Source organism: Tenrec ecaudatus, chromosome 10 (genome assembly GCF_050624435.1).
Source record: "Tenrec ecaudatus isolate mTenEca1 chromosome 10, mTenEca1.hap1, whole genome shotgun sequence".
Classification (NCBI taxonomy): Eukaryota; Metazoa; Chordata; class Mammalia; order Afrosoricida; family Tenrecidae; genus Tenrec; species Tenrec ecaudatus.
In genome coordinates this window covers 135,470,295-135,591,322 of record NC_134539.1, presented here as the reverse complement: position 1 = coordinate 135,591,322, position 121,028 = coordinate 135,470,295, and the positions used below count along the sequence as shown (strand labels likewise).

The following is a 121,028-nucleotide window of genomic DNA, read 5'->3' as shown; positions in this document are numbered from 1 at the left end:
GTTTTCGGGTTTGCACCATTTGCAGGGGGCGGGGAGGGAATCCCAACGAGCCGCCTGCACCTTGTAAATTGGGGGAAAGGCCTAAACACCCAACGTTTAGAGTGTTTCGGAGTTCGGGTCACTTCTCTGCCAGTACCGCCTCAGTGTGACCTTGAACAAGTCACCTCCGTTTTCAGCGTTCAGCTTCCTCAACCTCAAATGAGAGGGCTGCGTAGGTGCCCATATTTTCAGGGGTGGTCAACACCTTCTTCATCGCCTCCCCGCCCCACCCCCTAGGGTCTAACGTTACCAATCAGCCGCCTCTCGGTGAAATGTCAGCTTTCTCCAATATGCGCTCTTTCTGGCTCACTCTCCTCAGCTCTCCCCAAAAACCTGCCTCCCTCTCATTTAGGAGGGCATCCCTTGGCAGACCCCGTCCTCTTCCAGCGTAACAGGGGTGGTATTTTCCTCCAGGTTTGCCCCCCAGTATATCCACATGGCGGTTCTGAGGGGGTGGCGGGCCGGCTGTATAAAAACGGACCCCCTTCTGCTAAAGGAGACGTCTCCATGGTGCCAACCCCAGCCCCATGCACGTGCAGTACACACACACACACACACACACACACACACACACACACACACCTGCATTCACCTCACTGACATAAAACCACTCCAGTGACGCCAAAGCCCCTTTCATCTCAGGATCTCCCAGAGGCAGGCAGAACTTTAATTACCCAGCACCCCCCTGGCTCCGCCGGTTCCCCGCTGTCATTAGGCCAGTTTTACCAGCGGGGGCCACAACCTTCCCAGGCTCCCAGGGCGGGGCCCTGTCTCCATAGTCTGCTTTTGTGGAGGTGTGTGTGCATGTGTGTGGTGCGCGCACAGGCGCTTCGGTGCCTGTGTGCGTGAGAATCCGTACTGGGTAGAATCACTTACTGAGTGTGGGATTCTGACCAGTTGGTGTTGGTAGGTTCTGTTGCCCAAGGAGTTGGGCTGCCTCAAAGCTTCTTCACTCCAGTCACCTGCGACCTGCGCTCTGCTGAAGCCACTGTAAACTGGACTTAGCAGTTCATGGGAGCCAGGAGAGGGCCCTATGGCGGAAGACCACAAGAGGGTCAGCTGGGATGGCACCCCTGTGGTGCCGCGCTGGATGGAGGGGGTCAGGGCTGTGCAGGGGTGTATGTGCAGAGTCAGCATTCCCGGTGAACCTGTGGGTTCAGTCTGGGCTCACGGTGCACACGCAACAGCTGCAGCGTGGGGCCGGAGGCGCCGAGTCAGCATGCAGTGGGGATGCAGTGTGCAGTGGAGGCACGCTGAGGGTGGCGAGCTGCCAGTCGCTGCCACCTGGGTGATCAGGTTTGGATGGAACCCTGGGGAACAGCAGTGCAGAGCAGCATGCATTCGGAGTGTGAGCCCCACCCTGTGTGGAAATCACCCTTTATGACCGACCGGGGCTGCCTGAGGACTTGGGAGAGACTCCAGCCAGCAGTGATGGCCTGCGATGGAGAGGTCCCAGGAGTGATCTGGATTTGGGGCAAAGGAGATGGGATCCATGAAGGTGCAGTGGTTTGATCTCCACTCCATCCTGATTTTCCCCACCAGGTCCCTAAAGATACGCAGGGGTCGGGGGGCATGGGGGGATGTGGATTAGTAAGCAAGTGCCTTGACTAACCTCCTTCCCCCCCTCCCCGTCTTGGGGTAGAGGGGGCATGTTCAACTCAAAGACAAGAGTACCTCCTGTCCATCTTCTTCCCTCCCTCCCTGTCCTGAGTTCCCAACACAGGCTGGTGACAGACCTTGGCAAGGGCAACCGTGAAGGTCACACTAGTTCCCCAGCAGACATCTTGCCCAGACCTAGCCTTTCAGCCCCTCCTCCTGAGTTGATCCATCCTCTCCCCATGCCATTCACTCACCCTACCCACCCTTGTCTTCTCTCTTCTCCTGAGGCCTCTAGCTCCTCTTGGATTCAGCGCATTCCCAGCTCCCTGGTTGGTTCTTCCTTCCTTGATGATGAGTCCCCCACCTGTGCTGTTGGCAACTGTCCCCTCCCATCCCCCCCTCTGCTGCATAGCAAGCCCTGAGTCTGTGGGGAGAGGGAGAGGGCGGGTCACATTGAGGACGGATGGAACCCTCCAAGGGAGTTGCCTGGCAGCCCCCTGCCTCTTAGATTTTGGTTTCCAAGGAGGCAGCGGGAACAGTCTGTTCTCCAGGCTCCCATCAGAGCAGCCATGCCCAGCCCCTCCCCACTCTTTTCTTCCTCCCCTCCCTCCTTTTTCTCCAAGACTGTTGCTAGGAAGCACCCCCCAAGATTGCTTAAGGGTCCCCCCCCACTTAGGGACCAGGGCTCTCGATTATCTTTCTGGACAGCTTCCCCCCCCTCCCCCCCCCAAGAAAGCCTAGCAGCCACGACCCCACACAGCATCCTCCATCCCAGCCAAGAAGTCTGGCGATTTGGTGCAGAGGGAGGAGGGCAGGCCTTGTGCCAGCCTGGAGCCTGCTCTGTGGTCCAGCCCTGTGGTCCTTCTCCCTCATCTCCTGTCAGTTGCTCGGCCCTGCAGGAGGTCTGCCAGTAGACACAGCCCCACTTTCTGGGGTGCACTGCAAAAACAACAGGAGCCCCACCAGCTAAGGGAACCTAACACCCTTGGGTGGGTGTCTCTTCCCCCCAGAGATCTTCCGGAGTATGAAGAGAGAGCAAAGGTGGAGGAATGCAAAGCCAGCCAGGAAGAAGGAGAAGCCACTGTGGGAAATTAACAGACAGTTACTCTGAACAAGGTCAAGCAGTCACTTAATTCCCAGACACCCCTCAATCTCTTTTGTCCCATCAGATGGCTGGTTATAGGTCCCAAATAAGCCGCCAGGGAAAGGACTGGCAGAGCCTCGCTTTCACAGGTGAGGTCAGAAGGGGGGAAAAGCTGACAGCTTCCCCAGGCTGTCTTTCAGGGTTTCTCTTACCTTTATGCATTCATCTGACACTTATTCTTCTAGGACGATTTAATGTGTCAGGTGTTGGAGGCTGGCTCAACTCCTGGTTTCACTTTTCCTCAGTTCCCCCACCCCCACCCCTACCTGTGGCCAGGCAGGCGGCGGCGAGAGGAGGGGAGCAGGAGATGGAAAACAGGGTTCCTTTCCCTGCCCACTGTCTGGGCCTCTGGGGCTCTAGGTCACAGTAGCTGTCTTCCAGTCTGCAGGGCACTGGGTACAGAGAGGGAAGGCTTCCTGCAGAGTGACAGAGAGGAAACTAGAACTGGTTCAAATTCTTCCTCTCTGCTCAGCCAGTCTCTTTCTGGACCTCTTGTGGTGTAATGAGCAGACATACTGGGGTCAGTGGGAGGCCCTCACGCTGTGCCTGAGGTGGGGCTACCTTGTAACCTCTCCCCATCAGCCTCTCCTGTCTCCCTCACTGCCATGGGGTCAATGCTGACTAGCCTAGAGCGACCCCCTGTGACTGGAATTGTTTACAGGAATAGAAAGACCAGGAGTTTGCCTCCCTAGGAGCTGCTGGTGGTTTTGAACCATCGACCATGAGATCAAAGCCCACATCGTAACCACTACACCACGAGGACTCCCTCCCCTGAGGATAGGGAGAAAGCAGGGCTTGTGGTTTGGGAAGCGGTGGAGGTGGGACACCGGTTCAGACCAGCTTCCTTCCACATGTATTGGATGAAGGCTCTGTTTTCCACTCTACCTGCTGCCAATGAACTCTGAGTGGTGGAGGGGCCCAGATCTCCCCACTGGAGTGGGGGAATGACTCAGTTTCCCTATGGAGATAAAAGAAGCTGAAACTGTGTCTTATATGTTTGCCAAGTATTTTCAGTCTTTCTGGCCTGTGGGGTGGGGACTTTTGCCATTTTCCCTTATACTCCTTTGTAGATAAGAAGTGCCCCCTTCCCCTGGGGTGCTCAAACCCCCTTTCCTCACAGCTCCTTCACCCACCCCCACTCTCAGCACCCAGCCTAGCCCAGTTCCTTTTTGACCACGACTCCAGATGTTACAATATCCTGGCCTGGCTGGCTTCCCCCTGCCCTTCTCCTGCCAAAGCCCATTCTCCAGCCATTCTGCCAACGGAATGGGAAGACTGGGATCTGAGGCTAGTTCAGCTATGGGAGCGCAGCCATTTCTCTGCTCCAGCAGGAGATATGGGGTGGAACCCAAGTAGAATATGGGGTGACGAGCATTTCCTTGCGCACTCCAAGGGGATGTTAGCATTTCACCTCTCATCCTCTGGAGCAGTAGCTCTCAACTTTCCTAATGCCGTGACCCGTTCATACAGCTCCTCACATGGTGGTGACCCCGCAACCAGAACACTGTTATTGTTGCTACTTCATCACTATCATTTGCTACTGTTATGAGTCAGGTGGCGGCCCCTGTGAAAGGGTCATTTGACCCCCAAAGGAGTTGAGACCCACAGGTTTAGAACCACTCTTCTGGAGGATTGTCAAAGGGCCGAGTAGTTCTCATCATGGACAAGTCTGAGCGCCCACCCTAAGGCCTGGTGACCAGATTTTCACATTGGTAAAGTGGGACCTGAGCGGGACACCGTTGATAAAACTCATATCCTCGTCTGTCGTTAAGTCAAAATGTCCGTAAGTTGGAGCAACGGGGTACAGTTCTTATCTAATGTCAGTTAGTCATGTGTGTGTTTATCCCAAACCAAACTCACGCCCATTTAGTCGCTCCCCACTTAGATTGGTTTCTGAGGCGGAAAGCTTTCTCTCTTTCCCTCGGGGTGACTGCTGGCCTTGAACCGCTGGCCTTGTGGTTAGTACCACAGGATGCCATCAGGCCCCAGTGTTTGTCTTACTGTATGTTGTACCTTCATATGCATAAAAACATTAAAGAAACATTTCCAAATACTCTAAAAAATTTAAAATGTAAAGTCAAAAAAAAAACCTCATATCCTGGCGAAATAGCCACATGGCAGCCAAAAACCGTCTACCCTAGCTTGTGCATTCTTTCCAAAAATCGGGACTTTTTAAAAACACCGCGGGATATGGGAAAAATTGTGAAAACTCGGGACTGTCCCGCCAAAAGCGAGATATCTGGTCACCTTACCCTAAGGAGGTCTTGGGGAGATGGTGTAGCGAAAGACTGCCTTTGATATTTACAAACTAGAGAGTCAAGGAGCTGGATGGACATCGTGGCTGCAGCAATGGACTCAAACATAGGAACAATTGTAAGGTTGGCGCAGGATTGGGTAGTGTTTTGTTCTGTTTTGCACGAGATGCTGGGTTAGGCAGGCTTCTCTAGAGAAACAAAACCAGGACGCATACGATTATATATATACATATGAGTTTATGCAGCAAGAAGGAGTATAACAGTTAATTAGTTCACACAGCAGTACAGAGGACTCAGCTCAACTGGCTTCCATGGAACAGTTAATCTACTGAAAGTCCTTCAACTCAAGAGGGCTGCTGAGTCCAAGGTCAAGGAAGCAGACAAATGAGTCTTTCCTCAGGCAAGGCAAGCAGGGTCTGCCTGCAGACAGCAAACAACAGGGTGGGTCACCAACAGTAGCTTGGGAGCTTAGCGAAGCAGGTCCGGATGGGATATTGAACTCAAACAAGGCTACAGGACCCACCAGCCTCAAGCTCAAGTGATGTACCCACTAGCAGCGTTTTGAAGCACATCTCAAAGGAGCCTCAAGCTCTAGCAACATGATCCATGGGTTGGCCTGACCCACAGGTAGTGTAACTCACAGGTTGAGGCAGAGAACTAGCTAAAGTAAAGCAGTATGCTCCAATCGCCAGAGAGCAAGAGAGGGGGGAGCGGGTGGGCTTTGCAGAGCCATTTGTCTCTTTGCCCTCCAATCAAACAGTGACCTGATTCATCCCACATGTTCCTATTGGCCAGGTTGGCACAATAAACCTACCTATCACAGTTGCTGTGGGTTGGAATCAACTTAATGGCCCCCAACACCAACAACAGAGACCCAAGAGAGCAAATTAGAGCTACCAAAACACAGAGACCCCCCAAACCCATTCAGTTCTGACTCATAGTGATCCTATGGGCCGCAGTAGGATCACAGTAAGATCACTGCTCCCATAGTGTGTTTAAGCCTCTCAATTTTCAGACCGGACTGCTACTTCTTTCTTCTGTGGCACAGGTGGTAGGTTTGAACTGCTGACCTTTCAGGTAGCAAGCAAACACTTAAACACTGGGCCACCAAGATTTCTTTGCCTGGTGCCCAGTAATTCCTTATACATAGGAGTCCAGTCCTTGGGAAAACCTTTCCAAGCCTAGAGAAAAGGCTGCTGGGGAGAGATGGGGGTGGAGGGATAGGGAAGGCAGATGAACTGGTTCCATGCACTGCCTCTGATCTCTCCGTTGCTGTAAAGTGGGGCGGGAGCACTTCCTCGAGTCATCTGGGGTTCTCTTCCGGAGAAGCATGGTTGGAGTTCAGGATATTGCCGTCCACCGGGTCCACATAGGCTTCTCTCTCACACGGACCCAGCCCCCGCTAACTCCATCAGAAGCAATCACAAACTGGACAGCTTCTCTCCAAGAGGGCCAGTCCGGGATATGCGGAAAAGGAAAAGCAAGGCAAGGGCCAGGAATAGCACAAAGGGCCCCTCCTCCACCCCCATACCCGCACCCCACCCTGGCAAGGAGGCTGCTGTAACAGGAAAGGAATGAGAAGGGGAGTAGGCAAAGGTAGAGGGAGGGGCCTGGGGGAAGAAGGGAGGTGAGAGACGGAGGAGAGATGGGCTGTGCCCTCCACCTCCGTGGGTGTCTGTCTGGCTGTGGGCGTCTGGAGGTGGAGTGTGGGGGTTTTGGGTTCTCCCTCCTTCCTGCTTTGGAAGTTTGGCTATACATCTTGAGCAGCTGTTTTGTATAAGCACTATTCCCCAGTGGTGTCATTTGGACAAGCTCAAAGGGAGCAGCTTGGAGGGGGATCTAGATGGGTGTCTGGGAAGGGAGAAAGGTCATCGGATCCTGTCTTCTTGCCCAAACAGCTGTAAGCTTGTCTGCAGAGCTGAACGGTCTCCTCCCCCAGATTCATCCTCCTGAGGGCTGGTTTTGCTACCCCAAGTGTGACCAAAGGGTGGCTGTTGGAGAGCATGGGTGGGACTTGGACATAACGGCTCCTCAGTGTACGGGATGGAGGATGGGAAGGATTCAGACCACTGGCTCGGGGCCCACAAGCTCATTCCTGTCCCTGGTTGTGAATGCTAGCCATAGAACTGGATAGGAGAGGAAGAGATGCAAACTGTTTACAGGGAGGTTCAGATATTGGGGTCAGAAACGGGCTTTTCACCGGGGTTGGGGGAGGGCTAGAGGAAGGAGAATGACTAATGCCCAAAGACCTGGACATAATTATCTACAATATGGTGCCTTTGAATAAAGATGATGTCAATTATATTAAAATAACAATATTTTACTTTTGAATGGTTTCAGATTTATCGAAAGCATGTAAAACTAGCAAAGGGATACCCAGATACCTCAAACCCAGTCTGTTCTATTTTTCTCTACTATTAACATTTTACAATCATATGAGTCAGAATTAACTCAATGGCAGTGAGAAAGGAGCCCTGGCCGCCTAGTGGGTTGATGTTGGGTTGCTAACCACTCTGTCAGCAGTTCGAAACCACCAGCTGCTCCACAGGAGAAAGATGAGGCTTTCTACTCCTGTAGAGAGTTAGGGTTGGACAGCTACAGGGGTAGCTCTCCCCTGTTCTATAAGGTCTGTATGAGACGCAATAGACTGGATGACAATTCATTTGTCATCATCATTGAGCTAATATTGATGCATTATTAACTAAATCCATACTTTATTCAGATTTCCTGCTTTTATCTATTGTCCCAGGACCGTATCAAGAAAACCACTTTACATCGAGCTGTTATGTCTCTTCTTTTGAACTGTTACGTCTCTTTAGCCTCTCTCAGCTGTGCCGGTTTCTCAGACTTTCTGGTTTGGTGGTGGTGGTGGTTAGTCTGAACCTCAGGTTCGTCCTTACTAGCCTCCTTGCTTCCCTCTGCATTCCAGCAGGATGGAAGGCCCTGAGAGGCTGGGAGGCCCCACAGATGAGGTATCGAAAAGTCCGTGCAACGGCCAGACCTCAGTGCTGCATCAACGGTGGCAGTCCTAGTGGCTTTCCCCCAATCATCCCCCAATCATGCATGACAGAGTAGAACTACACTATAGGGTTCCCAAGGACCAACGCAATTACTCTTTCTCCTGGGGCGGGCAGGTGGGTTATCCGCTAAATATTTTAACCCTGGCACCTTGAGGGCTCCTTCCCAGGTGCTTAAACCCAAACCGGAAACCCACTGTCATAGGGATACTGTAGAGTAGATCTGCTCCTTGGTGTCTCTGAGACCTTACATCCCGGAGCGGACAGCCTCATCTTTCTCTCACAGAGCAACTGATGTGTCAACTGCAGCTCACAGCTCAGTGTCTAACCCGGATGCCTCCGGAGAAAAGGGCCAGGAATAAGCAAGAGCGTGTTGCTGATGGTTAAACCCTGGCTGTGTCTACTAAACGGAGCATAGGAAAGGGGTGATGCATCGGGCTGCTAACTGCACGCTCAGCAGTTCGAAGCTACTAGCCGCTCAGTGAGCTAAAGAATGGGCTCTCTGCGCCTGTAGATAGTTACAGTCTCATAAACTTACACGGGTAGTTCTACTCTGTCACATAGTATCACATCACTGAGTGTTTCTTTATTTTTTACTATAAGGTCAGCGGTTCAAATTCACCTTAAGGTTCTGATGAACTGTAGTCAGCCGCACTCCCCCACCAGAAGAAAGAGGAGGTTCCTGCTAAGATTTACAAAGCCCAGGGTTGTTAAGAGATAGAGCAGGCTGTTCTGTTTGTATGAAAACTCACTGCCATTGAACCAATTCTGACTCTTTACGGGAATAGAAAGCCCCTGTCTTTCTCCCACGGAGCGCCAGCCAGGTGGTTTCGAACTGAACTTCCTGCGGATCGCAGCCCAACACGTAACCACTACGTTACCAGGGCCTATGCTGGCAAGAAAAGGTGTCGCAATATAATTTCAGCGCCTGCTCGGCAGTGACGTCAGGGGGCGACGCCGGACCGGGCGGCCTTACCCCTCCTTTCCCTCAGGCTTTGTGACGCCCCAGATGCTAGACATCCTTCTTAAAGAACAGAAACATTACGGGACCGACTATATCCGTTTTTTAGCTTCCTCTGTGTGAACTGAAACCCTGGGACGGCAACGGGTGTGAACAGAGCAGACAAATGAAGCCCCCGTTCGAGGAACTGCAATTCCCAGAAGGCACAGCGGCGGGGCTTCTATTTTCTTGTATTCCTATTGGTCTATGTGCGCTACTCCCAGCCAATAGAAAGCGAGCTCTTTGACAAGTGCCAACATGGCGACGTCTAGGCGCTAGAAGTAGATTGTCTGGTAGGTTTAAATTTGAGGAGGAGGTAAATGAAAAAGATATACGCGATTACGGTTTCCGCCCTGGGAAAGGTGAGGCAACTAGGGGGTGGGAATTCTGGATTTGGAATGGTGGTGGTTGTGGGACGCAGGAAGTCGGCAAGTGGAGTCAGTTTAACCCCTTGCTGCTCAGCCTCTTGCCGCCTCTCATTGGGGGGTCCCATCTCAGCAAGCTTGCGTCCAGAGGGACGCGACCTCCCGGACCTCTGTCTTGCTCCCACCTTTTTTTTGCCCCTTCTGATTCTTTTGCCTTCCTGGTGGCTTCCTGGGTTTCTCTCATTCCATGGAGCTCTGCTTTTTTCCTTCAGAACTTTTTCTCCCCGTTTGTAACGCGATTTTTCTCATTTTAAAGCTGGCAGCTAGCAGCCCCGCCTCCGCAGAGTGATATTATGAAGGTCGTGAACCTAAAGCAAGCCATTTTGCAAGCCTGGAAGGAGCGATGGAGTGATTACCAGTGGGCCATCAACATGAAGAAATTCTTTCCCAAAGGCGCCACTTGGGACATTCTCAACCTGGCAGGTCTGAAGCGAATAGGAAGGAAGGGCGGGAAGGGTTCCCCCCCTCCCCTGCAAAAGTCGCAAACACTCCCCCTCTGTTATTCTCCTTGCAGAAGCACTGCTGGAGCAGGCCATGATCGGACCTTCCCCCAACCCTCTCATCCTGTCCTACCTGAAGTATGCCATCAGTTCCCAGGTAAACTGCCAGCTACTCAGAGAAGCGGGGGATTGAGAGGTCAAAGAGTGCAATTGTAAGCTTGCCCTTTTTAGGTGACTGTATTTGAACAGATTACAGAGCACGGAGCCACCGTTTTCTTTTTTAAAATAATATTTTTTTCCCATTAGTTGTTTGGGGGTCTTGGTGCGGAGAGGGATTAAACGTTTCACTGTTCACTGTTGAATCTCAAGGTTGGTGGGCCAAACCCAGTAGCTGCTCTAGTAAGGCCGCTTGCTCGAGAGCTCAGGAAGCCCATGGGAGCCGTTCTGCTCCCCTGGTCTGGTAGCTGTGAGTTGGAATGGACTTGGTGACAGATCAGGTTATGTTTTGAGGTCCCCAGATGCCATAAAGGGTAAGCCCTTGACGACTGGCAGAAACATGGGCTGTTCGAACCCCCTCCCCCTCCCATACCCAGAGGAAGCACAAGCCTGGCCGTCTGCTCTGGAAAGGTCCCAGCTCCAAAACCCTTATGGAGTGCAGTTCTACTCCGACCCATGAAGTCAGAACCGGAACCCCACAGCCACTAGCTCTACGTCGTGAAGACTATTGTACTCACTAACCCTCGCGGAGAATATCTCCCGGTGCTTTCAGGTGCCGCACAGAGTGGTAGACCATGGGGGGCAATAGCCGTGAAAACAAGACAACAAAACGTACCCCGGCTCAGCCCGGGGAGTACTGCTAGCTAGCCACCATCAGGTTGGACAACAGACTGCAGTGCCGCCTGGTTCTGTGCCATCCCTGTGACAAGTTGCCAGTCATACCATTGATCCATTGGGTCTTCCTGGATCATTTTTGGAAGTAGGTTACCCAGGCCTTCCTCTCTACTTTGCGTCCAGAAGTTTCGCTGTAACCTGTGCGGCGTTGTTTTACCCCGCAAGCTCCACGGACAGACGGATGGGTGGTGGTGGTGAATGAGCTGGCCCTATTGATGGGAGAGCCTGCACTAGTGAGCCACCTGTGGCTCCAGGTGAAAGAAGCAATCCCGAGGCTGACTTTAAAATCCAGGGCAGGACTTGGGCAGTTCTGTGCGAGAGGTGTTCCTCGGCCCGTCTCAACATCAGGGAAGGCTCTATGGGTGAAGTGAGGTGGAAGCGGAGCCCGGAAGTCGAGCAGACATTAACCAGGCAGCCTGGCCAGAGAGAAGAGCAGATGCAGTGTGCGTAGCAGAGCTCACGAGACGTTTAGGAACTGAACCTCGTTTGAGATAGTGAGAGCAGAGCTTCAGTGTCTTGGCACGCCTCACTTTTTAAAAGCTTATGCATTTTTGAGACCTGACAGAACCTTCACTTATGCATATTAATATCTAGCTCTGGGTACCACTTTATAAACTAAACGCGAGGGGGAAAAAGAGAAATTGTGAATTTATTATAAAGTAATGAGTGAACCTATCACATGGTAGTATAGGTAGCTTTGTGGTGGAAAGGGCCCCTGGTTTCCAAAACAAAAATCGGTTAGCCCAGAAAGTAGCATTGTTTTTCCATTTTCACACACCTCTCCAGTGTTCGGCTTCACAGACAACAGCTGGATTCAGCTGTCTGCTTCTGCGCTCAATTGTTGTGGTGTTCTGTTGTCTGGTATCACGTGTTTGGGACCTGGTTTGAAAAAGGAATATTTTAATATTCTTGTTAGATAACTGGACACTGTTCTTCGATTATACTATGTTAAAATTTGACAAGTGATGTGTCTCTGTCTAGGCCATTGATCTTTCCCATGCACATTGGAGGGATGTTTTATTCATATGTGGTTGTGTAACATGTTTTTGTTTTTAAGTCATTTTATTGGGGGTTCTTACAGCTCTTTATAACCATCCATACATCAGTTGTATCAAGTATATTTGTACATATGTTGCCATCATCATTTTAAAAACATTGTCTTTCTATTTGACACCTTGGTATTAGCTCCTCTTTTCCCTCCCTTTAAAAATAAATTAAAATTTTTCCCTCCTTCCCCTACCTTCCCACCCTCATGATCCCTTGATAAATTATTATTTTCATATCTCACACTCATCCACTGTCTCACTTCATCCGTGTTTCTGTTGTTCTTCCACTTCGGTGGGGGGGGATTTAATAGGTGGAGGGGTTAGACGTACATCATTGTTATTGGTTACCCCTTTTCTCTCCTTTCTCCCCTACCTTCCCCCTACCCTCTTGGTATTGCCTGCTCCCACGTCTGTTCCCAAAAGGTTGATCTGTCCTGGATTCTGTGCTTCGAGAAGTCTTGTCTGCATCAGTGTACATGATCTGGTCTGGTTGGGTTTGTAAGGTACAGCTGGAGTCATGATAGTGGGGCTGCAGAAGCCTCAGGGAACCAGAGGAATGTTGTGTGTTTTGTCCATGCTTTACTGCACCCTAGCTGACTTGTCCCCTCCTTGTGGCCCTTCTGTGAGAGGACTTCCAATTGTCTACTGATGGGTTTTGGGTCTCTACTCCGACCTCCCTTGTTCTCAACAATATGATTATTTGTTTTGGGTTTTCTGATGCCTGATCCTGTTGACACCTCGTGATCACACAGGTTGGTGTGCTTTTTCTGTGTGGGCTTGTTACTTCTCTGCTAGATGGCTGCTTATTTAACTTTAAGCCTTTAAGACCCCAGATACTCTATCTTTTAATAGCCGGGCACCATCAGCTTTCTTCACCACATATAGTTATGCACCCATTTTATCTTCAGGATTGTGTGGGGAAGGTGAGCATCACAGAAAAGCAGGTTAATAAAGTGTTCTTGTGTTGATGGAGGGCTTGAGTAGAGGCCCAAAGTCCGTCCACTTCCTCAATATATTGCCATATAAATATATATACATAGGCTAATACCTCTATTTTTATGGATTAATATACTTACATAGGAACACAACTATGTTTCTACCTCTATCAATGGTTTTGCTTCCTAGCTCTTAACCCCTGTTTCTTTTTACCGTCCTCCTGTCCCACTATCACACTCATTCTTCATTTGCCTCTCAGTAATTCCTCTCGGCTAGATTACTGTTGCTCCAACACCACCAGGGTCCCTATGACCCCCTTGCCATTGATTTTAGTTCCCTAGTTGTTCCCCTGTCCATGGCATGGTTTGCTCACCGCTCCTCCCCCGCTCCTCCCCTCTAGTCCCTCTGCTGTCTGCTCAGGGTGCTTCTCATGCCTGTCTTAAGTACACAGACCAGGCAGCCAGAATGAAGACAAAACAGAGAGAAAACAAAAGATCCAAGGGGAGACATAAAAGAAGAAAAAAGAGAGAAAGAAAAATTCCTTACATAATTCCAGATCTGTCTGCTGACCTTTATGATTATCCCCCACTGGTCCTGGGGGCTCCGGCCGAGTACTGCCCCTCCTAGCCTGGAATCTATTTTGGGGGCTCCACAGGGGCTTCGTGGCTTTGCTCTGGTTGCTGATCTGTTGTGCTCCTTCCTTGGTCCGTGTAGTGTTTTTCACTCTGCAGCTGCCCCAGGGTTTTTGTTTGTCTATTTGTTTCTCCAGTTGTTGCCACATTGTGATGCAGGGTCTTCACGTGTGGGGTCTTAGAGAAACTCCACTAAATAGTGGTGAGAGAATGAGCATGAAAAAGGTCAATGACCAACCGGCCATCTGGCTCAGAAGCAACAAAGCCCACATGGAAGAAGCACACCAGCCTGTGCGATCACGAGGTGTCAAAGGGATCAGGTACCAGGCATCATCAGAACAAAAAATCTTATAGTGAATGAGGGAGAGTGCGGCGTGGAAACCCAAAGCCCATCTGTAGGCAATTGGACATCCCCTTACAGAACTGTCTGGGGGAGGAGACAAGTCAGTCAGGGTGCAGTGTAGCACCGATGAAACATACAACTTTTCTTTAGTTCCTAAATGCTTCCCCACCACTATCATGATCCCAATTCTACCTTACAAATCTGACTAGACCAGAGGCTGTACACTGGTACAGATAGGAACTGGAAACACAGGGAATCCAGGGCGAATGATCCCTTCAGGACCAGTGGTGGGAATGGCGATACTGGGAGGGTGGAGGAAGGGTGGGTTGGAAAGCGGGAACCGATTACGAGGATCTACACATACAACCTCCTCCCTGGGGGACGGACAACAGAAAAGTGGGTGAAGGGAGATGTCGGACAGTGTAAGATATGACAAAATAATTATAAATTATCAAGGGTTCATGAGGGAGGGGAGAGCTCGAAGGGAGGGGGCTAAAAGAGGAGCCAATGCCAGGGGCTTAAGTGGAGAGCAAGAATGATGAGGGCAATGAATATGCAAATGTGCTTTACACAATTGATGTATGTATGGATTGTGATAAGACTTGTATGAGCCCCTAATAAAATGATGTAAAAAAAAAAAGGTCAATGACATCTTCGTAGTGTTTAAAAATAACTTAATCCTTTTGGATCCCTGGGAAGGGTCTTGGGGACCCCCAAGGATACTTGGCCAATGCCTTGAGAACTGTCGGGCTAAGCACATCAAGTTCAAGGACGAGGCTGGTTTAGAGATAGAGGTTAGCTAATAAAGGACCATCTGAACCTAAGGTTACCAGGAGTCAGCAGTGACTTGGCAGTTAAGTTTGTTTTTTTTGTTTGTTTGTTTGGTATCTAAGGTATTTGGATTTTATTTTAGTCTCCAGACAAACCAAACCCACTGGCATTGAGTCAGTTTTAACTCATAGTGACCCTATCAGACAGAGACCTGGACATCTGGTAGGTTTGAACCACTGATCTTCTAGTTAGCAGCCAAGCATTTTAACCATGTGCCCTTATTCTTGGACCCAAACCAACCAAACTCACAGCACTGATTCAATACCGCCTCACAGTGACCCCTAGGACAAGGTAGATCGGCCCCTGCGGTTTCCGGAGACCGCTGTTTACAGGAGTAGAGAGCCCTGTCTTTCCCTTGGTGCGGTTGGTGGTTTGGTTTTGAACTGCTGACCTTGTAGATTGTAGCCAACACATAACCACTATGGCACCAGGCCTCTCTCCTTGGACAGTACATAATTACTTTAGATTTTAAGTGGAGGAATATAGTATGATAGAATTTGCTGTTCTTTTTTTAAAATTGATAGAACACTAAAAATACACAGATCTTAAGTTTTAATTGGATGAGTGTTTGCAATTGTGTATTCTCATGTCACCTACATCCAAAATTAGACACAGAGCATTTCCAGCTCCCAGAAAGTTCCTTAGTGCCCCTTTCTAGTCTGTCCCCCTCTCCAGCAACTAGCTATCAGATAATTTGTATCATCATCCATTGCTATTGTTTCCATTTGGGATTTCATGGAAACAGAATCGTGTAGTCTGCTCTCTGGATACTCTGTCTTCCTTTGGGGGAGAAAAGTGCGTTTGAGATTCATCTGTGTGCACTTTTGCTGCTATCTTGGTCGTCTCTCCTAATTGCTGAGTAGTATTCCACAGTCGACACGGAGTTTCTCTATTTCCTTTTTCTTCACCACATATGCTTGTATCTGATTCAAGAGGATAAGAACTGCATAGTGTCCCACGTCTTCTGTTATTTAACATTTCCCCTGTGATGTGATTGCTTCCAGTGTGTGTGTATTTAAAATCATTGTATTGGGGGCTCGTCCGATTCTTATCACAATCCATACATACATCCATTGTGTCAAGCACATATGTGCATTTGTTGCCATCATCATTCTCCAAACATTTGCCTTCTAATTGAGCCGCTACTATCTGCTGTTCATTTTCCCCCTCCCTCCCCACCCCCCACTAGTGTGTTTTTTTAACTGCTATAAGCAGTACCGGACCATTCAGCTACCTCTGCATGTTATTGAATATTTCTTTAAGGGAGATACTCAGCATTGCTGGTTTGAAGAGGACATTAAATTGTAGTAGATCCTGCCAGTTGCCCTTTAGAGTATTGGTAGTATTTCAAATGAAAAAAAAAAAGTTTGCCCCAGTGGAAAAAAATTATATTGAATTTTAAGGTGCTTTTCTGCAATTGTGATCATTGAACTTCCACCCCCCCCCATAGGTTTACTGGCTTTCTGCATATCTTGTGTAATTACTTATTTTGAACAAATAACAGTCCAAGGTTGGCCGACAAGAGCCTTGGGGCATAGCCATGGGGCTGCTCACTACAAGGTCACAAGGTCAATAGTTGAACCCCACCAGCGGCAGGAAAAGGAGAGGCTCTCTGCTCCTGTAAGATTGACAGCCGTGGAACAGTTCTACTCTGCCTGCAGCGTGTGGGTGGGGATTGGCTGGACCGCAGTGGTTGTGGTTTAGCCAGGGAGCCCTGGTGGCACTGACCTCAAAGTAGGCTGTTCAAACCCACCAGCTGCTCTGCGGGAGAAAGATGAGGCACTCTGCTCCTGTAAGGATTCATCACTCCTTGGGAGCCCTGTGGAGGGTCACTGTGAGTCAAATTGATTGGATGGCAGCGGGGTAAGGTTGGCCCATGATTGTTTGTCAGTCACTCCCTCAGGTATTTTGTAGAAGCATTTTGCTAATCTTTTCAAACAGCAATAAGCAACAAGAAAATTAGCATAGCTGCCAATGAAAAGTGGAAGATGTTTGTTATTTTAGCATAAATAAGGCACATCATTTGTCCACTCTTCCCTTGCTTGCTCATCTTGTTATTGATTTCTTTGTAATAGTTGTATGGAGATATAATTCGTTTAAAGTGCCCAATTTACTGGTATTTAGTTTGTAGCCGTGACTACAATCAATTTTTGAATATTTTTAACATCTAAAAAAGAACTCTTAAGTATATTAAGGTCTTTTATTTTAATCATTTTATTGGAGGCTCTTAAAGTTCTTATCACAATCCATATATCCATCTATTATGTCAAGCACTTTAAAAAAATCATTTTATTAGGGGCTCATACAACTCATATCACAATCCATACATAGATCAATTATGTAAAGCACATTTGTACATTCATTACCCTCATCATTCGCAAAACATTTGCTCTCCACCAAAGCCCCTGGCATCAGCTCCTCATTTCCCCCTCCCTCCCTGCTCCCCCCTCCCTCATGAACCCTTGATAATTTATAATTATTTTGTCATATCTTGCCCTATCCGGCGTCTTCCTTCACCCACTTTTCTGTTGTCTGTCCCCCAGGGAGGAGGTCACATGCTGATCCCTGTAATTGGTTCCCCCTTTCCAACCCACCCTCCTTCTACCCTCCTAGTATTGCCACTCACACCACTGGTCTTGAAGGGTTCATCTGTCCTGGATTCCCTGTGTTTCCAGTTCCTATCTGTACCAGTGTACATCCTCTGGTCTAGTCAGATTTGTAAGGTAGAATTGGGATCATGATAGTGGTGGGGGAGGAAGCATTTAGGAACTAGAGGACAGTTGTATGTTTCATCGTTGCTACATCACACCCTGACTGGCTCATCTCCTCCCCGAGACCCTTCTGTAAGGGGATGTCCAGTGGCCTACAAATGGGTCACCACTCCACACTACTCCCCCCATTCATTATAAGATTTCTTGTTCTGATGATGCCTGATACCTGATCCCTTCGACACCTCATGATCACACAGGCTGGTGTGCTTCTTCCATGTGGGTTTTGTTGCTTCTGAGCCAGATGGCCGCTTGTTTACCTTTAAGCCTTTAAGACCCCAGATGCTATAGCTTTTGATAGCCCGGCACCATCAGCTTTCTTCACCACATTTTCTTGTTCACCCGCTTCAGCGGTTGTGTCAGGAAGGTAAGCATGCTCGAATGCCAATTTAATACAACAAAGTATTCTTGCCTTCAGGGAGTACTTGAGTGGAGGCCCAATGTCCTTCTGCTACCTTAATACTAAGCCTATACATATATGCACATAGATCTTTTTCTCCATCCTCATATATAAATATATTTGCATATGTACATGCCTTCATTTAGACCTCTATAAATGTCCTTTGCCTGCTAGCTCTTTCTTTCCTCTATTTCCTTTGACTTTCCTCTTGTCCCACTATCGTACTCAGCCTGCATTTGGGTTTCAGTGAGTCCTCTTGGTTACATTACCCTGATCACGCCCTACCAGGTCTCCTACACCCTCCTCACCACCGATTTGGATCACTTGTTCTTTTGTCCCTGGGTTTGTTAGCACCACTTCCTTACCCCCCTCCTCCCCCTATCCCATGTCCCCCCGGAACTGTTGGTCCCGTTGTTTTTCCTCCAGATAGTTCATCCAGTCTATCTTATTTAGACAGACCTGCGGAGGTAATATGCACAAAAACAAGACAGAGCAAAACTAAGCAACAATATACAACAAAACAACAACAAACCAATGACAAAAATACAAAACAAAACACAACAAGAAAGAAAAGGTTGTAGTTAGTTCAAGGACTGTTTGTTGGCCTTTAGGAGTGTTTTCCAGTCCAGTCTGTTTGGGCACCCCGCCCTGGCCCCGAAGTCCACCTTCAGCATTCCCTGGGGACCTTGCCACTCCATTCCCTCGCGGTTCTGTTGCACCCCCTTAGTGTTTTGCCTCGGTGTAGCAGGATCAGATTGGGCACAATTCCCACACTGTGTCTCCGGTGTTGTCCCCTGTAGGGCAATGGGTCAGTGAGGGACGTCATGTCTCATAGTGGTGTCAAGCACATTTGTACATAAGTTGCCTCATCATTTTCAGAACATTTAATTTCTACTTGAGTCTTTGGTATCAGCTCATTTCCCCCTTTCCCCTCCTCCCTCCCTCATGAGCTCTTGATAATTTATGATTTTTTTTTCATGTCTTACACTGACAACTCCCATTACCCATTTTTCTGTTGTCCATCCCCCTGGGAGGGGGATATATGTAGATCATTGTGATTGGCTCTCCCTTTCTCTTCCCACCTTCCCCTTCCCTCCTGGTATCCCTACTCTCATTGGTCCTGAGGGGTTTATCTGCCCTGGATTCCCTGTGTTTCCAGCTTTTTAAAAAAAAATCATTTTATTAGTGGCTCATACGACTCTTATCTCAATCCATACATACATCAACTGTGTAAAGCACATTTGTATATTAATTGCCCTTATCATTCTCAAAATATTTGCTCTCCACTTAAGCCCCTGGCATCAGGTCCTCATTTTCTCCCCTCCTTCCCCTCTGCCCTTTCCCTCATGAACCCTTGTTAATTTATAAATTATTATTTTGTCATATATTGCCCTGTCCGACGTCTCCCTTCACCCACTTTTCTGTTGTCCTTCCCCCAGGGAGGAGGTTATATGTAGATCCTTGTAATTAGTTCCCCCTTTCCACCCTACCCTCCTTTAAGAGAGTGTAATGCTCAAGACAGACCTCGTATTAGTAAACTCAGTGACGGTTCTGTTTTTAAGCAGACTCCAGGGGCTGTTTTTGGTTTAAGGTTGAAAGCGGATCTCAGGGCAGTGGTTTCCAGGGTTCATGCAGCCTCCATGACTCTAGAAAGTCTGGATTCCATGAGGTGTTAGCAGCATGGAGCTGGCCATAGCTGACCTTCTCTGGCTTCTCTCTTGCCGTGATGCAGGGGTCAGATGTGCCCCCTCCCCCCGACCCTCCATCCTGCTCTTGATCCGGTTCTGACACCAGCCATTGCTCCCGTGGCACTCTGCTGCTCTGTGAGGGCGCCCAGAATTCCTAGGCACAACTCACAAACAAGGGGGCTGTCAGGGGATTAGCAGGTCACCACAGTCTGGAGTGGTAAACAGTGAGGATGCGCCTCTCCTCAGCCAGCAGCCCAGTCTCTCTCTAGTCCTCAGCCTCTCAGCCACCGTCCTTGGGCCTCTGCCTCAGTGGACCAGGAAGCCCGCCTGCTGCTCTGCCTCACAGCCTCCTGGTCCTAGTGTCACTCCACTGTTGTGTTTCATGGTCTCCTTGCCTTGAGTCTCAGCCGCTGCCACTTCAGACAGCAGACAGTAGGATCAGTGGCAGTTCTTCCAGTGGCCCTGGGGTTTCTCTGTCTTCCTGCCAAGGCACCTCATTTTATAGCCAGTGGGGTGCTAACCACAACTCACCAGTCCTCTTTGTTAGTGTGAAACACAGCCTACGTGCATAGCTCCACCCAATCGTTCAGTGGGATTTGCAGGAATTTCCCTCCACCACACATGAGAATTTGAAATTCTGTTCTGTGTTTTCTCCTTTGGATCAGAAAACTTCTATAGAATCTTTGCTCAGAATGTGTCGTCATGGTAGCAGAGTACCATGTCCGGCTGTATGACAAAGAAGGGAGTTGTTCTTGGAGGCCATTCGTTACATATTCCATTTTCCCTCTCTTGTTCCTGATTCTCCTTCCTCAGCCAGTCGCTCCAGGCAGATGAATAGAGTCCAATTGTGCTTGAATTGCTGTGTGCAAGCTTTTAAGACTCCAAGGAGTATCTAGTGAAGGAGGAGGTTCAATGGAAACCCCAAACACATCATTAAGCCAATTAACTGGGGTGCCCCATCCAGAGTGCTTTCAGACTTAGTTGGGCAAGTAGCCCTGTTTTTGTTTCGTTTTTCCAGTTGTCTGATTGACTGCTTTCTGGCATTTTCCAGACAGACTTTAGAATCAACTTAAGTTCCTTTGAAATCCGATGCGTTTTTATTGGGATTTCCTTGCGTTTGTGATTAACTTGGGGGAATGTATAGATTGATGTTAGAGTGATGTTCAAATGAGTCAGAGGCAGGTCAGGCCAAAGGCAGGGAGACGGTTCAGTGCAGCGGTTGGCGCCCTTTTCAGAAAGGTCCAGGAGGTAAATATTTTTGCTTTGTGTAGAGTCTCTTTCGCAATGCTCGACTGTTATTGCAGAAGGCATTTTCAGACACTGAGCAAATGGGCATGGCAGTGCTCCAGTGAGCGCTCGTGTACAAACCAAATGAGGGCTGGGTTTGCCCTGCAAACCCTGGCTTGGGTCACTCAAGTGGGAGATGGTGCTGGGGTGAACCTGGGAAGTGGCAGCAGGGGGAACCAAGACGATTTCACGGATCATTGAGGGGGCAGCAGGAGTCGGACTTGGTCATTCGAGAGCTAGGCGCAGGAAGCGAGGGGAGAGAAGTCAAGGACTGTGCCCCAGTTCCCTAGGTGTGACCACGGGATGGTTTCTGGGACCAGTAGGAGACAGTGGAAGTGGGATTGGGCGATAGGGTGAGGGCAGAGGTGGCCTGGTTGATCTCTGGTCTTGTTAGAGGGAAGGTGTCCAAGTGAGTGGTCTCTGGGAGCGCCTGGGGTTGGGCGGCTAACCAGGCGGTTAGTGCTGGGAGCCCCCCAGCCTCTGTTTCCTTGGAGACGAGCAGCGTCGTCCCTCGGAAACACTCGGAGGCAGGTCTGAGTGGGTTGGGAGAGAGGCGGTATGGAGCTGAATGGATGTGAGGGAGCTTCCCGGCATCCACGAAGAGGCTGTTGGTGCATACTTGGGAACATCACCTCGGAAGCAGGAGTTGTCTTTGGCCTTTGTCTCATTTGCTCTCACCACCAATAACAACGGCTTGTGCCACTCAAGCCAAGCCCCTGGGAAAGTGCTGTTGTCACTTAGGTCCGTTTTCCCACAGACCCGCCCTCTGTGGAACTCAGAAGGAGAGCCTGGACCTGGGTCCTCCGCCTCGGCTGCTCATTGAAGCCGAGGGTTGGGATGAGATGGGCCCTGGAGGGGGGTGGGCAAGCCAAGCGAGGGGAGGTAACTTCCGGAGGAGCCAGTCACACTCACGGAATTGCTGGAGAAGGGTGGTATCAGAAGAGCCAAGGAAAGGGAAGACTGAAGAATGAGGGAGGGGTTTTGTGGTGTCAGACGCTGCCGAGAGGCGAGGAAAGACCAGAATTGAGAACTATCTGTTGAGTTTAGCCACAAGTGTGCTGACCTTAAGGAGCTGATTTGTGGCATGCCAAGGACAAATGTGGTTGGAGAGGCTCCCAGAGCAAAGGGAAGGTGGGGAGGTGGAGACGGGTGGGGTGGGGGGTAAGCTCAGAGAACCCCCGTGTCTGAAGAGCAGGAGGCAGAAGAAGCTGGTTAGATGGAGAGGGAGGGGTCTGCTGGGCAACTCCTTTTTAAACTAGAACCTTGAGGTGTACACACTGATGGGAGAAGCTGAAGACGTGAGAGAGAGAGAAAACGAGCCATGTGTCTGAAAGACCTTTGGACTGTAAATGGCGGGCAAAGTTAGTGGCTCACACTTCCTCCAGAGAGAGCCTTCGAGAGAGGGGGTGGGCCGTGGGCTGTGAAGCGCTGGGAGGTTTAAGGAGCAGCTGCGGCAGCCCTGCATCACCGACACCCCGGCTCTGGGCTGGCCACATGGGCAGGGGCCACACACCCGCCTCCAGGGACTCGTGGGGCTTCAGAGCCCATGCGCTGATGGAAATATGACACTGGAATCGGTTAAGTCCTGCCGTGACAAAGGGCTCACCATGTGGGAAGTATTTTTAGGTCTCTGGATAGCGGTGCTGTGGTGAAATGTTTAGCAAAAGTGCACTGCAGGAAATTTGGATTTGAGGGCCAGAAATTCATCTGAACTAGTGGGATCTCTCAGAACCTGTAGTGTAGAAGCGTCCATGCTGGTAGCTTGGGGTCAGTTTCTAGCGGGGCCCCACGGTGCCATGGTGGAGGCATTCGCCTGTCAACCCCAAGGCCAGCAGTATAAAGCTGCCGATCATTCTGGGGGACTCCGTGGGGACAAGAGCCGGGGAAGCTGTTGGGTCTGCAGGGTCTCACCCTGAGTTGGAATGGACTTCCAGGCGTGGGTTTGGCTAGTTTTTTCCTTTTACCCTTTCTAGTGGGAACGTCCGGCTCCCTCTACAGGTGGATAGCCCACCAGGCTCTGTTGTTTGCCAAGCTCTTGCTATGGGGACATCAGTTATAAATAAACAAACACTCCCCTGGAACGTCATGGTCATCCTGCCCAGGCAGGCACCCAGCTCTTTGATGACTGTCAGACACCAGCTACAGCTTTGCAGCGTAGTGGCGCTCAACACTAATTGTGTATTTTAGGCTGTGTTTTGCTCCTGTCCATCCAAGAATCCTGTTAAAGACATCTGAGCAGAGAGCAGTCTGTCTATTTGGTGGACTTGTCCCTGGAAGGAACAGTGATGCAGGTGAAAGTCCCCAGGCCAAGGTCATGGGGCTGGCTTAGCTCCAGGCTCTGGGGATTGCCACTCTTTTCGAGGCCGCGGCCGGCGAGGCAAGTGATTGTCCGGACAGATTGGTCATGTAATCTGGTGTGTTTTGCCTCTGCGTTTGAGCGCACCCTTGTAACTATTTATATAGCAGTACTCAACGTTTTATCAGCATGACATAATTACTATTTTTACAACTATTTTAACTTAAAAGATTTTCTTTACGTGTTTTTCTCTTTTGAAATACAGCAAAACATTTTTTTCTTTTGAAATAGCTTTCCAGTCTTCTTATGATAAAGAATGGGTTTTACTAACAAGTTTTCTTTGAGGTAAAATTTTCCCGAATCCACCTAGTTAATTAGACTCCACCAATTCCAAGCCGTAAGAGTGTTCTGAGACCTACTGTGTGCCGGGTCTTGGTCTGAGTGTTAGAGAAACATATAAATTCACTGCTCTCTCCGTCTCCAGGGAACTCACCTTTCAGATAGAGCCTCCTTCAAAGACTAGTTGAGTGAGAGCCCTTGCTCAGATCAGTTGGAAAGTACGGCTTGCTTTCTTCCCAGTCACCTGAGAGATGTCCATTGTGTGCAAGTGAGGAGCCCCGGGACACAGGCGCCTCTGGTGCCGATGGTTAAGGTTGGCGGTTCAGTCCCCCTAGAGCACACAGGAGAAATACCTGGTGATCCAATTCCCCAAATTGCCCGATGACATCCCCATGGGACCCAGTTCTACTTGGACACTCAGGAAATCGCCAGGAGTCAGAATTGGCTCGGTGGCCATTGGTTTTCCAGCTGTATGTTTAATTCATTGTTTGCCAGGTTTGTTTCACACAGAAGTTGAGTGTGTGTGTGTGTGAGAGAGAGAGAGAGAGAGATCTTGACAGCCTAAGGATTCTTGAGACAGTGTGGCTCAGTGAACCGCCCCACAGTGATGGACATGTCCTCTATCTGTGCTGTCCGGTTCTGTACTCAGTAGTCACGGTGACCGTGAGGGCTGCGATCAAGGACCCGAATTTTTAACTTGGTTTTTTTCTCAGTGACTTAAATGAGAGCAGCTACATGTGGTTCATCGCCAGCGAGAGGATGGTGCCGCGTCAGGAGACACTTTGGGAGATGTTGGTGTTGGGTGTGTCTTACATGTTCATTCTGCACACATGACCCAGCGTGTGACAGTCAGCGTGAAAGGGCCCCTGTCCTTGAGGTGCTCCTGACCTGGTGGGGTGCCAGGCAGCACCTGTAATGATGGGATAAGAGGACCACTGGGAGCCCAGAGGGCACATTTCTGCCCAGTGGGAATTGGAAAGCCCTAGGGAGGAGTAAGAGTTTGTGTAGTGAAGTGAACTGAGTGTTTGTCTCTGGTTCTTGTCTAAAGAAAGTGCACTCCTGGAGCATTGATTTGGTAGGAGAGGGACTGAGGGCCGTGCATAGTGCTCCTCCCTCCCTCGGGCATGACTGGGGCCCCTCCGAGGGTCGAGGTGATGTGACGGAGGAGCCCCTGGGCTGGCTCCTGTCCTTGGGGTCCTGCTGGTCTGAACACTCCCTGAGCCCACGCGTCTCCTTTCCCTTCTTCCTTCCAGATGGTGTCCTGCTCCTCCGTCCTCACCGCCATCAGTAAGGTACGACCAACGAGCCACGCTGGGCGCGGTGTGGGAGGGGCCAGGCCTATGTGGTGCTGGGAGGAAGCCTTCACTTCCCTGGCTGCTCTGGTCATTCCATGGCCTTCCGTTGGAGGGAGAGGGATTCTGGGAGGTGGGGGCCGGCCAATTAGGAGCCACCTTCCCGGGTCTAGAGGATGCCAGTCTGAAATCTGGAGGAAAGATGAGCGGGCATTCTGGCCTCGTGTGTGAGACTCCGTGCTTGCCTGGGTGCCCTCTAGCATCTCTCTGGTCCTCTGCAGTTTGATGACTTTTCCCGGGACCTGTGTGTCCAGGCACTGCTGGACATCATGGACATGTTTTGTGACCGACTGAGGTAATAAAGGCAGGGGTGTAGAGGCCTGTGCCCTCCAGCATTGTCTGAGGGCAGAGAAGACATTGGACTGAGGCCCATTCTGTGGGCTCCCACCTGCCCAGCCCCGTCCCTTCTGCTGACTTCCTTGGGACAGGATGCCTCTTCTCCCTGGAAGTATACCTTGCCCAGGGGGAGCAGACTAGACTGGGGCTCCCCAACCATGCCCCCTAGGAGGAGAGTGCCAGGGCCCCCGGGGGAGCTAGGTCTGGGCAGCTGGAAGAAGAGACCGATTTTGCCTCCTTCCCTGCAGTTGCCACGGCAAAGCGGAGGAGTGCCTTGGGCTGTGCCGAGCACTGCTCAGCGCCCTCCAGTGGCTGCTGCGCTGTACCATAGCCTCTGCGGAGCTGCTGCGGGAGGGGCTGGAGGCGGGCTCTCCAGCCGCCTGCGAGAAGCAGCTGACCATGTGCCTGCAGCGTCTGGAGAAGACCCTGAGCAGCACCAAGAACCGGGCCCTGCTCCACATTGCCAAACTGGAGGAGGCCTGTATGTCCCCGAGCCCCCACTGTGGCCTCGCCGGTTCTGAACTTGAGAGGGGAGAGGCAGGAGGCCATCCCACTTCTTTCCAGGAGGATCTGAAGTCATACACTTCCTTTTCTCTCTCCCCATAAGCATTGCACACATCCCAGGGACTGGGGCAGGGTGGCACCCGAGCCAATCAACCAACAGGTACTTACTGAGCACTGTCGGATGCCCAGCACTGCACCAGGTGCTGGGAGCAGGGGGTGGAGGGTGGGGCGGCTACCAGAAGCATGTGGCAGGGTCCCTGCCCTCAGCAAGTCCACCTGCTAGTAGAGGAGCAAAACTAGTGCTTAACAGACACGGGGGGGAGCCAGAGGCCGAGGCACGCACACAGGTCCCCCTGTGTTTGTCTCCGTGTGATTCGTCCTTCCAGAGCACGCAGTTCATCCACCTGCTCCCTGAACCATCCTGTAAACACCTGGTTGTCTGCTGTCAGGCCCGGGGTGCCAAGCACCTCTCGACTCATGTTCAGGTGCTGCCGAGTAGAACTTTCCAGAAGCAGATTGCTCAGCAGGGCCGCACTGGGTGGGAGGGAAGACTCTGATATTCCTGAGGCAGCCCACAGTCTCGCCAGGGCTGAGGACCACCTATGGGTCTCGTGCTTTGCAGTAAGCGGAAGGCTCGGATGGGCCTCCCTGGGGTCTGCAGCAGCTGCTGGGAGAGCTTGTCACCAGGTTTTTCTGCTGAGTCTCAAATCCTGATTGCCCACGGTGACCCAGAAGCCGGTCACCGTGTTCACGGGGGCTGTACCGGCCGTCTCTTGTCCACGTGCATTGGCTGCACAATGAGCGAGTGCTTCATGCTAGTGGCTCGCAGGCTTGGACTTGTCATCTGGGGCTTCCTCTTTTCCTGTGCTGTGTGAAGGTTGATGGGCCAGCGGGCGCCATCTTTCATCGCTCGAGTCTGTGGAATTGTAAGGAGGCCGAATGACGTTTAATTAAGCGCTAAGTGATGTGGGGCAGCCCACGAGCCCAGCATCTTAGGGGACAGTCAGAGGTTCAGATCGGTGGCTACGTGGTTCGCGGGCTGGCAGGATGGTGGGGGCTGGAGAGGTCAGGGTGAGTGGGAAAGGCATTTCAGCAGGGAGCACGGCAAGGCCTGCCTCCCGTGGGGAGGGGCGCCACGTGGGAGGTTGACTTTGGGGAATGGTCTACTTCTGAAGTGGCTTGTGGACCCCGTCCCTGGTCCAACCACTGGACCATCACTTTCCTCTACCTCTCTCCCCTCTGCTCATGATAGGCTGGGCCGGGCCTCTAATGGCTAGTGCGTCCCCTGGAAGTCAGGCCTGTGGGGTGGTTCTGAGGGACTAGCCATGGGCGCACACCCCTTGTAGAGCAGGTGCATGCTGTCCCTTAGGCCCCTGGCCCCTTGTCATCCTCGAGGACTGACTGCCGCCCCGGGTTGTTTTTCGGGCCCAGAGGGGACTTGGAGCCGGTCTCCGCCTCTGCCCTGCCCCCATCGTGTTGCATGTCCCTTCCCGCACAGCCTCGTGGACTGCCATCGAGCATTCCCTGTTGAAGCTTGGGGAGATCCTGGCCAACCTCAGCAGCCCCCAGCTCCGGAGCCAGGCGGAACAGTGTGGCACCCTCATCAGGAGGTCGGTGGGCATTGTGGGGAGGAGAGGGAACCCGGAGGGCTCAGGAAGTAGTGCATGGGCCAAGGTGGCATTTCTGCTCCCTCAGCATCCCCACGATGCTCTCTGTGCACTCGGAGCGGCTGCACAAGACGGGCTTCCCCACGGTCCACGCGGTGGTGCTGCTCGAAGGGACCATGAACCTGACGGGCGAGACACAGCCCCTGGTGGAGCAGCTCATGATGGTGAAGCGCATGCAGGTGGGTGGGAGCAGAGCTGCCTCTCCTTCCTGGGCACGGAGGTGTCTCTGGATGCCTGTGGACGTGGACCCCAGCCCTGACCCCGTCAGGGTCCACGAGGCTTCTGGAGGATTTAGAGCTACAGGGCCACCTTCTTATCCTCTGCCTGGATCTCCCCCCAGCACATCCCCACCCCGCTCTTTGTCCTGGAGATCTGGAAAGCTTGCTTTGTGGGTCTCATCGAGTCCCCCGAGGGCACAGAGGAGCTCAAGTGGACCGCCTTCACTTTCCTCAAGGTACCGGGCGGGCGGCCAGGAGTGCCGGGAGCGGGGCCAGGAAGGGTCTGAGGGAAACCAGTGACACCCTGAGCCCCGGCGCCATGCACCTCCCTGCTGGCCCTTTTGCCAGCCTGCCAGGTCCCCAGCCTGGGTGCCGCCAGGTGTTTTCTCTGGAGGCCCCGGGATGTGCAGCCCACTGGGCAGCACCTGCGTTGTTCTGACCTTGAAAGGCTGGTCAGCTCAGTCAGCAACAGCTTGGTGCCAGGCAGGGGTGAGGGGAAGGTGGGCCTGACCCCCTGACGTGGCTCCCACTTTTGCTTGTGGCATTTCCCTTTGTGCAGGTAGAAGTGAGGGTGCCTGTCCTGCAGGTAGTTGGGGGTGCTGGGGCCCAGGTCTGAGCGGGCTTTCCCTCCCTGGCTGAAGTGCTCGGGGCTCCTCCCTGCTCAGAGCTGAGGGGCAGGGGCTGCTGTAGTTCCGAGTGAGGAGAAGAAAGTGATCTTCCGGTTTGTTCCCACCCCTCCCCCTAGATCCCCCAGGTTTTGGTGAAGTTGAAGAAATACTCTCATGGGGACAAGGTGAGTTGCAAAAATGAGTGGCTGGAGGATTCTGGAGGACACTGCTGCCCCCGGAGGACAAGGCCCAGGAAGGGGCATTTGGACCCCGCCAGGCAGGAGTGTGTTCCCTTGCCTGGGGTGAGGTGGGAGGTATCTGGCCTCCGGGTCGCCAGTGGTGGCTATGTGGGAAGCAGCGATACCCTTCCCCCCGCTACTGGCCAGTGGTGGGCATGGCCTGTTTGAGGGCCTTTCTACCCACAGAGGGCCCCGCTGAGCCTGCCCCACAGGGCGTAGGCAGCTGAGGACCTAGAAGCTAAGCCCCTGTGTCTGGCTCTTTGTAGGACTTTACGGAGGACGTCAGTTGTGCTTTTGAGTTCCTGCTGAAGCTCACGCCCTTGCTGGACAAAGCTGACCAGCGCTGCAAGTACGGACTCCCTGGTCACCCAGCCCCCCCAGAAGGTGTTCTGGGCGCTGCCCCTGCTCCTCTGTGTCAGAGAAAGCCTCTAGGGACCCTGTCTCCCTTCATTCTCCTTGGCACAGGAAGTGCCCAGATCCCCTCTGCCTTCCCTCAGGGCCCCAAGGATCCCCTGATCCTGGATGGGCTGTCCTCATCCCTCCAAAGCCTCAGCTCTGTGCCCTTCTCCTCCTCTTGTCTCCTCACAGCTGTGATTGCACCAGATTCCTCCTCCAAGAATGCAGCAAGCAGGGGCTTCTGTCTGAGGCCTGTGAGACCAGCCTTGTGGCCAAGCGGTAAGCGCGAGGCCCATGGACCGCCCCCAAGGCCCCCGAAGCCCTCTAGCGTAAGATGACCCGATGTTCACGTTGGTAAAGCGGGACACCGTTGATAAAACTCATATCCTGGCGAAATAGCCACATGGCAGCCGAAAACCGTCTACCCTAGCTTGTCGTGCAGTCTTTCCCCAAATTGGGACTTTTTAAAACACGGTGGGACATGGGAAAAATTGTTCAAAATTGGGACGTCTGGTCACCTTACTCTGTAGAGTCCCAACTGGGCTTCTGCTGCCTCTCCTGTGCCTGGGCTGCAGGGAGCAGCATTCCCTCCACCACAGTTGTCTGCGCTCATGCTTTTAGCTCTTTGTGAGCAAGGTAAAAGGCCCAAGCCTTGCTCTAATCCTTCACGGAGCTTCCAGGTATGAGGGTGCCTGACGATGAACTGAAGCCGGGCGGTTTCAGACGAGCATCCTTCAACGTCCAGGCGGCCCTTGCCTTCTCTGTGTGGGGCTTGAACGAGGAGTGGGTCAAGAATCGATCCCCCTTTGCTTCCTTCTCCTGACCACACGGTCACTGCCACAGCACAGCCGACCGGGAACATGCACCGCAGCTGAAATCCGCAGAAAACGCCAACATCCAACCCAATCCCGGGCTGATCCTCCGGGCGGAGCCCACTGTCACCAACATCCTCAAGGTGCCCCCAGGGTCCTCTCGCTCCCCTTTGCAGCTTCTCTTCAGCCGCTAGACAGAAAGAGACTTTGACACCCCACCCCCTCGCCCCCGTCTGCCTTTTATACACAGCTGCTCTGGAAGTAGAGCAGGGGCAGAGGGGCGCTGACCACTGGAACCCACCACTGCTGCCGGCACCTGTGCCCCCGGCGCATGGTGGTGGTGCTTTTAATAAGGGCCAGCCTGCCAGGAAAGCCTCCCCCCCCCATGCACACACACATCCAGCTTCAGCCCAGTGGTGTTGGCTGGGGGGGTCAGAGAGGAGCCAGGGTCGATTTGAGAAATGGCTGTGCCAGAATGGTACCACGAAGCTGGAGCTGGGCTTGGAGGTATCCGATCCTTGTGCTGGAAACCGCAGGGAGAGAGAAGATGGCTGGGCTGTGTCTGGGCAGAGGAGGTCTTTGGGAGTCTTGGGGACTTGATTTCCTGCCCTGTCCTGCCCTCAGACCATGGATGCTGACCACTCCAAGTCCCCAGAGGGCCTCCTGGGGGTCCTTGGCCACATGCTGTCTGGGAAGAGTCTGGACTTGTTGCTGGCTGCTGCTGCCGCCACAGGGAAGCTGAAATCCTTTGCCCGGAAGTTCATCAAGTGAGGGAGATGGGCGCCTGGTGGTGGGAGTGGGGTGGAGGGGGATGGATGTGTGACAGGCAGAAGCAGCAGGAGCGGGGAAGCCCCTGGGGTCTGGCTCTGCAGAGCATCCCGGCTGGGCCCTGGAGGAAGCTCTGTGCCCCGAAGCGCTCCTTTCTCTCAGCTGGTGGGGAAGGGGTGTGCCAAGAAGGTGACAGGGGGCTGACGTACAGGGCACCCCGTTTTGAGTGAGGCCTTGGAACTCTTTGAGAAAGACTCGGGAGCTGAGCTCTCTTTCTGCAGCACTGGTGTGGGTTGACCCCATAAGTCAGCGGTTCTCCACCTTACCGCCGCGACCCTTTCCTGTAGTGCCTCAACCCTAACATGATTTTCGTTGCTACTTCATCACTGTCACTTTGCTACTGTTATGAATCAGGTGACCCCTGTGAAAGGGGTGTTCAATCCCCCAAAGGGGTTGCGCCCCACAGGTTGAGAACCACTGCCCTAAGTAATTCTGGCGCTAGACACTGCTGCCAGCCCTGGCCCTGGCTGATGGGCCCTGTCTCCATTTCCTCCACAGCCTGAATGAATTCACGACTCACGGCAGCGAGGAGAGCAGTAAGTCCACCATCTGCCCCGGGCTGGTCCCTGTCCACAGGGAAGGTGGGGGGAGGGAGTGCAGGGCGGCAGGCACTTTTGCTCGGACGGAAGTCCCTCTGTGTCCTACCCTGAGCAGTGACTGAATGGAGCTTTTGGGGACTCTCAAAGAGGGTGACCCTGGGGAAAGGGAGCTTCTAAAACCACCTGTGTCCCCTACTCTGCGGTTCGGGTTAGGCACTCGGGGCAAGGAGGCCTTTGGCTCCAAGGAAGGAATGATGTTCCGATTGGGATTCAAGAAAAGGATCCTGAGCCTCAGCGCTCTGAAAGAGCCACTTAGTCCCTGACCTTCCTGGAGGCAAATTCTGGCACCTTCTCAACCTGCTGAGCCTGCGTGGGCTGAGTGGTTGGCCTGTCTCCTCCCGCAGCCAAAGCAGCCTCCGTGCGAGCTTTACTGTTCGACATCTCCTTCCTGATGCTGTGTCACGTGGCCCAGACCTACGGCTCAGAGGTGAGCGAGAGTCAGGCACACAGAGATGGCCAGTAACTCCCCACGCCCCACCCCGACCCTTTGCTAGCCCCAAGGCAGTTGTTCTGCCGGGTCAGGAATGGGCAGTCAAGGGTCCCTGCACACCCTTGCTGGCCACTAGGTGGCAGCACAGCCCGGCCTGCCTCCGGTAGCCCCTTTGTCCACACGTGTGCTGCTGGCCCGGCCTGGGGAAGGGGCCCGGTTCCTATGGCGCGAGGCCCAGCCTGGCAGATGGTGAGCCAGCTTGTCTTGGTGGCCCCGCCCCAGGTGATCCTGTCTGAGTCGAGCGCACGCGCCGAGGTGCCCTTCTTTGAGACCTGGATGCAGGCGTGCATGCCCGAGGAGGGCAAGGTCCTGAACCCCGACCACCCCTGCTTCCGGCCAGACTCCACCAAGGTCGAGTCCCTGGTGGCCCTGCTCAACAACTCCTCCGAGATGAAGCTGGTGTCAGTGCCGGGACACCCCTCCCAGGGTAGCGGTGGGGATAGTTGCCATGACCCTCTCTGGTAAGAACCACCCCCGGCCCCCATCCCCCCTGCTCACCCATAGGCAGATGAAGTGGCACGAAGCCTGTCTCAGCATCTCAGCAGCCATCTTGGAGATCCTCAACGCGTGGGAGAACGGGGTGCTGGCCTTCGAGTCCATCCAGGTAGTCCGCTCCCTGGCTCCACTGCCCACTCCCCCATCCCCCAGTCCCACGGCCAAGAATGGCCCCCTCTGGGAATCTGATTCGGGGGTGCGGTGGGGGGAAGGCCACCCCAGTGACCCTTTCCCTTCCTCAGAAAATCACGGACAACATCAAGGGCAAGGTGTGCAGCCTGGCGGTGTGTGCCGTAGCCTGGCTGGTGGCCCACGTGCGGATGCTGGGCCTGGACGAGCGGGAGAAGTCCCTGCAGATGATCCGCCAGCTGGCAGGGCCTCTGTACAGTGAGAACACACTGCAGTTCTACAATGAGAGGTCAGTCTCCCACCACCCTGCTCCCGGCCTCCCTCCATCACCCAGCCAGTCTTGTGTCTTGGTGACAGACATGTGCCTGGTCCGGCAGTGCTGAGTGCCCAGGGTACAGACCCCAAAGAGCTAGGGTGCCTGCCCTCAGAAGACTCCTGGGCGGGAGAACTTGCTCCTCACTGGGCACCTGCCCACCCCCAGCTGTCCTTCTTTCATGCCGATTTCCTGCTTACTCTTCAGGGCTTGGAGGGATCACCCGGAGACATCAGCTGTGCTGGGTGGTTTTAGTGACTAGCTGAGCGCCCTGTACAGGATGCCTTGTTAGAGAGAAGTTGTCATGTTTAACTGAAGCTAGGCTTGGGGACGGTCTATACATCAGCGCCACCTGTTTCCCCCTGGCCCTCCCCGCACACATGGCCTTACAATGACCTAAGCCGGTCTGGACAGCCTCGGTCTGCTTTGGGTGAGGAGCCATGGGAAACCCCAGGCCACCTGCAGGTGGGGAGAGGGCTCTGAAACCACGTGGCTGGGCCAGTGTGGAGACCGGGGTCTGTAGTCACAATGGGAGACTCTTTCCCGACAAAAATTCCTGGTACACACACAGACTTGCCCAGCTTCCAAAGGCCGGGAAGAGCCCTGTGGGACAGTCCTGGGCCCCCTCTCCTGGAAGTCACAAAGTTTACTTTGGGAGGAGGCCAGGTCTGGGCGGGGACACCCCCCCCCCCCAGCACTCAACCCAGAGGGAAGTGATTATATTTATATTTATGTCAGAAGGTTGGCAAGGCCCCAGGTTTGGGGCTGCGGAAAGCACTGAGCCATGAGAGAGAGAGAGAACAGGAACATGGATGTATGGCTGGGGCGGCCAGGGGAGGAGGCCCTTCCGTGCCCGGCACGTCAGAGTTTTGCCAGGAATGGGAGGTGGGTTCAGGTCAGCACAGAATGGAGCTCACTCCCCAGAAAGGGCTACTTCCGTAACCCAAGTGGAGGGCCCCGCCTGACCGCTGCCCCTCGCTGCTGGCCCCCCAGGGTGGTGATCATGAGCTCCATCCTGGAGCACATGTGTGCCGATGTGCTGCAGCAGACGGCCACCCAGATCAAGTTCCCCTCCACGGGCGTGGACACCATGCCCTACTGGAACCTGCTGCCCCCCAAGCGGCCCATCAAAGAGGTGCTGACGGATGTTTTTGCCAAGGTGCTAGAGAAGGGCTGGGTGGACAGTCGCTCCATCCACATCTTTGACACCCTCCTGCACATGGGCGGCGTCTACTGGTTCTGCAACAACCTAGTGAAGGTATGTTGCTGGGGTGAACGTGGGCCGGACAGGCTGGGGGAGACCCCAGAGAGACAGCCTGCTCTTAACTCCCCTCCTCTCCCCCAGCCCTCCATAGCTCCTGGGCCATGGCGGGGGGCGGGGGCGGCAGTGTGAGTGGTCCTGGCCCAGCCCCCAGCTGTCCCTGCCTGCTTTGTGCCCAGGAGCTGCTGCGAGAGACGCGGAAGGAGCACACCCTACAGGCCGTGGAGCTCCTGTACTCCATCTTCTGCCTGGACATGCAGCAGGTCACGCTGGTCCTCCTCGGCCACATCCTGCCCGGGTTGCTTACCGACTCCTCCAAGTGGCACAGCCTCAGGGACCCCCCGGGCACTGCCCTTGCCAAGTAGGGGCCACCTCCCAGCCTGCTCTGCCCTCTCCCCTGGGACCTCCCGGGCCCCCCGCCCCATAGAGACAGGCACCCCCACCTGTGTCCCCACCCCAGAAGCTGGGCCTAAGCGGGGTGTGTGCAGGCGCCCCTCTGACCTTGCTCTTGTCCCGGGCCCCACCAGGCTGGCCGTGTGGTGTGCCCTGAGCTCCTACTCCTCCCACAAGGGCCAGGCGTCCTCCCGCCAGAAGAAGAGGCACCGGGAAGACATCGAGGTAGCTGAGGCTGGCCTGTGGGTTTGTTTGCAAACGTTTCCTGAGCCTGTGTGGCCATTGGGCAGACACCCCGCCCTCCGGGTCTGGGGGTCCCAGGAGCGAGTCCAAGAAGGTCCGCAGACTCCCTTTTCTGAGGCGAGTCCTGCAGTGGGAGCACATTGTTCTCTGCCTCCTGTGGAAGGGGGCAGGGAGGAACTGTGACCCCTGAAGACACTGGCCGCTGGTCGTGGGCAGTAACGTCCCCACTGAAGCCTGGGTGCCGCTCGCTCCGCCCTGCAGGACTACATCAGCCTCTTTCCCCTGGACGACATGCAGCCGTCCAAGCTGATGCGACTCCTGAGCTCCAGCGAGGACGACGCGAACATCCTCTCCAGCCCCAGTGAGTGTGACCGGCCGCCAGGCCCGCTCCTACCCACAGCCCCGTCTCCGCCGAAGGGAGCAGCGGGGTGAGGGTGGGGTGTCTGCTTCTGAGCCCTGGATCGTGTCATGCTGCACGACTCCCTGTGGCTTGTAGCCCCTGTAGTCAGGTCCCAGAAAAGGAGCGCCTCACCTTCGTCCCCCTCTACCCTGGCCATGCTCCCCCCCCCCCGCCCCCCTTTCCTTCCTTACTCAGACAGGAATGACGAGCCAGCCGGGCATGCTCACAGCCTCCGGTACAGTCTGTGCTGTTGACTCACCGGGGCCAACCTTCCTCCCAGTGTGCATGCCCACACCAGCCCAGGCCTAGCCGGGGCTGCACCCTGCTTTTCCCGCCTGAGCATGCCCTCCCCAGCCCCGCTGTGCTCACATGTCCCTCGCCGCCCAGACCTGTGTCCTCGACTGCTTTCCCTAAGGCCCTGCTGGGGCCTGGCTTTTGACTTGTCCCAGAGGTGACTGCTGAGCCGCCCATCTCTGCGGCTTCCAGTGCGGGGCTTGTCCTGAGCCCTGGCCTTGAGTCCGCTCTTCACTTGCCAGGCGCTGAGGAGGAAGTGTTAGCCCGCAACTGACGGGGGCCTGGCAGCACCCGGGACAGCGCAGCTCTCTTGGGCCGCCTCGGCGGGGGGCCCCCACCCCCACCTCTTTGTGCCAGTGCTTTGTTTGAGTGTTTCGTGTCATTCAGCATCTCCGCTATCTGCCCCAACCCTCTCCCACACCTGCGGCCTGCAGTCTCCCAGGGGCCCTCCTCAGAGTTGCCCCGCTGGGTGGGTGGGGGGATGGGGGCTCCCAGGCCCTTTTGGGTCGGTGCCAAGTGGTAGGCCGTGATCTCAGTGTGCCCTCCACTGATCCCCACAGCTGACCGGTCCATGAGCTCCTCCTTCTCCGCCTCCCAGCTCCACACAGTCAACATGAGAGGCCCTCTGAACCGGGTGCTGGGTGAGTCCCTCCCGCCCTGCCCTGGCAGCCGAGGTGGCCCACCGAGGCCCACCACCTGTTTGATCCCATTTGTGTGAGAGCCCCGGTCCTGGTGGTTTCAGCGTGTCATCCTCCAAGTTCAGTCCCACCTCCCCCCGTCTTGCCCCGCCGGGCCTCTCATCCCCTCTGCCCTCCTGTACAGCCAACCTGTTCCTGCTCATCTCCTCCATCCTGGGCTCTCGGACCGCGGGCCCCCACACGCAGTTTGTGCAGTGGTTCATGGAGGAGTGCGTGGACTGCCTGGAGCAGGGCAGCCGGGGCAGCATCCTGCAGTTCATGCCCTTCACCACGGTGAGCGGCTGCCTCCCCAGCAGGCGGGGCGGGTGGCCCTCAGACTCCCGTGAGCTCTCCCAGTGAGCAGCACTCTGTCTTTCTGGCAGGTGTCTGAGCTGGTGAAGGTGTCGGCCATGTGCAGCCCCAAGGTGGTGCTGGCCATCACGGACCTCAGCCTGCCCCTGGGCCGCCAGGTGGCTGCCAAAGCCATCGCTGCCCTCTGAGGGCCTAGGAGGGTCCCCAGCCCCAGGCACCTTGGAAGGGAGCCGTGGGGAGAGATGAGACATCCTTGCTCACAGCCACCTGACCAGGGTGACCAGGGGCCTTTCTCCCTCTGACTTGTTCCTCTGACTGCCCACCTCTCAGCGTCTCCGTTTATGTCCCTGTTTCCTCTTTCTGAGTGTGACCAACGGGGCTTCTCAGTCCCTGCAGGTTCCGCCCGTGTGTGTGTGTGTGTGTGTGTGTGTGTGTGACAGAGAGAGAGAGAGAGAGATATTTATATGCAAGGGGATGTTCACTGCCCTCCTCTCCTTTTTAAATAAAGAGCCTCTTGGGCCCCTTTGTGACATGAGTGTCTGCTGCCTAACAGGTGGGGTGGGGTGTCTTGGGGAGAGGCTCGGCCTGTCGGAATGGGAGGAGGAGGAAGAGAAGGTCTAGAGGACTGGGCTCAGCTCCCCATGTTTGTTCCTTCCCAGAGCAGCTACTTGTCCCCTGCTGGCCCCCTCCCCTTTGGCTCAGGGCCAGCCGGTGCTGGGTTAAAGGTTCTGTTTCTGTTGGCAGGAGCCCTGCTCCACCCCATACTCAGTTGGACCCGCCTCTCTGGGTGAGGGGCAGGGACTCCGACTAAGCCCACCCTGCCCAGCTCTCACAGACCCGACGCTGCTTCTTGGGGACAGACAGGGACCCACTCCTGCTCACCAGATCCTGCTTTCTAAGGAACCATGTGGGGCAGGCCAACAAGATGGCTGAGGCGCCGAGCTCAGGTGGAGAACCCCTCCCCCCCATGGGAGCGTGGGGGCTCAGGGCTGGCTGCCTGGCCTTCCCTGGCTCCCCGAGTGCAATGGGGCGACAGGCCCAGTCTCGAGTCATGTTTCCATCGGGGCATGGGGCGCCTGGCTTGGCACCGGGACCGGCAGTGAATGCTCACGGCCCTGTCATGTGTGACCTGAGGGCAGGAAGTTGACGCGCAGGGTGAACGGCTCCAGGCCAGAGGCAGCTTGGTCAGGGAGGGGAATTCAAGGTCCGGCACAATGTCCCGTGGAATGTGCAGTGCGGAGGGTGTGTGTGTGTACAGGAGGCAGTAAATGCGTGAGGCCTGTACTCTGGCTGGGCCTGGAGAAGGTGGGATAGAGTCCTGTCTCCCACCAACAGGGGGCCCACCTGCCCTCTGCCTTCCCCGCCAGGCTGTAGCTCTCCAAAGGCAAGGGCTGCCTGCCTCAGTCACTGTGAGACCCTGTGCATAGCCCAGTGTCTGCACACACAAAGTAAACAAATCCAGCTAAAAGGCTGAGTGGGAGCCCTGGTGGAGCGAGTGAGGAGCTGAGCTGCTAACTGCAAGGTCAGCAGTTCGACTCCATCAGCCGCCCCGTGGGAGGAAGACGCTGGCTACTCCCAAGTCCCTGGAACCACTGGGCGGTGGGTAGAAGGGTTGCATTTCCCAGAACCTCCCTCCGGCCCCACCCACCATTCTCCATTCTCTGCCACCCCTGACCCCTGGCTGGGCACCAGCTGGACCAAAGAGGAGGAAGACACTTTGTGGAGACGTAACACTTTATTGTCCTCAAGCTTGGCCGCACTGACAAAGTGTGGGCAGCCTCTCTTACATAGTCCCCCCCCGCCCCCCATAGCACTCCAATCCCAGCCCAGGAGGTCAGACACCTGACCATCTGCCCTGCTTCTAAAGGAGCCTGAGGTCTGGTGCCATGTGGAGCAGGGCCCAGTGTGGAGTCAGCTGGGCCCTACAGGGAGGGCACCTGGAAGATGCCAGTCCTCAGCTTCTAAAGGAAAGCTCAGACCTCCAGTCAAGTGGTGGGCCCCAGGCCTGGTGCTTCTGCCTGTGGCAGGACTCCACTTGGTGGGTGACACAGAGACCAGGAAGGAAGGGGGGATTGGCTGGGGGTGAGAGGCAAGGTGGTCTCCTGGGGCAAGGTGGTTTACAGGGTCCCAGAAGGGAACACTGCCGTTTAAATATTAAACAGGGTGACTTGTCCCCCACGTGGGAGACCTGCTGCTCCCCAGGGCCCCAAGGTGGGTACCCTCGGGGCAGAGGTTCAGATCGGCTCCTCCCAGTGCCCACCATAGCCGGGCACGGGAGTCATCGCGGGGCTCAATACTTGGTATTTACCTATCTACCTCCCAGTCCAGGGGACCGGAGGGCGGGGCTTGCCTCCCTGCTGCAGGGAGCCGAGCCGGAAGGGCCCAGAAGTCTGGGCACCTTTGTTAAATAACAGGATTAAATAAACATAAATATTAAATAGTGATAAATATGCCGCACGGGAAGGCCTGCTCAGGGCGAGGCAAGGTAGCGCAGAGCCCGGTACGCCAGCTCCAGGAAGCTCTGCAGGTTGGAGGCCACCAGCACACCCCCCGCCCGGCGCTGGAAGGCAGAGGAGAAGGTCGGCATGGGGTTCCGGGGGGGCTGCTCGGTGGGGGCTGTGGCCAGGTCTTCCATCTGTGGGGAGATAGGGCCGTTGTTAGTCCTGCTGAGGGGCAGTACTGCCGACAGGCTGACCATCACGTGGTGAGTGATGGGCTTGGGACTTGAAGCCCAGCCTCTTCTTCGGGCCCCGGTAAGCTGCCCCCTGCTGCCCACTAGGGGTGGAGGTGGGCCAGCAGAGAGCTGGCCCTGGGACGCACTGTCCTAAGGATGCCCCCATCCCGCTCTGAAGGACAGCCCAAGCCCCCGGCACAGACAGCCCCTCCTTTTGGCACACCTCACCTGCTGCCAGATGTAGGTCGCAAAGTCGACTATGTCCAGCTTCAGCAGGTCCAGGGTGGGGGCGACCTCGGGGGAAATCCCAGCCAGGGCCTGCAGGAAGCGCTGGTAGAGGAGGAGGCCGCTGTGGAGCTGGCTCAGGCAGCTTGTCTACGGGGACCGAAGATGAGCGTTGGGGGCTGGCTGGCTGGGACCCTCCCCCCCAGGTCCCTGGCCTGGCACCTGGGGAACTGGGGAGCCTAGGCACAGGGCCTATACGTCCCCGCTCCTCCTTCCTGGCCTCTAGACACTCACCACCTCCAGGGTCTGGCTGGAACAGCTGCCCAGGGGAGCCTGTGAGATGCCCAGAGAGTGTCCCAGCAGCAGGAGCTCCTCAGGGTGGCACAGCTTGTGAGTGGCACACTGGGGGGAGGGGTACAGAGTGAGGAAGGGCTGCCCCTCCCCCTGAGGCCTCACCTCTCTGCCCTTGCCCTCACCCAGTGTCCGCCAGGCTGCTCTGCCCTGCCCCAACTGCTGCCCAGTGCTTCTACTTCCCCCAGCCCATCCCAGGTTCCTCCAGGCAGGGGTGGGTGGGTGGGTGGGTGGGGTGTCCTGGTACTTCCCTGACCTGGGCATCGGAGCCCAACCCCCCCACCCCGCAGTATCCCCTCCTCACCAGCTTCTCCTGCAGCAAGGCCCCATCCACCTGGATCTTCCTGACTTGTTCCAAGCTCTTGAGCAGGAAGCTCTGGGGCAGGGAGCTGGCTGCGCCCAGCGGGGAGGCTTCTTGCACTGTCCACAGTGCGCTGTGGCCGAGCAGCAGCAGCAGGGCTGGGGGCAGACGGGCCTCAAGTCACAGGCTGGGCCTGGGTGGCCTTAACCCTCATCCCCAGAGCCTGAGTGCCCCCTGGCCACCGGCAGCCACTTTCCCTCCCGTTGGACCCGCCACTCACCGGTCGCCTTCATGGGCTCTGGATAGCAGGTCAGCTGTGGGTCTGGCTGGTTTGGGCTGCAGGCTCTGGGCAATGCCAGCGGCCAGCTCACCAGGGCCTTTATACAGAACCCTTGAGGCCTGGGAGGAAATTACCTGGTGCCTTAGTAATCACTTCCCCGGATTTATGCAAATGTGATGTTCAGGGCAATGCAGGGGGGGGGATCACAAAAACCATTTGCGAAAGTTTTGTGAAATTGTGGAATCTCTGATTCCTCTTTGACGTCTGGCCCCCTTCAGTCACCTCCTTCCCTCTGGCCCCACCCAGCCCCCAAGTGCCGCAGGGTGTTTGATCAGACCAGCTGGACAAAGACTGGGCCCAGAGTCAAAGCCATGGAGGCTGCGGTCCATCAGACCGGTCAGGGAGGAAGGAGGCCAGAGGAAGGTCTGCCCTTCCCACGCCCGCGCCCTCCTCCAGCCCCGCCTGGGGCACCCAGAGATTCTCAACTATCCATGCCCCCAAGTTCCCTGATTTTGAGAGTGAGGGAGAAGCTATTAACCCCCATTCCTGATCTCCAAACTCCCAGGAAGCTGCCTTCAGGGTCCCCTCCAGAGGGACCAGGAAGCTGAGTAGAGATTGGGAGTCAGACCTTCTGCTGCTGCGCCCCCCCCCCCCGGCCCCCAGCTTTGATAGGCACCACCCCAAGAAACGGACTGTCCTTCTGGAGCTGGTTAGCTGGGAACTCCCCAGTCCTCACCCTCCCCTCGTGACTCATTGCTTTAAGCCCCCGGAATCCTGGCAGAAGCCAGAAGAAACCGGATATCTGTCCCAAGTGAAGCAAGACCCTTAGTGACTCTTGGCTCACCTGCTTTTGCTCTTCCACCTCCCGCACTACCATTCCTCTGCCGCCATGACTGCCCGGTCCCCGTGCTTCTCTAGAGAGGAGCCCGGGGCTACAGGGTACCCACGGAGCTGTGTGATCCACAAGGTTCTCAGTTCAAAGCCAGGCACGCCTCACGAGAAAGATGGGGCTTCCTACACCTGTAAACCACGAGTCTTGGAAACCCGTCCATCGACCTTGACTGTCGCCCCGGCAGTGAGTGAGGCCCAGAGGGGACGCGCTCGGCGGAGTGTGTGTGTAGGGCTGGAGTGGAGGGGGCCAGTCACTGTCTCAGAATCTGGGTGTTGGTGCCTTAGCCTGCACCAGCAGCATCCGACAGTGGCTGCAGCCAATGTGTCCATCCACCTCATCGAAGGTCCTCTTGAAGACCTTCGACTTGACTAAGCAGGATGTCTTCCTCCAGGGACTCAGGATCCTCCTGAGAAGTGTCAGAATGTGTGAGGCCAGCCCTCCAAATCCAGCTCTAGGAGCCTTCTGCCTGTACTTCTTCCAAAACCGGGTTGTTCCTTTCCTGGCACCAATAGGCGACCAGGAAGGACCTCCTAAAATTAGAGGCATCAAGAGATTTCATCGGAAATTAAAAAAAAAAAAAAAAAGATTTGATCAGAAGAATGAACAGGGAGTCCACAATTTGGAGTTGGTGGGGTGGTGGTAGGGGTTCTGGCAATGGCCTGGCCAGGCAAGGGACTTATCTCTAAAATTTCTAGAAAACTTTAACACCTGGGGGTGGGGAGGGAGGGGGCAAATGAGCTGATGCCAAGGCCTTAAGTGGAGAGTGGATGCTTTGAGAATGATGAGGGCAACGAATGTACAAATGTGCTTCACACAATTGATGGCTGTATGGATTGTGATAAGAGTTGTATGAGCCCCTAATAAAATGATTTAAAAAAAAAGAAGTGGAAACAGGGAATCCAGGACAGATAAACCCCTCAGGACCAATAATGAGAGTAGTGATACCAGGAGGGGAAGAGGAAGGTGGGGGGGAGAAAGGGGGAACCGATCATAATGATCTACATATAACCCCCTACCAGGGGGAGGGACAACAGAAAAGTGGATGAAGGGAGACATCGGTCGGTGTAAACAGGAAAAAATAAGAATAGTTTATAAATTATCAGGGGTTCATGAGGGAGGGTGGGGGAAAGGGGGGGAACGGAGAGCTGATACCAAGGGCTCAAACAGAAAGAAAATGTTTTGAAAATGATGATGGCAACACTACAGATGTGCTGGACACAGTGGATGGATGCGTTGCTCTAAGCTGTACGAGTCCTCAATAGAACGATTCAAACAAACAACTTCAACAAGCAACCCAATGAAACAGTGGGCAGAGGACACGACAGACATGTCACCACAGAAGCCCCTCACTGTGTCTTCTATGTCCTCATCCCCAACACGCTTAGGAAGACATGCTGGCCATCCTTCACCAATGCAGATCAAACCACCAGGATGAGGTGCCAGCTCACCCCAGCTCCACTAGCGATGTTTCTAAAAAAAGTGCTGGTGAAGCCGGGGAGACACGAATGCTCAGACCCCGCTGGGGGTGGGGGTGGGGTGGCACTGTGTCACCACCGTGGAATGTGCACGGCTCTTCCTCAGAAACCGGAGCAGAAATACCACAAGACCTTCGTGGTCCCTGGAACAGATCGTAGGGAAATGAGTGCCGTGGCGGAGACAGGCATGCACACCCGTGCCCATCGTGCACAACGGCAAAGGGAGAGGCCGCCTCCATGCACGTGAACACCCTGAAGTTCTGTGCAGCTTTAAAGAGTGACCGTGAGCCTGCGACACGCCTCACAACGTGGAGGAGCCCGGCAGGCGTCACGCTGAGTGAAAGTAGGCAAGCACAGAAGGATAGCAGTCATTTGGGGAAGGCAGGGCGCAGTAAGTGAGGGGTTGGGCAGGAGATGGCACTGGGAGGTTTGCAAGTGTGGAGGGCAACCGCGGGGAGAGCCGTGGCATGCACCATCCTGAAACAACGGTGGGGATCTATGAACACTCTGGCTGAATGAGAGGCGGGAAAAGAAGTGAGACTATTCCCACGATGTGTATGGACTTGACCGAGGATATTTGGGTAGGCCTATTTGCACGTTATTTTGGACGTGCCATCAGGAGAGACTAGTTCCTGAAAAAAGAACATCCTATTTGGGAAAGTAGAGGGTCAACAAAAAGAGGAAGACACCCCTCCGCCCCCCACCCCCTTTCCAGGAGATCAGTCGACACAGTGGCTGAAACAATGGGCTCGAACAGCAGCAGGGGGAAGCCGTGCGAGACCAGGCAGTGCTTTCTTCTGGAGCCAGCCTGGTGGAGCCGGGACCGTTTGCTTTAGCTGCAAATCTGCCCACGAGTGGGAGCTCACAGGGAAGAAAGTTATAGCAACTTCTTGGGCATGACCTGAGGACACAGTCGCTGTATCCAGGGGATCAGGACCCAAGTCTTGGGGCCCACAGGTCAATTGGCACACAGTCCACAGAGTCTTCTCCAGCCAATCTGGTGAGCAGTGAGCGGAAGGTTACAAAGCCCCTGAGCGACCACCCTCAGGTTAGCCGGTCTGCACCCATTCGGAGGAAGGAGGAGGGATGAACATCAGAGACGCAGGAAACCATTCGTGCCATAGACCAATGGGCCAGGCTGACATGGGTCTCCACCACCCCGACACTGGAGCAACCAGCTGGTGCCCACCTACCACTACCACTTGTTCCACAAAGGATCACACTAGCAGGTCCGGGATAGAATACTGTGTAAGGAAAAGGTGGGATGGAACTCAAAAGCATAAGAGAGACAAAGTGTACTGGTCAGATGGAGACCGGCGGAACCCCCAAGGCTGTGGCCCTTAGTCACCTTCACGCCTGCAACTGAACGCAACTCCACGTCGGAATAGTCAGCCGTTAAGGCAACGGCCGCCTTCCCCCCGAACGCAAGGTTCAGAGGGTTAAGGAAGAAGAATCGGCCATAGGAAACAGGGAGGAAGTAGGGGAAGCGGTGGATAGTTCACTGGGGCCATTGCAGTGGCGAGGTGGATCAGACTGTGCTTGAATGGTTGGATGTGAAACTATGATTCGCCCTAAGAACCTTCTTTAGTTCACAATAACGTGAAGAACAAGAGTCTGCTCAGGTCTCCCTCATTCCCCAGCTCTCATGTGCGTATCAGGCGATTGACAGTTTCACGGGTTGGGTCAAGTGTGCCTCAGCCCTCAAAGTGACATCGTTGCCTCTCAATACTTTCAAGGAGTCTCTGCAGAAGATTCGCCCAATGCAGCGTCCTTTGACTTTGGGGGCTGCTGTGTCCGTGAGCACTGATTGGAATCCTTGAACCCTGTCTTCAGTTAGCATGACGTCGTCGATCGGTCCATTTGTGAGGGTATTTTTGACATTGAGTTACGATTCACACTGAAGGCTGCAGTCTTTCGCTTTCCACCAGCACTTGCCTCACGTCCCTTCACGTCATCTGTATTGTACAGGTTGTCCGGATACGTTCTCCCTACAGCCCAGTCTCTCAGCTTATTGGCTCAACATACAGACCGAAGAGGTATGATACGTTTAAACACACCGTTCCTGATGTTAAACCTTCACCACTTCCCCCTTTTCTGTGCAAACAGCTCCCTCTTGGTCTATGTACAGGTTCTACGTGAGCACAATTTAGAGTTAGGAATGCCCATTCCTCACAATGTTACCTATGATTCATTATGATCCACACAGTTGGACACTTTGCTAAACATCATCTTGTGTTGTGTGATTTCATCCAAGATCTACCTGACACTGGCATCAAGATCCCCCCTTTACTAAACCTTTTCTGAATTTGGTTGGATTCTTTGGCAGCCCCTGTCGGTGGACGAATGTAGCTGTTTTTAAATGACCTTCAGCAAAATTCTACTTGTGTGTGATATTAATGATATTTTGATCATTTTTACATACTTTGGGGTCATCTCTCTTTGGGAAAAATCAGGATATTTTCCAGTCACGTGGCCAAGTGAGCCCCACCAGCATCGCAGCCCTCGCTGGTGCGGTCAGTCCCGGGACCCCTGGTGGTGTCCTGGTTAAGTGTTGGGCTATGATCCACACGGTCACCGTGGGCGGTCACCAGCAGCCCTGTGAGTGAAAGACCGGGCTTCAGACGCAGTCTTGGACACCCACAGGGGTTGCGAGGAGCCAGTGCGGACTCGATGGCAGGGGTGCTTTGAGTTTTGAGCACAACTTGGACGTCTTCCTTCTGTCCCTTCAGGTCTGTCACATGCTACCCCTGAAAAGGTGCCAAGTATTTCCGGGACAGGGACTCTGTGTGTTCCTCCCTTCTAGGTCTTTTTAAGAACATCATCTTAAAAACCGTGAACTGGGTGAAGGCTGACCGAGGGACCAGGAGTCCTTCCTACAGTCCATGCACACCGTCCCCATGGTGGTCCTCCAGCGCGACCTCACTCACCCCACTTCCTCCTGGGCGTCCTTCCCTCTCCACTGCCCCCCTCTCGTCCACTTCTGAACTTCGTCCTCCAGGCAGAACACGCTGCCATTGGGATGATAACTGATGATAACTGACCACCAAATGGAGGCTCATTCGAAGGCGCGAATGTCTCCCCAGTGTGGCTGCCCCTGGACCTGCCTGCTGTTTGTGTTGGAGATGGAGCCGCAGAGGGCGGGGTTCTAGATCCGAAGGGCCTTCCATCTTCTGCTGTTGGCTTCCTGCATCATTCAAACTTTTGCCCATAAAAATCCTTCAATCTGGCAACTCGAGGTTTGAATTTCTTCGACATTCAAGAGCAAGTTTCAGAATGTCTTCTGACGTCCATGCCGGTCTTTTCTTGCTTTCCTGTCTTAAAATAACTTTATGCTTAATTTGCGTGTGATGTCCTTGCTGTCCGGGACACTTTTGTGTCCAGTGTGATGGTCTTGATGGTCCCGTAGGATAGACTCAATGTCGCACTTGACTCTTGGGGACTTCACTTTCTTCAGCTTGAACTTGAGGATAAGCAATTGATGGTCTGTGTTGGAGTTGACCTCTGCCCTATTTCTGACGGATGATGATGACCTTCTTCCTCGTCTCTTCCACCGATGTCGATGTCGTTGATTTGCCTCTTGTACATTCCATTCAGGCGAGGTCCTCCTGGACAGCCACCGCTTACTGAAAAAAAGGTATTAGCAACAAATAAGTCATTGGTCTTGCAAAATTCTATCATGAGATCTCGAGCTTAATTTCTATCACCAAGACCATACTTTCTAATTACCTATCCCTGCTTCCTATCCTCCTGTGTGAGTCTGGGTACTTTAGAGAAACAAATCCACAGAAACTCATGTATAAGAGAGTTTTATATAAAGGTTAAGTGTGCATCAAGGCCACAAGTCCAAGATTAACCCATTAACTCCTATGTTTAACGCAAAGTCCTCCTCCATCTCACAAAACAGACGCAATGACGCCGACTGCAGGAAGAAAGCTGAGTCAGTGAATGTGTAAGCATCTCAGCACTGGCAGGAGTCTCCACACGGCTGCTCCAGCACCCAGGGCTGCATCACGGTAGGTCCATATGGCTTCTCCTCAGGGATGTCCTGCAGGAAGTGAGCCTTGCCAGCTGAAGCAGGGAACTGGCTAAAGCAGCTTCACCCTGGTCCGACCATCAGAAAGCAAGAGACCCGAGAACTAGAAAGGTGAGGCTCACCAAGCCATTTATCCCTCTGCCCTTCAATTACCCCCACATGTTTTTATCGGCGAGGTTGGCGCAATAACTAACTCCCTCACCTCCCAATCACCGGGAATTTATCAGTGCTTCTTCACTGCATGCAGAAGTTGGTCAAGAAATCTTTGATTCCTTCATCTTAGGCAGTCAATGTGGGACTGCGACTGTGGTGCAGATCGATTGGCATGAATACCCTCTGCCACCCACAGCTGGTCACTGCCGGCTTGACTGTGCCAACGGGTGCAGTGCCATTCCACTTCATTTTGTCACCCGTGGCTCATTGGACCGTATCATTGTCTGGTTGAGAGGGGCCAGTGCAGCTCCCTAAGTGCCTAGTCCAGGGGTCTAGCCACAGGCAGGCGGCTCTTTCGGTAAATACAGGTGGCTCTGAAGTAAAATTGAAAAAATGTAAAGGATATGAGTCAGATGATGGTGATTTCATTTGTTTGTGGCTCTCGAATACTTTTTAAGTTGTGGTGAGGGGCAGGATGGGCGACCCCTGGCCTAGGATATTGATCTCGATGCATTCAGTTTCCTTTTGGAAGATCGCCAGTTTTCCAAATTCTCCCCTCGTCCATTCCATGTCCCAATTACGAGTGGAGATTCGCAGCTGTTTCTCCTGGTGTTGAGTCACGCCCCATCAGCACACGCAGGTCCTGGAAGCATCCACCCACATCATTCAGGGCGGCTTGACTTTGAGGCGGTGGCTCTCCCAGCCCGAGGGGAGGGGCTGGCTGTTCCCCCAGGACTGAAGCAGACAGCAGACTGCCACCGTTCTTAAGGACTTGGCCTTGTGCTTCTTCCTAGCCTGTCCAGTCCGGAAACATGGGTGACTTGACTGGTATTTAAAATTTCTGGTGGCACAGCTTCCAGCTTCACAGCCACCACAGTCGGACAGACAAACGGACAGAGAAGCAGTAGCCTAGCATCCCAGGACTGTGGGATGTGAGCCCTGGACGTCTGTTTCAATCCTCTGAACTCGGACAGAGGGGTGTGCCTGGCCCAAGGTCATTGTGGCTGCCAGGGCTAGAACCCAGGTCTTCTGCCAGGGCCCTGCGAGCTCTCTACAGCCATGGGGACTATTTGGGACATTCTGACCAACCATGCCCAATGCTGTCACTTTCTGTCCTCCTCAATATTCCGAGGCACTTTAGACTTCCCCCGGGATGGAGACAAAGCCTGCTCGGCGGGGACCATCTCTGGGCCTGGGGTGCCCTCTGGCGGTCACAGTTAGTAGGGGTTTCACCAGCTGATGTCCCCCTGCTTGGTAACGCAGTCCTGACTCTCTCAGGCCCAGAGGCAGCACCAGGCTGCGTGAGAATCCCAATTCCGTACCTGTCCTGTTGCCCTCCCCAGCAAGTTCAATTCTAAATATCCGTTCCTGCCAGCAGACCTGTGAGGTCCGTCCGTCCGTACTTGGGGTCATTTGCTTTTTTACAGAGATCCACTCTGCCTCAGAGTGGTTAAGTAACTGGCCAATGCGTTAGAACCAACGTCTGCCCTGGGCAGAAGTCTTCAAGGTATGGCCTTTCTCCTGCTGACCACGGTTAGCTCCGGTCCCACACATCTTCGCTGAAAGTCCCAGTGTAGGGGATTTGGGTTCGGGACACCCTAATTCTCACGAGGTGACCAGAATGGTGAATGTTCTCCGGATCATGGTGTGTGGGGTCAGGGCACACGGGCACAGGAACTGAAAGCCACGGACAGCTCATTTTCGGCTCCGCAGATGGAAGGAGCTTTTCGCCCGCTCAGAGGTGTGGGAAGGTGGAGCGGGCTGGGCTGCTTTCCCGAGGGGCTGAGGGCCCTACTCCAGGAAGTGTCCCAGCATCCAGCAGTCAGGGACTAGGTCCAGTGTTGGCAGGCACCTTGAGTCAGAGCCCCTTCCATTACACACTCTCCTTCCAACTTTCCCCCCAACTTGTCAGCCAGGTGTATAATATCCTCTCCCAGACCGGGGCAGGCTCTCCCCAAGATCAGTGGCAGAGCCAGGTCGGGTGTGTGGTCAGCTCAGCTTGCCAAGCCCCTGTTGTGCCCATGGCACTACTTCCTGTGCAGATGAGAGGCCGACCTAGACTCCAGCCTTGCCCAGGGAGATCATGTGGACAGAGGACAGCAGGGAGTTTGTTAGCACCTTCACCACCCTAATCCTGCCCCGCACCCCGGGGGCTGAGCTAATCCGGAAGCTCAGAGACCAGCATGATTTCTGGCCACCGGGTGCCTGGTTCCAGAAACTCTCCTGTTTCATCCTTCCAACTTCCTAAAGAGCTTCCCAGGTTTTTCCTCAGGGCCAGAACTGGCAGGGAGTTTCCCCTCATCCACCTTGCTGTTTTCCCCGGGCACGGGGTCGGAACCTTAGCTAAGATGGCATGGCACCTGTGGACTCGGGAGGGTGGATGAGGAGGATCTCGTGCAGGTGGGAGCAGACACAGCCTGGGCGCAAGTCCTGTACTGGGCTGCTCAGGTGCCTGAAGGCAGGTGGCAACTGACCTGACCTGCTGGCCCAAGAAACAATCTCAGTCTGAAAGTGACACCCTGTGCTGAGAATGCATCCACGGAGCTGTTGGTGGCGGTGGCTGTTGTGCTGTGAAGGCAGAACCAGGTAGCCGCCCCACAAGACCACATGGCTCCCAAGGCTCGTTAGGAGCTCTCTTCTGCTTGTTGATGACACAGATGCACACAGAGACTAGGGCAGCAAAGCTCTTTGTGTGGTTTGCAAACCCATAGAAACGCATGATCAGCGCCCATCGGTAGGGGGACGCCACGCCCCAGCAAGGCGCCCGGTGGCAGGTGGGTTAGGCACTGGGCCAATTGCAAGGTCAGTGGTTCAGGCTCAGCTGCTGCTCAGAGGGAGAAAGAGGAGGCTGGTTGCTTTCATCAAGATTCTGTCTTGGAAAAGAGCTAGGAGGCAAAGGGCATTTATAGAGGTCTAAATAAAGGCATGTGTCTGTATGTAAATATATTTATATATGAGGATGTGGAAATAGATCTATGTGAATATATGTATAGGGTTAGTATTAAGGTAGCAGATGGACATTGAGCCTCCACTCAAGTACTCCCTCAATGCAAGAATACTTTGTTCTATTAAACTGGCATTCTATGATGCTCACCTTCCCGACATAATTGCTGAAGACAAAGTGGGTGAGAAACAAGCAAATGTGAAGAAAGCTGATGGTGCCCGGCTATCAAAAGATATAGCATCTGGGGTCTTAAAGGCTTGAAGGTAAACAAGCGGCCATCTAGCTCAGAAGCAACAAAGCCCACATGGAAGAAGCACACCAGCCTATGCGATCATGAGGTGTCGAAGGGATCAGGTATCAGGCATTATCAGAACAAAAGATCCTATCATTGTGAACGAGGTGGGGCGTTCGGAGGGAGTAGAGATTCAAAGCCCATTTGTAGGTCACTGGGCATCCCCTTAAAAAAGGGTTTCAGGGAAAAGATGAACCAGTCAGTGTGCAGTATAGCAAAGATGAAACATACAACTTTCCTCTAGTTCCTAAATGCTTCCTCCCCCCTCACTATCATAATCTCAAATCTGATTTACAAATCTGGCTAGACCAGAGGATATACACTGGTACAGACAGAGAGGAACTAGAAACACAGGGAATTCAGGGCGGATGATTCCCTTCAGGACCAGTGGTGAGAGTGGCGATACCAGGAGGGTGGAGGGTGGGATGGAAAGGGGGTTATAAAGATTACAGGGGCATATAACCTCCTCCCTGGGGGCAGACAACAGAAAAGTGGGTGAAGGGAGACATCGGACAGTGTAAGTTATGACAAAATAATAATTTATAAATTATCAAGGGTTCATGAGTGGCGAGTAGGGAGGGAGGGGGGAAAATGAGGAGCCAATACCAAGGGTTTAAGTGGAGAGCAAATGTTTTGAGAATGTTGAGGGCAATGAATGTGCAAATGTGATTTACACAATTGATGTATGTATGGACTGTGATGAGTTGTATGAGCCCCCAATAAAGTGATTACAAAAGAAGATTCTATCCTGGAAACCCGGTACAGGGACCGCTGAGACTTAGTGGCACTGGGTTTGGGTGATCCATCTCCAGCGCCCCACGAGAAGAGTCCACAAGGCAGGGGATTTTGTGCTGCTGTGTCCCCAGTGCCTAGAACGGTGCTGGGGACACGTGGCAGCATGAGTAGACCTCAGAGTAGGAGAACAAGTCACATTACTGAACACCAGCCAGATAAACCTAAACACTGGACTCTAGGCTGGAGTGGAAGCGCCAGCGGGGCTGCCTCTAGGGGAACAGGGAGACGGCCATCGTATCTGTAACATCGTATCTGTAACGTGTCTTCTTTGATGGCAACTCTGACACAAATCAGTTGCTGGTTTTTTTTTTTGTTGTTGTTTTGTTTTTTAACTGGCCACCAGTTGCTGTTTTATTCCACGGGGTGCAAGGCATATGGGCTTGATGCTCTACTTTGTACTGGGTGGTCCTCCCTAAGTTGAAGCAGCAGCTGGTGGGAGGGGAGTTCAGAGCATTACCCAAGCCTGGAAATGATAGGAACTCCAAACGCCAGCCGGGGCCGCTGTGCTGACAGTGAGCCTGTGGTCTAGTGGCTGTGTGACAGGCTGGGCTGCTCGCCGCAAGCCCGCAGTGGGAACCACAGTGGTAAGCGTGGAGGGGCTGGGCTGGAGCGTGTTTTTGTTACTCAGCACTTCGCAAGGGACCCGAACAGGCCTTGAGGCTCTAGGAGCCCGGTGCTGACGGAGAGCCGCATCTCTCCAGAGGCAGGGCGGTGTAGAGGAAGGACAAGCTCCCACGGTCGGCAGGGCAGGAAGAGCCTGGTGGCCGCGCCTGCTCAGCTCCTTGTCACACCCTGGCCAAGACACAGCCTGGCATCACATTACGTGACCAAGGCCCCACAGGATGGCCACATGGGAGACTAAAAAGGACCAGGCCGGAGAGCCACAGCCAGGCTAGAAGCAGCACACAGACAGGCTGACCCAGACCTGCAGTCAGATTGGCTTGGGTACTGCAGCTCACTCAACCAAGTCAGTTAACCCAACTCCCCACCACCCCAACGGCCATGCGGGGCCGGGCTGGCCCCGGCCAGCCTCCCTGGAGGACACTGACGAGCCTCTATGGGTCTGAATTGGACTGGACGTTCAAGGCTACAATGGGGCAACAATGGGGACCTTTGAAAGAATGCGTTTGGACTGGACAGAGCGCCTTCCACGGCTGGGGGCAAATGAGAGCAAGGGCTATTCGGTGACGCAACCCTGACGAGGTGGGGAAGACCAAGCTGTGACCAAGGCTAAGTCAGGCTCTGGCCCAAAGCAAGGCCTCCGGTGCCCTTGGAACCTGAAGGGCACACTGGAACTGCCCTCCCACCCCACCCAGACTCCCGAGCGGCTACGGGCACCAGGCTCGGCGCAGTGGCTGGGAAGCTATCCTAGCAGGGGCTCTGCTTTTTAATCTTACAAAGCAGCCGGGCGAGCACAGCTTTCAGACCAACTCCTCCTAAAGGTCCGATCTCCCTGGGGAGTCCGGGTGGCCTGGAGGCCAGGGGCACGCTGATCCCTGGAAGGGGGCACCCACACCAAGGGGGCCGGGGAATGGAGGCCAGTCCGACACACATGGTGCCGGCCAGGGACACACAAACCGTCAGATGACCCGACGAGACGGGCGTGTGCTCTTGCGGCGCAAGACTGAGACGGGCAGGCACACTTTCACATCACACGGAGCCGGAGTACATGACCCAGGTCAAAGCGGAGGCCCCAGTGCTGGTGAGGGAGGGGCATGGCCTTGAGGTGAAGCCTGCTCCTGGGGAGCCTTCTCTGCTCAGGGAACCTCCCTAGATCGGAGGCCTGTGCTGGAGTTGAGCCTGCAGAACCCTAGTTTTAAAGCCTGCCTTCAGCTCTCGGAGGAGCCAGGTTCTTAGGACCCCAGCCCAGTCTCCTTCTCACCTGCACGGACGCTCCCCTGGCAGGTGTCCCAAGAGCAGGACCGGCACCCGCCCTGTAGCACCTGGCCGGGAGGGTGCAGGATGCTAACCAACTAACGGATGCATAAAGAACCTTGGAGAGCTTTTTATTGTTTAAAAATCGTAACTGGAGCTTCAAAACCATACCCCCCACACGCCCCAGTCCAGCCCCCCTTCCCCAGAGGAAAGCACAGGCCTGCCCCCCTTCCCCAGCCTGCTGCCCTCACCACTCGCCAGGGCCCTGCCTGGGAGGCACCTGCTTTGGGGCACCAAGTCGCTGGCTGGGTAGGGGTCTTGGTGAGGTGGGGGTGCCTGCACCTCTGCAGTCCGTGAGCCAAGTGTGGGAAGAGGGGCCAGCTCCTGGACAGGGGACCCCCAAGGGGGAACTATAAAGAGCCGGCCCCCACTTGCCCCCTTCCCCAGCCCGTTCACGGGAAGCTGTCGTCGTCGTCCTCGGCCATCTCCTTGGCAAACTCCAGGTCTTGCTGCTCACGCTCCCGCCGTTCCTGGAGGAGGTGGCAGATGGGAAGGCCGCTGAGCAGCAGGCAGGACACTGACACCTCCTGGTCCCCGGCCTGGTTCCCCATTCCAGGGCAATCCCACCTTCCCGGCGCATCGTAAACAGGACGCTTACCTCTGCAGACTCCAAGTCCTTGTTGTATGATTTGGGAGGGAACCTCATGGCCTGAAGAACAGGACAAAGGAGCACATGAAGGAGAGGACGCATCAGGCGGCCTCACCGACAGCGCCCGTCAGAGCCGGAGCCAGGCCCCGCAGGGCAGTGTGGGAGCTAGGCATGGACACCCATGATTATTCCATGCCCGTCCCCATGGCCATCAAGCTGACTGTGACTCACAGTGACCCTAGACAGAGGAGCCACGGCCCAGGGGCTTCCAATGCCGCTCTCTCTGAGGAGGGGCTGGGGCTCCAGCTGAGAACCTCTGAGCACAGCAGAGCACGGAGTCCCCGCGAGTTGACCAACGGTGTCTGCACGCAGGGCCCCCACCTGCCCTGGAGTGCTGGGCCTCGGGAGCTGCTGACCTTCCTGTACCAGCTGAACTCACAGCACCCCTGGAGCCCCTAGTGATGACCACACATCAAACCCACTGCCGCCGGCCACTTGTGACTCACGGTGACCCTCTGTGGTTCCTGAGGCTGTCAGTCTTTGTGGGAACAGACAGCTTTCTCTCCCTGGGGGTCTGCACTGCCCGTTGCGGTTGTCAAACACTTACCCAACAGCCCCACCAGGTTCCTAAGCAAGAGCCCACAGCCAGTCCTTAGAAAATCTCACACACACACGCGCGCGGGATGTAAGACAGCATGAGAGAGAAGGCGGAGAAATAAAGTCCAGCCCTCTGTAATGGGGAGCTGGGCTGGGGGGGGGGCGAGGAGTGGCGGCACGGTAGACCACTTGGGGCATGGAGGGCAGGCACTGATGCAGCGAACTTGTCTAGAGCCATATGAAAGGGCCAGATGACAGGGAGCACGTGCCACACTGAGCACCGCACCAGGCAGTCTTGAACCTGGCCAGGAAGAGCCCAGGCTTCCCAGGAAGGGAGACTTGGGAAAAGTGACAGCACACAACTCCGTGCCTGCCAAAGGGCTGAACTGGACACCGGCAGGGCATCTTCGACCTCTCCACGGAGCCCTGGGCATGTGCGGAGCGAGGCCAGCCTGCTCAACCCCACCAGGGGCTTCATGGGAGGAAGGTGGGGGTTCTGCCGCTGGGCCAGCTGGCTTGCTGAGGGCCTCGAGGGTGCCCATGGTAAGGACTGGTCCTCTTAAAGGACAGGCAGCAGCTCTAGTCCACCCAGAGGGACCTGGGAGGTAAGGCCTGGCCCTCTGCTTCAGAAGTTTACACGTGGGGTCACCACGAGGCAGAATGATGCCAAGTGACAACTGTCTGGATTCAGTGGTTTCGTTTAATCCCATCATCCCCTGCAACACTGTCACCGTCCCTACTGGGGGTGGCTCAGAGACAGGGAACACAGGCACCAGCACCCTGCCCCGCCCATGCCCCTTCAAAATAGAGAAGTGGGTGTTCCACAAGCAGCTGGCAAGTCACTCAGTGACCTTGCGGGGGTGGGGTGGGGGGTATCAGCGGTGCGGGCCTCACCTTGACGGACATGTTGTGGATGTCGAGGCAGAAGGAGATGCGCTGGTGGAAGGCCAGCTGGGGCTCTCGGGTGGAATAGATGTCGGTCATCTCCTTGGACTGGACGTAGCCCTTCTCGTGGTTGATGCTGGCCTCAATGACGCCATCCCGGATGGCCTGCAGGCCCAAGAGGAGGAGCAGTCACCAGAAGGTGTCCCATGCCAGTCCTCTGTCCCCTCAGGGACGTGGACACACGTGTGTGCTCACTCTCTTCACTGCCCAACACCGGCATGCAGTAGGAACACGCCACCGCCGCCCCAGCTTCCTGACCAGCCCCACCTTGGCAACAATGAACTCCGCATCCTCCGGGCTGTCCAGCTGCAGCTTCTGGGCGATGTCGGCCAGGGAGATCCGAGAATAGGACAGGCTGATCATGCGAACACCTGTGGGGACGGGTCGGAGAACAGCTGTTTATGTGTGTGTGCAGCCGCAGGCTGCCCTCACAGCCCCTCTACCCGCCCCGGGGGCACGCACACCTGTCTTAATCACGTTGTGCCGCAGCCGGATGATGAGGGTGTAGGTCCCATCTGCTTGGAACTTCTCTCCAAACTGGTCTAGGACCTGGTTGAACTTGGCCAAGTTTCCGGTCCTGACGGCTGCAGGCAGGAGTGGACAAGATGATGCCAATGTCCCCACGCCACAGAGGCCCCCCCCCCATGCGTGCTGCAGATCTGTCTTTACCTTGGGTCAGCAGGAAGTAGGGCATGAGCGAGCGCTTGAGAGAGTGCTGCCGGAACTGCAGCCGGTCTGGGATCTCCCCGAGCAGCAGCTCCACCACGATGAGGAGCTTGTGCACCTGGACGCCGCCGCACAGAGCCGGGGCAGGACGAGATGGGCTTCAGCAAAGAGTGGGGGCTGGGGACCCCAAAACCATGCTGGGCATGGGACCAGGTCCTTCGAACCCCACCCTCTGGCTACACCCAGCCTTAACCTAATTTCACCTGGCTGACCAGTAAACACACCACTCTGGACCGGCCATCCTGATGGCTCTGAATTGGAGCTGGAGGGGGCGGGGTCCAGAGGCCCAGGGAAGGGGCTTGGGTGAAAGGCCAGGGAAGAACCTTGCCCCTGACTTGTGCCCACCAGCTGCTCTGTGAAGGACAGGCATGGCACTCGGCCCGGGCAACTCTAAGGCAGAGTGCGTGGTACCAGCTCTCGGACAGTGGGCCGAGTGTGTGCCCATCAGTGCCCCCCAGAGGCAGCGTCTGTGCAGGGAAGCAGGCGGGAGCAGGTCCGTGCTCACCGTCTGCTTGAAGCCCACGGCCGTGTGCTGAGGGGCCTTGCGGAGGGCATTGGTCATGGTCCTCCTGGCCTCGGAGTACTCTAGCTGGATGGCTTTGATCCGCCCTGGGCGTGGAGGAGCGGAGAAGGGGTCAGAAGAGCACTCACCACGCGAGCCCCTCGCCCACCAGAGGCCTCCAAGTGGCTCTTGGGTAGCCGTCAGGCGCCTGCTCACCTGTGTAGTAGAGGTACCTGGCCCACTCGTTGTTGCTGGCTTGCTCGGGGAACACGGACTTAGACACCAGCTTCTCGGCCTGGTCGTACAAGCTGTAGTGCAGGTAGTTGCGCAGGAGGAGGTTCAGCAGGGTGGCCTGCCCGTCAGCGTCATGCCGAAGGGTGGCTGTCCGGAGGCGAGCGTGCAGGAAGCTTTGAGGAGGAAAGAGGGAGAGAGATGCTCAAGGCCCCGAGTCACCAACCACCACGAGGGCCTTGTCTGGGCTCCACAGAAAGACAAAACGCGGCCCTGAGGAAGCTGGCACACTAGCAGGGGACCCTGGGGGCAGGGGGTGACGTAGCACGGCAGGAGAGCTAGGAGCTGTGCATGGGGTAGGCCGGGCCGGGGGCTGGGGCTGGGCTGCACTGAGAAAGCTGGATGAGCACTGCTCCCCAACCCTGGCAGCCCTTCCTTGACGTGGGGCGAAGGCAGGAGCGGTGAGACCCGCTCTTTTCAGGCCTGGGCACAGCACTCTACGAGCCCGTACCTGCGCACCACGTCCAGCTTGTCCAGGAACTCGTAGACCCGGGCGTGGTAGTAGTAACACTTTGCGGCCACCAGGTCCAGGGCCCGGCGGTTTTGAGTGCTGATCTTCTGCATCAGGTCATCGGAGATTTTCTGCGCCTGGGGAGGGGACCACACAGCAGTCAAGGCCCAGCTCTTCCAAGGGGGAGCCCCACGCTGTCCTGTGAGCCAGCAGGCAAACTTTCCCCTAAAGAGACCCAACACCATTGGGAGCGCCGGCACGAGCTCGCGCACACACACAAATGGCCTGGTCATGACCCACATTGACCGAGAGTGGAAACCACCCGCACACCACCCACGTGAGCTCCACGAATGAGAAGAATGCCACCAACTGGCCAGCGAGGAAGAGAGAGCCCGAGACACGCTGTAGCACGCAGCACCCTAACACCCGTGAAGCAACAGGCTGCAGACACAAGCCATGGCTATGGGTTTCCAGGGACATAAGCAGCCCAGGCAAATCCAGGGACAAAGGCCATTCGGGATTGTCAGGGGCCGTGGGGTGTGAACAGTGGTGAAGGCTGCAGAGCCTTGTGAATCCACTAAAAACCGTGGCAGGCCACACTAAGAGGCAGAGTTCAGGAGTGTACTCTCCCCATGGCCTCCCACCCCCACCCAGCCAACAGTGGCCAAGGACATAGAGATAAAGCAGAACCCTGGGACGGGTAGAGTGGTTTCAGCCTGGGACAGGGGAACACGCGTCCAGGATGGGAGGGTTCAGAGTAGTAGCGGTGACGGTGACACACCAATCCCGCTGCCGTTGAGCCACAGTCCCCCGGACGGAGAACTGGCCCACCAGGCTCCCGAGGTGGCTGCGCTCTCTGGAAGCAGACTGCCCCAACAGTCTCCCTAGGAGCACCTGAGTGCTTAACCGCTACACCACCAGGGCTCCTGAGAGCTCTGTGAAGGCCTGTTGGGTGCAGATTTTGGCGGGGCTTTTAAGCATAGCTTTATTTTTAAAAGGTGAGTCACTGTTATACAAACAAGAAACCCCAACTCACTGCCATTGAGCTGATGCTGCTTCACAAGAACCTGACATAGAGTTTCTGAGATTTTGAATCTTTACATGGGCAATGAGTGGGTCTGAACTGCTGACCCTGTGGTCGGTAGCCTGATGCCTGATACACTATACCACACACCGCCACTATGCCTCAAGTACAGCTGGAGTACAACCCTAGGCCTTTCTCCAAATCCCCTTTGCTCCCCAGAAGCCACACCCTGCCCGCCCTCTGCCTTTGCCACACGCAGGTGGGGAGGGGGCTGCGTGCAAGCCCACAGGGGAAGAGGCAGGGGAAGGTCCTAGCTTATTTCCATCTCTTCCCGCACTGCCCGGTGCCCAGCCGGACTACCTCTTTGTACCGCTTGCTGCTCATCAGGAAGATGATCACCAGGAGCTGCAGGTAGGCTTCCACCTCAGGCAGGAGCGGCGCTGATGCAGCTTTCCCTGTGCGGGGACGGAACTGTAAATCGGCTTCTGTGTCCATGGGCTACGAGAGGACAGGAGTTGTTACCGTGGAAAAGCTTGCTCAGGCCAATGCGCTGCGACATCACTGAGCCCCTACCACGCACTTCAGTGTCTCCGACAGCTACTCCGTGCCAGGAGACTGTGCTGGGTGCAGGGATACAAAATGAGCATGAGACAAAGCTGCTTTCTCCAGGGTGCTGTCACGGAGGCTGGCAAGACACTCCACACACTGACGGGTTATAGGAACGCACCCGGGTCTGTGCAGAATACAGTGGGGACACTCGGGAGGACGTGAGCCACCTTTCCTGTCACCACCGCAAATACGAGGGGGACTCAATCAAGCCACAGAACCATAGACAGGAGCTCACCCAGCAGGAAAAGTGGTGTGTGAGCCAATCCATGGGGAGAGTGAAACACACGCAGGACTTGCTTTCAGATCTACTCATGGGGACCAGGGACATAATGACGTTAAGAGAATTAAAGGAAAACACCCAAGGTGGGGGAAGGGAGGAGCACACCCCCTTTTCCTACACAAACTCTTCACTGGCAGCCCTAGGGCACTGCCTCCCACCCCTCCCCCACTCCCCAGGGAACACAAGGTAAATATGGGGGTGGCTAAGGGGATGGAGGTAGGAGGCAGAGGGGCGTTGGAAAGGCTAAGAAGAATAGCTTGCTTCCTGGCATGGAGACTGAACCGACCACTGCCTTCGCCCCCACCTGTCTAACTTGGCCAGGGTTTTAGACAGGCAATCCTGACTCTCATGGACATTCTCCCAGCGAAGAAGGAGCCACAGGGAGGACCAGTCTCTGGGCCAAAGCCCACAGGGAGAGCTAGAATCCAAATCCACTCTACCTCCCACCGCTGCTCTCAACCACTGTTCTACACTTCCTCTGTGCAGAAGCCTCCGAGACAGGGCTGCGGAGGCCTCTTCTTTGGGCTCTGGGTGTGCTCTGACAGAGAGCACCAGGCCGAGGGCAATGGTCTGGCTGGGAGGGTCCTGATGAGCCACTACCTCCCTGGACCAGGAAGGAGACTCAGTTTCCTTGGGTGGTAGCAGCGGGTACCGAGATGGGCTTTCTTCTTCTCGCTACAGGTCTAGGAGACCGGGCACAACCACTGTGCCAGGCGGTGGCGGCCCACTCACCTCTTCCAGGAAGGACAGCAGGAAGTCCCGGGTGGCACTGTTGGAGGTGAAGAAGCCGTGCACAGCCTTGTACAGCACATAGTGGTTGAGGCGGCGTGACGTGGACGGCAGCATCCGCAGGGCCCTCAGCACAAAGCGTGGCTCCTTGCCGGACACGGCCTTCTCCAGCTGCTTCACGTGCTCCTTTATGTCTGGGGAGGAACGTAATGTCACCACCCACTCCTGGCCCCCCAACTTGGAGCAGCACGTGGCCAAGCCCGTGTTTCCTCTGTCGTCTACCCTCGCTCCTGTGTGAGTGTAGAACCCATCTACTCTTCAGAGAACGTTTGTCACTCTAAGGCCTAAGTGCACCTGATTCTAGCCAAGGTGTTTTCTATCACCTATGGGCATGGAAGCTGGGCCAAACAGTAGGCTGCTAACCACAGGTCAGTGGCTCAAATCCACCAGCTGCTCCACAGGAGAAAGACAAAGCTGTCTGGCCCCCGAAAGATTTACAGTCTCGGAGCACTCTGACAGGGTGGCTGTGGGTCCATACCAACTCGACGGCCGAGGCGGCAGGAAGAAATCACCAGAGCACCCACGGCAGCGGTTCTCCACCTTCCTCACGCCGCGACCCTTTCACGCAGGTCCTCATGCGGTGGTGACCCCCAAACATCAAACTATTTCCATTACTACTTCATCACTGTCATTCTGCTACGTATGAACTGGGCGACCGCTGTGAACAGGTCATTTGATCCCCAAAGGGGTCTCGACCCCCAGGTTGAGAGCCGTTGACCTAAAAGCTACCGAAAGCTCACTGTGTGTTCTTTGTGGGCCAGGCAGTTTCATCTCTACAACACCCGACGACAATGCAGTGCTATTTGTCTACACAACGCAGATGGGGGAGCAAGTTCCAGAGCCGGTACTCTTAGGAAAAGAAAGTGCGTCTGAGAAAGCCATCTGAGGAGCCGCGAGCACATTCTACACCTGCAGACGCACACACACACACACACACACAGCCAGCATGTGACACTGAGTGGCAGAGCTACCACTGGCCAGCGTAATGAGAAGGGAAAGGGCCTTTATTAGCTACTGACCTGGCTTAATTCAGCCTGGGAGCGGCTGTGGTCAACACTATGCTACTCCCCACAGCACTGCCCAGGAGGTATCATTGCTGATCTCCTCTTGTCTGAGTTTGTTTCTCATTCAAGAGAAGTCGGGAGAAAACCCAACAGCTACCGAGTCTACTTGACCCAGGACCCAAGTCACCATGGGACGCTTTCCCTCTTCCCACCCCACAGGCAGACAGGATACCGAGTTGGAAAAGTAACACAGGACCAAGAAGGTTTCTAGGAGAAAAGGAGCAGGTGGGATGCCAACTTGCAAGGTCAGCAGTTCAAATCCGCCCACTGAGAAGATGAGGCTGTCTACTCCCATAAGATTGGAAACCCATAGGGCCAGTTCTAGTCGTTCGAGGGGCCGCTAGGAGTCAGAACCGACTAGCAGGCAGCGAATGAGGCGTCGTGGCTACAGGTTTAGTTTAGGCCCCTGGGGCAGTTCAAAGTGTGAGAAGCTCTTAGGAGACCCAGCGGCAGTAGGGGCTGAGAGGGGATCAAGCGCGTTTCGTTTCGGTTGGACAAAGAAGTCGCTGGGTAAAAATGGTCCTCTGCGGGAGTTTGTTAAAGGCAGTTAGGGCGCCAGGAACGTCTTGTACTCTGAAAACTCGTGGGAAGCTCCTGCAGAAACGCTGGTTTCCAGGGGGATCAGTCCTCCACCGGGTCGTCCAGTCAGTCCGGGCGATGGAAGCGGCAGGTCCGAGGGAGGACACGGAAGGGAGGGAGGCCCCGGGCTCAGTGAGATCTAGTTCTGGACCCCACTTGGGGTGGGGGGGTGGCAGGGGGACGGCAGGGGAGGAGCCCTGCGCCGGAGAGTCGGCTGTGTCACCGGGGTGGGAGCGGGAGCGCCCGGGACTTGGCGCTTGGAGGGCGAGGCTCGCTGGGGTCTCGGGGAGAGGCTGGCTGGGTCCCAGGGCACTGTCACCCGCGACCGTGGCTAGTCCCGCCCCCGCCCGCTCTTCCGTACCCTCCAAGGTGATGGTGTCCAACTCTCGCTGGGAGTGCTCCGCCGGCGCCTTGCCGTCGGACTCGGACCCGCCACCCGCTGCTGCCTCCTCTTTCATCTCCACATCCTGCGGGGCCGGCGGCGGCGCTGGCTCTTGTTCCCCTCCGCCGGGCGGAGGCTTCGTCTTGTCCGCTCCGCGGCGCCGGGCCGAGCCCTCCTGCTTCATGGCGCCCGGGGGGGTCGCGGCCTAGTCCAGGGACCGAGGCCGGGGCCTCGCGTGAACCCTCGTACCGGGAAGCAAGAACCGGACCGGGCCTGCACACGAGCGCGGGCTCGCGTCGGGCCGCACGATGACGGAGCAGCTGCAAACCCCTTCCCGGCGCGGGGCCTTCTGGGAAGTGCCAGGCCTGGTGCGCCGATGGCTGAATCAACAAAGGGGAAAGAAATCGAGAGCCGAGGTGCAGGCTGGAGGCGGAAGTTGGAGGCCACAGCTTGGGCGGAGCCTGTTTGAGTCTCGTCTCGAGCGCACTTCTCGGGCTGTCCACCAGAGGGCCCTTCAGGTTACGCCCCCGGGCACTTGGCGCTCCGCCACCTGCCTGGAGAGGGAAGGGCTTATCCGCGCGCGGGACGCGATGACGTCAGAGTTGCCGGGCAGGTTCTGGCCTTAGGTGGTCCTGCTCGCTGCGGGCCGGGCTCACCTCTGGCCGTCGCGCGATTTGCCCTCTACGGTCCCGGCTGCGTCCGGCGCGAGCGAAGAAAAGAAGGCTTTGCAGGAGGCGCTGGGGCCCCGTAAAGGCAGCTGGGCGTCGTAGGCAAATGCCCTCTGCCATCCGGGTTTCCTTTAGTGCTGAAAGGGGGCCTTAAGAACCGCCCCGGGTTTTCCATGCGTTTGCATCGAATCCTAGGTCAATAAAAGATAGGGGTCGGTCCCTGCTGCGCGGTCCGGGGTTAGCCACGTGGTGATGAAAAATCCAGGCACAGAAGTTAGCCTACGAGAGAGCCCGTGGTTAACCGGAAGCTCTGCTCTGGGCTGTGGCGAGTTCTGAGCCCAGTGGGAAGTGGGTGGAAGTTAGACACCCCGATTGACAAAGGCTTGAGGAGCCCACTGGGGATGTTAAGCATTTGGAGGCAGGCATCCTTGGGAACGTGGGAACAGAACAGTGGTGTCCCCAAGGAGAGCCTGAGTCCCGAAGGGCAGGCAATCAGACCCACTCACACCCATCTTTATTTACACTCATCTTCAGCTTCTTCTGCAGGGTGGGGTCACGAAGCCGCAGCTCACCGTTTCTGGGCTTATTGAAATCCTTGCTCCCTGTCTCAGAGCTTTTCTCTCCTCCATACATGGAAGCCGCAACGACACAGACCTGGGACAGACTCTCCAAGATAAATCCAACCTGCCCAGGGTTCCTGAAGGACAGAAGGAAGATATGTTGGAAACGTTGCCTCCCCTTTCCTTCTGTTGCATCAACTAGTTCCTGGCACCAAACGGCTCCTTGCTACGTGGGGACATCCATGCTCCAGTTTTAAAGGGCATGCGTTACTCAATTTCCCCAGCTGTTCACCTGGGATCGCTTTGAATCATCTCTGGGATAAACAGGACCTTTGAATCATCCCTGGGATAAACTTATTAAAGGTGCTGCTTCCTGACACCGTATCTGAGCGGAAGGTGGGTCAGCGCGGTGAAGGAAGGGAAGAGATGAGATCTGTGGTTCATCCTTATAATCAAAGAAGTTACCCTTCAGGATGGTTGGGAGGTTAGCTCATCTCTCTATTAAGTTTACATCACAAGGGAAACTGATGGAGTCGGCAGAAAGCCACCCAGTCGGTCCGTGAGCAGCCTGCTGAGGCCTTGGAAGATGGCCCAGAGCGAAGCACTGGCAGTTGGTGTGGCTTCTTGGTGAGAGAGAATCGACCTAGGCAAAGCACGTAGCCTAGAAGAGGGAAGAGAGCCTGGCTCCGGGGGCCAGAAGCCTCGGAAAAATGGTGCCACTCATTAAAGTACTTTAAAACGAGCTTGGGGAAAGGGTCAAAATCCATCTTGAAGTCGGGGAGGAGGCTAGGGATGTGGCCGCTTTTAGGAGAGAGACGGCAATATACAAATATCTGCTCCACAGCCCTTCCCCCTAGAGCCCCTGGGACAGGGAAGAGGTAAAGTACAAAGACAATGTCAGGATTTAGTTTTAAAGCTCTGGTTTCCATCTCAGCGCCCTGGTAGCATTGTGGGCTGCAATCCCAAGGCCAGCAGTTTGAAACCATCTTTCTCTCCTGAGGTAGTTAGCTTATTGTGCCAACCTGGCTGATAAACACATGTGGGGTTCATTGAAGGGCAGAGGGCTAAATGGCTCGGTGAGCCTTGCCTTTCGAGTTCTTGGTTCTCTTGCTTTGTGATGGTCAGACCAGGGTGCAGCTGCCTTAGCCAGTTCCCTGCTTCAGCTGGCAAGGCTCACTTCCTGCAAGACATCCCTGAGGAGAAGCTGCATGGACCTACCCCGATGCAGCCCTGGGTGCTGGAGCAGCCGTGTGGAGACCCCTGCTAGTGCTGAGATGCTTACACATTCACTGATTCGGCTTTCCTCCTGCAGTCGGCGTCATAGTGTGTTTTGTGAGATGGAGGAGGACTTTGTGGATTGGTGTCGGTCATATCAGCTAATGTTGGACTTGTGAGTTTGGGCAGCACTGGGTTGGGATGTTTTCTTGATGTTCACTTAACATTTACATAAAACTCTCTCTTATACATACGAGTTTCTGTGGATTTGTTTCTCTAATGTACCCAGACTAATGCATCTCCTCAGGCCATTCTACCCTGTCCTGTTGGGTTGGCTCCCTATGAGTTGGCACCGACTTAATGGCGATGAGTTTTGTCTTGGCTTTTAGCGCTGCATCTTGGGCTCTTTTCCTTTTTAAGACCCACCTGCCTTTTCTACTCAATGTACATTTGAAGGTTGTCTTGCTTTTTCTGCATGTATATCTCGACCTTTCCTTTCCCTAAAACCTCAACTCAGGTCTCGCGGACCCCAGAGGCTCTGCTTGGAAGACGAGCTCTTGGGCGATCTTCTCCTTCAGAATTGCGCGTCCACATTCTGCACCCTCAGAGTTGTCTATGCACGTTCGCGGTGGCCTGGGGACAGTGTAGTCATTCGTATTCATATGCCGAGAATCTTTGTGTCCTGTCACATTGATTCTCCCCCCACCACCCCCGGAGTAGAGTCTTCAAAGAAAAACACCAAACACATTCAAAGTGACGTAATGATTTCCATTTATTCTGGTACCACTTGGTTTTGGGAAGTGCAAGGGGACAGGCTAGGGAAGGAAATGAATCTTTGTGTTGTGCATATTGTCATGGTTCTGTCTCTTAAATGTTGCAGAAATTCCACTTCTAGAGGATTGAGGCATCAGCAGAGGGTCAGGGGGAGTTGCAGGGCTGGGGCTGGGGGTACCTATGGCTGGGCCAGTGGAAACTGGCCACCTTCTGTTGTCAGCTAGGGTTTCCACCCTCCTTAGCCTGGAGGCTCTGCAGCAGCCGTGGGTGTTGTTGGGAGCACAGCGTGGTGAGTTAGGGAAGGTGGTAGGGGACACTAGGCCAGGCCCAGTTAGGAGGCTTTGGTCAGCAGCTGCAGGAAGGAGAGACTAGCATAGAGGGCGCAGAGGCGTGGCAGGGTGTCTGGGTCCCAGGTGTACTGCGGCCCAGATCTCTGCACTTCCAGGCCGCTCAACCCCACCAGGGCCTCGGTGAGGATCAGTTCCTCTTCCCCAAGGGTTGAAATCAGGTCAGGCTGCAGGGGGAAGACGCCCTCTTTATCCTGCAGGAAATTCTGTTCCAGTGTGCTCTCCACCTGGAAGGAACCAGACCAGCATGAAAGGAAAGAACTGGGAAGCTCTCCTTCCTCCGCCTGATCCAACCCACCCCGAGGACAGCTCTCATGACAACTCCTTAAATGTGTAAATGCGTTCTAGAGTCGGCCTTCCATCAGGGCCTTGGAACAAGGCCCGTGTTGGTCCCACTCTACTGAGCAGAGCCCGGAGACAGGCTCCGAGAGCTGACAAGCGTTGTCCCTGCCATCTGGCCCACGATCGGCAAAGCCCCGTCAGATGTGTCTGTGTACTCTCTCAAGATCAGGCTGAAAAACCAAGACCGCTGCCTGAAAAAAAACACTTCTCAGGACCATGACACCCCTACACACATGGTGGGGGGTGTTGTTGCGGGGAGCTGGAGAACGATGGAGACATGGAGAATGGGCCCAAGCTGTTGGCATCAGCTAATAGGCCCTCTCGGACCGGACTGTCATGAGGCTAACGCTGTATCTTTCGCTCCCCTGGGCATGCGCCGCTGTCTCTCACCAGTTTTAGCTGCATGGGCAGGATCTTCTTCTCTGTGGATTTTACCAGCAGCTTCTGTTGGGCTTCACTCAATTCTGCGGGGGCGAGGGGGTGACACAGAGAAAGAGTGTATGTGTGTGTGTGTGTGTGTGTGCATGAAAGACTACAGATTCCACCTAAATTTTTTTATACTCTTTTTAAAAAAATAATTTTATTGGGGCTCATGCAACTCATCCCAATCCATACATCCATGTAAGTTCTTATAATTTCACCACCCACTCTTCATCTATTCCTTCCTGGTTCGATATCTACCTTGGGGAGTGTGGAGGGAATGTGATGCTTCTCAAGGAACTGGTAGGATGGGAAAGAGGGGTCTGTATAACTTGGGGTGTTAAGAGAACCCAGAGCTGAGGGATCTACTTGAGAGCAGGCTTTGTAGGGGAACAAACATCTCCGCCTACACCGGAAGGACCTGCAGGAAGCAAGTTTTTTCCAGATGCGACCACGCAGAGGGATGAAGAGGGAACAGCAAGAATCCGGAGATGTTAACCTCTGAAATGAAAGCTAATCGGTCTCCGTAGAGAAATGATGAGCTTCCAGAGAAAGAGACGTTTTTTAGGATATGGTTGGCCAGGTGACTGAGTGGGCTCTTTGGCGTGAAGCCAAGTTTTGAGGGTGTGCATAGAAACTCCGGGGTCCTCAAACTTTTTAAACGGGGCCAGTTCACTGTCCCTCAGAACCATTGGAGGGTCGGACTGTAGTTTAAAGGAAAAAAAAAACTATGAACAAATTCCTATGTACCCTGCACATATCTTATTTTGAAGTAAAAAAACAAACAGGGCAAAAACACCCGGAGGGCCGGATAAATGTCCTCAGCGGGCCTCATGTGGCCCGCGGGCCGTAGTTTAAGGACCCCTGACTTATACCACCGATCCTTTGTTGGGCTGGTGGGCGGCGTTCCTTCAGTCGGGACCCTTGACAACAGATGTAAATGAAGACATGATTCCCCACTTACCTGTTAGGGCTCCGACGAAATAGAGGACAGCTCCCGTTGCTTCCTTGGACAGCAGGACATCTTTGGGCAGTGCCTCCAGGGTCACTTTATGTCCCTTGTCTAGAGCCCCTTCAAGCTGGGGGGACAAGGTGGGTGAGGAATGACAGCAAGGAGCATGGGGAAAGGGCCCAATTGGGTGCCTGTCTGTGGGAAGCCCCCAACACGTGTTCCATCTCTCCCACATCCCCATTTGTCTTTCAAAGTGACAAGGCCCCTTTGTTCCTTGGGTCTTGAGTCTTGAACTCGGGACAGGAGAGGTTCCAGCTGCAGGAGGGAGCATGTCCCCAGGGGGATCCCCATCCTTGGCCCTTCTCCAGGGCAACAAGGGAGCAGGAGGGGCCTAGCAGCCTAGACATGGGAGGAGGGGCTCATCGGTCATTGGAGAAGGCCATTGACTCCCTGGCCCTCTCCTGTTACCATCACAGCTCCCCCTGCCCCCCTCACTGACTGGGGTACCTTTACTAAGTCCCCCCTTCCTCTCCATCTCCGCAAGGGCCTCACCGCGAGTTCCAGGTCTTGGAGGTCCTTGATCTTTCCTAGAAGTTTGCCCAGGGAGCTGAGCAGAGAGCATTGCCCTGTGGGGCTCAGCTTCTCTATTACTTGGGTTTCTCTTTGAACCTCTTCTTTTAGTGTCTTGAAGTTTTCATGTTCCTCCCCTGTGGAACAGTCAATGGGCAAACGAAGGGCCTTCCAGCTGCCGCCCGCTCACCCCGTCCAGTCAGCACTCCCCCTGCAGGCCCTCTTCATGTCGCCCTCCCCAGGGGGGCTGTGAGCTCTGTCCCCAGTGTGAGCCTGTCCTGCCTTCTTTCCCTCCCAAGTTACCCACCAGCCCCAAGAGAGGTATTGGGGGGGGTGAGGGAGAAGGGCTTGGGTGAGGAGATGGGCCAGGATGGATATTATTGTCCAACCTGGGATCTGAGGGAGATCCCCACCCGCGTCACTAGACAGTGGATTCCCTGTTCTCTAGGACTGCCCTTGAATCCGGACAGACTCATAGCGACTCCATAGGACAGACTCAGACCGACCCGGTTGGTTTGCAAGACTGTAAATCTACACGAGGAGAAAGCCTCATCTTGCTCCCTTAAAGAGGCTGGTGGTTTTGAACTGCTGACCTTGCAGATAGCATCCCAATGCCCAACCCACCACCCAAAAGTTGAGAAGGAAGCTTCATTTGCATTCCCCAAGAGTCAGTGGGCCAAAGAGAGCGAGTAAAGACCCGCGTGGCACAGCCACAAGGGCAGCGGGTCTGCAGCTAGGGGTGTGGGCACATCTGGGCATGACCTGAACCCCCTGGGGCCTGGAATCCTGGAACAGAGTCAGCCTGCTTTGGGGAGAGTGGCTTCCTGGACGTGGCTCCCCTTCGTAGGACCTGGGACTCAGCACTTGTCTTCCACCTGCCCCTCCCCCAATCATCCTCCCATAGCCTTCATGCCCAAACGTTAGGGGAGGGATCACAGAATTCCTTACCAGACTCAGATGCTTGGATAACTGATGGAAACAGAAAACAACAAAAACAAACGGGATTAAGAATAGCGTCCTACAGAGCGCTAGCCACAACCAGGGGCTCGGACGCTAACGAGGGTCAGGATGAGGGCCTGTCTGCATCTTGCTTCCAACCAGTTATCTTAAAAGTATCCTTGCTCTTTCCTGGTGGCAAGAGTGGGACAGGAACACAAGGAATGTGAGGACGGACGTGTCGGGAGGCACTGGGTTGAGTGGACAGCCCCGTGAGCCAACAGCACCTGCCTGGGTTGCTGGGTGACGCCATGGGAGGTGTGTGCAGGTATGTACAGGTAGCAGGATCAAACAACACAGCCTCTTAAGGACAACGGTCTAGACATCAGGCTACCGGGGCATCTTAGCCAGACTTTCTCCTTCCATGGCTTCTTCCTAAGCTAATGGGACTTCTGTCATGTTTCCCGGACACGCTCCCTGCTGGTCCCACAGAGAAGGGAAGAAACAAGGAGCGTGGATTCTAAAATCTGAGGTGAGACAGTTGCAGTGGGGTGACAGGAAACACTTACGGACAAACTTCTCATCTGATTTTCCTGCAGAGAGAGAGAGAGAGAGAGAGAGAGAGAGAGAGAGAGAGAGAGAGAGAGAGAGAGAGAGAGAGAGAGAGAGAGAATGAATACGGGTCAGCACGAAGCCTCGCTTTGCCTTGAATCCGCCTGCGTTGTCAAGGCAGGTCTACCAGCAGGCGAGCGCTCCAAACGCACCCGGAGATGATGCCAGCTCGGCCGCCCACCGTTTGGGAACACACACACACACACACACACACACACAGGCTAAGAACATACACACACAGGCTAAGAACATACACACACACACTAAGAACACACACACACACACTGGCTAAGAACACACACACACACACACACACTGGTTAAGAACACACACACACACTGGTTAAGAACACACACACACACTGATTAAGAACACACACACACACACACACTGATTAAGAACACACACACACACAGGTTAAAAACACACACACACACACACACTGGTTAAGAACACACACACACTGATTAAGAACACATACACACACTGGTTAAGAACACACACACACACACACACACTGATCAAGAACACACACACACACTGGTTAAGAACACACACATACATTGTTTAAGAACACACACACACACTGATTAAGAACACACACACACACTGGTTAAGAACACACACACTGGTTAAGAACACACACAGGTTAAGAACACACACACACACACACACAGAGTCTCATTCCTGCCCTAGTCTGCCTGCTTGTCGTGTGCTTCTCCTGTGTCTTTCTGGGCAGGACTTACATGCCTCTCTGTCTCCCCTAAAGTTGACCATGGATGCTGTAGGGACTGGCTCTTTGGCCGATGATAAACCCACAAAGACAAACTCACAGCCATGGAGTCCATTTCGACTCTTGGCGACCCTGCAGGACAGAGTAGGACTGCCCCTGTGAGTTTCTGAGACGGTCACTCTTTACAGGAGTAGAAAGCCCTGTCTTTCAACCATGGAGCTGCTGGTGGTTTTGAACTGCTGACCTTGCAGGTAGCAACCCAGCCCGTAACCACGGTGCCATCAGGGCCTTTCGGAGGATAATAGTCTACAAAGTTAGAGGATGGATGGTTTAGGGGGAGGGCAGGGTGGGGGGCTAGCAAGTCATTCCACTCACCTCCGGGAGGGAAGGTTTGCATGTTATCATTGTAGATGTGTGGGATATCTGCAAGGAGTGAGAGAAGCAAGAGTGGGGGGGGGCATTAGAACCCCACCTTCCTTCTCATAGTCTCAAGCTCATGACTTCACACAGAGGCCTCCCCAACTCCCCGATCCGCCTTCCTTGCTGGAAGGCATCATCTCCCCGTCGCCTCTGCACACATTCCCCTGTGATGACAAGGTGGCATCCGACCTGCCCCGCAGCACAGCATCTCTGAGCGTTTCCTCCCCTGGCCAGAGAGCCTCTAGAGTAGAGGCTGCATCTGCTCCTCTCTCTGCTCCCGGCCCCCTCCCTCCACCCAGCGAACACAGTGCCCAGCACCCAGGAGAGGCTCACCACCCAGGAGCCCCGTCACCGGTCTCTCCAGAGCAGCCCTTGTGGTTCTGACTCGGGCGAGGGGACTACAACCCACACCCCTTTACTCATTCCCTGGTATCACCACAGCTGGGGGCCCAGCCGAGGGTCAGACTGATCTCCAGAAGAGGCCAGTCGGGCTGTGCTCACCCCACTCATCTTTGCCTTTGACCATCAGCTGCCTCACGCGGAAGGCCAGGACACAGCCCTTGGGGATGGTGACGGCCTCCTTGTGGTTCACAGAGCCCTAGGGGTGGACCAGGAGACTGCATGAAGCCCAGCTGTTGTAAGTGGGGGAGGGGGTGCGAGGGGGGTGATGCTGGGAGCGTGGGGCAGCGGGGCAGGTGGCGGGCCAGGTCCAGGGACTTTGAGGAGATGAGAATTTGGGAACTCTTCCTGGTTGAGTCACATGCCACATTCCGGGAGCAGGGCAGACCTGCTCCCTCTCCCACACCTGCCTGGCATCACAGGGTCCCATTGTCGCACTTCCACCCAGGGCCTGAGTCCTCCTTCCTGGATGCCATCTGCCCCATGCCCCCTCTCAGGAAGCGTTCCAGCGCCTTCCTTCCCTGTTCATACAAACAGCTCTGGATCGATAGGGACAGCTTGACCTAAGGAGCCCTTGGTGGAGCAGCGGCTAAAGGGTCCACAAGCGGAAAAGCGGGTGGTGTGAAGGCGCCTAGTTGCCCCTTGGGAGAAAGGCCTGGCGAGCTGCCATGTCAAGAGGAAGCCCAGAAACCCCACGGGGCGGTTCTCCTGGGCCACAGGGGGGCGGATAGGGAGCCTCAGCTGGACGCAGCATTGCTCCTGGACATGCAGGTCCCTCAGCAGGAGGAGAACCAGGAGCTCTCCCCTGCAGGCCGGGGTGCAGCGGGAGGGAAAATCGACCCCTACGCTTCCCGGTCCCTGATGACTTCCCTTGGAAGCTGGCACAGGGAGCTGCCCACATTAGGTGCCCTTGGCTGCCCTGGGCCTGGGTTTGGAGCAGCAGGGGGAAGAGGTGGGTCCTTACAGTCACTTCAGTGGGCAGTACTTGGGTGCAAAGTGAACCCAGCCTCTGAGGAGTGTGTGTGTGTGTGTGTGTGTGTGTGTGTACGTGCGTGGGTGCTGGAAGCGAACCTGTAGCCCCAGCGGGGCGAAGAACGGGAGGGAGAAGCCGGCCTCTGCCTTGCCAGCTCTCTCCAGGGTGACTTCCTGCACGGTCTCCACCACCTCCATCACCACGTACAGGTTCTCGCCCCGATCGCGCATCTCCTTCAGGAAGGGGTGCTGCTCCTCCAGCTTCCTGTGGCGGAAGAAGCACAGGGGAAGTTTCCCCAGGGGTCCCCTGGTGGTTTCCTTCCTCCCTGGGAGCTGGACTGGTATCTGGGAAGGAGTGACCCTCAGGTGTCGGATTGTGGTTGGAAACCCAGGTCGACCACCCAGCAGCAGGGCAGCTCCTCTGAGTCTCAGCTGCGCCATCTATAAACTGAGCATAATGACACGTACCGCCGGGCTTGTTGGGAGGAAACCATACCAGCTGGCCCAGCAGCTGCTTGACCTGGACGGCCCCAGGCCTGGGATTGCCTCCTTCCCCAAAGTCAGTCCCCCTGCCTCTCAGGCACCTCTCCTGGGAGCCTCTTTCTCCATCTCTTGCTCCTAAGTCCCTCCTTTCCATGGCTTGCAAAGACAAACATGTCCACTTCCCTGGGTCCTGCTGCTCCCTCAAATTACCATCTGACTTCCGCCCTTCCTCTCCCTGGAGTGCCCCCCTCCCCACCTCCTAGAGGTGGTCTTGGCGTCCTCCCTGCCACTCCAGACTGCTTTACCACCCATTTATGTTCCCACTACTCCACTCAGACGACCGCCACCTCCTCACCAGGCTCAAAGACCCTCTCTGACTTCCCTCATGATTGGGGCCTGCAGTCCCCACCGTCCGTGTGGCTCTGGGCTCCCTTGTCTCCAATCCCACGCACCGCCCTGGTTCTACCCTGTCCGCTTCTAAATCCCACCCATCCTGTCTCCATTCCATTTTCCAGGGTCTGTGTTCCTTGCAGTTTTATCTTTCCGATCTTTATTATTTTTAATTAAAAAATTTTTTTTAAAAAAAAATAAAAAAATAAAAAAAAATAAAAAAAAAAATAAAAAATTTTTTTTTAAGGAATATTTTCTTGCGTCTTCAGTGAGGTTTCACACAACGACCCCACAATTCCGACAGAAATTCTCAGTGCTATTGGTGACCTTCACGGGGCGTGAACATGCTCTCTCTCTAGATATTTCCCAGTTCTACAACCACCCCCCACCGCCCCCGCGTCTCATCCAGTGCCCTGATGACAGGCTTCGTGCTGTGCCACCACGCCTGATAGCCTTTCCCAGGTTCCACCACCACCGTGGACTCAACTCAATGCCCCTTACCAACAACTCCCTCTCCTCCCCCCATGGTAGCCAGACGTCCATTTGGTTTCTTTTTCTTTTAAAAATCGTTTTCTCCGTTTTAATCTTTGTACTGCGGACCTTGACTTCTCTCCTGGGCACCAGGCCCTTATTCCCAGGGGCACCGCAAATGGTAAACCATCCAAAGGGCACAGCCGTCTTTCTTCCCAGGTCCACCTCGCCCTCACCTGCACACCAGCTGCTAAGCCCACTCCCTGTTTACTCCCAGCAGGCCTTGCGTTCCAGCTCTCCTCCTTGCTTGTCCCTAGCTTATGTCCTCTCGGCATTGGGGATGGGCTGTGGGGCAGTGTCTTCCCTGGTCTGCCTGCTCCAAACCCCAGCCCTCTGTTTTTCTGCACACACGTCCTCCATTCGGCCCTGTTTGTCAGGGCACACACCGAGCACCGGCAGGATTGCCCTGGTGTCTGCACACCAGGCCAGTGTCCTTGGCCTGGTGCTTGTGTTTCTCCACGATCTCCTCCTCCTGGTTCCACTCATCCCTGGTCTTCACCGGCCGAGCAGGCTAGTCACCGTCATGGTCTCCGACAGAGTTCAAAGGTGTCCTGGTAGGGCAGTGGTGAAGCACTGGACTGCTAACCACAAGGTCTGGGGTTTGAAGCTGCCAGTTGTCCTGTGGGGGAGAGCTGCGGCAGCCTGCTCCCACAGAGTCCCGGTCTCTGCTACCCAACGGGACTGTCCTGTCGTGTGAGTTGGAGCGGGTGTCCAGTGAGTCTAGGGTCCCAAGATTTCTCACCCTTTGTAGTGCCCTTCTTCCAGCTCCCACGTCTAATTTAGCCTTCTGTGTTTCAAGGCCTAGCTCCTAGGTCACCTTCTCTGCGACGTCTTCCTCAATGTCCCCAGCTGGAAGGCCCTCTGACCTACCAGGACACTTGGCTGACCCCACTTGCTACTGCTTGCCTTGTCTTATTGCTACTGATCATTGCTTTCCACCACTCCCACTCTGCAGGCTTCTTGGGCAAAGAGCTCCTGGGGTACCCCACCATCTTGTAGGGTGCTTGGTAGCCAGGGAGCGCTGTGTAAATGTAGATGGGGTGAATTCCAGCCCTCTAGCCCCACTTAACTGCTCCACCTTTCACCCCAACTACATTTACTCAGAAGCCAGTTACCCCGTCGTCGGGTCAAGCATCTGGGGGACCCAGCATGGAAGTCACGTCGGCCACAGCCCTGCGCTGCCCAGGGCAGTACTCCCAAGCCTGGTGAGTGGGTCAGGATGGGCAGGCAGCCCTCTGTGCTCCAGCGGCAGTGGAGAGCAGGGAGCACTCCTATCCTAGTCTCTTTCATCAAGTCTTAGCGTTGGGAGCAAGCTCAGAGATCATCATCCAGCACGAAACGGGTCCCCAGGGGGAAAGTGACCTATCTCAGGTCACGTGCAAGTTCACGTGAACCCGCTCAGTCTGAGCTGCATGGGGGGGGGGGGTTATGCGTATGTGCGCCTGTACGTGCGTGTGGCCCTGAGGAGGTGGTGGTTGGGGGAGGTCGAGGGAAGATGGAGAAGAGTGGATTAAGAAATGTCCAGAGGACTCACCTATCAAGACCCCCATGGGGTGGTCATGTGGGCGGAAATCCGTATGATGCCCCTGTAGCCTCCTTCCCTCCCGCGCCCCCTCCCAAACTCCCCGAGCCCCCGCCCCCACTCTCACCTCTTTTCTTGCAGACTCTCCAGGGCCTTGGGGGCCACGCTGAGCGTCTGAACCTCCAGGGCACTATTGTGGGAGAGCCCCGCTGTCCCTGTCACCTTCACAGTCTTGGGCATGTCCACTTTTCCCTCCACGCGCGCATCCAGCATATTGGTGAAGCAGAAGTTCCCACTGTCTGTTGGCTCTGCCGGAGACACACGACAAGGGAGCTAGGCCGAGGGGTGACCCCCACCTCCGCCTCAGCTCCTCACTTAGACTTGGGGCTAGATGTCCCCAACTCCGTCTGCATGCAGCGGGGTAGAGTGACTGGCCCCGACAGGCCCCGGCTGCCCACTGAGACTGACCCTCCGGGCAGCTGCCGGCCTCGAGCAGGTCCAGGAGGGAGTAGTCGGTGTGGACATAGCGGGCGCCCCAGAAGAGCGTGCTCCTCCTCTTCCTCAGCACCAGGCAGAAGGGATGGAAGCGCTTGAAGTCAATGAGGCTGTCCAGGGGAACCAAGTCGCCGCGTGGGTTGAGCTGTCTGGCCAGGGCCCGGGTAACGTTCTCGAACATGGTCATTGTGTCTGCAGGGAGGGCAGGGGGCGGGAGAGTGTCAAGGTGGCTGCAGTGGACACCCCTGAAAGGGAGAGGCCACCTGTATCTCTGTATCTTGGCAGGGACAGGGCAGGGGAGGGGTGGCGAGAGACTCTTAAAGCTGCCTAGATGCCTGGGCTGTCTGAGTTGAAAGGAGGCATTACCTTAACTGAGGAGCCTGATGGAGTGGTGGTGAAGAACTGGGCTGTGAGTTGCAAGGTCGGTGGTTTGAAACCACCAGTCGCTCCGAGGGAGAACGACGAGGCTTTCTACGTCCACAGAGATTTACCGTCCTGGAAACCCACAGGGACAGTTCTGCCCCTCCACTCCATGGCCTCCAGTGTGCCGTGACCCAAACAGCCCTCAGCCCCCCTCCCCCAGTGGCCGAGAGGGTTCTTCTCCCCTGGCCCCCCTAATTGTCCTCAGACCCCAGCCCGGTTTGGAGGGGGTCATCCACAGTGCAGTACAGCTTCTCCTGCACACACCTGACCCGGCCCACACCCAAGGCATCTCTGGACCTCCGTCTGGCTCAGCTATGAGCAGTCTCCCTCCATCCAGAGAAGGCCCTGTGGGTCCCCCTGCTGCCCTTCTGCCTGCTGCCCTCTCCCAATCTGAAGAGTTCTTCAAGTTGGGGTCCCCTTCCTCGCTTTTCCAGGAGCAGGTAGTGCCTTCCCACTGTGCCCCCAAAGCCCTGTGGACACCCCCTTCTGGGGCTCCTGCTGTTTGCCACTGCTCTGCTCTATTCACCTGACCCTCTCGCCGGCCTGACTGTGACGCCCCAGATAGCAGGGTGACTCCCGGTCATCCTTGTCATCTTTGTAGCTCCACCACTCACCCAGTGGCCAGCGCCCTGTTGGAGCTGGGCAGCTGAGGGTGGGGAGGAGAATGACCGGAGGAGCAGTGAGTGAATGAATGAACCAGGGCCTGGGTGCAGAGCACCCTAGAGAGCAGTGGGCCTGTGTGAGCGGAGTCTCACCATCTCGGGTCTGTGTCCGAGGCGCCAGGCCTGGTGCTTGGCTGGGTGGCCGGCCGTCATGGATGGATAGTCCCCACGGGTGGATGGGATGCCCCAGCTGTCTGGAAGCCGCCTATCTCCCCTGCCTGCTCACAGAGGCAGGGACCCGGGAGGCATGGGCATAGTCCTGCCCCCCACCTGAGCCCTGATGAGCTTTCTTCCCCTCTCACTCCTGGGAGGGCCAGGATGGGGCGACAGCCTCAGGAACCAGCCAGGTGCACCTGGGAAGAACTTGGGTGGACAGAGTGGGCTTCTCCCTAGTCTTCCTGTCTTGTCCCTTCCCCAAGCCCTAACAAGCTGTCTACCCCATTTGGCCACTTGTCCCACCCCTCTGTTGTGATGGAGTTCTTACCAGGGAGAGGTGCCGGGTCTTGTCTAACTGCGGTATCTCAGATGCACAGGCCCAGGTCGTCAGGAGGCGGAGAGCGACTGTCCCTTTATCCTCAGCCAGGGCAAGGGTAGAGCTCCCAAGGACCCAGCCTGCCCAGTGACCCCACCCCCATTCTGGGACACTTCCCGGAGAACAGCATCAACCTGTTCCCCGTGTGCCCTGCCCGGCCCCGGGGCCCTGGCCTCCTACAGGACTGAGGGGGTGGGCGGGGAGCTGCCAGGCAGGTGCCAGCGTGGGTGGGGGGAGCCAGAGCAAGAGAGAAGTGGCAACCAAAGGTTGGTTTGATGGCTGGTGGGGTGGGGTGTGAAGGCAACTTTGGGAGGGGGTGCAGAGAGTGGCAGGGGGAAGGGTGTGTGTGTGTGGAGGGGGATATAACATGTGTGGGGTGTGTGATGAGGGGAGACATCCTGTTCATTGATGGTCTTGGTCATCGGGACACATCCCGGCTGCGGGATGAACCAAGGGAACCAGAAATCCCGTGTGTCCCCAGAGGCTCACTGGGAGAGCAGAGTCGCTGGAAGGTGGTCCTCCATCCTTCTGCGTCATGCCTATCTGTGAGTCCCCACCTCCCCTGCACCCACACCGCCCTGGTGTTTGTGGAGGCAGGCATGGAGACACGTCAAGGGCTTCCTGTTTTTGTGTCCAGCGCCTCTGCTCTCTGTGGAATGTCACCTTTGCACATTGACACACAGGCACAACCCGAGCCAGTGCACTTCCATCCCGTGCCGCCCTGGTGCATGTCAGAGAACTGCGTAACACAGCCTTTCACTGGCTGATCTTCTCGAAGGAGATCCCCAGGCACTGTCTGCCCACATGCCTCTGGGGGCCCCAACAGGCAGCCTCTCAGTTAACAACTGGTGACATTAACAGTTCGAGTCACCCCGGGACTTTAGATGCCGGGAGACCCTTGGAAAAGTCCCGGATGCATGGGGAACTCAGCCCTCACGGCAGGCCATCAGCTTCTGCTCTCCTCTGAGGTTCCGCCCCGGAGGACTTTCAAAGGGGACTCTTTGGATTGTCTAGATCCAGGCTCCAGATGATCAATGAAGACATTTACAAGCAAAGCTCTTTAACCCGGGACATGTGGGCTGTGACCTGGATAGACCTGCTCGCATCTGAGGCGCTTCAGCATCATGACTCATCCCAAAGAAGTACAAACAGACCCTCCCAGCCATGGACGGACCAAGAGCTTTCATGGAGGGTCGGCGACATTTGGCAAAACTCCCCAGAGCCATCATGGCCCTCCATTGTCCCCAAGGTCCATGTAGCATGGGCTCAGACTCGCCGCCTCTGCCATCCCGCTGGTGCCGACCCGAGCAGACAGGGGACAGGGAGGACAGTCCTTGCGGCTTCTGAGACTGTAACTCTTGATGGCAGTAACGACCCTCGTTTCCCCCCACAAGGAGCTGCTGGTGGTTTCGAACGACCGACCTTGAGGCGAGCAGCCGGATGTGTAACCAACCCCACCACCAGGGCTCCCAAGTCTCTCGTCTCTAGTGTGAAAAAGAGAAGCGGTAAAGGAAACCCAGTCCCTGCCGATTCTCTGTATGTGTGTCCTCACCTGCCCATGTCCTTCTGCCCGACAACCTACTACTTCTTTTCCCTCAGTTCTTCTAGCCCTTAACCATGACCTTAACCACACAGTCCTCCCCCATAGAAGGGGCAGAGGGGGGGCCCGGTGCTGGGGGTGGGGGAGTGTGGTTGTCATTGGTTTAAGGTGACCAGACGTCCCGCTTTTGAGCAGTTTTTCCCGCGTCCTGCGGCGTTTTCAAAAAGTCCTGCTTTTTGGAAAGAATGCACGACAAGGTAGGGTATCTGGTTTTCGGCTGCCATGTGGCTATTTCGCCAGGATATGAGTTTTATCAATGGTGTCCCGCTTTACCAATGTGAAAATCTGGTCACCTTACATTAGTTATTTCGCCCTGCCACGGGCGCACATGCCAGCAAAAATCTGCTTCTTTTTATCTCTCTCTGTTCTCCCTGGGCATCCGTATCTCAGAATCAAACACCCGTTGCCATCGGGGCCCGTCTGATTCACAGGTGGCACAATGGCTAAGCACGGAGTTGCTTGATTGGTGTTGGCAGTTGGAGTGCACCCAGAGGTTATGTGGAAGAAGAGATGCCAGTCGAGGAAACGCTGCGGGGCGGCTCTGCTCTGTCACGTGGTGATGTAGTTAGTTATTGTGCCAACCTGGCTGATAAACACATGTGGGGTTAATTGAAGGGCGGAGGAATAAATGGCTCAGTGAGCCTCGCCTGTCTAGTTCTCGGGTATCTTGCTCTCTGATGGTCGGACCAGGGTGCAGCTGCCTTAGCCAGTTCCCTGTTTCAGCTGGCAAGGCTCACTTCCTGCAAGATATCCCTTAGGAGAAGCCGCATGGACCTACCCCGATGCAGCCTTGGGTGCTGGAGCACCCATGTGGAGACCCCTGCCGGCGCTGAGATGCTTACACATTCACTGACTTGGCTTTCCTCCTGCAGTTGGCATCATTGCGTCTGTTTTGTGAGATGGAGGAGGACTTTGTGGATTCATGTTGGACATATCGGCTAATGTTGGACTTGTGAGTTTGGGCAGCACTGGGTTGGGATGTTTTCTTGATGCACACTTAATCTTTAGATACAACTCTCTCTTATACATATGACTTTCTGTGGATTTGTTTCTCTACAGTACCCAAACTAACCCACATGGGGTCACAGAGTCAGAGTGGACTTCATGGGACTGAAGGAGGACAATCACAAAGGAGCACAGGGTTGTGACATCGCTGTGGCCCTGCAGCTGCTGCTCCCGGGGCCATACTGCTGCCCACGGCTCTGCGGACCAGCTCGCCATGTCCCCTGACTGCAGGCCACCATGCTGTCCAGTCCAGCCCGTGTGCCACGGACCTGGAGAGGAGTGCTTCCCAACCCGCTTAGTGGTCCCCCAGACACAAAAGGGCCTTTGTGGTCTAAAGCGGAGCGAAGACACAGGGCTTGTGGAGTCAGCCAGACTGAGGTCACTAGATGGTTGACCAGGGCCAGCCTGGCCTTGTCCTTCCGTGGCTTTGGATGGGAAATAGCGGTACCCAGGCTTGGCCCCATGCTGCTCCTCCCTCCTCAGACCCAGGAGGTCCCCACCCCCTGGTACTCTTCTCTTAGTCTAGCTCACGTTCAGGGACACCTGGGATAGAATTTAAAGTGTGCTAGAAGAGGCTTAAATTAGACTAACACATGACAATTCTTTCGGTCAATTAAAAGCAATTTCACAAGAGGAGGCTGATGCCTGGGAATTGGAGTCCAGCCGGTGCTTCCGGGCAACTGGGCTTTGCTCTCTCGTGCCCTCTGGTGGTCACTGAGGGTTAGGTCATGGTGGTAATCACTCCTGAATGGCAGACCAAGTCTGGGAATTTTGTGTGGTTGATGGGAGAGGTGGGCTGGGCAGGGGAATTGAACAGGTGGAGAAAGCCCCAGCCCCGTGATGTCTGGGAACCATCGCGGCTCTCAGACCCAGGGAGTGCGCTGCAGACAGGCACAGAGGCTGAGGCAAGGAAATATTTCCGAACCCTTCTTTTTTCAAAACATATGATGCTGTTTCTCCCCTTGGGAGGGGCTCTAGGAGGAAAGAGAAGAAGGGTGGGTTGGTGTAATTCAGGGGGGCAGGAAGCCGTGACCCAGGCAAGGAGGAGAACAAGCTCCTTACTGAGCCTGTTCTCGGGGAGTTAGGAGGGCAGGGAGAACGCTCAGCAAGGGGGGGGGCGGCATGGATACAAAGCCCACTTTGTGGGGACTGAGCAGGCTGGGGCACTTGGGGGGAGTGACCCCTTGCATGACATACCCCTAACCCTTCTCCGAGAGAAGGAAACGGACTAGTCAGGGGTGAACACTAGTGGGGGCATGGCTGTCGGGGGAGGGCATTATTTTACAGCTCACTAGGTAGGCAGGAAGGAGCGCTAGTGGCATAGTGGTTACAAGTCCCTCTGATCTGCAAGGTCAGTGGTTTGATACCATCGGCTACCCTGTAGGGCAGACAGGGTTTTCTACGCTCACAAAGAGCCACAGTCGCTGAAACTCACAGGGACAGGGGAGTTTTTTTTTGGAGAAGGTATGCTTGATCCCTGGAGACAAAGTTCGTAGTTGGAAAACACAGCTGCTCCGCAGGAGAAAGCGGAGGTTTTCTACTCTCGTTCAAGTGGCCCTCCTTGGAAACCAACCCAAAGGGGCAGTTCTGGTCTGCCTTCTAGGGTCACCATGAGTCGGGATTGACTTGGGTCTGCTATTTTTTGGAAGGGAGGGAGCTTTGGGTTACGGATCGCACATTGCGCACTGTATTTCCATGAAGTCCCCTTTTGGAACAGAACAAGTCTTCTAGAGTCCCTTTCAAAAACAAAACAAATTCTTTTACTTGTGAATTGGATAGCGGTTTATACTTCATCTCATCGAGTTTATATTATAATTTTGTGTTTCTGTAAGCTATTGTCAAATCCCCAGGGGCTTGCCCTATACCCCCCTTTGATTGCTCTTCTCCCTCTTGTGACATAGTACCTCCCCCTTCACCTGTCTCCCCTCTAGCCTATTGCTTCCTCTCTCTCCCCCCTCCCCTTACCCTCCTGCCTTGGAAACCCAAGTAGTTACACATTGTCACAGCCCCATCAGCAGTGTAGAGGACTCCCATCTCGGCACCCTCTCCAGCACTTGATAGTTCCTGTTTTATTTTTCTATTACTTTTTAACTTTGTTGTCAATGCCAGTGTGAGGTGGTTTCTCGTCACAGATTGGCTAGTGATTGTGAGCATTTCTTCATATATTTGGTGCTCACCTGGACATCGTCTTTGGTGAGCTGTCAGTTCATGTCCTTTGTCTATGTTCCCATCGGACTGTCTTTTTCTTGTTGAGGTGTTGCAGTTTTCTGCAAATTTGAGAGGTCAGTCCCTTGTCCAATGTGTCAGTGGACACAACAAAAACTTTTACGCTTTTGATGAAGTCTTTTGATGAATATAGGTGTCTTAATTTTGGTAGATTCTAACAATCTATTCTTTCTTCTGCGAAGTCCCTCCCATTATGTTTGATAGTGTGTTTATGCTTAATACGAGGGCCCTTAAGTTTGTCCCTATTTTAGACGCCTTTTTTTGGATCGTAAAAATGTTGAGGTTTTCCCTTGTTTGAATCCATCAGCTTTGGAACCCAGGACCTGGTTGAGCAGATGCTGATGTTCAGCCCGGATCACATCAAACTCTGCAGCAACATTCAATGTGTCAGCTCCCCTTGCCTCTCTCCATCCACTGCCCGTTTCCCTCCCCATTCGGCTGGGGCAAGCATGGAGGCTGCAGCCAGTCCTCAGCTCAAACTCAGAGACGCTTCTGTCAGCTGAGGCTGGTGTCGGCTGTCAGGCCCTCGCAGCACCTGGACTCTCGCTGGGCCCCTGCAGGTGTGACTGGAGGAGGCATTGGGGCTCCAGCGACGTCTGGACTGCTGGAAAAGTGGCTCTCCTTCCTGGCTGTGCTTGCTAAGCCCTCTTCATGGGACAGAGCCTCCACATTCTTGTCGGAGAGACTGGGCTCTTCTCTTGGAGAGATGGAGCCTTCCATGCCTGCATGCAAGGGCACTGGAAGCCCGAGCCCTCCTGCCCACCCTGTTGCTTTGAGTCCAGATGCAATCAGGACTGGGGATCCTTGGTGCACGAAGTGGCTGGGAAGCCAGGTGGTGTCAGCCAGCACCCGAAAGATGGAGAGGACAGCATGGAAGGCACAGAGTGTTGGCCGGGCATTGGATGCCACGTAGAGAGGGAGCCATCACTTGAGCATCCAGGCAGCAGAGTCCCACCAGAGCCAGGGTCACCTTCAGCTCCTCACCCCAGAAGCCCTCTGAGAGCTCTCAGGTGAGCTGGAGGGGCTCCACCTCCTCACGGAAGGAGCTCTGGTCCAGGATGGCCACCACCTGCACAGCATCACGGGAGCATCACGGGATGCTTGGCATGACGGGAGCCCCCAACAGGTGGTCTGCGGCAAGAATGAAATCTCAGTGTGCCCCCACCTGGAAGGTATGGCCTGTCAATGCTAGAACCCAGGGGAAACGGAGATGGAAGATCTGTTGAGGACTCTCCAGCCTCAAAGTTCTCATCTGGGATTTGAGGGAGGGACCCAGTTAGATGGGTCCCAGGATCCCTCCCAGTGCCCAGCCTCCTCCGTGAGACTCCTCACCAGCTTCATCTGTTGGGGAGGGTCCCTTTCTCCACAGACTTGGTCCCGGGGAGAGGGCTGCAGAGTCAGGCCCACTCTCCCTCTGGGAGGCAAGGTACTACAAGCCCCCACCCACCCCTACCCCGAGCTGTCCCCACCTTCTTCCGGGGAAAATGGGTGGGGTATGGAGGTTTGCAAGGAGCCCTGGTGATGCATTGTGTGCTTGGCAGCTGCTTCCAATCTACCAGCAGCTCTGTGGGGGACCAGACCTGCTCCGGGAAAGACTGTGGTTGTCTGGCAGGCGCTGGTTTTGCCTCCGAGTGGCCCTATGTACAACAGCAGGACACACGGCCGGTCCTGCACCGTGCTGCTGGGTGTGAGCTGCTCGGTGCAGCTGTAAAGATGACAGTCTGAGAAGCCCTACTCAGTCCGATAGGGTCGCTACGAGTCGGGATCAACTCGATGGCACACAGCAACAGGAACAGGTGGGCTTGTACCTCGCGGCGGTCCCTTAGAGGAGGGGACAGCAGGGTTGGCGGGTTGGCCCTCTGCAAAGGTCTGGAGCTTGGGACTGACTGGCATCCCGGTGAGTAAGTTGCGAAGCACAGACGTGGCTTAATGCTCCGCTATCGCTGTCTGCAAGAAGCTCGGTACCATCGGTCCTAACCCAGTGGGCCTTTCACATCAGGGGCTGCCCCAGCTGCCTCGCAGAGCCCGCCAGCGTGGGTCTGAGTTTGCCCGAAGCCTCCGGTAGCCTGATCCACCGGGTAAAGAGATGGAAGTGATCAGCGCCTCCTGTGGTCAGAGGGACAGGGAGCGCCCCGAGGAAGCCGGGCCAGGGCTCCCCAATTAGAAGTTCCCTGTGAGACAAGGGCTTAGAATCCTCCCGCCGCCTGGCAGAGCTCTTCAGGTGGTCAAGCCCGCTGAAGCCCCGCCCCCTCCAGCCCAACAGCCCCGCCCCAGCTCCTGGTCCCCGCCCCGGGATTATTCAAACCCCGCCCCCAGTCGCCGTAAGCCCCGCCCCGCCCCCCGCCCGTAGTCTTGCAATTCTCCACCTGGACGTCGCGCAGCGCACGTGTCCAGTCCTCACTACTCTAATCCTGCCCTCTCTCCCCAACTCCACCCCGTCCCCTGGGTCCCTTGGCCCACCCAGTACCCTGCAGGCATCTCCAACACCGCTTCCGCCCCGCCCGCGGCCCCGCCCCCAGACCCCGTAGCCCCGCCCTCACCGCGCTCCCCAGCTCCCGCAGCTTCTGAGATTTGGCGGGAGTCTGAAGAACCCCTCGGCATGGCGTCCCCCCTACTCCCTCACTTCATGCTCTGGTCTCGGGGTTCTGACGTGACCAGTTCCTTTTGGTGCCCCCTCCAATAGTCCAAGGCTTTCTCAGTCCTCCTCCAGCGCCCCTCATGGTGGGGCAGGGAGTGGGGAGAGGGCCTCAGCTTTGCAAACCTTGGAAGACCGGATCAAGGGGTGTCATCCTTCTCTTCCTGACGTCCCTGCTTCCCTGCCTACATGCAGGGTGGCTTGTGGGGAGCTGCAAGCCTTAGATACAGAGGGGCTGTGAAGTAGGGGTCTGAGGGCTCTGGGGTCAGAGGCAGATTTGGGAGGGGGGACAGGACCTGAACAGTAGTGGAAGAGCCTAACCTCCCCCATTTCAACTTGGATCCAAAGTCCCGGGGTGTGAGATGTGGGACCTGACCCGGGACACCTATTCCTCATCCTCTCCCTCACCTCCCACCTGGCCCTGGCGCACCCCAGCTGTCCTCCGTGATGATCAGCTGCCTGAGGACAGGGGCTGCAGTGTGACACCCTGGTGGGAACTGAGGTAGCCCCAGGAAAGGAGATACAATTAAAGACCCCCCTACCGCCCATGTGCGAGGGGGTGGAGGGAAAACCCTGCTGAGGGTGAGAGGACTCTGGCAGCAGTGGATCTGAGAGGAGAGCACACCCGCTGTGGGTGGGGGCGGGACACATGGGTTTTGCTGACAGGGTTGCCACCAAGTGACTGGTGTCCTTGCCCTTCTCTGAAGGAGCTTCTGGAACACTATGGCATGGGGACGACCATCTCCCACGGGACCCCTGTGAGGAGAGACTGGGTGGAGCTGTCCTCAGAAAAGCTGAGGGTGCTCTTCTTAGGGAATGTGGAGGACAGGCATGGGATGGGCCAGGGTGTGGGGGAAGAATCAGGGCTTGGGGAAGTGGGAGTGGGGGGCAGGGGTGTGCATGGATGGGAGTGTTCCTAGCCTTGAGCCCCAGAGCCGTGAGGAAGGGTGTGATGTTCCCTTCAGCCTTGCCGCTCCTCCCCAGGGAGGCTTCCTTCAGGGCGTTCATGGCCTCTGTCCCTCACCAGGTCCAGGTTCTCCCCAGGGTTTCACAGCTTCTGCAGGAATGGCAGTTCTGGAGTCTTCTGCTTCCTGGGGTGGGGAGGGGGGCTGGCTCCAAGGGGAGGGTTGAAGTGGGTTGGACCCTCTTCCCTCCCTGCCAGAGCCCCTCAGCTGCACCTCTGGGCCCCTCTTCCTCCCTGCACCTCCCTCCTCCTTCTCGCTTTTCCTCTGTGTACATCTTTGACTTGAAAAGCTTCTTGAGGGCAATGCTTGCCTGAATTGCAAATTTCTCTGGCAGAAAGGGGTCAGGGGTGGAAAAAAAATGCAGAAGCCCTGACTTAGAGGGACATGATCCCATTCAACTCACTGCCCTTCTTGTAAACTGAAGCTCTTTGTCCATTCCAACCGCCTGTGCTGCTCTGGGGTGGTGACATGGCCCTGGTGGGGTCCCGCATCCTGCCTCCCTCCCAACCCCTCCTGCCGCCTCCCTCGTCCTTAGGTTTCCAGATGTCTCCCAATGCTGAGCTCTGGATGGCCAGGCGCTTCTGACTGTGGCCCTCACTGGTGATGGAAACATTCACTGGGAGCCTTAAGGCCACACTCCGTGTCACCCTGCCTTTGCTGAAGCCTCCCATGTCATCTCAGTCTCGGCTTGGCTCTATGGGACAGACACCTTTGTGCTTGTCCAACTTGCAGGCCACTTCCCTGGTGGACTTGGCGTGACACATGGCCCTGGACGCCCAAGTCAGTGTGAATGGAGCTCTGACTTCAGATGCTAGTATCCATAAGGAACACTGAAGTGGTTTTCATGTTGTCCGAGGGGAAGGTGGTCATTGTCTTGTGCGCAGCAATGCGTGTTGAATGGGAGAATAGAACCCCAGGGGCCTCCGGGCAGATGGGTGCTGAGAACATAGACGGGTCAGAGGGACAAGGGGGAGAAGAACCAGGATATCTTGAGGCCGAGGGTCAGCAGCCCTGAACCATCTTCAATGGGACATCAGGGAGCTGAAGGGCCCCAGGGTCAGCCAGGCCTAGCCAGCACTTTCTAGCGGTCATTGTCCCGCGATACTTAGTTCAGGAAGCGCTTCCTGGTGTCACCTGAGAGGGGACGCTGGACAGCCAGCCCTTTTTGCAGATGACCCAAAGTCACCGTGATAGAGATTCCCTATCTTGCCAACGCCCACAGGGCCTCTCGGAGGTGGGGGGTGGGGAGGAGGACCATGTGGCCCTGGAGGACCACGGAGGACACATTCAAGGGCCCGCTTTTGAGTTCTTGTACATACGTTGGTCCGTCGCTTGTCTCCACAGCTGTCGCACGTGGTATCAGAAATGGTGACTGTCCTATGCCTTTTCGTTTCAGTTGAAACGCACCGGTTCTCCTCCGTCTTACAGGTGGAAACCGGAGCTTGCCAACAACCATAAGGAGGTGTGGAGCAAGAGCACGCGGTGGGTGCCCCGGGAGTGCTTCAAAACGTTTGTGGGGAAATTCTGTTCTCTTTTACTTCCACTTTTCCAGGACCTTGGTGAAGCCCCTTGTCCATGAACCTTAGTCTTCGCTTGCTTTAGATGCTGCCCTTCAATCCCCCGCCCCCCTCAGGGAGTGCTCCGCTCCCGTGCACACCGTTGTCACCCTGGGCTGTGACTCTAGCCCGTCCGGTTTTATGATCGTAGCAGGGCCTGGCCCCTACTAGGGCCTCAATGGGCGGCTGTCTGATGGATGAGTAGGCTGGTGGGAGCATCTGTTTTGGCAGCACGGAGGCGTGTGTGTGTGTGTGTGTTGCTGTAGGTTACACGCTGGGCGGCCGACCCAGGGCCAGCAGCTCCAACAAGCTGGCTGAACTGCATTTGTTTCTGATGCAGACGTTTCTTCAGTCACCTGCCGAGACCCCAAGACAAGAAAGGGTTCTTTCCTTACCTGCTCCTCAACTCCAGTTCTCAGTGTGCACGTGACTCTTTCGGTGAAGAAGGGTAGGCTTTGTAGCTTAATTCTTTGGGTTTGGCGGATGTCTTGGTCTCATCCAGCTGGGAACTCCCCAAAGAAGAAGGATCTCTTTTTTTTAGATCATTTTATTGGGGGATATTACAATTCTTATTACCATCCAGACATCAATTGTATCCGACATATTTGTACATAGATTCCATCACTCTTTTCTAGACATTTACTTTCCATTGAGCCCTTGGGATCAGCTCCTCTCCCCCCCTTCCTCCCCCATCCCTCATGGCCCCTTGATAATTTATAGATTGTTCATAATTTTCAAATCTCAGGCCGACCACTGTCTCCCCCTCTGGTTTCTGTCGTTCATCCCCCTGGATGGGGGTGTAAAGGAAGGTATCTTATTTTTCTCACGAGTCTAGGCATTCCCTGAGAGCTCGGTTCAGGTCTCTTCTATCAGACTGGAGACTTCCCAGGGCTGATGTCTGCTTTCTCTGACCCCACTGGCCTCTGCTCTGTTGTGCAAGAAGCAGCTGATATGCAAGGGGTGAGGAACCTCTCTTGTCCCCGCTCCCTGCCCCCCGCTCCCCACCCCCAGTCCCATGTCTGAGGGATGCCACCAGTGGATGCAGCTAGGGCTCACAGGTTTGGGGCGTGTGTGCCGGTCTCTTGCCTCAGAGGTGGACCAGGAACCTGGCCTGGCTCTCTTAGTCCCTGGCATTTTTCTGGCTGATTCAGCACATCCTGGAGGGCGACTCCAGTCTCCATGTATTCGATCCCCCAGAGGAACGGACTCTTTCTTTTCTTCTGCAGCAGGCCGGCCCACAACCCATGGGGCAGTTCACTGGGATGAGGGCCCCTCAGGATCCAGCTTCTTCACCAGGGCCTGGGTGGTTGCTTGGGTCACGGGTCCCAGGATCTCTGACTGAGCTGAGGCAAGGGTGGAAGTCATCCCCGCCCCCCTGCCCCTGCCTGCCCAGGGGATGGACAAGCCCGTCTAGAGTTAGGGTGTGCAGAGAACACTCAGCTTCACTTGGAGTTGGGGGGCGGGGAGCTGGAGCTCCAGCTTCTCACAGAACTCCTAACTCAGAGACTTCTGTTGGCTGTGGTGCAGGGGTCTCTTCCTAGGCAGTGCAAAGACCCCCACCCCCGCCCCTAACTCCCACCTCTACTTACTCCCTACTCTCCTCCCTCTCCCAGGGCGAGCAAGGAGGCCTTGGGGATGACTGGTGGGCCCCTTGCTCTCCATTCTCCAGAGTCCTTCCCGTCTGAACTCCAGTCCAAGCTGAACAGACTGGACCCTTTCCCACCCGGAACTCACCTCTGAGAACCGGGACTGGGTATCAGAGATGGGCAAGCAGCTCCCTGCAGATTTGTAGCGTGACCTCTGCTGCTCAGATGGCAGGGGGCCCAAGGAGGCTCCAGGATTTCCCGGGCACCAGTGAGGGGTGGGGGGCACCGCCTCCTGTCCCCCTCCGCCCCTCTCCCAAAGGTGTGTCTGTTTCCCAGATCCCCAGGTGATGTGTCTCAACCGGATTCCAGTAGAGGGCGGGTAAGCAGAGTGGGGCAGACGCTGAGAGTCTCTGGGAGGGATGATGGGGACTTTGATAGGGATGGGGCTGGAGTCTAAGGCCCAGGCTGGGGTGTGACTGGGGTATGTGTGTCAAAGTTGCCACATGAAACTTCCCCCTCGAGTCCTTTCCCTTGTCTCTGCGCCTCCATCCCTAGAGGTGGGAAGCCCATGTATGTTGAGAGCAGAGGATTGAGGTAGGCTTTCTGTATACCAGAGAACTCAAATTGGAGAGGAGGGGGAGAAGGCGTGGCCTCAGGGATCAGAGGGGGCACGCAGTGGAAGGTGTCGTGTGGGGGAGCAGCTGGGAAGCAGTCAAGAAAGTGGGATGGGGCCGAGAGTCCAAGGGAAGCCTTAGACTCCTCCCTACCACTTCTTGGGAGTCCACCCACAGACCTCTGCCCCAGGCTGGGTGGAGCCCGACTGAGTGGTTCTTATCTCCACTTTCTATGGAGACTCTGATGAGCTTCTCCAAAGAAGCTCTCCATGGAAACCACGTGGTGGTGGGCGGGTCCACCTGCAGGTGTGTGTCCCTGCTTGAGACGCTGATTGGAGTACAGAGAGATCTCATGTAACGTTCTCCTTCAACCAATGCAGTCTCCCCTCCCACCTCCAGAATTCTTTTGTGACCATGGGGTCCTTCCCACATCCTGTTCAGACTCCCAGAGAGTGAAAGGGCAGGTTGTCAAGAGGGCAGCAGCTGCCCTGTGCCTCTTACACCCCTCTCCTGCTCCCCCGGTCCAAGAGAGGCTGCCTGGGCCAGCAGGCTGGAGAGCAAGGGAACGATGTCAAGATGTCTGGATGTTCATGCTTCCCTCCCTATTTGTCCTCCCACCACACCCCCTCCCGCTCCCACCCCTTTCTATGAATGGCGGGCCCTGGCTTCTCTTGTACTTGAACTCCACATCCAGACAGCAGGCACCCCCAGCACCCCCGCCCCCAACCAGGGGTGATGGAGGAGGAGAGGGAGAGTCCAACACCCCTCCCACCCCTTCTTGCTACGAGGTCGCACAAGTTCAAGAAAATGACCAATGACGAAGGGATCAACGTTCACGGAGGTGACTTTATTGGGTTGTTCAATGCAGTTCTGGGGGGTCACCACTCCCCAGATCGGTCAGGAGGAGATCACTTCCCCCCAAGGGATGGGCACTCAGGGAGCTCTTCAATATATCAAGAGGACACAAAGAGAGATGGGGTATTGTCAAGAAGCCCTGAACTAGGGGGTCTCCTCTAGAGGGCACCAGGAGAGGAGTCGGGGGGGGGCAGGAAGGTATTGTGAGGGTGTGGCAGCTCTCCGTGGAGGCAGGGGGACAGAGGGGAAGCAAGGAGGCACCCACAAGGCCACACCTCACCTTTCTGGTGGCACCCTAGCTCAGTCGCCCCATTCTCCCACCACAGTTGGTTCCTCTATCCCCACACTGTGGCAGGTCCTGCCCGTTGTTCCCACTCTCCTGGCCTCTGCACTCGTCCCTCTTTTCTGCCCTCTGCACTGCTTAAGAGTCAGTTCAAAGGCCTTCAGTGTGTCGGCTATGTTGTGGTCACCCTCGGCGGGGTGGAGGCTCCCTCCTCAGTGCTCCACAGCTCCCTCCTCCCCTCGCCATCATTCTCTCCAGGAGGGTCTGCTGCCCCTCCAGGTCTGGGGACTCGGGAGCTTGGTGTGCGCTGGGTGTAGCACAGTCCAGGCACAATGGCCCTGGTGTGAGATCAGTTATTTAAAGGAGACAAAGGCAGGAGAGGGGGTTGGGGTGACATAGCAGAAGACTCAGGGCAAGGAGATCGCAGAGGGATAGGAGGGTGGACTTTGGGGCCAGGGGGCCTGTTCCCTGACCATCAGATTACTGTGCTGAGAGTGGACGAGTCCTCTGAGCGAACGGGCAGTGTCGCGGCCGGCTTCTGGGGGCGCCGGGCCTCATCTCGGTTCTGCCACACGTAGTGGGCCAGGTAGGCCACCACCAGCACGAGCCAGCCCCCCATGGTGACCAGCAGAGCCACGTCGGTGCTCCGCTGGGTTCCACCTGGCCCCGGCCCACACAGCTCTTCCTCCTCGGCCAGTGGCAAGAACTCCTGTCCCACGAGATCTGACCGCGCGCCGGGGCCACACACGATGCCTGTCGCCGTGCCGGGCATGAGCCTCACCCTCCTCAGCACCTCCTGGAGGGCGCAGTCACAGTGCCACGGGTTGGCGGACAGGTTCACTTGGACCTGCAGCCCAATGAAGGCCTCCAGGGGCACCCATGCCAGCTGGTTGGCAGAGAGATCGAGGTGGCGCAGTGTGCCCGCCAGACCCTGGAAGGAGGCCCCTGAGAGGTGGGCAATGACATTATGGGACAGATCCAGCTCCTCTAAGACAAGCAGGTGCTGGAAGGCACCGGCTGGCACCGATGCCAGCTGGTTGGCATCCAGGTAGAGCTTTCGGGTGTCATTGGGAATGCCAGAGGGCACGGCGCTCAGCCCTGCCTGGCTGCAACGGAACGTCCGCTCACCAGCCTCCTCTGCCCTGTAGCATCCCTGGGGAGCTGACTGGGGGCTGGGCGCAGTGCCCCGTGTGCCTATCACCAGCAGGAGGGGCAGGAGGTGACCGAGTATTGGGAGCGTGGCCATAGGTTGGCATCGTCCTGGAGTGGAGTAGAACCTGGGGAAGAAAAGGCCCCCGAGAGGAAGAGTGAGCAAAGAGAATGCCATCCCCGAGTGGGTCTCCTCTCCCCAGCCCTCTCTCAGGCATCCCTTAGGCTGGGCCCCTTCTTCGGGGGCTTTCTCAGGCACCAGTGCCCCCTTGGGTTCCTGGCCTAGGACCCCCCCAGGAGGACCCTTCATAAAGGGATCCTCTGGTGCCGAGACCCCTCTGGGTCTTGACCTTGACCTGTGGACCAAGGCCCTGCCGGCCATTCTGGGTCTGGGGCTTTAGTTAACTTTCTGCCTCTCAGGGCTTGAGGTCTGTCGTGGGAATAGTCCCCTTCCCACAGCGTTCCTGGCCAGACAGGCAGAGGGGACAAAGAGATCGGGAGGAGGGCAGTCACTGGACAGGATGCACCTTAGCCCCCCAGCCTCTATGCCTAGCATCCCCTTTCCTGGGGCACCTGCCCTCTGCCTGCCCCAGTATACCCTCCCCCATCCTCTCCCCCTCCTGCCAGCCTCTCACCCCTGCTGATGAAGGGAGATCCCTCCCTGAAGCGTGCCTCAGGAGACCCGCTTCCTCCTCCAGAAACCCTGCTTGCTGGGCTGCTGGAAGTTGGGGCTCAGGAGAGTTGGGTTTCCTGGCATATGACTCTGGGGCCAGGTGTCAGATAGCTGAGCCGTGGCCTGGCCAGCGATGCCAAGGGAGGGCAGATGCCAGTATCTGATAACAGTCGTGGGGAGACCATGCTGACCCCATTTTCCCTCGAGACCCTGGTGAGGCTTCTTCCATCGTCCCTCTAAGCAGGGCTGAGGCAGACACACCGCCAACCCTCTCCCTTGATCTCTGCTTGATAGGCCTTCAGGGGTAGGACACAACTGGCCTGGCCCTGTGCCGTGCCCTTGCCTCCTGTGACCTTTGTCCCCCAACTCCAGTGCCCCCTCCACTCTCCTCTGCTCTTCCATGGTGTCTGTGGCACCTTCTCCAATGGTGAGCAGACCTTTGCCTTGGAAATGGTGTCTCCCTCCTTTCTCACCCCACCTTTCTCATGGGGTGGCCGGTACTCTCCCTGCCAGGGGGCGCTGTGGTCCAACTTTTGTTTGTTCACCGCTGTTGTTGATACCCACACACTCTCTCACTCACGCACTCACTCATTCACTCTCACACACTCATTCACACACACATACTCATTCACTCACTCACGCACTCACTCACACACACACTCTCACTTACTCACTCACTCACACACTCACACACTCACTCTCTCACTTACTCACTCACTCACATACCCGTTCACACACATACTCATTCACTCACTCACGCACTCACTCACACACACACTCTCACTTACTCACTCACTCACACACTCACACACTCACTCTCTCACTTACTCACTCACTCACATACCCGTTCACACACATACTCATTCACTCACTCACGCACTCACTCACACACACACTCTCACTTACTCACTCACTCACACACTCACTCACTCACTCACTCACATACCCGTTCACACACATACTCACTCACTCACACACTCACACACTCACTCTCTCACTTACTCACTCACGCACTCACTCATTCACTCTCACACACTCACTCACACACACATACTCATTCACTCACACACTCACACACACACTCTCACTCACTCTCTCTCTCACACACTCACACACACATACTCACACACACATACTCATTCACTCACACTCACACACTCTCACTTACTCACACACTCACACACACATACTCACTCTCTCACACACTCACTCTCTAACTCACACACTAATTCACACTCACTCACACACATACTCACTCACATATATACTCACTCACTCACACTCATTCACACATTCATTCACACACATACTCTCTCACTAACTCACTCACACACTCACTCACTCTCTCACACACTCACACACACTCATTTACACACATACTCATATATTCATTCACTAACTCACTCATTCACTCACTCACTCACTCACTCCTACACTCACTCCTTCACTTACACCACGCACACACTCATTCACCCACTTACCCACTCACTGACACTCATTCACTCACTCACCCACTCACACACTAACTGACACACTCACTCACTCATCACTCCCCCCCGCCCTCGCAGGACCAGAAGGGCTTCTTCAAGGGGCCTGAAGTCTGAGTTTCCCATGGACGCCCAAGGTGGTACTGTCCTGCATACCGGGCGATAAGAGGAGGGGGGCCTGGAGACGGAGACATCTTATTTCTCAGGCTTCCTGATCACACTTTGCCACTCATTTGCAGACTGTTCCCTGACCCGCACTGAGCCGTGGGAAGAAAGGATTTGAAGCCGGAAGGGGTGGCTTTGGGCACCCCAGCCACCCCACTGAGCGCTCTTGGCTGTGCGTGCAAATACAGAGCCCGATGCCTTGGCGGTTGAGGGTTGCGCGAGGTGCAGATGGCGAAAGGCTCTCGATTGTTATCTTCCGGAACGGGCTCTGACCTTCCTGTAAGAGAGCAGCACCCGGGTCAGCCTCATGGATTCTTTTGGACATTTTACTGTGTTTGGGGGTGAAAGTTCACAAAGGAAATTAGTTCCCGATTCAATAATTTATATGAAAACATTTCCATAGCATCCTTGTTGCCCCCACGATGTCGGCACACTCCCACTCCCACACTGCTCTTCCATCTCCACCCCTCTAGTCTCCCTACCCCTCCTTGCCTTGCCTTCTGATCTTGGTTTGGGGCACACATTGGTCCCGGGGAGTTGGTTGCTCTGAGGAGCACATCCCTGTGATTTTTTGTTTTAATAGGCCAGTTGCACGATGGCGCAGGACTGTGCAATATTTTGTTCTGTCGGTACTGGGTCATGATGGGTCAGAACTGACTCACTAGCACCAAACAACAACAACAAGCTGAAAGGTGGCCTCTGGGAGTGGCTGCAGTCCTGTGTTAAAAGGTTGTCGTAGGGCAATAGTGTCATGGATTTTCCTAGGGCTTATCAGTCCAGTAAGGTTAGTTCGTTGTTGCACATTTCCTCCTGTGTTAGGTGGCCTGCTCTGTGTACCTGGTCAGAATGCCTGGTAGTGGTAGCAGGGCACCATCTAGTGCTTCTGGTCTCAAGCTGGAGGGGGCTGTGGTGCATGTGAGGCATTCATCCCGTGGACTACTGCATCCTGAGTCTCTGATTTGCTGGGCTCTCCTCTGCTCCAGACAGAAAGAGATGAACAGCTGTAACGTAGCTGATCAGCCTTTCATGCCCCAGATGCTGTTTACCAAAGTGTGCCAGCCCTTGTTTTGATGAGCTATGTTATGCCCATTCATCTGGCTGTCCCCTCAGGTTTTTCCTTTCTGTGCTCTGTAGGAGGAGGACTGACAAGGAAGGGTTGCTGCTAACACTCCTGTACATGACTCATTCCTTCCTTACCTTATCCTCTCCAGCACCCTTGACTTTTAGGCCCAACCACCCACTGCCTTGACCACCGCATAACTCAGTCTCTTGTGGCACCTCACCATCCTACCTGCACCCTTGACAGTTTGGCACTGGGACTAAGCGTCACAAGGGATGACGGGGCTGGAATAGCTCTTTGAGACGACCTCTATCTAGTCTAGTCCGACCCTCTTAGAGTGTAAACTGAGGCCTAGGGAAGGAATATCACCAGGGCTACACAGTGAGTCAGTGGCCTGACTGATTTGTTCTCTAACCCCCTCTTACGCCATGCCAGGCCTCTCCTCCGCCTCTGCCTTTATGCTGCCCTTGCCAGGACCCTGGCTTTCTTGCTCTTTGACCATTGCATCAACCTCTGCACTGTGCCCAGTAGGTCAGAGAGGAAGAGGAGAAGGGAGACAGGATGTCCCGCAGACCCGAGAGGACTCTCTTAAGAGAGGCGGAAGTCTCAGACGCTGGAACACTGCTGAGAAGGAGCACATTGCCGGGTACGGAGATGACGGTGACCAGGACTGGCCCATGTCATTGGCGGGGCTTTGTGAAAAGTGAAAATTCTGGGCCCCGGGTATGAAAGCTGTCAAGAAGGTTCACAGCACATCTACCTGCGAGGGCCCGGGTGACTGACTGCACAGGGCGCGTGCCGATGACGCGAGCACCGGGTGACCTTTGGACAGCAGGTTGAAGAGTGTCATGGGGGCCAGACCCAGACCGGATGGCAGGATACTGAATGATGTCACCTAGGGAGATGTACAAAACACTGACTCATCCTCAGGATGTCAACGGGGCCATTTCTCAGACTCATGTGTGTCCACGAAGTCAGATAAGATAGGGGCAGCTGCTCTCAAGCAGGAGAGGGAAACAACCTTTTTTGTTTTGTTTTGTTTTTAACTCGTTCTTTTGGTTGCTGAGAATATTCACCACCAGCCGTTTCTACCCCGGTCACGGGAAGTCGCTGTGCCGTGCCTTATCTCTCTAGTCTCTGAGTGGCTGCCCCCTGAATCCTGTACAGAGTCCTCACCTGCGAACACTGCTCCAGGCAGACCTTCTCCACGGGTGAAGCTGACCTATTGTTTGGTTTAAAGGTGACTTCCGGGGGACATTTGTGGCTGAAGCTTCACACATTATCTCAGGACAATCGTTCTGTGAGTGGTCCAATGTCAACGACTCCAGGAAGATTAGATTTCAGGCAGATTTGCAGTTCTGTTCCACATTTCTCCCTTTTGATGGATTGGGATTCTCCTGTGGAATCTTTGATGGCACCATTCAGTGATGGAAGCCAGGCACCACCCAGTTCTCCAGGAGGAGAAGCAAAAATGCTCTCAGTATGCTGTGCATTTCACCAGGTTTTGAACCGGTTCAAATAGGTTCAGGCACAGTGGGTGAAGAGAACTCGGAGCAGAGCTGAGGTTACAAAGTCTTGGTTTACCATAATGATAACTGGGGTGGGGGATTCGGTCAAAGGCCTGGATTGGGAGACTCAGAAGAAGTATAGTGAGTCCTTTCAGGAGCCTGCCGCTAGGACTGTGGAAAGCGGCATACATTCAAAGTGCCATGATGAGTCATCATCTGGGAGCTAGGACTCTGTTCCTGACTCTGTCAACTAAGAGACATGGCTGTTACGCAGCACACACAGACTGGTCTGATCTGGAAGCTCAGTGTGCAGCAGGGAGCGAGCCCTACTTGCTCCCCAATCCAGTCTCCTCATACTTACAAAGGAAGGCCCCTTCCTCTTTTGGGTGGTTAGCAGCGGGTCTCAGTGCTCAGTAAGGAGGGAAAACTATGGGGACAGGGTGACCCACAGTCAGGACAGTACAGAGTGCAGGGTGGGGAGTTGGGAGAGATTGGAGTTGAACTTCCTCTCTATCATGCACTCATTAGGCTCCAAGCACCGTGTTGACGGACCATTACGTTGAATACGAAGAACGGGTTCTGTTCTGAATGTGCTGGTCTGTCTCCAAAAATCAAACCAACCCGTGCTCCCCAGTCGATTCGGACACAAGCATTCCTATGGGATGGGGACAGGATGGACTCTCAGGGTCTCCAGCACTGGAAACTCTTGTTGTTGTTGTTTCTAGCAGTGTTATTGGCACTCGATCCACACATCACCGCATTCAATAGCTCAATCATATCAAGAGCTGTACAATCGTTACCACAATCAATTTTAGGACCCCACCCACCCACCCACACAATGGCTGAACCGCCTTTAAAATGAGTTGTGTAATCACCATCAGTCCTTGTTCTCCCTGCCCCCCTGTAACTCTTTAAATCTTTCTCCCTCGGAACTTGCTCATTAGAATCACTTCAAGGGTCTTATCAAATTCTTTACGCTTGGGCGTCCCCTGGGCCAGTGGAAATCTCTGTGGGTGGGGTCTGGGCATTAGTATGTCACAAAGGTTCCCGTGTATTCTTACCTGCAGACGGAGTCGAGAAGCGCTAATGTGCAGGGAGACACAGACAGGTAGATCTTTGTCTCCTCGATGCAGCGCGGTGTCCGTGTGGCATCTGCCATAACAGGCGTGGGGGCAAGGAACTGGGCAGCCCCGGGAGAATCGTGGGCAGCGTTGGCGAGCTGTCCATCAGCTGGAAGCGGCGTTTGTGTAGAGTTCCACCGGGTTGCCAGGAATCAGCAGAGGGAAGAGGCCACAGTTCACAAGGCCACAGGCCAGGCCGAGGCATTCAGGGAAATGCAGGCAGCGGGCTCTTGCGCTGCATGGCTGGCGAAGAAGCCGGCAAACCCTGCTGTTAGACGAGAGCCTGCCCGGGCCACACATTCAGCGTTGCCCGGCTCTCGAAATAGGAGGGAGCCCAAAGGTGGGTCTATGAACATCTTTGCCGGAATGTGTTGCTCCAGAAATTGTGACTGATGAGCCCCTGGGGCTGGAGGCCAATCTGGGGACCCTTAGTGTCATCACCGACGTCCCCCTGAGTGGAGCGTCCCCTTCCCTGGGAGACATGGGGGCAGAAATGCTGGCAAATATCCCAGCAGCGCATTAGGACTTTGATGAAGAACTCGTCGGCCAGACCAGTGAAGTGGCCAAGGACTTCATCCGGAAAGCTTTGGTTCAAGAGGCACACACCCCAAGGGGCTCTCGGGCACCCTGGGTCACTCCTGTGGACACAGGCCAGCACAGGGAGCCCAGGGTCAACCTGGAGACCGCCAAGAAGCAGTCTGCTTTCTTTCACGGCCTCCTGTGTGACCACCTGCCCCACTCCCTGATGAGACAGGTCCACTGAGGCCAGACGAGGACCGGGGGTGGGGGTGGGGGCATCCAGGGTCTATTCTTGGGCCCTCCCTGTCCCCGTCCCGAGGCCTGTGGCTCTTAACTGTTTTCCATCCAGCTCCTACTCTCTGGCCTTCCTCTGAGCTGGTGACCAGAGTGTGGTCAGCAGAGGCCTTGCCTTTCAGGGGGCCTCTGGAGTGGTTCGGATCTTGAAATCTTTCCTGGTGCCACTCTGCAACCCCTCCCCCCGGCTTTCCTGGGGCCCTCTGGAAACTGCGGGGGCTCCAGCAACAACCAGCCTGGATAACCCCTGCATGGCTTCTGATGCTCCGAACATCAGCCTCCACGGACGTCTTTTTTCCACATTTTCCACTGCTGTTTTGCTTTGGATTGGGATCACTGATGAAAAGAACAATCATACTTAGATGACATATTTGATAAGCTTTAGTTTTATGTGCACTTAAAATAAAAGGCTTAGGATCTTAAAAAAAAAAGGCATTCTTGATCTTCTTCCTGGATCATCAGTGATCATCGGGCCACTCTGAGCTCCATAGGGCCCCCAGGGTCTTCTCTCTTCAGAGGAAGATGGCCAAGCTTTTCTTCTGAGATGCCTCTGGTAGACTCCCCGGGTCCCCGGGCCCTGGCACAATGTGTCCATTGTTGACAGCATCCAGGCCTCTTGGAGTGGATCCTTCATTTGTCCACCCAGAGCGCCCTGCGTGGACCAGGGCCTGATGCAAACAGAAACACAGCGCCCTCTCACCCCCGGGGGAGACTCACACAGAGACTTCCAGCCACCGGCCGGCCGAAGGAGGCCTCTCACTGAGCTACATGCCGGGATCAGAGGAACAATGGAGTCTGTCTGGACAGTTGGAGAAGGCTTCGTGGAGAAAGTCAGAGTTGAGGGAGGTCTGTAGGCATGGCAAGGAGTGTGACAGATGGAAAAGGATCTTGGGAAAGCACTGGAGGCTGGGACTGGGACAAGGGGCGCTCTGAGAACAGCGACTAGCTCAGTGCAGCTGGAGTGGGCTGTGTGGTTCTGTTACACACTTGAATCCGCTCTGTGCAGGAAATGCCATATGGGGAAGGCATGGGCAAGCAGCCTGGTGGAGGGAGCAGGTATGTAAGAGGAAACTTACAGGTGTGCATTCAGCACAGTGCGAGAAGCCCATACAACACCTCTGTAAGAGGAGGACACAGGGGAAATGTCATCGCCGAGCTGTGGGACATGAGCAAACTAGTTAAACTTTCTGTGCTTTGGCTTTTTCATTTGCAAAAATGGGAATGATGAAGAACCCTCCTTCTTTTGAAGAGTAAGAGTCAGGCAAGCATTCAGCTGCTAACCATGAGGTTAGCAGTTCAAAGTCACCAGCTGCTCCACGGGGGAAAGAAGAGGCTCTCTCCTTCTATGAAGGTTTACAAGTTAACAACAGGGAAATAGATCCACGTACAGATATTTATATGTTAAGTATTAAGGTAGCAGATGGATATTGGGCCTCTACTCAAGTACTTCCTCAACGCAAGAGCACTTTGTTCTAATAACCCGGCATTCTGTGATGCTCACATTCCCAACACGATCGCTGAAGACAAAGTGGGTGCATAAGCAAATGAAGTGAATAAAGCTGATGGTGCCTGGCTATCCAAAGCTATAGTGTCTGGGGTCTTAAAGGCTTGAAGGTAAACAAGCGGCCATCTAGCTCAGAAGCAACAAAGCCCACATGTAAGAAGCACACCAGCCTGTGCAATCATGAGGTGTCAAAGGGATCAGGTATCAGGCATCATCAGAACAAAAAATCATATCATTGTGAATGAGGGGGGAGTGGGGAGTGGAGACCCAAAGCCCATTTGTAGGCCACTGGGCATCCCCTTACAGAAGGGTCTTGGGGAGGAGACGAGCCAGTCAGGGTGTGATGTAGCAACAATGAAACATACAACTTTCCTCTAGTTCCTAAATGCTTCCTCTTCCCCTACTATCATGATTCCAATTCTGCCTTACAAATCTGGCTAGACCAGAGGATGTACAATGGTACAGGTAGGAACTGGAAACACAGAGAATCCAGGATGGATGATCCCTTCAGAACCAGTGGTGAGAGTGGCCATACTGGGAGGGTGGAGGGAGGGTGGGTTGGAAAGGGGGAACTGATTACAAGAATCCACATATGACCTCCTCCCGGGGGAATGGACAACAGAAAAGTGGGTGAAGGGAGATATTGGACAGTGTAAGATAGGACAAAATAATAATTTATAAATTATCAAGGGTTCATGAAGGAGGGGGGGTGAGGGGAAATGAGGAGCTGATCCCAAGGGCTCAAGCAGAAAGCAAATGTTTTGAGAATGATGAGGGCAACAAATGCACGAATGTGCTTGGCACCCTGGACACAATGGATGCATGTATGGATTGTGATGAGTTGTACGAGCCTCCAAGAAAATGACTTAAAAAAATAAAAGGAAAGACAAGTCTCTAGAAAAGGCCATCATGCTTAGTAAAGTGGAAGGTGAGCTAGAAAGGAGACACTCAAAGAGATGGGTCCACAGCGTCTGCTACACCATCTCCAAACGTAACCGTGGGGTTGTGCACGACCGGGAGGCTTTCCTTCTCTTGTACCTTGTACTTGACAGCACCTAACAACAACAACAACACGCGGTTACAGCTCAGGATCAGCGTCAATAGGCTACAACTTAGAATGAGGATCAGGAAGCACATAGGCAGCACCTACCTTCTCTCGTGCAAAATAGCTTTCTCAGCTCCTCTCAGCATGCGGGGCTTCTCTTAGGCACCCGAGGACAGGCCTTCTCTCTGAGCCCTTGGCCTGACCTCTTGCTGCCCTGCTCTGACAATTACTACAGAGCTCTTCAGCTTTGCTGTCGGGTGTCCAGGGGCAGCCCAATCTGCCAGCCAGCCTCCTGCCTGCAGGTACGCAGCTCTCTCTGCTCACGAGTCAGCACGCCTACTTTAGCCACTTTGCTCAGTGAGCTGAAGCCACCCTGTATTGTTCGCCCAGTTTCTCTGCCACTGGATTCCGCTGTGGTCGCTGCCGTGTCCTGCCCTTCTGCAGTGGTGCAGCTCTCCCGGGCCGAGGAGCTTCTCAGCACTGGGACTCTGGGTCCCAGCCCTTCTTGGTGGCAGTGAATCCTTCCACTCCACATTCCTCGTTTCCTCCCTCCTCTCTTGCACTCTTGTCTGGAATTTATTCTGTGTAAGCTTCGTGCGAGGGCAGAACCGACCAATTTCCCTTTCAGGGTCCTCGACACCTTATTTGCCTTGTTGTCAGGCTACCGAATCCTCTTAGTAGGCTAGAAGCACCTTCTATGCACAGTTCCCCTGACAAGACCAAGCATGCTAGAAAGCCGCATTGCCAATGAGACTAGAGTTTGAAACCTTCAAACTCCAAAAATGAAACCGAGAAAGTATTTGATTTTTTTCTAAGCAGCATCTAGAAGCCCAGAAGTGGTGATTATGCCTTGGGCTGCTAACTGGAAGGTGAGCAGTTGGAAACCCCCAGCCCACTCTGCGGCAGAAAGATGAGGCTTTCTGCTTCTGTGAAGAGTCGTCGTCTGGGAAGCCCACGGGGGCAGTTCTACCCTGTCCTTTGGGGCTGATGGGAGTCAGAACCAACACAGTGGCCGTGAGTTTTGAGTTTGAATTTGGAAGAAGTATCTGAAACCGTGCCCCCATTTGCTCTAGCACATATTCATGGGACTTAAAGGAAAAATCGTGGACAAATGGAATTCAAAGACAATGGAATTTTTCCAGGAAATTTTTGAAGCTCCTCCTACATGCTGATGTATACATATATGCATAGGGCTCTATATTTGCATATAGGTATATTTGCATATACCTCTACGTACACCTAGAGAGTTGTTGTTGCAGAATTATGGATGCCACTGCGATGACCAAAAGGCCCTTTCCCCCTGTCCACCTCTGTGATGTCGTGGACTCTGTCCAGCTGAGTACCCTCCGCTCCGCTCTGCTCCTCGCCCTCACGCAGGGCTGCCTCTGTGCCCTGCCCACCTGCACCAGTGGCAGTTGGCAAACTGCAAGGTTCAGGGCAGCAAAGGGCAATGGTCCATATCAAAGGACCTGCAGATTGAGGGGTTCTTAAAGTACTGCCCTGCCTTGGCGCCCAGCGGGAGGCTCTGCCTCGCAGGCCTTGGCTCTGGACTGGGAGGCCTGGCCGGCTCAGCCCTTTCCCTCCCAAAGCCCCGAAATAGCCAACCACAGGGTGTGGGGGTGGGGGTGGGGGAGGGGTGGGGAGCTGACCTGTGATGTGGCCAGGCCCTGACACCCACTTTGCGGCTCCTGGTTCTCAGGAAGTTCCCCGTGTGCACCCCCACCCCCACCAGCTGTGTGTCCTGGCCTCTCCTCTCAAACAAAAACACAAACACAACCAGGCCTGCACTTGCTCTGGGGGCCGGGTGTCTCCCCTTCAGGGAGCGGGAGGGTAAAGCTGGAGGCAGCAGGGAAGTCTTAGGGGTAGGGCAACAGGGAAGTCTTAGGGGGGACAGGGCTCTGTTTCTTGATGGCCCGCCTCCCCCACCAATGCCACCATCTAGTCTCAGGAATGTGACTTGTTTATTATCTTGCCCAATGTTGGCTATCTCAGTCTATGGGTGTATCTGCGGCAGGCAGAGGCCACACCGCAGCTGCCAGATGGAAACACCCCAAGGCTGAAGAATGCGCCTACCTCAGCACCCAGCCGCCCGGGGGCTCCCACAGGGCAGGGAGAGGCTGTGGAGGTGGCTCACGGTCTCTAAAACACACTTCACGAGGAATTTAAAAGTAATAATACCGCATGACACCACAGTTTGAAACTAGAGGATGAAAAAGAGCGCCCGGATCCTGCCTCCTGGTGCCTGTTGTTTTCATCTTGTGGGATTTCCCTAGCCTGGTGAACTCGGTGCTTAAATTCTTGTGGAATGAGTTAAGACAAGAGAGCTTCCTCCATGCCAGGAACCTGCTCCCCAGGGACTGGACCGTGTAGCCTTCAGGACTCGAGGTGGGTGTCCTGTCACAGCCATCTCTACTTTGCCGGGAAGGCACTATGCACAGGGGCCGCGCTCAGTGGCGTGGTGTCTGAGGTCAACCAGCTGGTAGCTGAAGTTACCGAGGGCTGGACGGACCCTGGCGTGCAGGTGCCAGGAGTTGACCGCGGCTGCTCCATTTGGACTCATGTTAATGGTCAACGCGTACGCAATAGAAGAGCTCTTTAGGAGGCACGGATTCAAAGACAACAAAGCAGAGACAATAATATAAGGCACGTCATGTCCCCAGCACCCAGCTGTTCATGGGCAGCGCGCCAGGCCCGCTCTTGGCTGAAAGACCCGCAGGGAAGATGTGACAATCATTATTTCCTCACGGCCCGACACATTCCTTTTACTCCCACACGCGCAGAGGCCACGCTGCTAGCAAGAGAACCCAGGCATTATAAAAGCTCTCCACAACTATTTTAGACCACATTTCCAAGAGATAAGGTTTGTTTGTTTAGCTAAAAGCCACCATCCCCTGTCACGCTCCCACATTTCTAGTGATTCCTGACTGCTTCCAACCAGAGAAGCCCTGCTGGTGCAGTGGCTGGATGTTGGGCTGCGAGCCGCAAGGTCAGCGGTTTGAAACCAGCCACACCAGGGGAGACAGCTTTCTACTCCCGTGAAGAGTTATCTTCTCAGAAACCGGGGGGCAGTTCTTCCCAGCCCTGGCGGGTTGGCAATGACCTGAGGCAGTGGCAATGGCTCAGTCCTCAGAGGAGCCCTGGGGGTGGAGTGGTTGTGCGCTGGGCTGCGAACTGCAAGATCAGCAGTTCTAACTCACCAGCTGCCCTTCGGGAGTCCGACGAGAAACCGGCTCTCAGAAATCCACAGGGGCAGGTCTGCCCTGTCCTATCCGGTCTCTGGGAGTGGTCATCGACGCGATGGCAGGGGGTTGGTTTTTGGAGCCAGTCACCAAGTTGCTCCAACAACTTAATACACCTTTTTAGAAAAAATCTGTTCTCGACCACCAAGTTTTTACCCTAACCTTATTAAAAAAAATCATTTTATTGGGGGCTCCTACAACTCTTACCACAATCCATCCATCCATTGTCAAGCACATCTGTACATTTGTTGCCCTCATCATTCTCAAAACATTTGCTCTCCACTTAAGCTCTTGGTGTCAGTTCCTCATTTTGCCCCCTCCCTCCCCGCTCTTCCCTCCCTCATGAACCCATGATAATTTATAAATTATTATTATTTTGTCCTATCTTATACTGTCCAACATCTCCCTTCACCCACTTTTCTGTTGCCCGTCCCCCAGGGAGGAGGTTATATGTAGGTCCCTGCGATCGGTTCCCCCTCTCCACTCCACCCACACTCCACCACTTTATTTTTTTAAGTTGGTTTGATGGACTCTGGATGCAAATAGGGCAGTTAGTGACTGTAGCACCTGCTTCCTTGACTCCGTCATCTCGTCCCCTCCCCCATTCATTTTTCAGGTATTTGGGAAGGGAATTGACTCTTGGTTCTCATTGACCTCATTCTGGATTTTGCTGCCTGCCCTATGGGTCATGTCCATGTATTGTTGTATCTGGATTTTCTCATGGGACCCGGCAAACGTCTTCTCCCACGGCTGCATCATTTCTACACCCATCGACGAAGATGACTTCCCATTCAATGGGCAGGCCATCATTTTTCTTTTTTTCCCAGTTTTGTTGGCACATAAATCCACGTCCTACAATTCGATCGTTCAATGATGTCAAGAAAAATTGTACAATCGTTACCACAATCCACTTCAGAAGGTTCCCTCCCATGACGAAGGCGCCTTTAAGCTGAGCTGTGTAACCACACCCACTGCTGGTGCCCCTCCCCCCCTAACTATTTACTCCTGATTCGGCCTTCTCCCCTCCTCCTGCCCCTCCCCCTCACAGCCCCACAAAGCCGTGCCTCAGCTAATATTTCTGTACAGCTACTCCTTGGGGCGTCGCACACTGGTGAACCCAACAGAGACAAAAAAAAGCAAAACCGAAATGAAGTGGTAAGGAGAAGGCAATAGAAATACACAGATAAAAATATCACCACAAGCCGGAAAGGAAAGACTTCCATTAATATTTAAAAAGCCAGGAAGATCCTTGCACCTAGCATCAGTTCAGGTTGGGTCTAGGGCAGCGGATCTCCACCTACCTCATGCCGTGACCCTTTCATACAGTTCCTCATGTAGTGGTGACTCCCCAACCATAACATGATTTTTGTTGCTACTTCATCACTGTCGTTTTGCTACTGTTATGAATCAGGGGACCCCTGTGAAAGGATCGTTGAACCCCCAAAGGGGTCGTGACCCACAGGTTGAGAACAGCTGGCTCTAGAGGAAGGTCCACTGGCTAAGCATCAAACAAGATCACAATTATTTACCTGTGTTTCATAGTCAGGTTGTCCCAGACCCTGCCCGCGAGCCGCTCAGTCTGACTAGATGCTTGCAGATGGGTTTTGGGCTCCCAGTGTCCTCCACGGCCTTCCATGAATTGGGGGTTCACAATTTTAGCCCTGATGCTTTTCCCTTCACCATATTTGAATTTTGCTATTGTCATCTTTGGATCACACAAACTGGTGTGCTTCTTCCATGTGGACTCAGTTGACTCCTCGCTTATAAGGCTGCTTGTTTGAGCACAATCCTTTAAGACCCCAGCCACTCTTCCGGTCGATAGCCGGGCGCCATGCGCTTTCTTCCCCACCCTCTGCTGTAGCCCCTGATCTTCAGTGATCCTTTCATGGAGGCCAGTATCGAGCAGGGCCATGCGATCAGAACCAGTCCTTGTGTGGAGGCCAGGCCTTCGTTTTTCTCGTGGGCATCGACTTTTGGGTTTCCACTACTATAGGGAACACAGGAATGAATGTGCTCACACCCTGAATCTTTCCCTGCACACGGGAGGACTTCCTTAGAACAGACAACCACAGGTGCAATCGTGGCTCCGAGCCACCGACGCCTGTTCAGCCACTTGGCACAGGTGAGCCAATCGCCTGCCGGCCCCAAGTGGTGTGCGTTCCCTGATGCTGTCACGCATTCTAAACAGTGCCAAGGCCTCTCTGTGGCTGGAAGATGTTTGGGGAAGACGTGGTGATGAAGGCAGGGAGCTGGAGAAGGAGGAAGATGATGACAGGGCATTAAGCGAAACGAAGCTGCCAGGGATCCATGGTTTACCACAAGCCTAGAGGGAGCCAGAAGCCGGTGCATTGCTGTGTTAGTCGTAACTGAGACGGACGACGACTGTAACGAGACACGCAGGCTCACAGTTCCCCACTCACGACCTTTGGGCCGATTCTAACTCATAGCAACCCCACAGGACAGGCTAGAACTGCCCCTGTGGGTTTCCGAGACCATCACGCTTTTATTTTCCTGTTTTTCTTTCTTTTTAATCATTTTATCGGGGGCTCTTATAGCTCTTATCACAATCCATCCAGCCAGTGTGTCAAGCACATTTGTACATATGTTGCCTTCATCGTTTTCAAAACATCTCCTCTCTACTTGAGCTCTTGGTATCAGCCAAGACCATAATACTTTATGGGAGTAGAGAGAGTCTCATCTTTCTCCCGCTGAGCAGCTCATGGTTTCAAACTGCTGACCTTGTGGTTAGCAGCCTATAGTGTAACCCATTACCCCACCAGGGCTCCTCCTAGCTTCCTAACGCACTCGAGTCTAGCGCATTCATAGTGATCCTCTAGGACAGGGTAGAACTGCCCCTTTGAGTTTCTGGGACCGTAACTCTTTTTTTTGTTCTTCTTTAATTTCAAATGAGTTGCTTGAATTCCAGATGGTACAGAAGTCTGGGCACAATAAAGGCAGAAGAGCAGCTCTGGCAGGTTCTGGACTGGGTTCACTCTGACCTCACAGCTAAGACAGAAATGGCTGAGTGAGAACTAAACATGGCATGATTTTTTTTCTTTGTTACAAAAGTTTATTCTTAAATGTAACAGCAGGCTTCAAGACAACACTTCATTCTCACTGGCAACGAATGTTCTAGCAGGGAATCCAACGTCCTCATTGCCTCAGCCACCAAGAACAGCTTACTTTCGGCCAGATTTCTTAATGGCCAGAGGCCCCTTCCCCACAGCCTTGGCTTTTAGCTCCTCCAGTTTCTTTCGTTCTTCCTTCTGTTTCTGCTTGAAAGCCTCTCTTCCTCGTCCATCGCTTTGTTCTGCTTCTTGAGTTGTTTCAGGGGCTTCTTGCCACCTTTGCGGTCCGACATGGCACCTGCCGCCCCTTCCCCAGACCTGCCACCGAAAAGCAGAGCTTGGGACTGTAACTCTTAATGGGAGTAGAAAGCCCAATCTTTCGCCCAAGGAGTGGCTGGTGGTTTCAAACCGCTGACCTTTCAGATCTCAGCCAAAGGCGCAACCACTACCCCACCACGGGTCCTCCAAAAACCAAACTCACTGCCGAGTCGACGCTGCCTCAGACCCATAGTGACCTCTATAGGACAGGGTAGAATTGCCCCTGTGAGTTTCTGAGACTGTAACTGTTTGTGGGCATAGAAAGTCCTGTCTTTCTCCTGAGGCAGCTGGTGGGTTTGAACTGCTGACACTATCTGAAATCAGAGGCCGGCCGTAAGGAAAGGCTTACTCTCTCTGTTGGCTCTTAGCTTCTGCTCCTGGCTTGGCATCCCTCCTCCCCATCTCTGCTGGTCTAATTCCCTCTTTTAATATTTTGTAAGAGATTGACTCAACACGCACGCACACACACAAATTCTACCTTTTTAACATAAAGGCACAATTGGGATTGATAAGCATAGCTGGGAGGTTAGAAATTACAATGGGGGGGGGGTACAATTCAGTCCATAACAACTTCCATTGTGAAAACATGAGGTCACGGGAGTTATTAATTAATACGACATGACATGTCTAGTAATCTTCCTGTTCAAAACTCAAACTCACTGCTATCTAAGAAGTCGGTTCTGACTCACAGTGACCCCATAGGCCAGGGTAGAACTGCCCTGTGGTTTTCTGAGAGACCCGGACTCATTATGGAAGTAGGAAGCCTCGACTTTCTCCTGTGGAGCAGCGGGTGGTTTTGAACTGAGGTATTGAACTTCCTGAGGATCTGAAGGATGTGGCAAAGATCCCGAGGGCTCAGTCAACTCCATGGAGGACAGAGAGAGGTCAAATGGGTCAAGGGGGCTTACTTTAGGAAGAAAACAAGAGATGAGCACCCCCCTTTTCTCTATGCGGTGCAGGTTTCTGTGAAAAGGGTGACAGGGTGGTTTGCATGTGTCTGCAGAAGGCCACAAAGCAGAAGGAGGAACTTCTGTAAGGTCACAGAACAATTTTCAGCCTCTGGGGGAAATACCTAGGTCTTGGAATGGGTGCTTTTGGGGAAATGGTCCTGGAAACAGTCAAGGAACCCCCTGCTGTGATCCTCATTTCCCTGAAGCCCACTAAGTGCCACAGGTAACCCATGACTGCTTCCTGGCTGCCCCATGGGGGGGCAGGCACAGGGGAAGCAGTTCCCAGCTTTGAGCCAGCCCTATCTGTCCTGTCCCCCACACTCCTTTCAGAACAAATTTGCAGCCAGTTATAAAGTCCCTAGGAGCTGTAGGTTTGTACTAACCTGAAGGTTGGTAGCTTGAACCTGCCCAGCAGTACCGACCAAGAAAGGCCTGGTGGTCTGCTTCTGTACTAACCCAGGACTGTCAAAGGAGCAGCTCTGCCCTGTACCAGGTGGGCACCATGAGTCAGAATCGAGTCCACACACAGCGCGTCAGGTGTGTCATGCCATGACGTTATGTCACCCTGCTCTTCCAGACAAACACAGAGAAGCTGGGTGGGCAAGTGGAAATTACTCAAACACAACTCTTTGGTGAGATGCCTCGTGAGAGTGAGCCAAGGAGACTTCAGAAGCCGTTTGCTTTGACTTCCCACAGAAATAGTTTACCACGGCCCAACAGGTATTCTCCCTCCATTCTTTGGAAATTTCACAACAAACGCAGAGCTCGGATCTCACAGGTGTGGAATTAGAGCTTAACGATGGCCGGTGGAGAATGTTTATGCTGTGACCGCCCACGGCATCATAGAGGCGCAGGACAGTCTCTAGACAGCGCGTCTGTACTGCAGCAGAGTCTCATCTTTCTCCCGCCGAACGGCTTCTGGGCTCAAACGGCCAACCTTTCAGCTCACAGTCCAACGCTGCACCTGCTCTGCCACAACCACACTGGAAAATCCGCCGTGCTTTCAGAGCACGCAGGTAAAACGTGCAGACGCAGGGAGGTGGCGTCTTTCTGCCCAGACCACAGGCTGATGGGAGGCTTCTAACGCTTGGCCACGGAACAATCCTTCCCTGACACGTGGCCTCTTCTGATGCCCGATGGTGGGAGGCCCAGCATGTGGCCACGCGTGACTGGCATGGAAGAACCGAGGAGCAGAGGCCTTGACAAAGGCTGCCCACAAGCTGCCTTGTTCGGCCAGCCCCTTCCCCGCCAGCCAAAATTGCGAAAGCCTAGCTCCCAGTTGGACCCGGGAGGGCAAAGGGCCTGGCACTCAGCTTTCTGCGGAGCCAATCTGGGAGTGGGACCAAAGCAGTTAGATGTAGTGGAAAAACCCTGCAAGGGAAGGGTGGGGGAAGGGGGGGGGTCAGCTCCTGGTTCAGCCTGGGACCCCTCAAGCACCTAGGGCAAGTTACTTAAAGCTCCGTGTCTTCTAATCTGCAAAACGGGGGCGACTGGAAGCAGCCCTTGGAGCGGGTGGATGTAGAAGCAGGTACTGTTGCAAGCCACAGTGCGATCTTGCATTGTTGGGGCTGGGACGTCCTGCCGAGCGGCCTCGGCGGAGACCCCGGCGAGAGCCGGAGCGAAGTACTACAAGTCCCAGCAGGCCCCGGGCGGCCCGGCGCGGGGCGGTGACGTCACGGGGCCCGGCGCGCGGCGCTGATTCGGCAGGAGCTGCCAGCGGGGTGGCTGCCGCCGCGGGTTGTTACAGCTGCTAGAGCAGCAGCAGCAGCGGCCCCCGCCCCCGCCCCCGCCCCCGCCCCCGCCCCCGGCACCTCTCCCGGGCCCTCGACCTCCGGCCCGCAGGGTGAGTCCGGCCGTGGTCTGCGGCGTGGGTGCGTGGGGAGGCCCCCGCACTGAGGCGGGGCGAGAGAGGCGTGGGGGCTGCGAGGGAAGGCACCGGGCTAGAGCACCCTCGGACTCGGGGAGCCGGGGTAGAGGGAGTGCATCTGCCGAGGGCGGGGGTGCCCAACGAGGCAAGTGGAGGCTGGAGGCCGGGGTCGGGGCGTCGAGGAGGGGCGCCCCTGCTGGGGGCGGGGGGTGGGGAGGGTCGGGGATAAAGCTTTGGCCACCCCCAGGGCCCAGTGAAAGCGTGGAGATGGGGGCGGAGCCCCGGGGAACGGGCTAGCCTCCCAGGGTGAGGTCCCCCGCTGGGGAGCGGAGCGACGGGCTCCCCTGCCCCCGGGAGATCCCACTCTGGAAGCCCCGACCGGAGTGAGCGCGCCGCCTCCTCGCTCCTCCCTCTCTCGCTAGTGGGGGGACGGCTCGGTACTCTTTCTCTTCCCACCGCCTTCCCTGGACCCTAGGTCCTATCGTGGCGAAGAACGGTGACCGGGCTGGGTAGGGGGAAATGCCCGTGGCATTGGCGGGGGGGGGGTTACCAGTCTGCCAGGGTGGATATTTTGGGCTCTTTAACTCAGAAGGCTGAAGCTTTTCGGCTTAGACAGCTACTCTTACCTGGGGGAGGGATTGGAAGTCTCACCTGACAGCCGCCCTGGGACACACTAGCCTTGGCTTGGGTGTCTCGCCAGACTGGCAGAGCCGGGATCTTGTTGAGTCGGAGCTGGAGGAAGGGGAAGGAGAGGCGGAGTGGGAAAGAACTACTGGCAGAAAAGTGGTTAACACAACCGAGTCGCTGCAGGCTCCCGTTTGAGGCAAGTTATGAAACCACACCCGGGGCTGTTGCAGGCAGCCACCTGCCAGCCTAACTTTTCAACCTGAACCCCTGGGACACAGCTTTACCTCTGCAGCATCAGCTCCCCTTACCCCCTTCTGGGAGACAGGTCAGTTGGTTGTTTACTCATGGAGATGAAAGGTCTCACAAAGTCTCAATGGCCTTTTCTGGCTGCCAATCTCTTTCTTAGTTTATCCTTTCTTCAGCCCTTTTTTAGTGGTTTTGGGTACGTGCGCGCATGGACAGTCTTTGGGGGGTTTGTTGTTCTGGGGCACTTAGTGTTCAGGCTTGAGGAAGAAGCTTCCAGGATAGTAACTAGGACCTGGGTCTAGATTCTTTCTAGACTCTTCAGGCTGGGGAGGCTGCCCTGAGGCAGCCAGAAATGGGTCTAGGGTCGAGTGGTCTGGGACTCAGAGTGGCTTTTGACACTTGTCCAGGAAATGCTTGGCAGGGGAGGGGGGAGCGTGGCAAGGGATTGCTAGAGTTTTTTCCTCCATTCACACCCCAATAGGTCTGGGTTAGGGAAAGTTGGGGGCTGTCAATGTCTCAGATTGGGGAAATTCTTCCCCTTTCCTTAGTAGTAAGTTCTGCTGAGCCCACACTTCCTGGGAAGCACCCCCTCCTCCGCAACTCCCCTGGTGGAAGCCCCAGGGGCTGTGTTAGGTAAGTGAAGGTAAACAACGGAGGCAACTCTGGATTCCCAGCTCCCTGGTTTCTGTGAGGCCCAATTACCGGGCCTAATGGGCTGGGCTGCCAGACTCTGGAGCATTGCTTCCGCAGGTGGCCCCGGGCCAGCCCACGTGTGTGTTTTGGGAAGGTGTGTTGTGGATCACATTTCTCTTCGGGTCACTAAGCTTGGGGCTGTCTGAGAAAAGGAAACTTGCCCCTCTTATTCTGGAAGTAGGAAACTGACCTTTGGGGATTCTAGCTCCTATGCAGGCCCAACCGGGATCCTGGCCAGAGATAGCCAGCAACTTGACTCTGCCGCAGGGTGAAGGAGGAGCCCTCTGGGCATTCCCAGGATAGCCTCATCTGAGACCCCCTCCTGCATCCCTGGGAAAACTGGGGCTGTTACCATGGTGATGACCTTAGGGGCTTCACCAGGCAAGATGTTCTCTTATCCAGGGAGGTAAACCCGTGCACAGGCACCGTCTGTTCCCAGTTCCAGCTGGTCCCAAGGCCCTCAGGGATCCGGGGCCAGTGGAGCTCTGGACAAGGGACTGCTCGTTCCCCTCCCTTATCTTCACCACCTCCCTCTGTCTACCCTGGGTTGCTGCCACCATGGTTTCCTGGGTGTCAAGGGCAGCCCTCCTGGTTCCTCTCACCGAAGCTCTGACCAGTGGAGCTGGGCAGCTAGGGAAGGCCTGGTATAACTTACACCTGGAAACAGGGCCTGGGAAAGGAGACGGTGGGGCCCGGTAGAGAGGAGGAGAGAGAGGCCAGGAGGCAAGCCAGAGGCATGGTCTGGTGTCTGCTGTGTCAGTCTGGGAGGGGCGTGTCGATGTGGGCTCCAGCTGCCTGCGGGAGCCCTGGCTGTTGGCCAAGGGGCCTGTCCCGCCTTCCTGCGGTGGGCACCAGGGCGGCAGTCTAAGTGGCTGCTAGATGGACGAGACATCTGGACGTGTGTGTTGCGTCACCAAGGCAGAGCGTCTGGGCAAAGGTTGTCCCCAGCCTGTTGTTTTCTCTTTCCTCTCTTCCGCTGTCTGTCTATCTGTCTGTCTCTCTGTCCCAGTCGCCTGCCGAGAGTCGGGGGAGGCCCAGGATTGGAGAATTGACTGAGTGAGAGCTGGGGGAGGCCCAGGATTGGAGAATTGACTGAGTGAGGAGCTGTTGTTCTTCACCCGTAGCAAGTTGCCGCTTGCCACTGCCTCCTTTTACTCCCGTCCCGTGAAGTACTTGTGGGTGGGGGGTGTCTCAGATGAGACCTTCAGGGATTGTGCTGAGTAAGAGTTCTTAGGGGTGGTCTCTTCCCAGCCGGCGCAAGCTGTGTGGAGGGTGGCCTTCACAGGCCCGCTGTGGGGTGGCTCTGGGCTGGACACAGATTGCCCCACTGTGCGGCTGGGCACTTCTGGATGACCTGTGCCGGCCTGCTGCGAGAGAAACCCACATGGACTTTACCAGGGAGAGTGGACTGCACTGGGGGGGGGGTGGCGGGGGAGGAGTTGGCTCCAGGGGGCAGGGAAAGTGGTGCGACCTGTCTCACCTGTGCTGCTTGTTTGCAGAACCGTGTCAGTGGCGGCGGAGAGGGGCGGCAGGATGAACGTGGGCACGGCGCACAGCGAGGTGAACCCCAACACGCGGGTGATGAACAGCCGTGGCATCTGGCTGTCCTACGTGCTGGCCATCGGGCTCCTGCACGTGGTGCTGCTCAGCATCCCCTTCGTGAGCGTGCCTGTCGTCTGGACCCTCACCAACCTCATCCACAACATGGTGAGGCCGCGCGCTGCTGCTCGGGCCGGGAGGGGTCAGCCTGACGTGGCCGGATGTCCCCAGAGCGCCTCTTCTGGCTCCCAGCCCTGTGTCTCTGTGCACATTTCCAGGATGGGATGGGACCGCGTCTGGGCCAGGGTGAAAGCTTACCTGAGCCGCCAGGAGTCCCCAGGCCCCAGAGTCCTGGTGCTGAGCCTGGTTCCCCAGCCAGGGTCTCCTACCATCCTCCACACGTGCCCCTCACCACTCTCTTACCCTGCTACTGCTCCATATCCTTTTGGTGGATGGGCACAGGCCTCCTTGCTCCCTGCCATCTTCTTGCTGGGGCACCTCCTTCCCAGCTGGCCAGGGTTGGCGGGTGGAGGCTCGGCAGGAAGGCAGGAGCAGGCATGGCCGGCCCACGCCTTGCTGAGCTCTTCCTCGGTTCTGTTACCCTGCGGGCCTGGTGGTTCTGCCCAGCTCTGAGCTCCTGTGCGCTGCCCTCTAGTGCACCCTGCCTTCCTGGCCAAGGAGAGTACCAGGCCGCCTGGAGCCCCGTCTGTGTGTGACAGGGATGGAGGAGCCGAGCCGGGGAGCCCTTCACCTGTCGGTCTCCTCACGAAGGCCCCTCCTTCCAGGGCATGTACATCTTCCTGCACACAGTCAAGGGGACACCCTTCGAGACCCCAGACCAGGGCAAGGCAAGGTTGCTGACCCACTGGGAGCAGATGGACTACGGGGTCCAGTTCACGGCCTCTCGGAAATTCTTGACCATCACACCTATTGTGCTGTGAGTGTTTTGGCGGGCAGGACGAGGCCTGTGGACACCGAGACCCAGCCAGCTCGGAGCCTTGCGTAGGACTGAGCAGGGGGAGGGGCCTAAGAGCAACCCCAGGTCTATGACACGGGGCTCGCTCCAGCCCGGGGCTTCCCTGGCGCTGTCTGTGGGCCTCCTTGCTGCCTGTGAGATGGGCCCATCGGCCTGGGCTGTGGGGAGGGGTGTGTTTGGAAGGGGCCCCGAGGCCTGTCCACTAACCCCCAGGCCGCTCTGTGGTGCCCCCCTCACCAGGTACTTCCTCACCAGCTTCTACACCAAGTACGACCAGGTCCACTTTGTCCTCAACACGGTGTCCTTGATGAGCGTGCTCATCCCCAAGCTGCCGCAGCTGCACGGAGTCCGGATTTTTGGGATCAATAAGTACTGAAGGCCCGGCCCCCGCCCAGGACGCAGGGGGCTCAGAAGGCCTGTGCTGATGCTGGACGGACGAGCCTCTGGGCACTCACTGCCAGAGATAGGGGCTGTGCTCCGGGCCTCGGAGTCACCCTCGCTTCCCCAGTAGCCGACTTGGAGTAGCTTGTAGTGGGGTTGGGGTGGCCCCCCTGCCCCTGGTGGGGGGTGGGGGTGGGGCTGTGGCTCCTTGTGGTTTTCCTGATCTCTTCCTCTTGCCTTTTCACTAGAGACCCCGTGGGGGTGGTCATGGACTGGGCGGGGCTCCCAGGCTGACCAGGACTGAGAGAATGGGTGGGAAGTCAGGGACACCCCCTGCTCACTGGCTGGCCCTTAGGGGGCCAAAGCACTTTAACCCCTGTGAGGGGAGCGGAAAGGACGGTACAATTTCTAGATCACTTTAACTCGTAAGTCTCTAGGGTGACACTCAGGGTGCTAGTATATATGGGGGCGGGGGGCAGGGGACACTGCCGCCTGCCTCCTCCCTCTAGCACCCGCCCCAGCACTGAGCCGGGCTGGGAAGGGAGAGGACAGCGGTGGGTGGGGCTGGGTGAGGCTGCCCTGTCTCAGAGGTGTGGAGCCAGGGCCTGGGCCATCCTGGCCCCGGAGGCCAGGGGAGGGAAGAGGAGAGGATGAGTTGATGCTGAGCAGAATGGGACCAGAGAGCTGGAGAGAGGGGAAGGAGGGGGAGAGGAAGGGGGGTGCCAAGCTAGATCCAGCCTCCTCGGGGCTGTGGCAAGGGGGGGAGTGGGCAGGGATAGAGGAATGAGCTGCAGCAGGGTGCAGGTAATGGGGGAGGGAGGTTGCTATGGGGTTGAAGCTCTTGGGTTGGCATGCGGGGTGGTGGTGGACAGAAGAGCCACCCCCCCTCCCCAAGTCCTCCTACATGACACTGCCTTCTGGTGCAGTGTGAGGGCTGTGGGGACCCTCGGGCCGAATGGTGGGTCCTGGGGACCCTCATGCAGCAGCCCTTTTGTCTCCTGGCCTGCTCCTGCAGAAGGTCCTGGGGCAGGCAGGGTTCCCATTGCGTGGCGTGCAGTGCGCCTGCGAACCTGGTCGGGTTGGTGGACTGCGGCAGCAGGGCAGAGGGAAGAGCCAGGTGCTGCCCTGGCACCAGCTGTGGGTGCCTGTGGGAGGAGAGGAGGTCGCCCAGCCCGTTTCTGGCCTCCTGGCACCTCACCCCTAGCCCCTGTATCCTAGGGAACTCTCACCTCGAAATCTTTCTAAGCCAAGTGTGAATAGGATTTTTACCTCCTTTGTACAGTATTCCCAGAGATACAAATAAAGGGCAACGTGTCCCTGTTCCCCTGTCTGGCCTCTGCTTCCTGGAGGGCTGGTGGGCAGGGAGGGGGGTGCGCTCAGGGGTGCACTGGAGAGAAGGACTCAGATTGGGAGTCTTCCCCTGGCCTCAGCTTGGGGGGCTGGGTGGGGGAAGGGATCCTGCGGAGGGACTTGGAAGGAGCAGACCAGAGAGCCGGCCACTCAGCAGGTTCCTCTGCCTGGTGGCTGGCTGGCCTGCAGGCTCCAGCGTCCGCCTCCTGAGGTGGCCTGGCCTTTGCCCAGAGTCTTTGCTTCCCTCGGAATGCCCTGCCCTTCCTTCCCCAGGTCCACTGTGGCCCATGTGTTTCCTGGGGGTTGCTCAAACAGCCCGGGGGGTGCTGCAGGAGCAGGTACCCACACCTCTTGGATTACGGGCTACCGCATGAAAGTCTTTAATTGCCGGGGCCGCGCTGAGCAATTATTTTTGCTGAAGAGGGGTGGCAGGCCAACTGGCTTGGGAACCTATAGCCTGGTTACTCTTGTCCCGGGAGGGCAGTGCTCCCTCCTCCCTGCTGCTGGCCTGCGTGGGAGGGGAAGGTGTTACTTACTGAGGCTCAGGAAAGGGAGGAGCCCTTGCTGTGAAGCAGACCTTATCTCCTCAGGGTGCTGCCCGGGACTATGTTCTGGGAAGTATCCTCTGCTGCTCCTGGGACCAGGTAAAAAGTCACGCGTGGACAGGGTGAGGTGTCGGCAACATGACATCCTTGCTGGGAGTGCCTGGCGGAGAGCAGAGCTTTGCCCGAGGCCAGGGTCCCCGAGTAGGGTCCTCACAGCCTCAGATTGCATATGCAGAATCCTGTCATGTTTTCCATCCATTAAAATCGTAGAATAACATCTGACAGATACTGTGGTCAGTGGCTTCAAAGTAATTTTTCTAGGTTATAGGGATGCTGACAGTGCTTTTGTGAAATCTTTTTATACTGAATTGCAACACTATTCACAACTGAGCAGAAGCTTAGTAAATTTTCTCTCCTTTTCCGCTTTATTCTCCAAAAAAGTTATCAATGGATGTGAGGGATAGGCCAGCCTCCCACCACTAATCGTGGGTTCGATAGGTGCAATTGTATGGTTAAGATATATATAAAGATTATAATAAAGTCATAGAGAGATGGGAGAGACACATTTTATGGTCGCCTGCTCACCTGGATGGCCATGATCAGAATGGCCAGGTCCGCGCACAGTGTGGTGAGAGGGCAGGAGAGGGGGGCGGGGTGGGGCGATTTATTGCTAACCAAGGCTTCTATCTACTGAGGGGGCGTGGTTACAGGTAAGGGGATGTACAATAGGCACAAGTGTGACAGGAGGGAAATGAGCTAGGGGTGTGCACACAGTAGGAAGGGGAGGGGCTAAGGGTATACATGTGACAAAATAGGGGGACCCTAGACTCATGATGGCAGCCTAACCTTGGTCACCCTTGAGTGGGCTTGGCCTCCCTGGGCTCTCTGGGGAAACAATCTACTACTATTGCTACTCAGAAGGGACTGGGCCCTACTTGTGGGATAAACAGTGGTGTCTGCTTGCTCTGGACGACTGATAACTCATAGGGAGAATAACCCCTGACCTACTTCTCTTGACTTCCAAGTGTAGTCATCTGCCACGAGTAGCAAGCAGCAAAGTGTGGCGTGTATTTGTGGGAGACAACTTGGGAGATACTTTGTTTCCCACAGATGGAGGTTCACAAATACCCATGACCACAATAGTAGAGTTAAAACATCAGGAACCTTGACAAAATCAGCGGCTACAAAAGTACCAGAAGCAGCACAAACAGCCTGCTAATTGCTTTAACAAGTAAATTGGCCCAAGGGCCCTCTTGAACATTCACAGGGACCCTGAGATCAGAAGAGCTGCCTGGTGCCCGCCTCTCACACTGATGGAGGGGGAAGGTCCTGGGTGGGGTGGGAGGAAAACGTGGAACTGCAAGGAACCGGCTTCGCCGCCCAGGTGGGGACTGTGGGATTCTGGATTCCCCCGTCACATCCGGAACGGAACTCCTGCTGCATCCCCAGCTGAACACCGGGAGCAAGAACAGGAAGGGCAAGAGCCACACACTGCCGAGGTGTATGCACCTCAGACTAGTTGATCCTTTGGGATCAAGGCAACATTCAGAAAGATTAGGAGAGGAAGGACGGGGCAGGAGACGGAGGGAGGAGGTGGATGGTGATGTCCTCTGGGGGGATTGCAGTGAAGAAAATGGAACAGAAGGGGTATGAAAGTAAAACCCATGATCTGCTATGTAAACCTTCACTCCCTCCCCCCAAAAACCTTGATTTAGAAGAAGAAACAAACAGGTTTCAGCAGTGTAGTTCCATTGCTACGTGTAAGCTGGGCCCGTGAACAATGTTGCTGCTGTTGTCACCCACTAGAGAGGTGTTCTCATGACAAGAGTACATTCCTTCATAAATGACAGAAGGACATGTTGGTGCCATCCTGCTGTGCAGGCCATTATCCCCCTGCCGGTGCTCCTGTACGCCCCTCGGGGCACCGCGGAGCACAGCACGCCAAACCAAACCAAATGCACTGTTACCCAGCCAGTGCTGACTCGGCCACCCTCAGGGTTTCCAAGACTGTCGCTGTTTACAGGAGTAGAAAGGCCATCTTTCGCCCGAGGAGCTGCTGCTGGTTTTGAACTGCCCACCTTGCAGATCACAGCCCAATGCACAAGCACTCCACCACCAGGCCCCCACGGTTTCAGAGCTCTGGAGGGGAGAGATGCAGTCATCTAGGTCCAATCTGGGGTCGTGGTTATGTGTTGGGCTGCTAACCCCAAAGGCAGCAGTTTGAAACCCCCAGCTGCTTTGGGGGAGCAAGAAGAGGCTTTCTACTCTGTGAAGAGCTGCAGTCTCAGAACCCACAGCGCCAGTTCTACCCTGTCCTGTAGAGTCAAGGTGAGTTGGAATCAACTCGATGGCAGTGAAAGAGGCCCAGTCTTAGGGCGGGGCGTGACAAAGGAGTTTCCATGGGCCTGAAAGCATACAGCCGGGAGGGGCTGGGACACATTCACCGGGATCACGGTTCATATCCCAGCTCTACGACTTCCTAGTCGTGGGGCCTCATCAAGTTACGTTACGTCTCAGCATCCGTGCCGTCATCCGCTGTGATAAAACGATGGCGCCTGTTAGGGGTGTTGTGGGGACCAGCACCTGCCTGCATGGGGTGCTGTCGTATGGGCTCCCTTGGGGTTGCTCCTTGACTCCTGGAAACCCCATCACAGTGGGATCGGATCATGATCCCTCGCGTTTGGGCCACCACTGACCCCTTAGGTGGCCACATTCGTTTTACAATGGTTTCCCCTCTCTCTTGACCATCACTAGCTCCTTAAATGTTACTTCACAGCCGGGGGAAGCAGAGGCCGGAGTATCTGCTAAGCTAACCCAGGTGGTTATCTCAGAGAGAAGTGTCGGCTGGAGCGGGATGGGGCGGGGGGGGAGGCTTCTCCCTGAGAAGGAGGGGGGTCAAGGGACCAGAATCCATCAGAAGAGGAGGGTCACTATCTCCCCAAAAGAGTCCAGGGGAGAGTGTGCTGGGGTGGGGGAGGGGAAGTGTTCTTCACAAGGTGGTCCATGGTTTGGTATGATCCGCCCAATACACAGTGCAGTCAATAAAACGCAAATAATCTTTCTGGTATTCTCGCCTTGAGGCCAAGAGCCCTCTGACGTCAGCAATAATAGATCTCTTTCTACATTCCCTTCTGGATCTGATTTGGATCTCTGGCAGCTCCCCTTTGATGTACTACTGCAACCGCTTTTGAAATATCTTCAGGAAAACTGTACGTGTACGTGATATTAATAATATTGCTCAATGACATCTGCCTTCTGTTGAGTCGCCTTTCTTTGGAACGAGCCCCAGTGGTTCTTTTCCAGCTGGGTGGCCAGGTAGCTTCTCCTCCAATTTTCTTGGCATAGTGTGGTTCTTACATAATTTTGTGTCAACTTGATAAATAGTGGAGGGGTGGAGTCTGGCCTGTCAATCAGGTCATAGCCCGAATGATGTCTTGTGGCCTTCTCAGAAGGAGGGCTTAGGTAGGCTAGCGAAGGGCTGGGACGTCCATGAACGCGGGCCCACTGGTCCGAGCTACGGAAACAAAGGAGTGGCGCACTGCACATGCTCAGAGGTTCAGGTTTCCCGCAGGGTGCGCATGAGTGGGCGCTGCACCTGGATTGGCCCACCTGGGCCAGGTGAGTTCAATTCAGCCAATGGGGTCGACCAGGGGTCGTCCACCATGCCTCCCCGCGGAATCATGGAAAAGGCAGGAACCCGGAGTCGACTTTTGCGTGACTCTGCGTGCAGCTTCCAGGCAGGCTGTACGTTTGGGAGGAGCCCTGTGGGTGCCTGTGTAAAGCTGAAACTTCTAATGCTCATAAGATTCACTTGGATCACAAACCAGGCTTCGGCATGAATTCTTTCTCGTGCAGAGCCAAGGACCAAGGTATATCTATCCCCAGAGAGATCTAACAGAGGGTCCTGGGGACTTGCCCCATCCCCCTTCACCTTCCTGTTGAAGAGCCACTTAGAGAGCTGCCAGAGCCACCGCCATCTATGAGCGCCATTGGATTGTTTCTCTAGGCACCGGCCTAACACAGAGATTAGCGAGTGCTTCCAGAGCTGCATCGGTTGGCATCCCATCAGTTCCTGGAGTGTGGGGGGAGGTCAGATGCTTACAGACATCCTCCCTGAAGACAGTCAGTCACCAGAGGAAGGTAGGCCCTGCTTTCTGCTGCTGGGGACAATGGGCTAAGGCTTGCGACCGACCCCGTTAGCTTGGTTCCTGTAGGTGGGGTTTACACCCTCCTGATAATGGTTCCTATGGAGATCCAGAGAACAGATCAAACCTACCCCATGACATCCAAAGTTAAGCTGCCGTCCTGAATCTAGGATCCGCCCATCTTGTCACATGTGTGCCCCCAATTCCTCCTCTTCCTAGTGCGTGGATATCTCTCTCGTTGCTGTATAACCTATAGTGCAACCCCTTCCTGTGACGTATGTCTTTACCGGTAATCAGTGGGCTTGCACGCCCCCAATGGTTTATAGGTCGAAGTTAATAAAGACCTCCCTCTCGGCTCCCCCTCTCCTCTCCTGTCCTTGCTCCCCCGTTCCCTTTCCCCTTGTCCTCCTCTTCCCCCTCTCTCCACGGGATCACCAAGCGGGGTTGAGGTGACCATGCTACCGTGAAATGTGTCTGACTCCACTATTTGAATTAGACTCTCTCTTCCATCTCTCATGCTCTCGACGACTTTAATATAATATTTATATATCTCAACCGTACAGTTGTGCCTATCGAACCCGTGATTGGAGGTGGGGGGCTGGCACCCAGTGCACCCACACCTGGAGCTGTTTTCCACCAGTGCCTTCACTGCAAAACAGGACTGCCTCTTCAATGATTGAGTACTGGCCAGTTTGGGGTTTATTGGGGGGCAGCGACTGTACTCTTTTCATCTTCTTTTGACGCTTCCGGCCGCATTAAATATTTTGCCCGTAGAGCCCTCCAACGTTGCTAATTGAGGCTTGCTTTCCCCCCTTCAGTTATTTTGGCTTGTCGTCGTTAGGCGCCGTAGAGTCAGCTCTGATCCACGACGACGCTGGGCACAATAGAGCCAAGCACGGCACGGCCCTGCGCCATTCTCACGGTCGTTCCTGCGCTTGAGCCCACCGATGCAGCCACTGCGTCCGTCCACCCTGCTGAGGACCTTCCTCTTTTTGGCTGCCCTCCACTTGAGCACGCACGATGACTGGTTCCTCCTGACGGTGTGTCCAGAGTGCTAAGACGAAGAGCTTCTTCCAACACAGACCACTGAGAACGTTCTTCTCCAGCACCGCGTCCGATGCACCGGGTCTTCTGCGGTCTTCCTGATTCAGTGTCT

At 55.2% G+C, this 121,028-nt stretch overlaps 6 protein-coding genes and 1 non-coding gene across 10 annotated transcripts; 3 read left to right on the top strand and 4 right to left on the bottom strand.

Annotated features, from left to right (window-relative positions):
- The first annotated feature begins 9,065 nt into the window (after positions 1 to 9,065).
- MED24 (mediator complex subunit 24) lies at positions 9,066 to 36,472 on the top strand. 4 transcript variants are annotated; one of them, XM_075561772.1, is made up of 27 exons: positions 9,066 to 9,347; positions 9,736 to 9,902; positions 9,994 to 10,076; positions 24,630 to 24,668; positions 24,950 to 25,023; positions 25,313 to 25,545; positions 25,672 to 25,728; positions 27,067 to 27,178; positions 27,264 to 27,414; positions 27,576 to 27,689; positions 28,199 to 28,246; positions 28,567 to 28,649; positions 28,889 to 28,975; positions 29,540 to 29,651; positions 30,133 to 30,275; positions 30,835 to 30,872; positions 31,280 to 31,362; positions 31,648 to 31,826; positions 31,930 to 32,029; positions 32,163 to 32,338; positions 33,356 to 33,620; positions 33,803 to 33,984; positions 34,151 to 34,241; positions 34,521 to 34,620; positions 35,514 to 35,594; positions 35,776 to 35,924; positions 36,014 to 36,472. In XM_075561772.1, the coding sequence occupies exons 2-27, from the start codon at positions 9,773 to 9,775 to the stop codon at positions 36,128 to 36,130; spliced, it is 3,027 nt and encodes a 1,008-aa protein (XP_075417887.1). In that variant the 5' UTR covers positions 9,066 to 9,347; positions 9,736 to 9,772; the 3' UTR covers positions 36,131 to 36,472. The 4 variants fall into 4 exon arrangements, 3 of the variants coding, with proteins under 3 accessions (XP_075417887.1, XP_075417886.1, XP_075417888.1); XM_075561771.1 differs by having other exon boundaries at positions 9,067 to 9,416; XR_012786489.1 differs by lacking the exon at positions 36,014 to 36,472 and having other exon boundaries at positions 9,066 to 9,416; positions 33,803 to 33,886; positions 35,776 to 35,834.
- LOC142460666 (small nucleolar RNA SNORD124) lies at positions 31,111 to 31,214 on the top strand. Its single transcript, XR_012786831.1, has one exon. It is a non-coding gene; the product is annotated as a small nucleolar RNA SNORD124 (small nucleolar RNA).
- A 1,940-nt stretch (positions 36,473 to 38,412) lies between the features above and the next one.
- CSF3 (colony stimulating factor 3) lies at positions 38,413 to 39,786 on the bottom strand. Its single transcript, XM_075559649.1, has 6 exons — positions 39,774 to 39,786; positions 39,497 to 39,651; positions 39,440 to 39,448; positions 39,136 to 39,243; positions 38,845 to 38,991; positions 38,413 to 38,577 (listed from the first exon to the last, which is right to left on the bottom strand). Exons 1-6 carry the CDS (start codon positions 39,784 to 39,786, stop codon positions 38,413 to 38,415), a joined length of 597 nt encoding a protein of 198 aa, XP_075415764.1.
- Positions 39,787 to 52,429: 12,643 nt separating this feature from the next.
- On the bottom strand, positions 52,430 to 61,488 carry PSMD3 (proteasome 26S subunit, non-ATPase 3). Its single transcript, XM_075561770.1, has 12 exons — positions 61,100 to 61,488; positions 59,039 to 59,229; positions 57,778 to 57,915; positions 56,394 to 56,530; positions 55,868 to 56,058; positions 55,655 to 55,758; positions 55,093 to 55,207; positions 54,888 to 55,007; positions 54,691 to 54,794; positions 54,373 to 54,528; positions 52,891 to 52,941; positions 52,430 to 52,762 (listed from the first exon to the last, which is right to left on the bottom strand). Exons 1-12 carry the CDS (start codon positions 61,302 to 61,304, stop codon positions 52,685 to 52,687), a joined length of 1,590 nt encoding a protein of 529 aa, XP_075417885.1. The 5' UTR covers positions 61,305 to 61,488; the 3' UTR covers positions 52,430 to 52,684.
- A 3,180-nt stretch (positions 61,489 to 64,668) lies between these two features.
- GSDMA (gasdermin A) lies at positions 64,669 to 74,648 on the bottom strand. Its single transcript, XM_075559330.1, has 11 exons — positions 74,435 to 74,648; positions 74,094 to 74,274; positions 71,140 to 71,305; positions 70,171 to 70,267; positions 69,625 to 69,672; positions 68,474 to 68,497; positions 67,917 to 67,937; positions 66,951 to 67,105; positions 66,411 to 66,525; positions 65,417 to 65,490; positions 64,669 to 64,911 (listed from the first exon to the last, which is right to left on the bottom strand). Exons 1-11 carry the CDS (start codon positions 74,646 to 74,648, stop codon positions 64,669 to 64,671), a joined length of 1,338 nt encoding a protein of 445 aa, XP_075415445.1.
- A 15,230-nt stretch (positions 74,649 to 89,878) lies between these two features.
- LRRC3C (leucine rich repeat containing 3C) lies at positions 89,879 to 96,604 on the bottom strand. Its single transcript, XM_075559648.1, has 2 exons — positions 96,507 to 96,604; positions 89,879 to 90,680 (listed from the first exon to the last, which is right to left on the bottom strand). Exons 1-2 carry the CDS (start codon positions 96,602 to 96,604, stop codon positions 89,879 to 89,881), a joined length of 900 nt encoding a protein of 299 aa, XP_075415763.1.
- A 12,611-nt stretch (positions 96,605 to 109,215) lies between these two features.
- On the top strand, positions 109,216 to 115,154 carry ORMDL3 (ORMDL sphingolipid biosynthesis regulator 3). Its single transcript, XM_075561769.1, has 4 exons — positions 109,216 to 109,346; positions 112,436 to 112,643; positions 113,261 to 113,412; positions 113,692 to 115,154. Exons 2-4 carry the CDS (start codon positions 112,470 to 112,472, stop codon positions 113,825 to 113,827), a joined length of 462 nt encoding a protein of 153 aa, XP_075417884.1. The 5' UTR covers positions 109,216 to 109,346; positions 112,436 to 112,469; the 3' UTR covers positions 113,828 to 115,154.
- The last annotated feature ends 5,874 nt before the right edge of the window (positions 115,155 to 121,028 follow it).

Coding starts and splice junctions, on each gene's coding strand:
- ORMDL3 (XM_075561769.1), top strand. CDS start 112,470: ATGAACGTGGGCACGGCGCACAGCGAGGTGAACCCCAACACGCGGGTG. Junction 112,644..113,260: donor CCAACCTCATCCACAACATG/GTGAGGCCGCGC, acceptor CCCTCCTTCCAG/GGCATGTACATCTTCCTGCA. Junction 113,413..113,691: donor ACCATCACACCTATTGTGCT/GTGAGTGTTTTG, acceptor CCCCCTCACCAG/GTACTTCCTCACCAGCTTCT.
- MED24 (XM_075561772.1), top strand. CDS start 9,773: ATGAAGGTCGTGAACCTAAAGCAAGCCATTTTGCAAGCCTGGAAGGAG. Junction 28,976..29,539: donor ACCAGCCTTGTGGCCAAGCG/GTAAGCGCGAGG, acceptor TCACTGCCACAG/CACAGCCGACCGGGAACATG. Junction 31,363..31,647: donor CCCAGACCTACGGCTCAGAG/GTGAGCGAGAGT, acceptor GCCCCGCCCCAG/GTGATCCTGTCTGAGTCGAG.
- CSF3 (XM_075559649.1), bottom strand. Junction 38,992..39,135: donor CCAGCCAGACCCTGGAGGTG/GTGAGTGTCTAG, acceptor CGGTCCCCGTAG/ACAAGCTGCCTGAGCCAGCT. Junction 38,578..38,844: donor CGACCTACATCTGGCAGCAG/GTGAGGTGTGCC, acceptor ATCTCCCCACAG/ATGGAAGACCTGGCCACAGC.
- PSMD3 (XM_075561770.1), bottom strand. CDS start 61,304: ATGAAGCAGGAGGGCTCGGCCCGGCGCCGCGGAGCGGACAAGACGAAG. Junction 55,008..55,092: donor CTACTTCCTGCTGACCCAAG/GTAAAGACAGAT, acceptor TCCTGCCTGCAG/CCGTCAGGACCGGAAACTTG. Junction 54,795..54,887: donor GCACAACGTGATTAAGACAG/GTGTGCGTGCCC, acceptor CCGTCCCCACAG/GTGTTCGCATGATCAGCCTG.
- LRRC3C (XM_075559648.1), bottom strand. CDS start 96,604: ATGGCAGATGCCACACGGACACCGCGCTGCATCGAGGAGACAAAGATC. Junction 90,681..96,506: donor CTTCTCGACTCCGTCTGCAG/GTAAGAATACAC, acceptor TTTCTTCCCCAG/GTTCTACTCCACTCCAGGAC.
- GSDMA (XM_075559330.1), bottom strand. CDS start 74,648: ATGACCATGTTCGAGAACGTTACCCGGGCCCTGGCCAGACAGCTCAAC. Junction 66,526..66,950: donor TCCAAGACCTGGAACTCGCG/GTGAGGCCCTTG, acceptor TTGTCCCCCCAG/CTTGAAGGGGCTCTAGACAA. Junction 64,912..65,416: donor TGCCCATGCAGCTAAAACTG/GTGAGAGACAGC, acceptor GGTTCCTTCCAG/GTGGAGAGCACACTGGAACA.